The following is a 144179-nucleotide window of genomic DNA, read 5'->3' on the forward strand; positions in this document are numbered from 1 at the left end:
ACGATTTAGCAAATCAAGGGAACGAAATAGTAAAATGTGCGCACAATTTAGCAAATCGAGGGAACAAAATAATAAATCGTCCGCACGATTTAGCAAATCGAGGGAACAAAATAATAAATTGTGTGCACGATTTAGCAAATCGAGGGAACAAAATAATAAATTGTGTGCACGATTTAGCAAATCGAGGGAACAAAATAATAAATTGTGTGCACGATTTAGCAAATCGAGGGAACAAAATAATAAATTGTGTGCACGATTTAGCAAATCGAGGGAACAAAATAATAAATTGTGTGCACGATTTAGCAAATCGAGGGAACAAAATAATAAATTGTGTGCACGATTTAGTAAATCGAGGGAACAAAATAATAAATTGTGTGCACGATTTAGCAAATCGAGGGAACAAAATAATAAATTGTGTGCACGATTTAGCAAATCGAGGGAACAAAATAATAAATTGTGTGCACGATTTAGTAAATCAAGGGAACAAATTAGTAAATTGTGCACGATTTAGCAAATTGAGGAAACGAAATAGTAAATTGTGTGCACGATTTAGCAAATCAAGGGAACGAAATAGTAAAATGTGCACACAATTTAGCAAATCGAGGGAACAAAATAATAAATCGTCCACACGATTTAGCAAATCGAGGAAACAAAATAGTAAATCGTCTGCACGATTTAGCAAATCGAGGAAACGAAATAGTAAATCGTCCACACGATTTAGCAAATCGAGGAAACAAAATAGTAAATCGTCCGCACGATTTAGCAAATCGAGGGAACAAAATAATAAATCGTGCGCACGATTTAGCAAAATGAGGAAACGAAATAGTAAATTGTGCGCACGATTTATCAAATCAAGGGAACGAAATAGTAAATCGTGCGCACGATTTAGCAAAATGAGGGAACGAAATAGTAAATCAAGCGCACGTTTTAGCAAAATGAGGAAACAAATTAGTAAATCGTGCGCACGATTTAGCAAAATGAGGAAACGAAATAGTAAATCAAGTGCACGGTTTAGCAAAATTAGGAAACTAATTAGTAAATCGTGCGCACAATTTACTTCTTTTTTTTCTTGCATGTCATGTGCGGGGTTCTCTCTTTTCCATCTTCCATTTTCCATTTTTTTCATTTTATTCATATTTTACATTGTAGGAGAAATCACTGAGATATTCCAGAGATCTCATTTGTAATTTTTCTCCCCCATGGGACAGTTTGTTCCATCAGAAAACGGCTACTGTGATGGCAATGAAGAGAACAAACGTGATTGGTGCATCTTTGTCTCTCTCTCTCTCTCTGTTTCCCACACTCCACTTCCTCCCTCCACCTTGTGCCGTCCTAACGCTCTCCCCTCTCTCTCTCTCTCTCTCTCTCTCTCTCTCCCTCTCTCCGTCTCTCACTCTACCTCTCTGTTGGCTGACTGTAGGTACGCCCTCTGCTCGAGTGTGTGTCGGTGTGGTTGGAGCGTGCTTGTGTGTTCATGCATGTTGGATGCAGGTGGATCACGGATGCGTCTGCAAGCTCTTCATCAAGGTTGTGTTTTATGAGGAGTCCGGACCGCATCAGCATTCTGGATATAATTCCGCCCCTGTGGATACGGACACACGTTAACACAGACACATCCGACTGCTGTTAAACCTCCGGTAAGAGGTGTTTTTATTACTCTCAGTGACCGAGGGAGATGTTTGGAGGTAAAGCTCTTCTCAGTTTGCGCTCTTTGGGGAAGTGTGCACCGGTTTGGCATCAAATAAAGCAGCTCTGATTTTTTTTGGAGCATGTTTGCAAGAGATATCCGTTAATATTTCAGACATCAAAGTGTTTGACGTCTATATTTAGTCCAGAGAAATGCTTTCATCGGTACATTCGTTCGGATACAAGCCAGTTTCTCTGCCAGGCAGATCGTTTAAAGAGCGGGATGGGAGGGGCTGGAAGGCATTCTGGGTACAGCTGACACATCTAGAAAAGCGAACGGGCGACACGGAGAGAGAGTGAGACAGGTAGAGAAGGCTCTAAGAGACTGTAATGAGCATCAATATTTATTAGATTTGGCCACTTCAACCTTAATTTCACTCGGTGCGCTCGGAAACTAATAAGAGAGAAATGTGATTAGGCGTCACGGGTAGAATAGCAGTTTCCACTTCTCTCCCCACCAGTTAAAAAGCTAAAAAAAATAAAGTCCAGAGGGAATTTAGGAAACATTCACGCGTGACAGAAACGCTTCTTGGACATTTTAGTTTGCCTGCATGCAGTGAATGATCATTGTTCATACCTCAATCAATAGCTGTAAGTTATTAGTATGCTTTCTAAAGCATCTCTTTTGCATGGTTATGCCCAAACCATGTCGTTTTCATCACATATATTATTTCAGATTTGTATGTAGTGACACGGCACATCATGGGGAATATCTTCTTCCAACTGAACAATGACTGTTTATTGTGGCCGATGTCACATGATCACAAACACACTGCAAAAAATGATGTTCTTCCTCAGTCTTTAACATTCTTAAATCAAGATACATTTACTTAAGAAGCAAAAATGAATTCAAATAAAGTGAGTTTCCTTAAAACAAGAAAAAGCAAAACCTTACTTAATTTTGGTTAATTTTTCATGAAATAAGAGTAAATGTATCTTGATTTCAGAATGTTTCGATATTTGTACTGGAAAACGACAAAAATACTGAGGCCGGACATCATTTTTTGCAGTGCAGGAGCGTTTCCTGTCTTCTTTTCTCTTAGATACTCTATCTAATCACATCTGCCACTGAGAAGTTAATTCATTTATGAAATATTACCTTGCGGTCAGAGTTAGTCGAGTGAAATCGCGATACGTCCGGATTCCCAGTGTTCTCAGGGACTGTATTAGTGATTGATGAGTCTGGAGGTAAGACGGTGAGACGGATTGAGACGTACACAGATCCTCTGGCATCAGTTCTTGCTTTTGTTGTGAGCTCAGCAGAGTTTATGGCACTGGGAGTTTGATGACTTTGGGGGAAGGCCTGCTAGTTTGTGCTAAAGGTGCTAAACTCATCAAAGACTCATTATGCACGTCTTAAGATATCTGTTCATTGATTCATTTGGCTGTTTTTGTTTTCATTGACCACATCAGATACTGTATGTATGGACCTTAAATGAGTTTGAGGGGCGAAGTATTATTTTCTTCCATTTTAATATAATATGAGACAGACATATTCCACATTATCAGTCATTTCATGACTAAAAGAAACGTGAGTAATCAAATAAATGAGTGGCTGATTATCAAAGCAATGGAAATAGCATAGGTCAACATGAAATTAAAAGGAACCCTAATTACTTTCTTAAAAACATATTTTGTCTTCATAATCTTTGATTACAAATGCTTTTCTCTGAAATTACTGTACTTTTTGCCTCATGCCATCAAGTTTGCCCCAACTTTTCATGATCCAGTCAGTTCCCATTGGATAAAATCAAGTCCCAACCTACATATCCAGTTTCAATCATAAACACAGAAGTAAAATCGTATTCAACCTCCAACACTGCAGTTAACTAGGCCCTAATTACGCTAATGTTTTTTTTAAATTTTCAATGTATATTTAAAAAAAAAAAAATTTATTGCACAGTTTTAATCATTTTAAGTTTTTTTAATATTATTTCCAAATTATATTACATTTTATATTGATGTATTATATATTTTAGTTTTTATTTTCATAATTTAGCTGCTTGTTTATTTAATTTATTTTTTTAAATTAACAATTTTTTTTATTTTTGTCATTTGACCAATTTTATTTTTTGATATTTAATATATTTTTATTTTTTATTTAATTTTATTTTTTAAGTAACATTTTTATTTTTGTCATTTGACTACTTATTTTAATTTGAACTTTATTTTTAATTTTATTTTATTTTTTTATTTTTAAAAGTATTTTTTTTTAAGTTTTGTTTATTTTTATTTTTTAATTTATATTTTTTAATTAACTCTTGTTTTTTATTTTTGTAATTTGACTAATTTTGTTTACATTTTATGTGATTTGCTTTAATATTAAATATGTATATATTTTATAATTTGACTAATTTTAATTTTATTTATTTTTAATATTTAATATTGCTTTTTATTTTCATTTTTTAAAGTAATTTTCCCGTTTTTTTTTTTTTTTTGGCTTATTTATTTAATTTATTTAATTATTTAAATTAAATCGTTGTAAGTATTTAAATCATTGCTATTCTTGTCATGGCATCAGTTATGATGGTGAAGACGGCATATATCAAGTCACATGTGCAGTCGAGCGCGCTTTCAGAATTGCAAAATGCCATATCAAGTGCTTGGATTATAGTGGTGGAGCGATATTTCCCACTAGTTTGGGAATTCTTGCATGCAAAATGCATTCAGCAGTAATTTTGTGATTTGCATAATTTCTTTTGCCTGTTTCTTTGGTTAAAAGCCTTTTCTCTTGGCAGATCCATAGCCACCTCAATAACGCATATCGATCATGTCGCATCGGGGATGAGATTGGCGGTCAGTTTTCAGTTCCAGCACGTTGAGTCTTGGTGCTCAAATGGGGGTTTGAATTCATCTTGTGCCATCTCCTAATCCCATTTCCCCTCGTTTGGGGGTGCAAAACATCACGTGTCGTGCAGATGAATTTTGTAGCCGTGAAAACTCGCTGTTCTGCTTTCATACGTTCTCATTGTCGGTTTTATGCACTTTCAGTAAAGATGGATGAGGTTTCGCAGTACCCCGAGGATCTGTTCGTGCAGGAGGCCTTGCTCTTGATGAACTGAAGAAGCTCCAGGTGGACATCAGCACTCCACAGAAAGCTTGCCTTGCAGCCTCTGGCAGCTTCATAGAGGAAGACTAATCTTTCTTTTGGCAAAGAAAAGCGACTTCCCGGGGGAACATGAAGTGGATTTTGTTCAGGAACTCATTGTTGAAGATGGTTAAGGCACATTCCCGGCCAACAATGTCTTCCGCGTGACCTTCCGCCTGTAGCGCTTCTGCTCAATGAGCAGCTTTTGGTTCAGAAGCCTGTTAGGGATCTATCAAACATCTGTAACGGAGAATATGTGTTTTCAGGTACGTACAGGATCTGAAATGTGCCTGTGATGTTTGACGCACGTCAAGCTCCAGGCCATCACTCTCAGCTCTGCCTCCAACCCGACACGAAGATCAGGATGGATTATCACGTACGAAAGAGCGAAAGAGAAAGACAGAGCGATGGAGAGAGAGCGTGACCTTATATTCCCAGATCCATCCGTGTCATGTTCGATGTTCTGTGCTCTCCTCAGAGCAGATCTGATTGTTCTGGATGGTGTTGCTTTGGGTTGATAACCGTCAAACCCCTGACAGATAGAATCCATCTCGCGTACATCTGTTCTTTTAACACGTTTAATGAAAACGGAAAAGTCTGTTCGCCGCCTTTTATCAAAGACAAATTGCCCTCGTCTGAGCGTTTCCTGATCAGAATTCCGTGCCAGACTCTGACATTTAATTTGCAGCTAAATTGGGGTGAGAACGGTGTGTATGAACGGCCGATTCTCTGATCCAGAGGCGTGCGAACAGAAGACTGCTGTTATTCATGTCGGAGAGGACAATGACAGCAGTCACAATAAAAGCTTTTAAAGGAGACAGAGGACATTGTGCGTAGTCAGGAAGGGTTTTTATGGAGTTCAACAAGGATGAGTCATTAAATGATGCACTCCAAAAGCTTTTTCTTAATCCGTATTTTCACCGGGTTTTCTATAAAGACATTTATTTAAAAAGCATAAAATATTGAAGGAAAAGTTTAAATAAAACAAAAATTTTTTTTGCATGTGGACTGCCACTTTTAAGCTTCAAAAAGGATGCAAAATTACAATAAAATTATTATAAAAAGTAATATATATATGACTTGTGCAGTATAAAAGAATTCAATTTAGCCAATGTATCTTTGTTTTTGTTTTGCTAGATGCATTAAACAAGAAAATGTTTTTAAATTAAAAGTATTTAATTGATTTGTATTAGATAAAATATTAGTTATATATTAGTTTTATATATATATATATATATATATATATATATATATATATATATATATATATAAAGATATATTCTATAAATCACTATAATAAATAAACTTGTTCCTGATGGTTAGCTACACTCTGGGTGTAAAATGCTGGGTTAAATCAACCCAAGTTGGGTTGAAACTGGACAAACCCAGCGATTGGGTTGTTTTAACCCAGTGGTTGGGTTAAATGTTTGCCCAACATGCTGGGCAGTTTTATTTAACTCAACTTTTGTTTAAAAATGACTATATGGCTGGCTTAAAATGAACCCAAAATAGGCTGGAAATTAAAAATCAAGCACATAATTACTAGAACCAACAATAATAATCAAAAGGTGATTTTATTTTATTTATTTTATTTTTTAAATTTAAATTTATTTTTAATTTATTATTATTAAGCAATTTAATAAATGTTTATTGTTTAATTATTATTCATTAAACTTATTAATAAATGTTCATTTCCAACATATTTTGGGTTAAGCAAGCAAAACAATAGTTGGGTCAAATAAAACTACCCAGCAAGTTGGGCAAACATTTAACCCAATCGCTGGGTTTGTCAATTTTCAACCCAACTTGGGTTGTTTTTAACCCAGCATTTTTTATTTAGAGTGTATATTTTGAACTGACAACTAAACAAAATAACGTGTAATTTACTAGAGTTTCTGACAAAATGTTAATTGCTGCTGACGCAAAACATTTGCAAGAGAACGCATATTTTTTTTCCATTACTATATCCCTTTAGGGTCTCCATAGAATGAATGATTCAATGACTCACTCATAAATATTGTACTTGTTTCATTACTGGATGAATCAGCATTTTTGTACGAATCTCTTAAATGGTTAGTTCACCCAAAAATTAAAATTCTGTCATTAATTACTCACCCTCATGTCGTTCCACACCTGTTCATTCATCTTCAGAACACAAATTAAGATATTTTTGATGAAATCCGATGACACAATGAGGCCTGCATTGACAGCAAGATAATTTACACTTTCAGATGCCCAGAAAGCTACTAAAGACATATTTAAAACAGTTTATGTGACTACAGTGGTTCAACCTTAATGTTATGAAGCGACAAAAAATAAAAACAATCTAGTGATGGGCGATTTCAAAACACTGCTTCATGAAGCTTCGAAGCTTTACGAATCTTTTGTTTCGAATCAGTGGTTCAGAGCGCGTATCAAACTGCCAAAGTCACGCCCCACAGTGGTGAACCATTGAAATTTCGTAACGTTTCAAAACACTTATGATGTAACAAAGCCTCGTTTACTAAAATCACGTGATTTGGCAGTTTGATAAATGCTCGGAACCACTGATTTGAAAAAAAAGAAGCTTCATGATGCAGTTAATTAATGACAGAATTTTCATTTTTGGGTGAACTAACCCTTTAAATGAGTGATTCAATGCAAAAACATTTTTTCAGCTGTCACTTGTCTCCACCTACTGGTGTAACGATGTAATTTATACAAAACGTCATTTGAAGCGCCAAGTTACTTTCAAAGGCTGATTTGCAAAGACATCAGTGTTTATATCTGAAATATAAACTTTTATTCCAGTTTGGTTTGTTAATCTGTTTCATACCTAAACATGACACCCGCTCTCCCTGGCTCAGCGGCAGCCCGAACAAACATTGATTGTTCCGGTGTGATTTTATCAAAAGTCATGTGGGTGTTTGAGATTGCAATCTTTTAACATTATTTGTTCAGCTCTACTGGAAACAAGTCAAAATTACTCATTGGGAAAATGATTTTTGTCATTGTGACGCAAACAACTGCATACACTACCTGAACGACTGACTTCTTTCTGAAACGAAAGTAATTTGATTCATCATAATTGCCTTGCGTTATCTCAAAATTACATTTCACTACTAATGCGCAATATTAATACTGATGCACTCATGAAATCATATAAGACTGTAAACACAATCTTGTCATCTCTCTTTCTCTCTGTCTCTCAATTTTAGAACTATATTATTTTAATTACCTTGGTGATTAAAAAAATTTCCCCGCTCCATTTTCTCTGTCAGAATTAATGTGGGATTTCAGTCTAATGTAAGAGAGAAAGAGACAGACAAATAATGACTAAAAGAAACAAACAAGTAAACAAACAAATGCGTGACGGGGACAGTTTAAGTCAACATGAAATCAAAATGGACCCTATTTACTTCCTTAAATGTATATCCTGTCTGCATAATCTTTGATTAAAAATGCTTTCCCCTGAAATGACTTTACCTCACGTCACCAAGTTCTACCCCAACTTTTAATGATCCAATCAATTCCCAATGGATAAAATCAACCTACATTCCCATTGAATGTCCTGTTTCACTTTACGAAAAGTAAAATCATGTTTATTTTAATTTTGTTCTATAAGCTGTATTGAGAAATTCAGCGACCAGTCGTGTTCAGCTCTCCTTTTGTTTTTCAGCTGGTGTTTTGCATGAAGCTCTACAAAAGCGAGCGTATCCTTGGGTGAACGCACCTTTGAAATCTCTGCCGTCAGAGCTGATTGCTTTTGAAGTGCTTTGGTAATGAAATGGTTGTGGAGATTCTCGTGCGAATAAGAAATGCTGTCGCACGTCTTCCTGTCTCACCTCCAGCCCCCTGCAATCAAAAAGAGGTGATTGAATTCAGCTCATTAACAGCCTGAGCAAAGACAGACGCTGTTCCAAATCCTAGTGCGCTGCCTATCTAGATGGGCATTCCCGACACAAAGGCTCTTATCCTGTTTTATTAAATACTTCGTTTTGATTGAGTTGCATGGACTTTGCGCAAGTAGTGCTTGTGGTACACTGGTGTGTTGGCCATGTTGATTAATTTTTATAAATTTTGAGATTATTACCTTCTTGAACCGTCATGCCTTGCTCAGATTTTTGAACTAAGTGAGTTTTAAATGCAATTTTGAATTGGTTTTAAGAATTTTGGATGGATTTTAAGATTTCATTTCATATATAAATATGTATATATATGTACATATATGTCTTTTTAAAAACTTTATCCCATAATTATCTGTTTTATTTTTTACTCTGAGATGGACGGGGCTTCACAAAGCTGCCAAAATCAGTTACAATTTTACTTTTTTATTTATTTATTTTTAAATTGCATGATTAGGCCGGATTTGATTACGAACAAAAAATGTACTTCACAAAATATCTCTCCTTGAAAAAATGTCTCTTTAGACTTTGGATCTTTCCAATGAATAAACATTGTGTTTTCATTAGGGTTATTATTGTTAGCTAAAACCAAAACTAAAATAATAATAAAAACATTTGGTACTTGAAATAACATAAATGTTAACTAAAAAAAAAAAAAAAAAAATGAAATTTTATTTCAGCTAGTCAAAGCAAAATTTCTCATTTTAATTTAGTTTAACTAAAATAAGTAAAACTAATACTGAAATAAAAATTCATGAAAACTATATAGACATATTTAAAAAAATAAATGACAAAAACACAACAAAATTAGTATAAATTTAAGTAAAATTTAAATGAAAACAAATTAACTAATCGTAATTTAAATAGTTATATTAAACTAATAATAACTCAAGTAATAAACTTATTAATTATAATTTAAATAAATAACATTGCTTTTGAGTAAATATTGTGTAAAATACATAAAATCATATACATAAAAGTATCAAGCTCTCTAGTTATTGTTATCGCCATCATAGAGTATGTTGCAAAATTCACATCAGTTAGCTGTTAAATAAGACTATCCCAGAATGCATTGCAATAACAATCAAAGTTTTCAATCAAGATACTGGATGAGGGAAATGTTGCTTACAAATATAGTCATATTTTATATGTGCCTTAAAGTCCCCCTGTAGTCAATCATTTTTGTCCCTTAAAACTCATCTTTGTTCACCAAAATGACATATTTAAATGTTTTTTTTTCCTGTGAAAAATTATTAATGCCTTAAAATAGCTTGAATGTAATTCTACACCCTTGCCTCATTTAATATACACGGATCTTTGAATATGATAATTAGCCCCGCCTCCACTCACTCGCACGAGCTCAGAGATCCACTCGGTCAACTTACTGAGGTAAACGCTGCACAATGGTATCGCTTTTTGCAACGTCAGACACATAATGATAATTAATGATCAGAACGTCATTGGAGAATAGTTCATCATAACATTGTAATATTCATCATACACCCGCTATATTGCTAAATCTAAAACAGAAAAATATACCGGGATTACTTTCTTTTGAGACTCCTTTGCACGGTCAGTTAATGATATGCTAAAGCTCACAGGCACATTGTTGTGATTGGTTACAAGGTAGTTTGTGACATCAGAAACACCAGAGATTTCTTTTTTTCACTGCAGATTTGAAGAGAAAATACTCAGCAATGGTGTTGAATAGTGAATTTGGTTTGGTTTGTCTTAAAGATTGTTAAAAACACCAGATACAACATTAAAAACTTGATTTTCACCACAGGGGGACTTTAAAGGACTTTAAAATTTCTAACTGAGCTTAGTATTATTAATATTTATTTTATGACCATTTCCGTTTTGTATTTCGGTCAGCGCTGATTTGCCATGAAGGAGCTCCGGGTGTTGTCCAGGAGCAATGAGCTCCCGTAACGCTCTATTAAGTTGCGCCAAACTGCGCTCCGTCGTACTAACATTACAGTAGGAGTATCTGCTGAGTATGAACTATTCATGATTACGTTAGAAATCACCTCTCAGTCTGATCTATGTCTCAACTAAACCCTCCATCTGGAAAAAATCACCCTCCATTAATCAGCGCTGAGCTCACAGTTCAAGAGCAATTTCCCAACTCAATGTTAATTAAATAGAGTAACTCGTCGCAGGTTAAAATCCCCGACATCTGTTCACGGCAGTAATTTCATAAATTAATATTTTAAAAAATGCCCTTTCGCATATTAATAGTAACCTAAAAGGGCAAAAAGCCCCATAAACCGTCTGTGACATAATCCTTTACAACCTCAGTATGACCTCACACATTACACATCCCGAGAGCTAAATCTGCTTAAATATCCAAAACTACATGAGCGTGAAATAATCACATGTGTTTTATTTAAAAGCATTTAAACATTAGATGTACTGACATAAACAGTCTGTTGTCTTTAGGCCACTTCTGACTGTTTTTGGTAAGGAATACACTGTAAATACTGTAGTTTCTGGTATTGAAAAAAGCTTTTTTTTAATAGCATGAGACCAAATAGAAACAAAATTTAGTTACATTTTATTTCAGTGGTCCACTTTAGACATTCTGCCAATTATAGAATAGACTGTTAGATTAGGGTTGGGTGTTAGAGTTTGGGTTAGTAGATGCAAAGATAGTAGAATGTCTGTTGGTGGACCATCAAAATAAAGTGTTAGCAGATATTAATCAGACAGTTTACTAATACTATAAGAGTTAGTTGACATGTAGTTGAAAAGTGAGTAGAATGTCTAAAGTGGACCATCGCTGTAAATGGTGGTGACGATTCTAGGGGCCCCTGGCCTTAAGGGGGGCCCCACGATTTCAACCCCCCACCCCTGGAACACGATTTCAACTGAGGGGAAAACCGGGGACCAAATTTTCAACCGAGGGGAAAAACTTTTCGACAAAGGAGAAAATCGGGGACTGAATTTTCAACCAAGGGGGACCCTCCCCTCCCCAGAACACGATTTCAGATGGGAGCCCACAACAGCAGTCTACCCCAATGACAAACGATAAGCAAAACTACTTTTTTCCCTTCAATATTTTTGCAGCATTGTTTCTGTGAAGCTCCGCCCTCACTGGAATCTCATTGGACGTCACAACCATGAGCTCAACACATGAAATTTTGAAGTAGACTTAAATAGTATTCTCTTGTAAAACTTACTTCAATTAACAACTTAGGAAAATCTTTTGTTACAGTGCAAATGACTGCTGATTTACATCAGTTTTTTAGGGATTTGGCCCATTCGGATGAACGACTGTACATTGATATGTGGAGATTACATTTATTGAATTTCATTTACATTTCTTAAAGGTACAGTAGCAGACAGTTTAACTACGTGGGTCATAGCAAAAATTTTAGTTATACAGTTGTGGCCAGAATTATTAGCCCCCTTCATAAATATGATCAAAGATGACTCTAAAAATAAATCTGCATTGTTTATCCTTTTGATCTTTAATTCATAAAATTAGCAAAAATCTAACCTTTCATTGAAGGAAAAGAATTGAAAGTGGGGGGAAAATAACATTAAGAAATAAATGTTTTTCTCCAAAACACGTTGCCCACAATTATTAGCACCCCTAGAATTTTTTAGGAGTAAAATATCTCTGAAGTATATTCCCATTCATATTTACATTTTTTTTAGCACACCAGGGTGATCATGAACATGAAATTGTCCAGCCATGACTTCCTGTTCCACAGGAGTATAAACATGAGGAAACACAAAGGCCAAATTTCCTTAATCATTCATCACAATGAGAAAAAACAAAGAATATAGTTCTGATGTGTAGCAAATGCTTGTCGAGCTTCACAAAATAGAAAGTGGCTGTAAGAAAATAACTGAAGCATTGAAAATCCCCATTTCCACTATCAGGGCTATAATTGAGAAGTTCCAATCAACTAAAGATGTTACAAATCTGCCTATAAGAGGACGTGTGTAAAAATCATCCTAATGCGCAGTGAGGAGGAATGTTTAAGTGTCCAAAGACTCTCCAAGGATCACAGCTGGAGAATTGCAGAGATTAGTTGAGTCTTGAATCTCAGAAAGCCTAAAAAAAATTTATCAAAAGTACCTACATCCCCACAAGTTGTTCGGGAGGGTTTCAAGAAAAATCCTCTGCTCTCATCCAGAAACAATCTCCAGCATATTCAGTTGTCAGACAAGACTGGAACTTCAAACGGGACGAGCTTCTATGGTCAGATGAAACTAAAACAAGAGCTTCTTGGCAGCAAACCCACCAGATGGGTTTGGTGCACACATGGATAAAAGTGCCCCATGCCCACGGTTAAATATACTGCTGGATCTTTAATGTTGTGGGCCTATTTTTGTGCTGGAGGTCCTGGACAATTTGTTCAGATATATCATATCATGGATTCTATCAAATACCAACAGATAAAAGATCAAAACCTGACCACTTCTGCTAGAAATCTTATAATGGGCTGTGGTTGGATCATCCGTCGGGACAGTGATCCAAAACAAACATCAAAACCAGCACAAAAATGTGTCACTGAGCACAAAATGAAGCTTTTGCCATGGCCATCCCAGTCCTCTGACCTGAACCCTAAAGAAAATGAGTGGAGTGAACTGAAGAGAAGAAGCACCAATATCGAGCTGGAATCTGAAGGATCTGGAGAGATTCTTTATGAAGGAATGGTCTCTGGTTAGATTTTTGCTAATTTTATAAATTAAAGATCAAAAGGATAAACAATGCAGATTTATTTTTTGAGTCATCTTTGATCATATTTATGAAGGGGGCTAATAATTCTGGCCACAACTGTACAAAGATGGTGCACTATAAATGGAAAGATAGTAGAATGTCTGTTGGGGGACAATCAAAGTAAAGTGTTAGCAGATATTAATCAGACAGTTTACTAATACTATAATGAGAGTTAGTTGACATGTAGTTGAAAAGTGAGTAGAAAGTCTAAAGTGGACCATCGAAAGTGTTAACCAAAATTTTGCTTGATTTATTAGAAAAAACATTTAATGTACTACGTAGACTAAGAACATGTCCTGACCAGCAGAGCCATTGCTAGCGCTGCGAACGGTGGTGACAATAGGGGGGCCCCACGATTTCAACCCCCCACCCCTGGAACACGATGTTAACCGAGGGGAAACCCGGGAACCAAATTTTCAACCGAAGGCAAAACCTGGGACTGAATTTTCGACAAAGGAGAAAAATCTTTTGTCCAGCTTCTAAATAAAAGAGGCAGTCGCCAATTGATGAAGTCCAGTGTTGGGGGTAATGCATTTTTCTGAGATGTGCACTTAGGACTGCACATGCACGTTGGCTGGTCCAGTCTGAAAAATACAGTTTTTTTGTCATGATTTGACCATTTAAAAACAAAACTTATGAGGCAGTTGTTGTCAGATTTCATTGGTGATTTCAAATTAAAAAAAAAATTAATGATAAGCTTGGTGAACAGCTTTGGAGAATTCGATTTTTCCCCATTCAAAAAGATAGGACCTGCACAACTTAAATAGCTGCCCGAGAGGCGTTTCAAAGATCGCCTCTGAGTGAAATGACTTGCCTTAAAAGGACTTTGGTAAAAGGAAGTGGGGGAAATGGTCACGTAAAACTAAATTGCGGCTTTGTTGGGTATAAGAAATTTAACATGACCTGTAGACTTAATTTAAAACAAAAGTTCCACAACACCTTTAACTTTATCCAGTTGTAATTTGCCCAGTTGTTCCTCAGTGATTATATAAGTGTGAACGAATAAACCATAGCGCAGCAGGTGTGATGCTCGACAGAGTCAGCGTGTCAAATACAGACGCCAGTTCAAACTCTGTCTGGGAGCTAATTAGTCACACTTCATTATGAGTCTGACTGAAGGTGATTGTAATAATTACATTGAGTTTTCCCTGTTTATTCGGTCACATAAACCTTTGACAGTGGCTTCTCCAGAAAAAGAAAAAACAAAGGTCATTGTTGCTTTTCTGCACAATAATAAAGCCGATCTGAGGAATCTCTTGAGGTAATGGGCCAGAACCATGTAAACAGCAGAATGTGCATCATTAACACCAGAAACGAGCGCCACCTCATGTCATTACAGGCTGCTTCACCAAACAGCTGTAGCACATTATGGGATATCTGAAGCCCAACGGGGATGACAGAGGAAACCCTTAAGCCTGGTGCACACTATGGGATTTCTGTTTTTCTGATCTTTTCACATTATACGCTTTTGGAAGGAATGGTTCTATATAGAACCTTAAAGGGTTCTGTCAGGCGCTTCCTATAGGGGTTCCTATCATGGGATCATTTTATGGATTTAGTTCCATGCAGTTTCATGCTATTTGTGAATGTAAAAGGTCTGCAAAGTTTCAAAGATCAAAGTTATTGTCTCCCAAAAATGATAGAACTGATTATGAACGTCCTGAAATTAGTCATTAGTGATTCCAGTTCCTGCAGGAACCTATGTAGGTTTGTAACAAATTTGCATAATGCCAGCCTGTGGTCTTCATTGTAACGTCTACTTTGACCCTCAAACACTGTAGTTTTCACAGACGCCTGGAAGAGTCTGGTTCATGTTGTCGACATGTCTTGAAGACACTGTTTTCTGTGCTGCCAAAGCACATCCACTTTGCTGCACTTCCATAGGATGAGGACCTGAGCCCGTATTTATATAGTAAAACCGATGCCATTGTTAGGGTAGGGTGGGGGAAAACGCCCCCTTTAAGGACTGTGTCATTTTTTTCTGTGAAACAAAAGTTAAAGGGATATTTCACCCAAAAATGAAAATGTGATGTTTATCCGCTTACCCCTAGGGCATCCAAGATGTAGGTGACTTTGTTTCTTCAGTAGAACAGAAATTATGATTTTTATCTCTAACCGTTGCGGTCTGTCAGTCGTATAATGCATGGCAATGGGAACAAAATCTATGAGAGTAAAACAAAAACATGCACAGACAAATCCAAATTAAACCTTGTGGCTCGTGACGACACACTGATGTCCCAAGACACGAAACGATCAGTTTGTGTGAGAAACCGAACAGTATTTATATCATTTTTTACCTCTAATACACCACTTGCGCACGGCATCCGGTGCGTGAGCGGCGTTTTCCCCCACTCTACCCTACTGTTCGTATTGCTGTAAAACAAGTGCAGAGGAAGATCTGGAGCTGAAATTCAGATATGATAATGACCGTTTAGTTTCCGACACATGCTGTAAGTGGTAGACCAATCACAACAAATGGCCATCTGACCAATCAGAGTAGAGTAGGCTCTGGGGAAAGGAGGGGTTTAGAGAGACCGAATCCTTTATCGAGTCCTCGAGTACCTATGTTCTACATATACATCTTTAACATTGTAGTTGTATAAATTAAGATAACTTAATATTATAAACAAACATGAATTCACAGTGAGCAATATTATAAATTAATTTAAATAAATTCAAGTTTTTTGTAGTAATTCAACCTTGTTGTAAAGTGTTACTGGAGTTATGCTGTATATCATATACAGTAGATGATCATCAAATATAATCGACTTTTTTATTTCTGTGGTCCTATTAGTTCTTCATTAGATGGTTGTTGTAGCAAAAGTCACTTTCTGACCCAAAATTTCTGTCAGAACATCTTCAGAGTCTGAAATTCATCTCAAAGGTGAAAATAAAAAATTAGGATGTTGGTGAGCATGTTGCACTCTTAAATAAATCTTCTGATCTTGTGATTCCCAAAATTTGTCTTAGATGGCAAATCATGCAGTGTGCATTGGGCTTAAAACATGTCAAGATTTGTTTGATTCGTGGGCAATTAGAGTCGAATTTTAACCCAGCTTATGTGTTTGAATCTTCAGTCCAAAGACATGTTAGGTGGATTGGATATGCCAAATTGGCAGTAGGAGTGAGTGTGAGTGTGTCATAGTGTCAGGAAGGGTATCCGGCATAAAACCTGTGCCAAATCCAATGTGTGTGTGCGGATAATTCTGATTAATTACCGCAAATGAGCGGTAATTAAACGCTATATATATATAAAATCAGATAGTGCTGTTGTTCTGTATTTATCTTTAATACAACAGTTCAATACTAAAGAAGTTAATATTGATAAAAAATTTGTTTTGTTTTCCTTCAGTAATGAACTTGAACAGCATATATGAGGGGAATAAACAATTATTTCTTTTAAAAGCAGCATGATATGAAAATCAACCACATTTACTGTCTTAATAAACGTCCCTGGTCTTTTGTTCATGATCCATCAGTACTAAAGAAAAATAATGTTTTTCATAGTCTTTCATAATCAAAATGTAATTACTTTCTCCACCTCTGAAATGACTTTTGCTAATAATATCATAGTCAAATGATTAGATGACAATCATATCATGTTGTCTTTTAAAGAATATAATTGCAAAGCTAATAACTATTAGTTTATTATTAAGGGAGAATCAGTGATTGGCCGATGTGATACAGTAAATCAGATCTTCCACCGGTCACAGATCGCACACATCTCTCATAATGTCCTGCAGAGATTTCATTTCCTCTGTTTTCTCCCATGTCCCAAAAGCTCTTATTGGAAAGGAGCAGGACTTCATGAAATCCTTCGTAAACATGACAGAATCAAGAAAAACTTCAATTTCCTCCGATCTGCATCTGTCTTTCTCGTCTCTCTCTGTGTGTCGTCGTAGCTCTGCTCTTCTGGTCTCATCTGGGCGTGTGTGTTTGGCTCCGAAGGTCTGCTGGGATGTTGACAGCACTCTTCAGGTTGACTCTGTGTTGCGTAAACAGAGATTAGTGACCATACTGGCTCTTAATTAAAGTCAGAAAGCTGCCAGGGGACAGAGCAGGCCATCAAATATTAATCTAGACAGTCCCTGCAGCAGGCCAGCCCTCCACTGAGGGGGTTCCAGCGGGTGTGTATCACCATGATGTGCCGTCGCACACGGTCCAGAGGGATCGCTGAGTGTCATGACACATCAAATGATGCAATGGAACTGAAGGGAGCGTGAGACGCCAGTGAAACATTCAGATGATGGCCTTTGAATGTCTTTCTTCAGACCCGGCCGACGGCCCGTAATGAGTCTATGTTTCATTCTGAGGGATCACGTCCACGTCTGACTGAGGTCTCAATGTCACTGGCTTCGTGCCTGTCTGTGGCGTATCTGATCTAGTGGACTCTAAGAACGATGGTGTGGATTTAGGGTTGACATTTTGAGTTTATGTCATAAGCCTTAGGGTTAAGGAGCTGAGAGGTTAGGATTAGATTTAGTCTTCAAGGTTTAGGTTGTAGACTTTATAGTTTAGGATTTACATTTTGTCATTTGGTGGATGCTTTTATCGAAAATGATTAAAAATGACTAACATCGCAAGCAATTTCTCATGTAAGAGCCAACAGTACCACAATTTTAGGATTCGTTTTTTTGAGTTTATACAAAAATTAAACAAATTTAATTTTAATTTCTTAACTCTAAAGCGCATTCCTAAACATTTATACTCAACGATTGTAGACTTTGGAGTTAAAGGTTTATGATTGAAGTTTAGAGATTAAATTAGTTTTAGTTTTAAGGGTTTATGTTCAAGTGTTAGGATTTAAACGTTGTGTTTAGGACTTGGTTTCACAGACAGGGTTTAGATTAAGCCAGGATTAGGACATTTAAGTAGCTTTTATAAACATGCCTCAGAAAAAAACATTACTGTTGTGCATCTTGAGACAAAACACTGGCATGGATATATTTTAGGATATGTCAGTACAAGTTGCTTTCAGTTAAAACAGCTCAAACATGCATTTTAGTCGGACTAGGTTAAGCCTTGTCTGTGAAACTGGAGGAAAAAGTTCAGAATTTGGAGTTAGTCTAAAGCTTTTTTTCCATTTGTAGGCTTTGAAGTTTAGATTTAAACAATTAAAGGGTTAGTTCACGCAAAAATGAAAATGATCCCAGAATTTACTCATCCCTAAGCCATCCTAGGTGTATATGACTTTCAGCCAAACACAGTCAGAGTTATTTTTAAAAATATCCTGGCTCTTTATAATGGTAGTGAATGATACCTTTTTTTTAAGCCCAAAAAAGCGCATCCATTCATCATAAAAGTAATCCATATGGTTCCAGGGGGTTAATAAAGTCCTTAAAGGTGCCATCGAACGTTTTTTTACAAGATGTAATATAAGTCTAAGGTGTCCCCTGAATGTGTCTGTGAAGTTTCAGCTCAAAATACCCCATAGATTTTTTTTTTAATTAATTTTTTTTAACTGCCTATTTTGAGGCATAATTAGAAATGCGCCGATTCAGGCTGCGGCCCCTTTAATTGCTCGCACTCTCCGCCCCCTCCCCGAGCTCTCGACTCTATCATTGCATAAATAAAGTTCACACAGCTAATATAACCCTCAAAATGGATCTTTACAAAGTGTTCGTCATGCAGCATGTCTAATCGCATAAGTATGGTATTTATTTGGATGTTTACATTTGATTCTGAATGAATTTGAGGCTGTGCTCCATGGCTAACGGCTAATGCTACACTGTTGGAGAGATTTATAAAGAATGAAGTTGTGTTTATGCATTATACAGACTGCAAGTGTTTAAAAATGAAAATAGCGATGGCTCTTGTCTCCGTGAATACAGTAATAAACGATGGTAACTTTAACCACATTTAACAGTACATTAGCAACATGCTAACGAAACATTTAGAAAGACAATTTACAAATATCACTAAAAATATCATGTAATCATGGATCATGTCAGTTATTATTGCTCCATCTGCCATTTTTCGCTATTGTCCTTGCTTGCTTACCTAGTCTGATGATTCAGCTCTGCACAGTTCATGAGCTGGCATATGCAAATATTGGGGGTGTACACCCCGACTGTTACGTAACAGTCGGTGTTATGTTGAGATTCGCCTGTTCTTCTGAGGTCTTTTAAACAAATGAGATTTATATAAGAAGGAGGAAACAATGGAGTTTGAGACTTACTGTATGTCATTTCCATGTACTGAACTCTTATTCAACTATGCTGAGGTAAATTCAATTTTCAATTCGATGGCACCTTTAAGTGAAGTGATGCGTTTTTATAAGAAAAATATCCATATTTATAACTTTATAAACTATAATCACTGGCTTCCGGTAACAGCTATTGGATTCTGGTGGAAGAGTGAACTTTGACCTGACGTATGACGTACTGACGAATGCGGAAGCACAGAGGATAGAGCAAAACAAAACAACGGTCACAAATTAGAAGTCTTAAACAAGGATTTTTAAAGAGAAATATTGGAGGAGCTTGAGTTTGTTGCCCAGCCCTATTTTTTTGAACCACAAGAGGCGTCTACTCTCACCTAAGCTTGCGCTACTCCTACATCCATGTCGTGCGTTGGGTCGGAGGTCAATCTTCGGCCGGAACACGACTTGCATACAAGTAGATACAAAAAGATAGTCATATACACCTAGGATGGCTTGAGGCTTTGGAGTTTATGGTTTAGAGTTAAATGTTAAGGGTTTAGGTTGTAGGATTAATAGTTTAGTGTTTACATTTACATTTAGTAGAAAACATTTAGTTTAGTAGTTGTTTGTATCAAAAGTGACTTACAAATGAAGAGCATTGCAAGCAGTCTTTTATACAACAATACCACAATTTTAGGATCTCGTTAAAGATTATGGCTTTATGGATTTAGTCTTCGGTTATAGGCTTTGGAGTTAAGGGTTTAGGATTGCAGTTTAGATTTAAGACGTTAAGTTTTAGAATTAGTTTTAGTTTTAAGGGTTTATGTTGAAGGCTTTGGAGTTTCCGTTTTAGGTTGCTGGAGTTTAGAGTTAAGGATTAAGGGTTTAAAATTAAGCAGCAAAGGGTTTAGGATTAGATTTTGTCTTCAGGATTTAAATTGTACGCCTTAAGTGTTTTACAGGTGTAGGATGTAGGTTTAATTCTTATGGTGTTTAAAACTTTGGATTTAGAAGTTTAGGTTGTAGTGTGTATACATACACACACACACACACACACACACACACACACATATATATTGTTTCAAAGCAGCTTTACATCATTTCTACTCATTGACTAAATTTACACTAAATATTACACTACAATTATAAAAAAAACGTTGTTAATGAACGTCTTTGCCATGAACATTAATGAACATTAGCACTAATGTTTTGAGAACTGGTAAACAATTACTTCATATTTGACAACAGTGTTCACACGTTTATATCATCTCTGAGAGGAATGAACAGATTTTCTTGCTGTTGGGAATGTTGGGGATTCTATTAATTATAACGCATAAAGGTGAAGTTAATGTGCCGGAAGCATTGTCAACAACTGTTATCATTATCGCCGTGATTGGTGGAATTAAATGAGCTCGGTTAAGTATAGATGTGTGGCTGTTGCTGTTGGTGCGTTGTGTCTTTAAGAGGGGGCGTCGGAGCAGTAAGGGTGGGAGTAGATTTGTTAGTTTGGTGATTAATACCAAGCCCATCTGAATAGCAAAGCTCAGAGTGTGGGCACCACGTGTAATTGGTGTGTATGAGACACGACCTCACAGGAAAGAGCAAGACTAATGTCTACTTGCCCGCACACACATCCTCAAGCTTTCACCAGAATGATCTTCTGTATTTCCTTTCCCTCATCTCTGATGTCATTCAGCTGTTTGTGTATTATAGAGGTAGGAAGCATTAACAATTTACGAGGATTGCTTTAGTGCACCACGGTCTTGTGGCTCTCAAGGTTGTAGAATATGGTGATAATGATCTTGTTCTACATTGATCTGCTGCAATCATCCATGAGTTTATATGTTTTTCTTCATCCTGTGTCCAGCACATGAATATCAATAGAATTAGAGCGGATGTATCTGTGCATCCTTGGATCATGATGCAGAGTGGTTTGTACTGGTTACTCCAGTCCATATGAGTGATCGATAGTTTCTGGCACACCCTGATGTTCTCTGCAGCTTCAGTGCTGGTCAGAAGATCCTCACTCAGAAAATGTTTGGTTACATTGTATTTAAGTTGTTCTCAAGGCCTGAGATCTGTTTGTTTGCAAAAATTAAAATTAGTGCTGTCAAATCTATTAATCATGATTAATCGCATCTAACATAAAACTTTTGTGTGTATATATATATATATATATATATATATATATATATATTTATTTATGTGTGTATATATGTATACACACATAAACGTGTGTGTGTGTGTGTACACATATGTATGTATACATGCATATAATATTTAAGAACTTTTATGTTAGATGCAATTAAGCGATTTGACAGCACTAATTAAAATTATTTACTAATGCTGTCAAATCGATTAATCACGATTATTCGCATCTAACATAAAATATTGACAATATATGTCTATGTAAATATGAGCACACATTTTATTGTATATATTTACAAACTTATATGATTAATTGCGAATAATTGATATGACAGCACTAATTAAAATGATTTTACTAGAGCTGTCAAATTGAGTAATCGCGATTAATCGCATCTAACATAAAAGTTTGAAAATATATGTGTATGGAAATATATGTGCACACATATTATTTCAGTTGATTAATTGTGATTAATCAGTTTGACAGCACTAATTATAATGATTTTACTTGTGTTGTCAAATCGATTAATCGTGATGGATCGCAGCTAACATAAAAGTTTGAAAATATATGTGAATGTAAATATATGAGTACACATATTATTATATATATGTACACACCTATTTGATTAATTGCGATTAATCGATTTGACAGCACTAATTAAAATGATTTTACTAGCGCTGTCATCTAACATAAAAGTTTGAAAATATGTGTATGTAAATATATGTGCACACATACACATATTACCATATATATTTACACACTTTTTCGATTAATCACGATTCATTAATTTGACAGCACTAGATTTTACATTAGCTTGAGCCAAAGCTAGAGTTTAGCTAAATGTTTTATTGACCCTCCTGTATCAAATTGTATGAAGTGAAATGTATACTGTATGTAAAATTAACACTATTAAGAAATGACATAGCAGCCATCCAAAACACTCTTTTGAAAGCGGTTTCCAGGGTATTACTATTCCATCTGAGGTGTTCCAAGTGGTTGCCAGGGTAGCATATGTTCCTAAGGTATTCTGAATAGTTGCTAAGGTGTTGGTATTTTGTTGCAAAGGTGTTCTGGGTGTTGCTATAAGTTGTTAAAGTGTTCTGGGTGGTTACCAAGGCCTTGCTATTCTGTTGCTAAAATGTTTTGAGTGGTTTTTAGTGGTATACAGTCGCTAAGGGGTGTGGTTGCCATGGTGTTGCTGTCCCATTGCTTAAGTGTTCTGAATCTTTGACATATGGTTGCTAGGGTGTTCTTGGTGGTTGCCAGGCTGTTACTATCCTATTGTTTAAGTGTTCTGAATCTTTGATATATGGTTGCTAGGGTGTTCTTGGTGGTTGCCAGGCTGTTACTATCCTATTGTTTAAGTGTTCTGAATCTTTGACATATGGTTGCTAGGGTGTTCTTGGTGGTTGCCAGACTGTTACTATTCCATTTGCTAAAGTGTTCTGAATATTTTTAGTGTGCTGATAATCATTATAAAGGTGTGGTTGCCAGGGTGTTACTGTTCATTTGATAAGGGGTTCTGAGTGGTTAGTGTGTTGCAATAGAGTTGCTAGGGTGTTACTATTCCATTTCTAAAGTTCTCTGAGTCACTTTTAGTGCACTTCTATATGGTTGCTAAGGTGTTCTGGGTGGTTGCTAGGATGGTACCATTCCATTGCTAAGGTATTCTGAACCTTTGTTAATGCACTACTGTAAGGTTGCTAAGGTGTTTTACTGTAGATGGTTACCAGGGCGTTGCTATTCTGTTGATAAAGTACCCTGACTGAGAGTAACTACTGTACATAGCAGTGCACTAAAAACCTCTCTAAGTGGTTGCTAGAGTTGCCAAAATGTAATTTTAGTGTGCTGACATAGTAGTATACAGTTGCTAAGGTGTTCTGGGTGGTTGCCGGTATGTTACTGTTGCACTGATAGTGTTACTATTCCATTGTTAAGGTGCTCTGAGTGGTTGCTAGGGTGTCACTATTCCATGTTAAGCTGTTCTGAGGGGTTGTTGGTATGCTTCTCTACAGTTGCTAAGGTGCTCTTGAGTGGTTGCTAGGGTGCTACAATTCCATTGCTAAAGTGTTCTGATACATTTTTAGTGCACTGCTGTGGTTGCTAGGGTGTTACTGGCAAGCACTATGATAGTCTAAAAAAATATGCTTCTCTACAGTTACTAAGGTGCTCTGAGTAGTTGCGTGGGTTTTACTCCTCCATTGCTAAGGTGTTCCAACGGGTTGCTAGCATTCTTATCTACAGTTGCTGAGGTGCTCTAAATGGTTGTTACTACTCCATTGCGTACGTTTTCTGAGTGGTTGTTAGCGTGCTTCTCTACAGTTGCTAAGATGCTCTAAGTGGTTGCTAGGGTGTTACTATTCCATTGTTAAGTGTTCTGAGGGGTTGTTAGAGTGCTTCTCTTCAGTTGTAATGGTGCTTTAAGTGGTTGCTATGGTCCTACAACTCCGTTGTTAAAGTGTTCTAAGGTGTTGTTAGAGTGCTTCTCTATAGTTTCTAAGTTGCTCTGAGTGGTTGCTAGGGTGCTACTACTCTATTGCTAAGGTATTCTGAGGGGTTGCTAGTGTTCTTCTCTACAGTTACTAAGGTGCTCTGAGTGGTTGCTAGGGTGCTACAATTCCATTGCTAAGTTGTGCTACAATTCCATTGCTAAGTTGTTCTGAGTTGTTGTTAGAGTGCTTCTCTACAGTTGCTAAGTTGCTCTGAGTGGTTTCTAGGGTGTTACTACTCCATTGCTAAGGTGTTCTGAGAGGTTGCTAGCATTCTTCTCTACAGTTTCTAAGGTACTATAAATGGTTGTTAGGGTGTTACTGCTCCATTGCTAAAGTGTTCTGAGGGGTTGCTAGCGTTCTTCTCTACAGTTTCTAAGGTACTATAAATGGTTGTTAGGGTGTTACTACTCCATTGCTAAAGTGTTCTGAGCGGTTGTTAGCGTGTCTCTCTACAGCTGCTAAGGTGCTCTGAGTGGTTGCTGGGGTGCTACAATTCTGTTGCTAAGTGTTCTGACTGTTTGTTAGTGTTCTTCTCTACAGTTGCTAAGGTGCTCTAAGTGGTTGCTAGGGTGCTACAATTCCATTGCTAAAGTGTTCTGAGGGGTTGCTAGCGTTCTTCTCTACAGTTGCTAAGGTGCTCTAAGTGGTTGTTAGGGTGCTACTACTCCATTGCTAAGGTGTTCTGAGGGGTTGCTAGCGTTCTTCTCTACAGTTGCTAAGGTTCTGTAAGTGGTTGTTAGGGTGTTACTACTCCATTGCTAAGGTGTTCTGAGAGGTTGCTAGCGTTCTTCTCTACAGTTGCTAAGGTGCTTCTCTACAGGATCTCTTCTCTACAGTTGCTAAGGTGCTCTGAGTGGTTGCTAGGGTGTTACTATTACATTGTTACAGTGTTCTGATTGGTTGCTAAGCGTTCTTCTCTACAGTTGCTAAGGTGCTCTAAGTGGTTGTTAGGGTGTTACTACTCCATTGCTAAGGTGTTCTGAGGGGTTGCTAGCGTTCTTCTCTACAGTTGCTAAGGTGCTCTGAGTGGTTGCTAGGGTGCTACAATTCCATTGCTAAGTTGTTCTGAGGGGTGGTTAGAGTGCCTTCTTTTTTGTTTTTTTATTCTCTGTCAGACAAAAATTACAAGTTTGATCACTTAAGAAAGTTATACAACTTGAGATATCATTAATGTCTGAAGCACAAACAGCCAGCAAGCAAAGTTTTGAATAATTGGCCAATAATTTGATCTGGGAAGTATTCAGTGAGAAATGTTCATATTAAAATCCTTGACTTTCAATTGAAGACATTAGTATCTTGGCAAAGCTGAAGGAGACACCCGAGATCACGAGAAGAATAATCAGGAAACTTGAGCCTCTATTTGCACTCCATTTAATGTCAACGCTTTCTAGGAGAAACAATTGAGATATTAAAGACATATCATTAGGGATTCGTCTTGCCTATGAGCAGATTTAATCACACTGGAATATGCATAAAATCACAGTGCTTTTGCTATACGTACACAATACTCTGTGATTGTTTTGTCTCATTTCTTTCTCATCTCTCTCTCTGATCCACGGCTCTCTTTATGCGTAGTGAGAGTTTAATTCCGATCTGAGCAGCAGATCAGTTAGTGATCCTAGAGCTGAGAGATATAAATTCATTTCCCATGTCCCCCCCTCCTGTTCTCCCCTGGTTTCCACGGCAACAGCAGAGAGACGGAGGGCAGTCTATTGGCTGTAAAATCTCACAGTGCACTAATGACAATGCTCCGGGAAGTATACACAAAAACACACATATGCTCATTGACAAATTTATACATGAAATTGCTTTTTAGGAAAAAGAAAAATCGCTCTTACAAGTAATTATTATGTCTTTCAGACATGTATATACCATGAGTGATATGTAAATACCATAGTATATAAATATGGTTAACTATAGTATATATCAAAGTAGCATATTATACTGCATCTTGTACTTTTTGTGAGGCCAGTAACATCAAAGAAAACTGTCCCGAGTTGAGATAAGACGAGGCGAGAGGAAATGAGACAAAACAAGAGATTTGGCTCTTCTGATGGTGGGAAATATTTTTCAGCCGTCTGAAATGTTTACCTGACAGCAGAGCTGTTTACACCACAAACAGAAGACATTTTAGACAGCAGGCATTTGTTGCTTACATGCGTCTGCCGAGTCATATAGGAGGCGCTGGTTTAAAATGGTGGCTTCCATGCAGAGAGAAACATGAAATATTGAGATAAATATAAACCTCTCGAGCGTAAACACAACAGCATGTCTACCTTCAAAACAATGAGCTCTGAGGAATATAGAGTGATTTTTATATGGGCTGCACTGCCTGCTGGGTAAACATTCTGTCTCCTTAACACATATAAAACCCAATAATGAAATAAAAGAAGTATGTTGGAGGCAGAAAATTATGTGTTAACGTCAACGTGAAATTAAAACTGACCCCATTTACTTTTGTAATGTACGTTCTCTGTCTCATTGTGCACGACTGCGCGGTGTGTGTGTTTTTCCGGAGAAAAGAATGTTTATCTTTGTCATTTTTTTGTTTTGTTTTTCATCAGAATGTAATAACTTGCTCATTCTCTGGAACAGATTTCCTTTTTCGGATGATGTCACAAAGCCCCTCACTTTAAATCACCTGACCTCATTTTGGCATGCAATTTTTTTTTTTTTTACAATTCAGTCCATTCCTGATCGATAAAATCCTTCTCTATGCCAGTTTACTGAAGTGAAATGTTTTGTTAAAACCAAGGAAGGATACAATTCCAATTCCGTTGATTTCTCTAGATGTGATACTAATAATATTTTGATTTAAAATGATCAACCAAATTTAGAATTTATAATGATTTTACTTGACTAATTATCTTGAAATATGTAGGTTTTATAATGATTTTATTCAAATATGATAAGTTATGTATGATTAAGTCCATTTTTGTTGAATTATCTTTTCCAATCATTATAATTATACTTTATTGAATATGTTCAAAGTCAAATTCTGTGGAAAACTGTAGATTTTATAATAATTTTAATTATATATGATCAGTTAAGTATGATTAAGTCAATTTCTGTTGAATTCTGTATCTTTTCTAAGAATTTTAATTACACTTATTGATTATAATTAAGTGTAATTCTCTAGAAATCTGTAGGTTTTATAATAATTTCTGTCCATTTCTGTTGGATTCTGACTATTTGTCCAAGAATTATTATTATATTTAATTGATTTTAAGTATAATTCTGTTGAAATCTGTAGATATGATAATAATTTTAATTAAATAAGATTAGTTAAGTATGATTAAACCAATTTCTGTTCGATTCTGACTATTTGTCCAAGAATTATTATTATATTTAATTGATTTGAAGTATAATTCTGTTGAAATCTGTAGATTTTATATTAATTTTTATGAAATATGATCAATTAAGTATGAATAAGTACATTTCTGTTGAATTCTGTATATTTTCTAAGGATTTTAATTATACTTATTGATTATATTTAAGTGTAATTCTGTTGAAATCTGTAGGGTTTATAATATTTTTAATTAAATATGATCAATTAAGTATGATTAAGTCCTTTTTTGTTGAGTTCTTATATTTTCTAAGAATTTTATTCATGCTTATTGATTATTTTATAGTCTAAATCTGTTGAAATCTATAGGGTTTATAATAATTTTAATTAAATAAGATCAGTTATGATTAAGTCAATTCCTGTTGGATTCTGACTATTTGTCCACGAATTATTATTATATTTAATTGATTTGAAGTATAATTCTGTTGAAATCTGTAGATATGATAATAATTTTAATTAAATAAGATCAGTTATGATTAAGTCAATTCCTGTTGCATTCTGACTATTTGTCCAAGAATTATTATTATATTTAATTAATTTTAAGTATAATTCTGTTGAAATCTGTAGGGTTTATAATAATTTCAATTAAATATGATCAATTAAGTATGATTATGCCCATTTTGTTGAGTTCTATATATTCTCAAAGAATTGTAATTATATTTATTGGTTATATTTAGAGTCCAATTCTGTTGAAATCTGTAGGGTTTATAACAATTTTATTTAAATATGATCAATTAAGTATGATTATGCCCATTTTGTTGAGTTCTATATATTCTCACAGAATTGTAATTATATTTATTGGTTATATTTAGAGTCCAATTCTGTTGAAATCTGTAGGGTTTATAACAATTTTATTTAAATATGATCAATTAAGTATGATTATGCCCATTTTGTAGAGTTCTGTATATTCTCAAAGAATTTTAGTTATATTTATTGATTATATTTAGAGTCTAAATCTGTTGAAATCTGTGGGGTTTATAATAATTTGAATTAAATACGATCAATCGAGTATGAAAAGGTCTAATTCGGTTGGTTTTCTGATAATTTGGTGAAGAACTGAGGCAGTTTTCTGAGCGTGGAGCAGCCTGCGCAGATGATTTCTTCAGACAGTCCTGACAGCATTAGAGAGCAGAGCAGCGCAGCAGAAAAATCAATAGCAGCCTGGATAATTGATGCTCAGAGTGTGTATGAAGGTCAAACACGACTGCTGACTTCATGATGCGCAGATTACACTCCGTTGTCTGATATACTGGGATTTGCTGATCAGAATAAACAAAAACTCCTGCGCATTTCAAAAACAGAAAACACGTGTACAAGACACGTACGCTGATGGTCTTTTTAAAGCAGTGTTCCTCCATCAGTCGCTGATCTATTAGCATAACCGACCTTGGCCCGTGAAATCTAATTTTGGATATCAGGCTTATGGAAATGACCAGGATCTGTGGCGTTTGGTCCTGAGAGCTTTCCACGGCCTGGGGGCTTGATTTAGATCCACCCACCACATTTAGAGGCCAGAAAATGAATGATGGATGTGATTATTTTACACAAACGCACTTGATACATGCTTGACCTCCACTGCATCAACTGGGACGAATTATTTTGAGGACAAAAATGATGTTTAGTTCATAAATAGATCTCTACTGTAGGAAATTCGCTGCTCGTTTCCGTTGTAGCAAAGGGAAAAAATGCCGCTCTGTTGACGAACAGGTTCTGTTTGCTGTAATTAAGGAAGATAATGTTCCATCAGGGGAATTCATTACAGATAACATCTTGTTCTGTGTTACTGATGCTCAAAAGCTAAAATAATTTCTACTGTTTATCCCGACAGTGCTTAAAAATGACAAGCCGCCACATTTTCATAATACCGTGTTGCGTTACGATATTTATTATGTCAGAAGCAGTCGTTTAGTCGTCCATTCTTCATCAGTGAGTGTGAGAGACAAAAACAGACCAACATCTAGTTGTTTTGAGACAGATAGTGAGACGCCACCTGAATGATGTTATTTGTTCAATCCACTCAATAGTTTTTGCTGCGGTTGACAATTCCATTGATTTTCATGTATATTGAGTGCCTGAGGTGACAGAATGAGTTAAAACAAATGCAATTGTGTTGTTTACTTACCCTCGTGTTGACACAAACCTGTGTGTTATTTTTTCCCATTAAACACAAAAAGAGAATTTTGAAGAATCTGTACACGGCTGTCTTGGAGCAACAAATAATAATATTATAAAGCACCATGAAAGTAGTCTATACGACTTGCTCGCTATATTTCAAGTCTTCTGATGTCATATGATAGCTTTGTGTGATGACAGACGAAAGTTGTTATTCACTGATAATCTTCCCCTTTCAGTGAGCGATCAACCAATGAGTGGATCATTGAGCAAGTCGAACTATGGAAGCTTGTTTCTGCCATGAAATAAAACAATTTAAAAGATAATTGTGACTTTTTATCTCACAATTCTGACTATTTTTCTCACAATTGCAAGTTTATAACTTAGAATTGCGAAATATAAACTCTCAATTGCGAGTTTATATCTCACAATTCTGACTTTTTTCTCACAATTCTGACTTTTTTCTCACAATTCTGACCTTTTTCTCACAATTACGAGTTTATATTGCAATTCTGACTTTTTTGCCATTCCGACTTTTTTCTTATATAACTTAGAATTGCGAAATATAAACTCTCAATTGCGAGTTATAAAGTCACAATTGTGGAATATAAACTTGTAATTCTAATTTTTTTCTCGCAATTGCGAGTTTATATCTCGCAATTCTGACTTTTTTTGCAATTCTGACTTTTTTCTCAAAATTGCAAGTATGTCACAATTATGACTTTTTGCAATTCTGACTTTTTTCGCAGTTGCGAGTTTATATCTCACAATTCTGCCTTTTTTCTCGCAATTCCGAGTTTATATCTCACAATTCTGACTTTTTTCTCACAATTCTGACTTTTTTCTCGCAATTCCGAGTTTATATCTCACAATTCTGACTTTTTTCTCACAATTCTGACTTTTTTCTCACAATTCTGACTTTTTTCGCAGTTGCGAGTTTATATCTCACAATTCTGACTTTTTTCTCACAATTCTGACCTTTTTCTCACATTTACGAGTTTATATCGCAATTTTTTGCCATTCCGACTTTTTTCTCGCAATTGCAAGTTTATAACTTAGAATTGCGAAATATAAACTCTCAATTGCGAGTTATAAAGTCAGAATTGTGGAATCAGAATTGTGGAATATAAACTTGTAATTCAAATTTTTTTCTCGCAATTGCGAGTTTATATCTCACAATTCTGACTTTTTTCTCACAATTCTGACTTTTTTCGCAGTTGCGAGTTTATATCGCACAATTCTGACTTTTTTCTCACAATTCTGACCTTTTTCTCACATTTACGAGTTTATATCGCAATTCTGACTTTTTTGCCATTCCGACTTTTTTCTCGCAATTGCAAGTTTATAACTTAGAATTGCGAAATATAAACTCTCAATTGCGAGTTATAAAGTCAGAATTGTGGAATCAGAATTGTGGAATATAAACTTGTAATTCAAATTTTTTTCTCGCAATTGCGAGTTTATATCTCACAATTCTGACTTTTTTCTCACAATTCTGACTTTTTTCGCAGTTGCGAGTTTATATCGCACAATTCTGACTTTTTTCTCACAATTCCGAGTTTATATCTCACAATTCTGACTTTTTTCTCACAATTCTGACCTTTTTCTCACAATTACGAGTTTATATCGCAATTCTGACTTTTTTTGCCATTCTGACTTTTTTCTCGCAATTGCAAGTTTATAACTTAGAATTGCGAAATATAAACTCTCAATTGCGAGTTATAAAGTCAGAATTGTGGGATATAAACTTGTAATTCTATTTTTTTTCTCGCAATTGCGAGTTTATATCTTGCAATTCTGACTTTTTTTGCAATTCTGACTTTTTTCTCACAATTGCAAGTTTGTCACAATTATGACTTTTTGCAATTCTGACTTTTTTCGCATGTATCTTGCAATTCTGACTTTTTTTGCAATTCTGACTTTTTCCGCAGTTGCGAGTTTACATCTCACAATTCTGCCTTTTTTCTCGCAATTCCGAGTTTATATCTCACAATTCTGACTTTTTTCTCACAATTCTGACTTTTTTTCTGATTTGACCTTTTTCTCACAATCACGAGTTTATATCGCAATTCTGACTTTTTTTGCCATTCTGACTTTTTTCTCGCAATTGCAAGTTTATAACTTAGAATTGCGAAATATAAACTCTCAATTGCGAGTTATAACGTCAGAATTGTGGGATATAAACTTGTAATTCTATTTTTTTTTTTCACAATTGTGAGTTTATATCTTGCAATTCTGACTTTTTTTGCAATTCTGACTTTTTTCTCACAATTGCAAGTTTGTCACAATTCGGACTTTTTGCAATTCTGACTTTTTTCTCGTAATTGCGAGTTTGTCACAGTTACAACTTTTGTTTGCAATTCTGACTTTTTTCTCTCTGAATTGTGAGAAAAAAGTCAGAATTGCGAGATAAAACGCAATTGCGAGATAAAACGCAATTGTGAGTTTTATCTCGCAATTGCGTTTTATCTCGCAATTCTGACTTTTTTCTGACTTTTTCTCGCAATTCAGATGTTTTCTCGCAATTCTGATTTTTTTCCTTGCAATTCTGACTTTTTTCTCTCGCTATTGTGAGTTTCTATCTCAAAATTCTGACTTCTTTTCTCAGAATGTGAGATATAAACTCGCAACTGCGAGTTATTAAGTCCAGTTCTGAGGGGGAAAAAGAATTTTTTCTCAGAATTGCAAGTTTATATCTCAAAATTCTGACTTTATAACTTACAATTGCAAGTTTATATCACGCAATTCTGAGGAAAAAAAGTCAAAAGTCAAGTGAGATAAAAGTCACAATTACTTTTTTTATTTTTTTATTCAGTGACGGAAACAAGCTTCCATATTGAACTCGAGTTGTTCAGTTTGATTCATGAACGATTCATTAATATGGATTTTGTAAGCAGGAGCAAATGATTCATTTAAAAGATCAGACTCAAACGATTCATCTACAAATCAGACATTGCTACTTCTTTTATGAACATGCCAAAGAGAACCAGGGCAGATCTCAGGATTTTCCTTCGTATGACTTCCGAAGTCTTGAGATGTCATGTACACCTTGTATAGAATACTTTTATGTAGATTATTTAGCATTGACAGCACCAGTTCACTTTAATTATATTAAAAAAATTGACCAGGATATCTTCAAATATCCATTTTTTGTGTTCCATCATACAGGTTTGAAACGACATGAGGGTGAGTAAATGACTTTGGTGATGTTTTTTTACACGTTTTTGTTTGTAATGAGCAAAGTGAACGTTAAGAGCAGAGCGGGGTGTTCAGCGTCGCGGCTTGTGATGAATGGATGTTCTGATTTGACGCAGACTCTGCAATCGCTTTCCTGCTGCGGATAGTGTTGAAAGCCGCTGTGTTCTGAAGGACATTTAGGTGAAAAAAGAACATTTCCCAGCTGTTCTCTCAGCTCTTCAGCCCTTCATTTGTCTGTGTGCTTGAAAATCGCGGTGTGCGGCTGGTACACGTTCATGCAGCGTATTTAAAAAGCATTTTAGAGCTGTTTTGTGGCTTACAACCATCCAGCACAAAACAAGAGTCTCAGATCAGAATTGCAGTTTTTAAAACACTTATGTACAGTATAACAAACACAAACACACATTATACTTCAGATTTTTAGCTGTTAGTCTGTTAAATATATAATATATATGCCAACTAATTCAAGTTAAACAAGTGTTAATTATATTATACTATATTATATTATTTTAAATCGAATTAACATTTTTAGATTTTATTTTAATAATAATAATCATTATTGCTGTTGTTGTTGTTCTTATTATTATTATATAAATATAATGATTTTAAAATGTGTATATATATATATATATATATATATATATATATATATATATATATATTTTTTTTTTTTTTTTTTTTTTTTTTTTTTTTTTTTAATTGGCAGCTCTAGCCACTTCAATGCCACTTCCAAAAATATTTGCATGTTTGATAATTAAGTTGCACTACTTTCATGAGGTTTGTCTGTGGTTCTTAGTGAAACGTCCTCCAAGAGCGTCCTGATCCACCAGTCTGGAGGTCATTAAGAGAGTTAAGAATGATAAATGAAGTCTTTTGTGCGATTGAGGGTACTAGAATGGCTGAACTCGCACTCTTTGGTGTGTCAGTCTCTCTGAATGGCAGCTCTTATCTCGAGGGGTGATGGCTGGACTGAGCCGTTATTTGCCCGCTGTCAGCACCGCCGGGCCTTTACGCCTCACAATCCTCTGTCTTCACTTCCAGGGCATTGATAAGGATATTCATACAGTGAGGATTCACTTCTGAACTTCTGCTCAAACACAGGTTCAAATCATATCACGATCATATGAAAGATGAGATTCATGTTAGTCTGACCTCAACTACCATTTCATTTTCAACTGGGAGAGCTACATCAACTATACGTCAATCATGAAGCGTATAACAGGTTACACATAGGTTATACATTTTTTTATAAAAACCTTTATGTTTCATTTATCTAAACATGACCATTATAATGTGGTTTTACTTTAGGTATGGTTTGTTGCTAGCTTTTTTCAGAAAGTCGGTATGAGCTTGGCTAATAGCAGGGTAATTTCCATGGGCTCATGATGCTAACTGGACTTTGATGAAGGAGGTTCTAGGGGCTTCCATTCTCTTCTCATTTTTCTCTCTCGTTCTTGATTAGCCCAACGAGTCGTTTCATTCTAACTGCTCATTCAACTGGAATGAGGAAAGAGGAAAAAGTCACTTCGCTGCACTCTCAGTGCGTTCTGCTGGTGAGTGGAGTTAAAGTCCTTTCACAAGCGTTTTTATTCTTCATATTCATGCTAAAAACCTTCAGCAGTTCGTGCCATCTGCTGCTGAGCACAACTCACAAGTCCTCAGAATCACTGCATTTGTTATAAAATAATTTCGGGCCTTATTAATCATTCAGAGATGAGATGAATTTCATTTTTTTTTTTTTTTTTTGGTGTTCACAGCAATCTGAAGCTCAGAATAGCTATTCCTGGTAATGTGTCTTTCTGAATGTGTATTCATTCATCACTGTCTAGGAACTCTAAAAGTTCTAAATGAATCTTGAGTTAAACGTTTGAGAATTCTAGAGTTCTGATCAGATCGTAACTCTGAGAATTGTAGACTTCACAATGAATCTAAAGACAAAATATGGATCTATGAATGAACCAAATATTCTGAATCGATCTAGGCTTGATCTTTTGTGAATTCTAGAGATCAAAACTAATTTAGAACCAACTATCTGAGAATTTTACAGTTCTAGAGTTCAGGAGAGATTTAGGGTTTTAGAATGAACTCAATTTAAACTAGTTTGAGTATTCTATGGTCCAGAACAAATGTAGAGTCAGTTGTTTGAGAAATTGAAGAGTTTAGAATGTATTCAGACTCAATCATTAAAGTATGGGTTTCAGAACATATGTAGAATCAGTTATTTGAAAAATTGTAGAGTTTAGAATGAATCCAGACTCAATCGTATGAGCATTCTAAGGTCCAGAACAGAAGAATTGTTTGAAATTTGTACAGTTTTAAAGTGAATCCAGACTCAATCGTTATAGTATAGTGTTCAGAACAGATGTACAGTCAACCAACGCGCTCTAACAAAAAAATATTGCGCCATTGACTTTAGACTTTAGACCAGGTTTGAGTTGGTCTATGGCGCAGTCTATTTTCAGCTCCTTAAAATAGCAATGCGCCGGCAATGCGCCTGAACACACCTCTTTTTTAAACCAGCACGCCCATGGGCGCACTAACTGGCGCAAATGCATTTACTAATTTAAGGACGTGGCGCTGAACGGGAAAACGCGAACGGCGCCGGACGCAAACTAGCAAACACACTTGCGCTGTGCCTTGCGTCGCATTGCGCCGGGTGTATTATAGGGCCCGTAAAGTCAATCGATTATAATTTGTAGAGTTTCACAATGTAAACCAGATTCAGTCGTTACAGTACTGGGTTCAGAACAGATGTAGAGTCAATTGTTGGAGGAACTGTGGTGTTATGAATGAATCCAAACTCAATTGTTTGAGTATTCTAAGGTCCAGAACAGATAAAGAGTCAATTGTTTGAGAAATTGTAAAGTTCAAAATGAATCCAGATTCAGTCGTTACAGTACTGGGTTCAGAAAAGATGTAGAGTCAATTGTTGGAGAAATTGTAATGTTAAGAACAAATCCAGACTCAAGTATTTTAAGGTTCAGAACAGATGTAAAGTCAATCGTTTATAATTTGTAGAGTTTCAAAGTGAATCCAGATTCAGTCGTTACAGTACTGGGTTCAGAACAGATGTAGAGTCAATTGTTGGAGAAATTGTAATGTTAAGAACGAATCCAGACTCAAGTATTTTAAGGTTCAGAACAGATGTAAAGTCAATCATTTATAATTTGTAGAGTTTCAAAGTGAATCCATATTCAGTCGTTACAGTACTGGGTTCAGAACAGATGTAGAGTCAATTGTTGGAGGAACTGTGGTGTTATGAATGAATCCAAAATCAATTGTTTGAGTATTCTAAGGTCCAGAACAGATATAGAGTCAGTTGTTTGAGAAATTGTAGAGTTCAAAATTAATCCAGATTCAGTCATTACAGTATTGGGTTCAGAACAGATGTAGAGTCAATTGTTGGAGAAATTGTATTGTTTAGAACAAATCCAGACTCAATCGTTTGAGTATTTTAAGGTTCAGAACAGATGTAAAGTCAATCGTTTATAATTTGTAGAGTTTCAAGATGAATCCAGATTCAGTCGTTACAGTATTTGGGTTCAGAACAGATGTACAGTCAATTGTTGGAGAAATTGTAGAGTTCAAAATTAATCCAGATTCAGTCATTACAGTATTGGGTTCAGAACAGATGTAGAGTCAATTGTTGGAGAAATTGTATTGTTTAGAACAAATCCAGACTCAATCGTTCGAGTATTTTAAGGTTCAGAACAGATGTAAAGTCAATCGTTTATAATTTGTAGAGTTTCAAGATGAATCCAGATTCAGTTGTTACAGTATTTGGGTTCAGAACAGATGTACAGTCAATTGTTGGAGAAATTGTATTGTTTAGAACAAATCCAGACTCAATCGTTTGAGTATTTTAAGGTTCAGAACAGATGTAAAGTCAATCGTTTATAATTTGTAGAGTTTCAAACTGAATCCAGATTCAGTCGCTACAGTATTGGGTTCAGAACAGATGAACAGTCAATTGTTGGAGAAATTGTAATGTTAAGAACGAATCCAGACTCAATCGTTTGAGTATTTTAAGGTTCAGAACAGATGTAAAGTCAATCGTTTAGAATTTGTAGAGTTTCAAAGTGAATCCAGATTCAGTCGTTACAGTATTTGGGTTCAGAACAGATGTACAGTCATTTGTTTGAGAAATTGTAGAGTTCAAAGTGAATCCAGTGTCAGTAGTTAGTATAGGGTTCAGAACAAACATAGAGTCAATCGTTCAAGAAATTGTAACATTTAGAATGTCCAACTATATCTTCCAATCAAACAAGGAAATTACTTTTCATTAGATCATCTCTTCTCATGCCTCAATGAAGTCAAGTCCTGGATGACAAATAACGCACTGAAACTGATTGAAAATAAAACCGAAGTGCTTCTACTGGGTCCTGCTGCTACCAACAACTCTATTAAAACACAGTTAGGTTCTTTAAGTAACAACCTGCACAATCATGCAAAAAATCTTGGTGTCTATTTTGATCCTCTTTTCCAATTTGACAAGCACATAAATGTAGTTGTAAAAAGTAGCTTTTTTCAGCTTAGATCCATAGCAAAAATGAAACAGTTTCTTTCTAGGAAAGACCTTGAAATTGTGATCCATGCACCAATTTCTTCTCGATTGGACTATTGCAACTTTCTATATGTTGGCCTGCCTCATTCTACACTGTCTCGGTTACAGATGGTTCAAAACTCGGCAGCCAGATTGCTGACAGGAACTAGAAAGAGGGACCATATCTCCCCTGTCCTTGCCTCATTGCATTGGCTACCCATAAAATGTAGAGTCGACTTTAAGATCCTTCTTTTTGCATACAAAGCATTATACAAATTGGCCCTGGATTATATTTCTAAACTTATTAAACCATACACAGCTGTTAGGTCATTAAGATCTTGTGATCAGTTACTTTTATCTGTCCCTCGCTCTCGTTGCAAATCAAAAGGTGATCATGCTTTCTCTGTAGCCGCCCCAAAGCTCTGGAACAGTCTACCTTTGGGTATCAGGGCCTCTCCTTCACTGGATGTTTTTAAAACCAGTTTAAAGACTTATTTTTACTCTTTAACTTCGAGTAATGCTGTATGTGTGTATATATATATATATATATATATATATATATATATATATATATATATATTATTACTTTTTTTTTTTTTTTAGATGTTGGTGTTCCATTTTATGTTCCATTTGACTTGACTTGACTAGAATGAATCCAGGCTGAAACATTTGAGTATTCTAGAGTTCCAAAAGAATCTGTACTTAGTTCACAGCAAAATCCCCAGAGTTAAATCAACTCTGCTCAGAGAACATATGGTCCCTCTTTACACAGAGTTAAAATAACACTGAAGCAGAGTTAAAGTTAATGAGATAATATACTGTTTGTGGAGTTGTTTAATTTAATGTCTTTTATCTTCAGTTGATTTCATCGAGGGCTGTGGCTGGAAGTCATTTGTAGTTATTATGTTTCTCTACAGTGATTCTGCTTGTTAACAGCAGGTGTTCATCACTAATGCTCAATCATAACTTAATTAATCACTTAATTATCTCATTAACTTTAACTCTGCTTCAGTGTTACTTTAACTCCCTCGGGTCGGCGGTCACGCCAGCGTGATCACCGCGTTTTTTTTCTAACCAGTGTGAAAGAGACTCAAAATACTCTGTCAATGTTGCACATACAATTAAGAGTTATACACCATTTTAATCTGTGGAATATCTTCTTTTATTTGTGTACACTCAGAGTAAAAACAAAATGTTGTGCTTTTTGTAAAATAAAGAAAACTAACATGATGCGTGATCTCTCGTCTCCCTCTGAACGAACTCCAATCTGATAGTTCTCAGAAAATGAACTGTAACTTAGTGAATACTAATCACAAAAAAATTAGACTTGTGTCTAAAGAAACGTTGAAATGTCAGGTTTTAAATCGTGTAAGTCAAATCGAAAACAAAAAATTTGTGTTTATGTAATCTGTATGAAAAGAGAGCCATGTCAGAAGTCCTTGATTCAGCTCATTATCCGCTAATGCAGCCACGCCCACGGAGGGAGCGCTATTCAGACGCAAATTCAGTCAATACATGTATACATCATCTCAATCGTGTATTTTTCGTCTTGAAAAGTGTTTTGAATAGCCATAGTTAGCGATCTCTGGCCTCTGTTAGTTCAGTTATTTCCTGGATTGCCTATTCTTCTTTAGCATTGGCATTTGTGGCCTAAAGGTGTACAGAGCGCCCTCCGGCTGCAAGTATGAATTGAAAACACAGTATCCAGCACTCATAGTAATAACAATAAATCCTAAATAAATATTACTCCTCTGTATAGAAAATTGACATAAACATGAGAATCCATCAATATTTCTCCAAATGTGCATGCTTTTAAGCTAAAAGCCTATATGAAATGCCATAGAGGTAACATAACTGTTCAAACTCTTTGTATCACAGAAATGCATTATATTTTAAAGAATATAATAGAATACCATTATTTTAAATTGTAATAATATTTCACAGTATTGCTGTTTTTTCTGTATGTTTGAATTACATTATGATGAACTTGAGACATGATCAACAGAGGGTCTTTTCACAGCCTACCTGTCTGAAAGACCTCATTATTATGCAGGTCATTAGAGCTCTTTATGCGATTCTTTTGTCTTCTCAGGTGAGAATCACCCATTATTCATGATGATTCACGCCTCCTCGCATACTGTGTTTCTTGACCAAAGATGTTTTAGAAAATTTAAATCTCTCTATTGTTTTATATGAAGGGGTAGGAATGATAATTTTTACATAATTTTAAAGCAAAAACTCTAGTCTACAACCTCCAATACCCAGAAGTCTTGTGAACACAGATTTAATATATATATTTTGGCTTTATTTCAGTGACTTAAGTTTTTTGTTTTTTCAATAACCACGCATAAACGTTATTCCTTCAAAAATACAAACATGTACATACATGTTCCTCACATATTATTGTAGCCTAGTTTGTGCTGAATACAGTGTAATGACACTTGTGTCATTAATGTGTTTATGAAGAACTGAAAAAAGCACAAATGTCAGGGCATGTCAAAACTTCTCCAGGGCCCCAAAAATCCTCAGACCCCTGAGGGTTAACACTATATAGAGCAGGACCATATGTAATCTGAGCAGAGTTGGTTTAACTCTGGGGATTTTGCTGTGTTGTCTCCTGATTTTAGATTTGAGATAATATAATATATAATAGATCCCTTTTAAGCATCAACTTTTATATTTGCATATAGTTGCAAATGGATAGCAATCAGATCAATCAAGACACATAGTGTCTGAACCGTCTAGACCAGCAGCAGTAGCCATCGACCTTGAATCTTCATCCCAGTCAGCTCAAATATTCTGCTCATCTGCGGTCAGCAGTGAAGGTTGTATTGTCTACACATCCAGATTTATGACGACACAATACACACTCCTAAACACACACACTCTAAATGAATTAAAACCGTATGACTGGACACTGAACTGGACTAGACAGATTTGTCATGCTGGTCCAGTTAAATAAAACTTGCTCCATCAGCATGCTGTGAACCATAACCAGTCCTACACACAGCGCACAGATATGCTGTTTGTTTCCCGTTTTTCCCCATGGCTTGAAGTAACAGATTTCTCACACCCTGATTGCACACTTTAAATTGAAGATCTTGTTATCCAGACGTCTGCTGAAGGGGGTTTTTATTCACAGTGGAAGTGTAGAGAAGATTTTAGAGTCTGAGGTCATCAGATTACAGGCACTTTGTAAAGTTTTTCGGTATTCAGGCGGTTCCATCTGTTCTGCCGACGTTTTGTTTAATGAATAAGTCATCAAGGCCAGTTGCCATTGAAAAGCAGAAGTACATTTTATGTTCTATACCACAATAATTCTGAATTCTAAGTTGGAAATGAATGTTGTGGTTCTGTGTACAAGACTCTTGTCCGTCATTAGGTGTTGTGATATTCTACCTGAATATCCAGCTAAATTTATACCTGAGGTCTCATGAATCAAGACAGTCGGTGTCTGGATTGCTGATGCATGTCTACAGGTTTAATAAAACATCTCAAGTTCAAGCGGAAACCCAGCTGAGTGTTTGAGTAGTTGCCGGTGGTTGAATAAGGCCGTTTGTGTGCTTTCATAGAGCATTTGATGTATAGAAAATCATATGATTCGTTTTAAATGGTGTGGAAAGAGCTGGGTCAGTCTGAACTCAATGAATTCAGTGAATTGGATTTATGAAAGCACAATTGATTGTACCCGCCTGTCTGAAATTCTCAGTTCTCAGCAGATGCTTACAAGTGTGTCAGAGCAAAAGTTTAAAGCGCAACTTTTTGTGTATTTTCTTTTCCTTTTTTGTACCTGTACATTTTTCTACTTTATATATATATATATATATATATATATATATATATATACACCATAATATAAAGGCAGCGGCTATTTGCACTGTGACAATAGCAATATATTCTATTTACACTAAGTGACAATAGCAGCATTTTCTTAGTGATATGCTATTTACACTTATTAAAAATAAATGCGAGCTCAGCAAAAGGCAAATTCGAACCTGCTTCAATCGCGATAGAAGCCAGTTTGGCTTTTTGCGAGCCTTTTTGGCTACTGCTGCGCCACTGAAGACGTTGAATTCCTTGCGTCTTTTTTGGCCCAACCAGACATTTGGTGGACAGAGCTAGTATAAATATCATTTGCCAACAAGGGACGCTATTTGCACTTAGTGTAAATAGACCCTCCATAATATATATTTGTACCTCAATATCCAGCTAAATTTTATGAGTTCTTATGAACTGAGGAAGTCAGTGTCTCTCTTATAGGCTTTATATACTATATAAACTATATATTCTCTAAATGTAATGTTGACATGCATTCTCTGTATAGCTGCTTTGAAACGATATGTATTGTGAAAAGTGCTATACAAATAAATGTGAATTGAATTGAATATATATATATATATATATACAATTGAGCTTTTGAAAGCCTCTGTATCACTGATATAAACAGCCACAGAGTCCAATGTGATGCATCACATTCTTTACACATTAACACATCCAGAACAAACTAAATTAATTCATCACTCATCACTGATGGTTGGATTGCAAGTAATGATTATTTCTCTGCCGCTGTTGGGGATGTGTTTTGGGTGGTCTAGTGCGGGGTTTCGATTCATCTCTCCATCACATTAGAACTCATTACCGCTGCTTTACCGCGCTACAGCATCAGGAAACATGTCTATTGTGTTCAGCTCTAGAGCAGAACTCCATGTTCCATTTGTGTCAGTTAATATGGTCGAAATCAGACCTCTTGGTACATTAAAATTACCATCACTTCTGTACAGGAATAAACCTTAAGTATGATTACAGTAAGAATAGACAAATGTTGTTGTGTTATTTTCTCTGAGTATTTTGTGTATTTTCATCTAAAAAAAAAAAACAGCTGCTGAGGAAACTTCTTTAAAACTGTAGTTTGCCAAGCTGATCATATTTTGAAGTTAAATTCAAACAGATAAATTTACACTAATTAGAATGTAATAAATAGAATGAACCATAACATTACTGTATATTTGGCTATTTAAAAAAGCAAAAAAAAAAAAAACCACTATCTTTCGTGAGAAGATTATGTTTGAATTTGAACAAACTGATTTACTTAAATGAATCAGACATTCAAATTCATTTAAGTTGAACTGATTCACTTAAATTAATCTCGCATTCAGAATCTATTAGATTGAACCATTGATTAACTGATTTTGCATCATATACTTTTTCAGGTTTTTCCATTTCTGATGAAAGATGAAATGGGCTCCACACATATAGCTCTAATGTGAAAGCACCCTTCTTTAGCAAATTAATGTTTGAAAACAGACTTCCTGAATCATCTTTCTTCTCCTTAATAGATTCATCAGCAGCGTCATTGCAGTGGTGAGTTTGATCAAATCTTAAAGAAATATATTTCATGTAAAATACTCTGACAGAGAATCTTGACAGAATCTTTGGAAAGGTGTCACACACAATAAATGCCCTTTGAGAATGTAAAATGTGGAGCTTCAAACAGACGAGCGTGAGAGCAAAGAGCACAGCAGGGCTCCTGTCAAGGAGAAAGATTTCAGAGTTTTTTGGTAACTGTAGAGGATGTCATTTTTCCCCTGAACACGGCCACGCTAAGGCAGGTGTTCAGAGAGAGTTGAAGTCAGCTGTGAATAGAAATGTTTCTGCCTGGAGGAGGAGGGCAAGAGGCCAGCGAGTTCTGCCTTCAGACACACTGCTGTTGTTACTCACCCTTCCTTGACTCTTAACTCCGCCCACCACCAAGCTCAAGCTCTGAGCTCCGCCCATTGCGCTGCCCTAATCATCTCATCCCTGTCGGACTGTTTTCAGCACCTTGCTTCTATGTTTTAGCCATTCAATCTTTGCAATAGATAAAATAATATAATTTAATGAACTAAATAGTAAAGTTTGTATACAAACTTGGATGATTGATTGATTGATTGATTGATTGATTGGTTGATTGGTTGATTGATTGATTGATTGATTGATTGATTGATTGATTGATTGGATGGTTTAATTAAGTGGATGGATAAATTAGGTAGAAGTTTTTCATGAATAGATGGATGGATGGATGGATGGATGGATGGATGGATGGATGGATGGATGGATGGATGGATGGATTGGGTGGGTGGATAAATTAGATGGAAGGTTTCCATGAATAAATGGTTTGTTTGTTTGTTTGATTGATTGATTGATTGATTGATTGATTGATTGATTGATTGATTGATTGATTGATTGATTGATTGATTGATTGATTGATTGATTGGGTGGATTGCTTGCTTGATTGATTAGGTGGATTGATTGGATGGTTTAAGTGGATGGATAAATTAGGTGGAAGTTTTTCATGAATGGATGGATGGATTGGGTGGGTGGATAAATTAGGTGGAAGGTTTCCATGAATAAATGGTTTGATTGATTGATTGATTGATTGATTGATTGATTGATTGATTGATTGATTGATTGATTGATTGATTGATTGATTGATTAGGTGGATGGATAAATTAGGTGGAAGTTTTTCATGAATGGATGGATGGATGGATGGATGGATGGATGGATTGGGTGGGTGGGTGGGTGGATAAATTAGGTGGAAGGTTTCCATGAATAAATGGTTTGTTTGTTTGTTTGTTTGTTTGTTTGTTTGTTTGTTTGATTGATTGATTGATTGATTGATTGATTGATTGATTGATTGATTGATTGATTGATTGATTGATTGATTGATTGATTGATTGATTGATTGATTGATTGATTGATTGATTGATTGATTGATTGATTGGGTGGGTGGGTGGGTGGATTGATTGATTGATTGATTGATTGATTGATTGATTGATTGATTGATTGATTGATTGATTGATTGATTGATTGATTGATTGATTGATTGGATGGTTTAATTAAGTGGATGGATAAATTAGGTGGAAGTTTTTCATGAATAGATGGATGGATGGATGGATGGATTGGGTGGGTGGATAAATTAGGTGGAAGGTTTCCATGAATAAATGGTTTGTTTGATTGATTGATTGATTGATTGATTGATTGATTGATTGATTGATTGATTGATTGATTGATTGATTGATTGGTTTAATTAAGTGGATGGATAAATCAGGTGGAAGTTTTTCATGAATAAATGGATGGATGGATGGATGGATGGATGGATGGATGGATGGATGGGTGTTGCTATATGGTTGCAAGGGTATTCTAAGTGGATGCTAGGGTGTTCTGAGTGGCTGCTATGTGGTTGCTAGGATGTTCTGGGTGGTCTCTAGGGTGTTGCTAAGTGGTTGCTATGCTGTTGCTAGGTTATTCTGGATGGTTGCTAGAATGTTGATAGCATACATACACACACAAACACTTTAATACATTTATTTATAAATATTTATTTGTTTATTCAAATGCATATGTTTTTTAGTGTTATATTCTATTTTTGTATTATTTGTAATTAGCTTTTATTCTATATTTTCCGTTTTCATTTACATTTTGATTTTAGTAATTTTAGTCATTGATTTTAGTTTTAATACGTTTGTGCTTTTGTCATTGTTGTTGTTTTTTTTTTAATATTTCTTTTTAGCATTCATTTGTTTGTATTTCAGTTTTAGTTTTAGTAATTTTAGTGCTTAGTTGCCAAGGAAACTTTTTTTTTTTTTTTTTTTTTAAGTTTAAGGTTTAATAGTTTTAGTAAACAATAGCCACTGATATGTATGTATATACAAATCTTCAATGGCCCTTAAAAACATGAAATGAACCTTTCCCCTGTCCCTGTCTACCTTTGATGTCACAATGCAGGATAGTTGATACTAAAATTTAGTATTGTGCTATCCGCCAATTGGCACTTTTATGACATCATTTCCTGTGTCTTCAGAATGATTAGCCACATTTACAGCTCAGGTGACAGCCAAGCACCTACCACTGAGATCAATGAGAACTCTAATAGTAAGCTTCCACCCACATAGCCTTACAATCCAATCAGCACTCCACTGCTTGGCTATAAGCCCCGCCTCCAGCCCCACCCCATTCCATTCATGTGTGCCAGACTCTGAGGGCTGCCTTGCCACACAGCTCACTGGCAAGATTAGACTCCATTGTATGGAGAGTGAGCCGGCAATAGGCCTGTCAGCTTTCTGCCGCCCAGGGAATAATTATGCTTGGACTGATAGATGGCCGTAACTGCGGAAGAAGAATGGAGTAATTCTCATATGTGCCCTACCGCAAAATGCCGGCGGCCATTAACTGGAATGATGGGGAATTAAATTCTCCCCAGTATTTTAACAGGATCTCATTTGCAGTGGAAAGCTGAAATATTGCGGCGTACCTCTCAATTGTGTCATTTGATTTCAGCGGCCTTTGAATGGCACCCAGTGTGGGGTAATCACTCTCCTATGCGTGACACGAGGGACAGCTGGGAGATCAAAAATGCTCGTAATGCTGTTGAGTAATTAAAAGAGATCCAGTCAAATAGATCAATGAGGATGTGTTGTGTTTACAGTGGGTGGCTGTCGGTTTGTGTGTTTTTAAAGGGACAGTTCACCATGAAATGAATATTCTTGTCATCGTTTACTCGCAGGCGTTCCAAACCCTGTATGACTTTATTTCTTTTGCAGGACGCAAAATTAGACTTTTAAGCTTCAAAAATGATTCGCAAGCACCATAAAATTAGTGCATTATATCAAAGTCCCTTTCAAGGAAAGTCTGTTCACTTCGCAGCTTCCTCTGGGCAGCTATTTTGGGCATCCAAGACCAAGTCCTATCTATTTGAATGGATGTTTCTCCCATTCGTAACTAATAGGAGTGAACCGTCTTTCTATATCTATAGTCTTTTATTATATTTCAAGTCTTCGGAAGTCACTTTACATTAAGGTTTCATTAGTTAACATTGGTTAATGCATTAAATAACAGTTCATTGTTAGTTAATATAGTTAACAAAATTGAGCCTTATTGTAAAGTGTTGCCACTTTGTATGAGGAACAAACTAAAATTTAAGTTGTTATTCATTGAAAATCTTGACATCTGTCCTAGCTAAAGCTATCGTATGACTTCTTGGTTTGTAACTCAAAGTTATTGGGCCACACATGTGTTCTGACTATCAAGAACTCAAGAGCTTTAATTTCCAAGTCCTAAAACATCTGATATCCTGATGCGTTTAATCGTCTCTGTGCCGACTGATCAGAGAGCATCATCCTTCTGTAAGAATGTTTATGACTTATCTCAGCATTAGATTAAACTCCTTTCCCGTGAGGATTCGTGTCAAGTTGAGCAATAACTCAAAAGCTCATTAATTAGTCTTCCGTTTGATTGCTTTTCCAATATCCAGAGATCATGGTTTGGCTCTTAGCATGCCACTCGACTTTTCGGCACAGCAAACAAGTAAATTTATGAGTCAGTAATTGCTTCTTTGATCTTATTGCGGGTCACAGGTTCATTTCCACATCAGGATATGGAGAACAGGATATTTTCGGGCCGGAACCTTCTGTTGTAAATGGCTTTGAGAAGAATTGTTTCTTTAAAAAGAAATAATTTTTGTCAGACTCCAGTGGTTGATGGCAAAGCAAAAGCCTTTGTTCTCTGTGGACTCGAATCAGAGCTGTAATTTTCATGCTCCTTTTAAAGAGAATCAAATTTAATCTTCACAGGAAAGAGAAAAATATCTTTTTAAAATTGCAGTTGTTTCGACTATGCAATGAGATATATATATAATTGTATAAAAGATACAAAAATTCATAATATAGATTTTAAAATATATTTGCATAAATATGTGTTTGATAAGTTTTAGCTACTTATATTTTCTCATATTTTTTAAAATAGATTTTCAATATAAATATATTTGTATTGTTATCTAAATAACTAATCTGAATATAAATAGATTTGCAAAAAAATACAATTTCTTTTCTGTATGACTTTCATCTTTAGAAAAAAAATAATCTGTCTTCTAGAGTATTAGAAGAGATCTCAAACTGTGATAATATGCTATCAACATTCATTTTGTAGCTCAACAAGTTAACATACGGAGCCCCCTCACATGATATGATTCCTTCGTTTTACTAATTTGTTCCCTCGTTTTAGTTAAATAGTGGCCACTAATTAAGAAGCCGTTTACACAACACCATTTTCATCTAAAAACAGAAAACTGTTCGCGTTTGGCCGTTCATTTACACAATGCCGTTTTGGGGGCCTGAAAACGCAAACTTTTGAAAACAGGTTTCAAAGTGCAACGATACCGTTATCATCTCCACGTAAACTACAAAAATGCGCATTTCTGAAAATGTCACATCATGTGCATGTTCATCATGTTTCTTTACAAAGTGATATCGCCAACTACTGGCCCGGCATGAATAGTACAGCATTTTTAGTCATTTTCACGAATACGTGATCGTTCTGACAACATTGTCGTCTGTACGCAAAACTTTTCCGTTTTTCGTACATCATTGAGAATTTGTATCCTAAGAATTTGTTCCGACTTTTTACTAAATTGTGGTCATGTTGTAATAATTTGTTCGTTTTTGTTAACACTCTGAGGTCTGAGGGTATCGCCGGTGATACCACCGCGGTTTTTTTCTTACCAGTGTGAAAGAGATGCAAAATACTCCGTTAATGTTGCACATACAATTAAGAGTTATACACCAATTTATCTGTGGAATATCTTCTTTTATTTGTGTACACTCAGAGTAAAAACTAAATGTTGTGCTTTTTGTAAAATAAAGAAAACTAACATGATGCATGATCTCTCGTCTCCCTCTGAACGAAGTCCAATCTGATAGTTCTCAGAAAATGAACTGTATCTTAGTGAATACTAATCACAAAAAAATTTGACTTATGTCTAAAAAAACGTTGAAATGTCAGGTTTTAAATAGTGTAAGTCAAATCGAAAACAAACATTCTGTGTTTATGTAATCTGTATGAAAAGAGAGCCATGTCAGAAATCCGTGATTCAGCTCATTATCCGCTAATGCGGCCACGCCCACGGAGGGAGCGCTATTCAGACGCAAATTCAGTCAATACATGCTTTTTTGTCTTGAAAAGTGTTTTGAATAGCCATAGTTAGCAATCTCTGTCCTCTGTTAGTTCGGTTAGTTCCTGGCTTGCCTATTCTTCTTTAGTGCTCAGGCATTTGTGGACTAAAGGTGTACAGAGCGCCCTCCGGTTGCAAGTATGAATTGACAGTATACAGTAATTGACAGCCTACCTGACTGAAAGGCCTCATTAATATGCAAGTCATTTCAGGTCATTATTATGTGATTCTTTTGTCTTCTCAGGTGAGAATCACCCATTATACATGAGGATTCACGCCTCCTCGCATACTGTGTTTCTTGACCGAAGATGTTTTCGAAAATTTAAATCTCTTTATTGTTTTATATGAACAAGCAGGCAGCATATTTTTTACCTCATTTTGAAGCAAAAACTCTAGTCTACAACCTCAAATACCCAGAAGTCTTGTGAACACAGATTTAATATATATTTTTTGGCTTTATTTCAGTGACTTAAGTTTTTTGTTTTTTCAATAACCACGCATAAACGTTATTCCTTCAAAAACACAAACATGTACATACATGTTCCTCACATATTATTGTAGCCTAGTTTGTGCTGAATACAGTGTAATGACACTTTTTCCATTAATATGTTTATGAACAACTGAAAAAAGCACAAATGTCAGGGCATGTCAAAACTTCTCCAGGGTCCCAAAAATCCTCAGACCCCTGAGGGTTAAATCAAAAAGAGGTAACGAATTATTTCAGCTTGGCGATGATTTACTAAAACAAGGGAATGAATTAATAATTTGTGGGAATGGATTCTTAATTTGTGGCCACGATATATATTTTTGTCATGCTTTATACGTTTATCCATCGTTTATCAATGTTTTGCATTTTTCTGGCCTTCCATGTTGCCCTTCTGATCGTGGTGCCAGTGGATATGTGTCCAAATGCCCATATGGTTAATCCGGTCCTGCTTTTGTTCTCTCAAACCCGGTCGAGCTATTTTCATAGATGATTTGGCTGTGACCGCTGGCTTGCTACCATAGTTTTCTGTTTTAAAGCAGCATGCAGTTTTATTAACTTTAGTGTTAGAGAGTGTTTTGTCCAACAGCTATTTGTTTACTAAAAGAAAGCTGTACTTCCCAATGTTATGAGATTTATGTTTATGTGGCTGAGGGTGAGATATTGACGCCCTGTTGAACTTACGAATTTCCAGGTCCCTGGCTTGGTTGCCTGTGAAGCTAAATAGGCATTTTAGTTTCACAAAAAACATTAAATTGACATTTGGGAGAGCCGTAACCCTTGTGTAACTCTAGATAGATTGCAAATACATTAGTGGAATTTTCCATTTTGTCTGGTGAAGTTAAATCACAGTGGAGAACATAATGATATCTCAACAATTTGTAATAAAAACGTCTTCGCATTCTATGAATTCTGCACATTCAGAGCTATTAAAAATACCCACAGTGCAGTGCCGTAATACAGGAAGTGGCTTTGATGATGTGTGCTGGTGGGATTCAGGTGGAGAAGAAGCCGCAGTGGGAAATTCGCTCTGAAAATAAAGGGTGACTGAGACGGTCTCACAGCGTGTGTGACTTGACTTCTGTGTTACGCCCTGCGGTTGTACCTCGCACCCAATCAGAGATGGGAAAACTCTAATTGTGTGGCCAGGAGGAGAAAAAGAGACCCTCCCAGCGGAGGCAATCAGTAACAGTGGACTCTTGCAGCAGAGCCAATCAAATGGAAGAGTTGTGAGTTATAATACTGCAGGTCTCATTTCAAATATACTGAGTGGTGTTAAACTTTGAGAAACGGTCACATCTGCTGCAGCCATGTGAGGATACTTGTAATGTAGCTCAATTTAAAATATATGTGGTGGATGTGTTATTAAAGAAATATTTATTTTGGGACTTTATTATGATTCATTATGTGGTTGCTAAGTTGCTCAGAGGGGTTTTTATTATGTTGCTGTGCGGTTGTTAGGGTGGTCTGTGTAGTTGCTAAGGCTGTTCTGCTCTCTAGATATGACTTGAGTCTTTCCTTCAAGCAAGTCTATGGGATTTTTTGCTATATTTTATCGTCCACAAGGTGCAAATCATAAGTGGGTGGTTTTGAACTTTAGGCACTTTGATTTTTATTAAAACAAACTGTTTTCAGTTTATGTGTTGCTTTACTCTCAGACCCATACTTTCAATATTAACCCTCTGGAGTCTGAGGCTGATTTGGGGCCTGGAGAAGTTTTGACATGCCCTGACATTTGTGCTTTTTTCAGTTGTTCATAAACATATTAATGACACAAGTGTCATTACACTGTATTCAGCACAAACTAGGCTACCATAATATGTGAAGAGTTTTTGAAGGAATAATGTTTATGCGTGGTTATTGAAAAAACAAAAAACTTAAGTCACTGAAATAAGGCCAAAAAAGTATATTAAAGGTCCCGTTTTTCATGGACTTTTGAAGCTTTGGTTGTGTTTATAATGTGCAATATAACATGTGTTCATGTTTCACGTGTAAAAAAACACAGTATTTTTCACATAATTTACTTATCTGTATACCGCTGTTTCCACTGTCATAAAAACGGGCTGATGACTTCCTTGTTCTATGAAGTCCCTCCTTCAGAAATACATAACGAGTTCTGATTGTGCCAGCGGTTCCTGTGTTGTGATTCGACAGCTCTGAGCGCACCGTGCCCGGAAAGGTCACGCCTCTTACCATAACGTGGAGATGCACGCGCTCAGTGTTATTGTAACATGTCTTTAATTTTACCCTATCAATTTGAGCCGGAATCAGACCCGGTGATTGGACTGCGGGATGAAAATAACAGCGTTTCAACGACATGGCGACAAACACACTCTACAAACGCAACTCTTGTGTATTCCTGTGGGCAGAGGTTTTAGTGATGTCATTAAAGAAGGAAGTAGAGGGATGTAGTCCAAACTGGCCGTTCGATGTAGGCGACTTCTGTTAAATAAAATATCTCGCTTGGCATTGAACTTTGAGCTTTAAAATTTTACAGATTTTATTTATACTCTAACAACAACATTACACACTAACTAAAGTTTGAAACATGGGATCACGAAGAACGGGACCTTTAAATCTGTATTCACAAGACTTCTGGGTATTGGAGGTTGTAGACTAGAGTTTTTACTTCAGAATTATGTAAAAATTAGGCTGCCTACTCCTTCATATAAAACAATATATTGATTTAGTTTTTGTAAGACACTTTTTGTCAAGAAACACAGTATGCGTGGAGGCATGAATCATCATGAATAATGGGTCATTTACACATTAGAAGACAAAAGAATCGCATAATAATGACCTGAAATGACTTGCATATTAATGAGGCCTTTCAGTCAGGTAGGCTGTGAAAAAACCCTCTGTAATCATGTCTCAGCTCAATTTAAAATAATGGTATTCTATTATATTCTTTAAAATATAATGTATTTCTGTGATGCAAAGTGTCTGAACAATTATGTTACCTCTATGGCATTTCATATAGGCTTTTAGATTAAAAGCATGCACATTTGGAGAAATATTGATGGATTCTCATATGTTTATGTCAATTTTCTATACAGAGGAGTAATATTTATTAAATATTTATTGTCATCACTATGAGTGCTGGATACTGCGTTTTCAATTCATACTTGCAGCCGGAGGGCGCTCTGTGTACCTTTAGGCCACAAATCCATATAAAGAAGAACAAGAACCAGGAACTAACGGCATGTCTTTTAGAGGTCGCTAACCATGGCTTTAACATCCAGATAAACACTTTTCAAGACAATAAATACACAATTGAGACAATGCATACAAGTATTGCCTCTGAATTTGCGTCTGAATAGCGCTGGCTCCGTGGGCGTGGCCGCATTAGCGGATAATGAGCTGAATCACAGACTTCTGACATGGTTCTCTTTTCATACAGATTACATAAACACAGAATGTTTGTTTTCGATTTGACTTGCACGATTTAAAACCTGACATTTCAACGTTTTTTTAGACATAAGTCTAATTTTTTTGTGATTAGTTTTCACTAAGTTACAGTTAATTTTCTGAGAACTATCAGATTGGACTTTGTTCAGAGGGAGACGAGAGATCACGTATCATGTTAGTTTTCTTTATTTTACAAAAAGCACAACATTGTGTTTTTACTCTGAGTGTACACAAATAAAAGAAAATATTCCACAGATTAAAATGGTGTATAGCTCTTAATTGTATGTGCAACATTGACAGAGTATTTTGAGTCTCTTTCACACTGGTAAGAAAAAAAGGTGGTGGTATCGCCGGCGATACCTCAGACCTCAGAGTGTTAAAGGGTTAATTCACCCAAAAATGAAAATTATCCCATGATTTACTCACTCTCAAGCCATCCTAGGTGTATATGACTATCTTCTTTCAGCGATATATTTAAAAATATCCTTAGTCCTCCAAGCTTTATAATGGTAGTGAAGGGGGGACCAGATTTTGCACCAGGGGGTTAATAAAGACTTTCTGAAGCGAAGCGATGCCATATTTAAAAGTTTAACTATAATAAAGCTTCTGACAGATAGCCATACGCATCGATTTGCGGCAGAAGAGTGACCTCTGACCTGACAGATGACGTAATGATGAACGCAGAAGAGCAGAGGATAGAGCAAAACAAAACACCGGTCACGAAGAAGTCTAAAACAATAGTTTTTAATGAGAAATTTTGGAGGATTTCAGATATAAGAGAAGAGTAGCTGTTTGTTTGAACTCATTTGACGCAAGTTCACTTGTGCAGTATGCATACGGTTGTCTGCCGGAAGCTAGTTATTTGAATTTATAAAGTTTTAAATATGGATATTTTTCTTACAAAAACCCATTGTTTCACTTCAGAAGGCCTTTATTAACCCCCTGGAGCCGTATGGATTATATTTATGATGGATGGATGAATTCATTTGGGCTTTAAAATCTATACACCTAGGATGGCTTGAGGGTGAGTAAATTATGGGATAATTTTCATTTTTGGGTGAACTATCCCTTTAAATCGTAATTAATCAGTGTTTTATATGAAAATTGATTATTAAAATGAACTATTATGTTTAGAATTTTGATAATCTAAAAAGATTAAGAGTGGAAAAAAAAAATCATGTTTAATGTGTTATAATCCCCATGACTGTCCCTCAGTTGTATTTCCATAACAATCAGCAATTAGGTTTTTTCAAAAGTTAGTGTACAACAGAGTTTGAGATTAAATATGAGACGTGACGTGTAAAGAAAACAAATTAAAATTGAGGTAAATATCACTTGTAAACAGAATGTTTATTGTGCATCATTTCCAATCAAGCTGAAATTTTGTATAAAATATGATTTAATTTTGTGCATTTAAAATGCTAGATGTGAAATAGTCTGAATGCTGTTAAACGCAATATGTAATTTGAGATTTGGTGGAAATAACACCAAAAAACAAGACAGAATTCTCCTGTGATGAATTTTTATTCACTAATAGGACATTCTTAGTAAACAAATTAAGCTAATGAGAGTGCGAAAGTGTGTTTTAAGACTTTAACTCCACAGGGACAAAAGTGTCCATAATTGAAAGAACGCCAAAGTCCAATAACTTAGCAAAGTAATAGCGCACCTTTAATTTGAGATATCAGTCATGTCTGTAGGGTGCAGGGTGAGATATGTTTCAAATTTCAATACTTAGTGTTGGGGTTTGTTCAAATCCCTAACCCTCAGTTTGAGCAATAGTACCAATAGTGATGCCATTTGGCTTAGCAAATGCAGCTAATAAATGAAATATATATTCAAAGACACCCAGACATATTCAATCCAATAAATTGTACCCAAATGCTATTGTGCCTTTAGTTCTGAAATATTCTCTTCTGCTTTATCTTTCTCATTGTAGTTTCTGTATCTGTTCTGGGATTTTCCACTGAGGAGACATTAAGACAGGGGAATGTGGACCCGGGAGAGAACGTGTCTCCATCTCCTGCACGATTCCCTGTGAACCAGCCTCCATCCTAAAGAGCAGAGAAGCGTTTACTGCCCGTGAGTACAACTCAGCCTCTCCTGCCGAGCGAGTGATTTGTGTTTCTGTGATGTTATGTAAGTGCTGGCATGGTATTTTTCCTCAGTATACTGCCGTCTCCTGCAGCTACACTTTAAATCATATTAAAGCCAATGTGCCAGAAAAGAAATAGAGTTGATTTCGGAATAAAAGAGGTGCCGCGTTGACAGTCTGTGAGCGCTGTGAGTGATGTCAGCATATCTGACAGACGGCAGCTTCCGTAGGAGTTTACAGGGGTTTGTCTGAACGTTAAGGGCCACCTGGAGACGTCCGAATGTATACGCACCCACGAACCCAGCCGGAGCAGAACAAACACGCCCACTGACACGTTTTGGCTTCAGAGGACACGCCCACTGACCGCCCACAGGTCGTTCACGCACCGCCTGACGAGCTCTCATCTGATTGGCTGGCTTTATGTAATTCAGGGTTCATAGGTTTGTAGTGGTTTGTCCTGTTTACAAGCTACCGGCTGCTACAATGAGAGTTTCTGATGAAGAACTGGATTTGAGTGGGATGGTGGAAGGTGGGATTGTTTGCGGCACTTTTTGGTTTTGAATTTAAAAAATCCAATTCTAAAAATCTATCTATCTCTCTGTCTGTCTGTCTGTCTATCTATCTGTCTGTGTTTACATGACTATCTATCTATCTATCTATCTATCTATCTATCTATCTATCTATCTATCTATCTATGTATCTATCTATCTATCTATCTATCTATCTATCTATCTATCTCTCTGTCTCTCTGTCTATCTATCTATCTATCTATCTATCATTTGTCTGTCTGTCTGTCTGTCTGTCTGTCTATCATCTGTCTGTCTATCTGTCTGTCTGTCTGTCTATCGTCTGTCTGTCTGTCTGTCTGTCTGTCTGTCTCTCTGTCTCTCTGTCTATCTCTCTGTCTGTCTGTCTGTCTGTCTGTCTATCATCTGTCTGTCTGTCTGTCTGTCTGTCTCTCTGTCTATCTCTCTGTCTGTCTGTCTATCTATCTATCTCTCTGTCTATCTCTCTGTCTCTCTGTCTGTCTATCTATCTATCTATCTATCTATCTATCATTTGTCTGTCTGTCTGTCTGTCTGTCTGTCTATCATCTGTCTGTCTATCTGTCTGTCTCTCTGTCTATCTATCTATCTGTCTGTCTATCTATCTATCTATCTATCTATCTATCTATCTATCTATCTATCTATCTATCTATCTATCTATCTATCTATCTATCATTTGTCTGTCTGTCTGTCTGTCTATCATCTGTCTGTCTGTCTGTCTGTCTGTCTATCTGTCTGTCTGTCTATCTGTTTGTTTGTTTGTCTGTCTGTCTGTCTCTGTCTTTCTGTCTGTCTGTCTGTCTATCTTTCTGTCTGTCTGTCTATCTGTCTGTCTATCTGTTTGTTTGTTTGTTTGTCTGTCTGTCTGTCTCTATCTGTCTGTCTATCTGTCTGTCTGTCTGTCTCTATCTATCTGTCTGTCTGTCTGTCTCTCTATCTGTCTGTTTGTTTGTCTATCTGTCTGTCTGTCTCTATCTGTCTGTCTGTCTGTTTGTTTGTCTGTCTGTCTGTCTATCATCTGTCTGTCTGTCTGTCTGTCCGTCCGTCCGTCTGTCCATCCGTCAATCCATCATCCATTCATACGTCTGTCTATCTATCTATCTATCTATGTATCTATATTTATCAATATTTATCTCATTGAAAGCTATTGAAAGTTTCATAGTATTTGAGAGGAAATTCGGGATTGTGTGCAGCACTTTTTCAGTTTCGAATTCTACAGACAGCTTTGTCGATAGATAATAAGTCATATTTGTCATGAATTTGTGTTCTTTTCAGTTCAGAGAGTTTACATGCATCTCATTTGCTAGCACTGAATTAAAGTATGCATATATCTGCCAACCTGCTTTCTCAATATTGTTGTCGACCATTAAAAATCAGTTGACCAGTTTCATTTGACTGCTAATCTCTTTACTAACCAAACATAAATTATAAGACTAAATTTTGCCACCAGTTAATGTTTTAAGTATGCGTCAAAATGCCCCAAATTGCAGCATAGATGCTTCAATGCATATTAAACTGGATTTAACAAGTACGGTGTGTTTACTATCCCAATTAGTTAACATCCAATGAAATTGCAAGAAACACAAAAATGAGCACTAGCCCATCCTCTGTGGTAGATTATCAAGAATTAACTTACATTGTGAGTGAGTTTGTGTGAGAATAAATTTTAGCATTGTACCTCCAATAGAATGACCGTGTAATTGACATTTATATTTTGCAAAAAAGTGTCCACTGATATAACAGAATACAGCGGGCGGTGGCTTTTTGTGACTAGAATGGGCTGAAGTGTGGACTAGTATTTATGCTGATAGTCAAAAGTCTTTTAAATCCAACAATCTGTAATGGCTATTCCGATGTAATTGGTTGTAAAATAGTTTGCTTTATGCTGGGTTGTTTTTGTAAAAGAAGCCATGAGGTAAAAAAGATCCGCCCAGAGTAGCAGGACAAATGAACCTTGTATTATTTTGGTTTGTCATTTTGAATGATAGTGTATGAATTCCAACCCATAAGCCAGGATTTGAAAGCCGTATCTGTGTGGAAACATTACAGCCCTCTCTCTCTCTCTCTCTCTCTCTCTTTTTTCCTCGACTTGCTTCTGTTCTCCATCATTTATCGTGACTGTGCGGAGAGGAAACCAGGCTGCAGTAAAATTGACGGACTGCATTTCGCATGACTGAAGACAAACGACACGCTAGATTCTGCATGTGTGAATCTCTTTCTCGAAAAACAGGGAAAAGGAAAGGAGCTCAATTTCTGTCTGAGAGTGAGATGAGATGGTTGGGCTGTTCTCTCTCTCTCTCTCTCTCTCTCTCTCTGTCGTCTTCTGAAAGATGGCTTTTGCTGCTCAGAGTCTTGTGGAGGTTCTAAAGAGCTCCATTTTCTCTCGACTCTTTCTGTCACATCACACACCATAACAACATCCTGTTAAATTTACGGTAAAACTCTGGCAGCTGCGTTCAGGGTAAAAAAAAATAAATAAATAAAAAAATAGAAAAAATAAATAAAATCATCTATGTAACTGTTACTTTGCCATAAAGACTAAACAGGACAATATATTTTTTCTTGTATTAATAATTTTAATAATTTAATATTATTATTTAAAATAATTATATGGTGTATTTTATGAATTTTGGAATTAAAAAGTATTAATTATTTAATGATTTATGATGGAAATTTATATCAAGAAAGACAATACATATACAGTACAATAATTAAATAAAATAATTCATACTTTTTTACAGCATGAATCAATGTGATTAGCATTAACTGAAATAAAATAAAATAAAATCTACAAAAACTTTTTTGAATATTGAAAATTTGAATATCTTACATTTATAAACTGAAATAAAAATAATAAAAACTATATAGACATTTAAAAAAATGTCAAAAACACAACAAAATTACTAAAACTTTATCATAAATTAAAAATAAAACCGTAAAATATAAAAATAGAAACTATAATTCAAAATATGAATTCAAACTCTAATAGTATATCATTGATGCTAAAATAACACTGGTATGAATACAGTAAAAATTATTAATTAAAAATTTACAATGGGCATTTACAATGCATGTCCATCCATCCATCTTCCACTCTTACTTTTCAGATTTAAATTAGACCAATAACTGACTTTAAAAATGTATGACCAGCCTTGAAGAAAAATTAGATGACAAATTGTAAGACTAATCTAAGCAGTTTCTGCAACCAGCCACAGACTTCATGTGAGACTAGTGCTAATGTTACTGTCAGTAACGTGTGTATAGTCTTGTCAGGATCGACTGGTTATATTCATACACAGACAGATGGTTTCTGTGCAATGGCTCTTCTGTGATTTATTAAAATATCTGTTTTCTCTGAGAGGCTAAACATTGCTGCTCGCCTACAATTGGAGCAAAATGAGATCAGAACAGTACTGACGAACAGCATCATTTCAACCCCTAACACACACAGGGTGGCAAACACAAGGTGCTGATGCATGCTGGGAACCGCTGTAGATCTCTGCTGAAAGAACTGATTGTAATTGTTCGAAAACTCTAGCAAAAGACACCCTGCTCGCCTCTGTTTATGCATGAGATTAGTGTGTGTGACTGAAGAAAGAAGAAAAGAGTAAAGGTTGAGAAACTGAGCGGTACTTTGTGAATATTCATATGAACATTTGAATATTCATGTTCATGAATCCATGCATGCTTAATGAGATAAAGAAGTGTTTATGCTGCCTCACAGTAAATTTGACTGTAATCTGAGTGTCCTGTGCTGTTGAATAGCTGCCACTGAGATATAAAACCATCAGAGGTGGAAAAATGGATTTCTGGAAGCGTGTGTGCTGGAGAAAGATTTGGTGTAATCTGCGTTTAAGAGGGGGGACTTGTCGTCAAGGTCAGTCTTTTCCCTCTGAGAGGCGGCAGTGTGAAGACATTTCCCGGGTGGTGAAGAGGCTGCTGGGAAGGAGATTTGTAGCCGGTGGTGAGGGGAACGGAAAGAGTTTGGAGATTACGCCACACATGCATGAATCTGGAGGGCGGTAATGTGAGCTGGAACGGGAAACTGGTGACCAGACTTCTCAGAGAACGCACACCATGGCAATGTTTGCTGAAGGAATGTGCAAAAGCTCATTTATGTTTCACTGAACCGTTTTTCCTCATTCCTTGGACAAAAATGAGAGAATTGTTGACATACAGCAAGAATACAGAGCTATAAAATGTTTGCATTCTCTAAGGCCCTGTTTCCTGGTATTAAGATGCATTTCGGTTGATCAGATCACAAGTGGACGACGCTAAATCGTGGAAATGGGGTGTAAAACGTTTTGAGCTTATCCACCTTCAACCACTTCCAGTGGTAGTCGAAAACGCATTTGACCGGATTGTGTTCATGGTGTAGACCAGGGGTTTTTAACCTGTGGGATGCTCCCCCCGAGGGGGGCGTAAACACTCATTAAGGGGGGCACAAGCACCAGTTAATCCAGAAGCATACACTCGAGTACAAAAGCGAATGTGAGATTTTGTAAGCAAATCTTTAGTCATTCACTACAGGGGGCAATTTGACTATTCTCCCAGCTAATCGTTGGCTGCTACAGTAACGGTAGATCTCCAGATTTGGTGCAATTAAATTCAAGCAAAAACAACATGGACAGGCGGCTTGTCAAAAGCAAGAATACCTGCAATGGTTAAATGGTTAAATTGAATGAAAAAAGGCTGTCACATTAAATTTGGTAAGCTGTTTATATGTTTAATGTTTCAGTTTCTGGACGCGAGTGGAGGCAAAATCCCTGACTGTAAACTTATGTCTCTGTCTATTTTTGACTTGCTCAGTGCGCTACTTCTGACACAAAGAACAAATGTATTTGCATCAGTCACTTTAGTTGCGTCCCGTGTGGAAAGCCGTTCACATGACATGTCTAAAAACGTGTGGAAGATGCAGCCACGCCACTTTCTCTTTTTCAAAGCAAACTCTGTGCAGTAGTGAGCACTAAGTGGAGCCGTGATATCAAGGTCCCGCCCACACTCCTGCAGAATCGGTTAATACTCTAGAACAACTCATTATGTCGGTGTGAAACAAACAGTTCTGGAAATGTAGAAATTAAAGTTAAAGGTGCCGTAGAACGTCTTTTCAAAAGATGTAATATAAGTCTAAGGTGTCCCCTGAATGTGTCTGTGAAGTTTCAGCTCAAAATACCCCATAGATTTTTTTTAATTAATTTTTTTAACTGCCTATTTTGGGGCATCATTAACTATGCGCCGATTCAGGCTGCGCCCCCTTTAAATCTCTCGCTCCCTGCCCCCCTGAGCTCTCGACTATAAGTGCAGTTATACAGTGCATAAACAAAGTTCACACAGCTAATATAACCCTCAAATGGATCTTTATAAGATGTTAGTCATTCATACTGCATGCATGGATCGGATCATGTGAGTATAGTATTTATTTGGATGTTTACTTTTGATTCTGAATGAGTTTGATGGTGCTCTGTGGCTAAAGCTAACATTACACACTGTTGGAGAGATTTATAAAGAATGAAGTTGTTTATGAATTATACAGACTGCAAGTGTTTAAAAATGAAAATAGCGACGGCTCTTGTCTCCGTGAATACAGTAAGAAACAATGGTAACTTTAACCACATTTAACAGTACATTAGCAACATGCTAACAAAACATTTAGACAGACAATTTACAAATATCAATAAAAATATCATGTATTCATGGATCATGTCAGTTATTATCGCTCCTTCTGCCATTTTTCGCTATTGTTCTTGCTTGCTTACCTAGTCTGATGATTCAGCTGTGCACAGATCCAGACGTTAATGCTGGCTTGTCTAATGCCTTGAACATGAGCTGGCATATGCAAATATTGGGGGCGTACATATTAATGATCCCGACTGTTACGTAACAGTTGGTGTTATGTTGAGATTCGTCTGTTTTCTGGAGGTCTTTTAAACAAATGAGATTTACATAAGAAGGAGGAAGCAATGAAGTTTGAAACTCAATGTATGTCTTTTCCATGTATTGAACTCTTGTTATTCAACTATGCCAAGGTAAATTCAATTTTTGATTCTAGGGCACCTTTAAAGATCCAATCTCCTCCCGAAGATCCAGAAAAAAAGTCTGTTGGTGCATCAGTGACTACTTCACTCAGAGAAGCTGTCAATCACAGCTGTCAATCATGACGTCAAAATTTTTTTAGCATCAAATAACTAACTAAAAACAAACTTATTTAAAGAACGAACACTTGAACTAACATCAGCGTGATAAAAACTGCCTACAATGACAGAAACCATCTTTGGAAAAAAAATGTATGTGTAATTTGATTGTTTAGAATTAAGAAGGCGGGGTTTATGACCTGTACTGCTTCCAGCCACCTGAGGGCGATCAAGACATTTTGGCTTCAATTTTCAGGACTTGTGTGGCACGCTTGGTCACACCAAGTGAGCATCACAGTGCCGCCACTCTCTATTTGAGCACCCTTGTCGCGCATCTACATTTAAAATAACGATCTTGAGCGTGAAATGTGAACGGCCTCTTTAGCTGTAGACACGGTTTTGCACACTATACACAGCATATTAAATAATATAGCAATGATGTTCGAATGCATCAAGTAAATATCAATGATATTGGCATTGGTTGGGGGGTGAAATGAGATAAACTTAGTGTGTGACGCTCGTGTGGTTGAATGCATTCGAACAGCCACTAAAGACCACCTACTCTCCACCTACTGACCTAACGTGTAAACATTATAGGAAGCACACTAGCCAGACTGGATTTAATCTTTGTCGGCTGAAGACCCAAGTTTGGTTTGAAGGTGAAAAATGTACCAAGCACAATGTTCTCTCACCATTCCTGATTTCTAACACACACTCACAGCGTACGGCGTGATCTTGCAGCTATCAGAGCAGAATCGAAAGCTGATGCTCTCCTTATGTTTTCCGTCATCTCTGGTCGCGTTCATATAAGAAAAGCGTGAGCTTATTTTGTCCATTAGATCGAAAGATCTGAAAAAGCACATACATTTACCCACCCTTAGACCCTTAGACTTAGAAGTGGACAAAAGAGACGGATTAAAACACCATTACAGACTTTGATGTCTTGGAGAGTTTGTTGAGATCTCAAACACATTAGGGCATTTTTCTGAGGAGCAGGAGACATATGCAAATGTTTGCGCTCCATTTAATCTCACTGATTTATAGGAGAAACAATTGAGATATTAATTAATAATGTGATTTTTCTTCCCTAATGTGCCATACCCTAACTCACTTGCTGATTTAATGTGCCAAAATGTGTATAATTTCTGCTGATGTCAAATGCAAAACACTCATGTTGGTTTTCATCATGAAGCACTTAAATGCTAAAATTCGTTGTGAATTTAATCACCGCTGTCATTGATCCAACAATAATATGGTGACAAATAGTTTGTAATATGTAGGTTCTAGATTTCCAGCAGTGATTATAAATCTGGGGTGGATCCAAACCAGCCTGTGACCGCTTTAAATATTCTGGCTTTATAAATATCCTGCCTGAAAATAGACTCTGCGTGAGATGTTGCTAATCATACGGACGTTACGGCAGAGTGTAAATGAAGCCAAAGCAAAGGTACATCATTATTCAAGCAGCTATGTGATTACATTTGCCGAAAATAGCTCTATTGTGTAGGAACAGAATTCCCAGGTAGCTCCTCGGGTCACGAGGGAGCATTGACTCGATCTTTCTTATGGAAAATTCAAGTGGTAATTCCAGATGAGTCCAGCTGATTAGTGCAGCCGCAGGAGGGGCCTGTGGGTAAATCTGTGATTCGCACCCTCGGTGTGGTCAAAGTGAGGCCGTCGTTCCATTTGGGGAATGCAGCGATGGGTTTTTAATCATCTCCGAATTACATCAAACTCTGCAGGATTATCTCCCCTGCTGCCATCTGCCTCTTAATTAAATTGTCTTTAGACAGAGTTTGTCTATTGGGATGGTATGGGAGGATCTACCTAAAGGAAATCAATCAAACAACCTCATGATCCCTTCGAAACGCTTTTTTGAGAGCTTAGTTTTCTTCCTGACCTGTAGCTGGTTCCCTGGCCCTGTGGAAAACACACTGTTGGTAAAGACTTTCTGCTTATTTCCACACCAGTGTTTACCAGTGTAGTTTTCCCTATGGCAAGGGTCTCAAACTATGAGATAATCACACACGGCCCCTAAAGTGTTGCTAATTTATCCGTAAATCCAAACCACAAATCAATTTTCATTATCTGAGATTTGCTTTGGCATTTAATGTGATCCCTCTCTTAAGGGTTGCTATGAAGTAGCCTAATATGTATTTTAAAGGCCTAAAATATAAATGTAAAAGCACAGTGGGTTTATTTCAAACGCTCAAGGGCTCAAAAATTTGATGCTTCCTTGGGACAGACCTTCTTCATCAATATATTTTAAAGTCTGCATAAAATGGAAGTTGTGATAGTTTTTTACTCCTTATTGTGACTTATATCCGAGTGAAGCTGCTTCTCAAACAAGAAAAAATGTAGGGCGGGACTTGATTTTTTCCATGGGAAATTAATTAGATGGTTGTGGTTTGCTATTGGTCGATCTCCTGTGAGTGACAGGTTGCCCCGCCATCGCACCAGTGAATACATCATCAGAGAAGAGATGTCACCGCAAGAGGGAGATTATATATATTTTTTTTTTTTTTTTTTTGATGTGAAGATGTTCACAGTTAAATAATTTATAATAAATACTGAAATATTCCATTAAAAAACAACAACAAGAATTGTCGATTTTGATTTCATGGTGACTTTACTGTTTTTGAAAAACCCTTATTATGTGGGTAAAAAAATTACTGTGATTACTATACCATCAAAGAAAATGATAAATTAATCAACAAAAGTATATTATTGGCTTTTGCATTGTCTTTATACTAAAGAATATTATTGAAAATATTATATTATGTGGAAAATTATATTTTAATTGAGCATAATAGATTCACAATATTTAAAAAAAAATTTTTTTTTTTTTTCATAAAATTTTATGCTGATTTTTTTCTAAGTGGTAAAAATGAATGATTTCAGTAATATAAAATGACACTGATACAAGTATATATAAATAAAAGTCACTGATTTCTTTAGAATATTATAATATTATGTATTATAAATTGGTAGCTGTGAATATTAAGTATTAGCTATCTGGTGTTGAATGGGAAAGTAAAAAAAAAAAAATCATTACGTCAAACCTATTTTGTGACGACAACAAACAAGCACTCATTTAGTATTCCCTATAGCGAACGCCAAGTGCATTATGTAGGGAAGCGATTTTGCTTCCATTATTAATCAGTGAAGCTGTCTTACATTGGCTGCACTATAGTTGAGGCGACGCTCCTTCGGATGATGAACGCCCCATCCTTATAAATTTAAATACCTGACCATTACATCAAAGCCGGCTTGTGATGTTTCTGGTCTCTTAATAGGACTGCTACCTGCCTGATCTTCAAGGAGCAAATTACAGTTCATTGCAGGCATCATTAGTCCACTAAACATGCAGAGCAGTGTGTGTATGAGGGAGAGAGTCGCTCGACTCTGAAAAGGTCTTTCCGTGCATCAATAACTGTGCCAATAAATGTATATAGACAAAATTCAAGGTTGCAAAATGTATCTGTTTGGTAATTTGAGAGCTCTGCTCTATAATGCTGATCCGTTCCTGAGAAACAGCTGATGTTTTCAGCTACGTTCTGCATCTGATTTGTGTACATGGCATTATAGAAACTCTATCTGTCTGAGAGAGGTGTGGAGAGAATTTGTGAAAAAAAAAAAAAAATCCATCTATCCTCACATTTACAGCAGTATCATTGTACCGGTGTTAGATATTTATGAACCCACTTAGAAGGTACAGGAGAACGCACACATGCATGCATACTTACACTTTGCAATAATGTAACGTCATTGATCTGTAAAATAGCCTGTGCTGGTTTATTCTCTTAGAGTGGTCTGATGGTGGTGAGACGTACTGGCACATACGCCAAACTTTCAGCCAAACTGCAAGCTGATCTGCATCCAAATTCTGCTGTCCATTCATATTCTGCTGCCATACATTTCTTTAATTTGCCTTGTTCATGAACTAAGTGTTTTTAATTGATCTTACTTTGAGTGTTCATCTGGGCAATTCTGTTTACTGAAGTCGTAATTGAGATCCAGGATAAAAATAGACTATTGGTTTCCACACAGATGCTACACGATCAATTCTCATCCCAGCACTGCAGCTGAAGAGGATTTAATACAAGTACTGTAAGATTTCAGTACCCAATGGTTTCAGTTTTGTAAGGTTTTAGTGCTTTAGGTTTCAGTACTGGATGCATTTATGTAGTTTATGTAGTTTTGTAAAATTTCAGTACTATAGCGTTTACTGTAATATTTCAGTACTATACATTCTTAATACTGTAAAATGTCAGTACTGTAGAGTTTTAGTACTGTAAATTTTCAGTATTATAGAGTTTTGGTCTTGTATGATTTCAGTACTATAGCATTTAATTCCTGTCATATTTCAGTACTTTGCATTCTCAGTACTGTATAATGTCAGTACTGTAGTGTTTTAGCATTGTAAAATTTCAGTACCATAGAGTTTTGTTGCATGATTTAAGTACTGTAGTGTTTTAATACTGTAATATTTCAGTACTTTACATAATGTAAAATGTCAGTACTGTAGTGTTTTAGCATTGTAAAATTTCAGTATTATAGTTTTATTGCATGATTTAAGTACTGTAGTGTTTTAGTACTGTAGTATTTCAGTACTTTATATAATACTGTAAAATGTCAGTACCGTAGAATTTTAGCTCTGTAAAATTTCAGTATTATAGTTTTGATGTATGATTTCATACTGTAGCATTTTAATATTGTAATATTTCAGTACTTTACATAATACTGTAAAATGTCAGTACTGTAGAATTTTAGCTCTGTAAAATGTCAGTATTATAGTTTTGTTGTATGATTTCGTACTGTAGTGTTTTAATACTTTAATATTTCAGTACTTTGCATTCTGAGTATTGTAAAATGTCAGTACTGTAGTGTTTTAGCATTGTAAAATTTCAGTATCATAGAGTTTTGTTGCATGATTTAAGTACTGTAATGTTTTAATACTGTAATATTTCAGTACTTTACATAATACTGTAAAATGTCAGTACTGTAGTGTTTTAGCATTGTAAAATTTCAGTATTAGAGTTTTGTTGCACGATTTAAGTACTGTAGTGTTTTAGTACTGTACTATTTCAGTACTTTACATAATACTGTAAAATGTCAGTACTGTAGAGTTTTAGCACTAAAATGTCAGTATTATAATTTTGATGTATGATTTGGTATCGTAGCATTTTAATACTGTAATATTTCAGTACTTTACATAATACTGTATAGTGAGTACTGTAGAGTTTTAACACTGCAAAATTTCAGTATTATAGAGTTTTGTTGTATGATTTCAGTACTGTAGCATTTTAATACTATATTTCAGTATTTTACATAATACTGTAAATTGTCAGTACTGTAGAGTTTTGCACTGTAAAATTTCAGTATTATAGTTGTATGATTTCAGAACTGTAGCATTTTGATACGTAATATTTCAGTACTTAGTCTCAGTACTGTAAAATATCAGTACTGTAGAGTTTTAGCACTGAAAAATTTCAGTATTATAGAGTTTTGTTGTAGGATTTCAGAACAGTTGCATTTTATATATATAATATTTCAATACTTTACATAATAAGGTATAATCAGTACTGTAGAGTTTTAGCACTGTAAAATTTCAATATTATAGAGTTTTGTTGCATGATTTAAGTACTGTAGTGTTTTAATACTGTAATATTTCAGTACTTTACATAATGTAAAATGTCAGTACTGTAGAATTTTAGCACTAAAATTTCAGTATTATAGTTTTGATGTATGATTTCATACTGTAGCGTTTTAATACTGTAATATTTCAGTACTTTACATAATACTGTAAAATGTCAGTACTGTAGAATTTTAGCACTAAAATTTCAGTATCATAGTTTTGTTGCATGATTTAAGTACTGTAGTGTTTTAATACTGTAATATTTCAGTACTTTACATAATACTGTATAGTCAATACTGTAGAGTTTTAGCACGGCAAAATTTCAGTATTATAGAGTTTTGTTGTATGATTTCAGTACTGTAGCATTTTAATACTGTAATATTTCAGTATTTTACATAATACTGTAAATTGTCAGTACTGTAGTTTTGCACTGTAAAATTTCAGTATTATAGTTGTATGATTTCAGAACTGTAGCATTTTAATACGTAATATTTCAGTACTTAGTCTCAGTACTGTAAAATGTCAGTACTGTAGAATTTTAGCACTGTAAAAGTTCAGTATTACAGTTTTTTTGTATGATTTCATACTGTAGTGTTTTAATACTTTAATATTTCAATACTTTACAGTCTCAGTACTGTAAAATGTCAGTACTGTAGAATTTTAGCTCTGTAAAGTATTACTATGAAGTAATACTGTCAGTATTATAGTTTTGCTGTAATATTTCAGTACTGTAGTATTTTAATACTGTAATATTTCAGTACTTTACATAATACTGTAAATTGTCAGTACTGTAGAGTTTTAGCATTTTTTGTTGTATGATTTCAGAACTGTAGCATTTTAATACTATAATATTTCATTACTTTACAGTCTCAAATTTCAGTACTCTAGAGTTTCAGCACTGTAAAAATATCAGTATTATTAAATTTTGGTGTTGTGTGATTTCCGAACTATTTTAATACTATAATTTTTCAGTACTTTATAATCCCAATGCATTAAAATGTATGTACTGTAGGGTTTCACTGAAGCAAGATTTCAGTACTTTCAGTACTTAATACTGTAAAATATCAGTGCAGCGGAGTTTAATAATGTATTACTTCAGTCTTGTGACTTTTTTGCTGTAGGGTTTCATTATTATTGTAAGGTATGAATGCAGAGCACATTCCTTAGAGAACCGCTGCCTTTGATGTTTGGGTGAAAATGTGTTTCATGAAGTGCAAAATCTGAATATTATGCTTATACGTGGGCAGTCAGTGAGTACTGATTATGTAAACCCTAACAATGACCTCATGACCCTCAGTCAAAGGTTACAAACTTGTGTTCCTCTGATTTACTGAAACAATTCACCGTACTGTCGAGGCTTAGAGTTTGACAGCATACGTTGTAAGACTGAGAAATAAGGGGTTTTGAGACCTAATGTGAAAGAGTGTATGATTTCTTTTATTCAGATAGTTTTAATCATTGAAAGGTCTGGAGGCAGGATTTGAACTGGATTCTCTGGACACAAAACTCTACATATTATGTTCCGTAACCTGACTGGTGCCCTCAGAGACAGAGAAAAACAGGTCACTCCAAAACTAGTTCAGGGGTTTTTCCATTCAGTGACTACCTTGATAAAACGCATTTTTACAGTTTGCCCTCTTTCCTGTTCATTTTAAAAAATAATAAATAATATATTATCTATGCTTTTAATTGGCTAATGTAAATTAATTGAAGTTAAAATGTCAGCTGATCTGGTCCTGTCTGTGCATCATGTTTTGGGGGAGTGGCCACTCTGTTTGGGGGTGTGGTCACTGGTTATTTCACCCACATATATAATTAAGTACGCTCTGGCAAGGAATGGGAACTATAAATAGTTGTGGGTAGTTTTCAAGGGTTGTAGTTGTGTTTACAGTTCTGTTTGGTGTTATTTGTGCTATTTTGTGTTAAATTATGGCGTTTATTTCAAAGCTGCCATCATGGAGATTAGTGTTTCAGTAAATAGTAACACATTCTGGCTTAATAAAGTAGTTATAAATCTATTGAGAGTAAATGAAGTATAATGAACATGATTAGATGAGGTACTCACTTCAATCATTGTAAATAAGAAAAATTATGATTGTTAATATATAATATAGTTCTGAAATGTGTATTTAACTTTTTTTTCAGTGTAGGCTCCCACTTTCTCTAACCATGAACCGGTGATTGTAAAATTAGATGCTGGTAATCCTGACAGCCCTTGACTCAGGGTGTGTGTGTGTGTGTGTGTGATCTAAGTCCGTGTGGGTAGATATGATTGTTACCAGCATAGCAAGAGAATACAGAACAAGAGAATGAGATTTTGTTGGTTCCAGATGAGATGAGTGCTGTGCTGGAAACATCTTTTAAAGTAGCTATTGCTGTCTCTGCACTTCAGCCTGCGGCTGGGAAATGCCATCAGTAATACAAAGAGAAATATCTCAACATAGTGTATTGTGTGTGAGCCCAACTAAAGTGAGCCTAGCCATTTCTCTCCTCTCCCTCTCTTCCTACACCTGACAAGCTCAAATCTGATTGGCTGCTTTATGAAACCTCTTGGAGTGCGCAGGTTTTTGTAGTAGTCCACCTGGAATGAAGTCACTTTTAACACAGTACTAGGTTGATAAAATGAGAACTACTGAGGAAGACCTATTTGCTTTTCTGTATTTGCCAGGATTGTGGCATCAGATATTTAAAAGATGAGTCTGGGTTTAAATTCTGGGTTAAAAACAACCCAAGTTGGGTTGAAAATGGACAAACCCAGTGATTGGGTTAAATGTTTGCCCAACATGCTGGGCAGTTTTATTTAACCCAACTATTGTTTAAAAATGGCTATATGGCTGGCTTAAAATGAACCCAAAATAGGTCGGAAATAGGGCTGCACAACGATTAATCGCGATTCATCGTTTGCAAAATAAAAGTCTGTGTTTACGTAATATATGTGTGTGTTCTGTGTGTGTGTAATTATGCATATATAAATACATGCACATACATGTATATATTTAAGAAAAAAATTATATTTATATATAAAATATTTATATTTATATGTAATATAAAATATATATAAATATGTATATTTATACATGTATATATTTCTTAAATGTATACATGTATGTGCATGTATTTATATATACATAATTATTATACACAGAACACACACATATATTACGTAAACACAGACCTTTATTTTGCAAACGATTAATTGCGATTAATCGTTGTGCAGCCCTAGTTGGAAATTACAAATCAGACACATAATTACTAGAGGCAACAATAATCATTAAAAGGTGAATGTTTATTAATAAGCAATTTAATAAATGTTTATTGTTTAATTATTATTCATTAAACTTATTAATAAATGTTGATTTATTTTATACATATTAATATATGTTAATTTCCAACCTATTTTGGGTTAAGCAAGCAATACAGTAATTTTTAAACAATAGTTGGGTTAAATAAAACTACCCAGCAGGTTTGGCATACATATAACCCAACCATTGGGTTAAAACATCTCATGTCCATTTTCATTTTGTTGTTTTTAACCCAGCATTTTTTAAACTAGAACAATTCTCAAGAATAACTCTACATTGTGCTTTGTTTTCTAAATTACGTTTAGTACTCGTTCATTTTTGATGGACAGAATTTCTACGGTCTAGGTCCACATATTATTATTTTTTGTTTTATTTTTAATGTTATTATTTGTAATTTTTTTTAATACTATTTTGTTATTTAAACTTTACCAGCATTCCAATACTGTTGTCGTTATGTGAATTATTTTTATTTATTTAATATTATTTTATTATTTAAACATTATCAGCATACCGACACTCATTACATCATTTATTTGTATATTGTAATTATTATTTTATTATTGAAAAAATGTATTTTCTGCATATTAATCAACTATTTTAGAATAGCAGCAAGTACAACAAAGTGTGGTTGGTTTCTTAACATGTTGGTCAGATGGGTGATTCTTGGCCAGAATAGTTTATGCTGCTAGTCAAAAGTCTGGCTGTGCGAGGCCAGGCCAGAATAAGACACAATGTGGACAATAATCACATGTCTGTCTTTTAGCCTCTCTAGTAGCCATTAGTTTCTCTACTAGAGAGTATTGTGTTGGATTCTGTGCGTCATTTTGACCTTTCAGGCCCTGGAAAGAGGCGAGACAGAGATAGAGAGAGCAAAAGCGCAGGATTATTCTGAAACTGAAAGCCGCTCTGTGTGCAGACGGAGTTTGTGTCACACTGGACTTGTAGATCATATCAAGTGTCGCTCATACGTCAGATTAGGCCTAATATGCGTCTGCCCTCATCACGACGTCCTGTGCCTTACAAACTATTCAGATTTGTCATGCTGTTCCAACATTAACTGTGAAATAAATCATGTGGTTTGGAAGATGCCATTGTGATGTTTGTTTTCTCCCGGCTGACGGCTCTATTCCTGTCGGTCTCATTTTCTCCCAGTCACAAAGAATCAGCTGGAGAAACCAACACAGACATCGAGCACCAAATGAGAGTAGAAATTGGCTTTGGCGAGTAAATAAAACTGTTTTACATGGTTTAAGTTGAATTTTAAGAATATAGTTTAACTCTCTCTGAGTAATGTTGGTGTTTCAAATGAAAGACAGAAACCGTGTACTAGAGAAACATCTGTCATGACTCGTTTGTCTTTTGGCCGCTTTTATATCAGTGTAAAATTTACCATAAGGAATTTATTTCTACACTCTAAGAAGATAAGGTTCTAAATAGAACCTGTCAGGTGCTTCATATAGGACCTTTTAGGGCTTCCCATCATGGGATCATGTTATGGATTAAGTTTTAATTAAATCATTTTCATTTTTTTTTTTTTTTTTTTTTTTTGGGGGGGGGGGGGGGTATTTTGAAACAGCTCGCAAACACATCCTATCACTAATATTTTAAATTACCCATTAAACATGAAATCACTTAAGATATTTCTTTAAAATTGAGTCAAGAATGCAAGGGTTCGAATTCAGTTAAACCTTTTTTTCTGAGTGTAATGTTTTCATTTCATGCAATTAAGAATGAATATATTATGAACAGACATCATGATTGGCTTCCTTCAAATGACATCACAGATTTTTTTTATGACATTTAATGCTAATTTGTATGGAAGCTTGTTTCCGCCACTGAATAAAAATATGAAAAGTAACTGCAACTTTTTATCTCACAATTTTGTCTTTTTTTCTCGCAATTGCGAGTTTACATCTTGCAATTCTGACTTTTTCTCAGAATTCCGTTATATAAACACGCAATTTCAAATGATAATATGAGAATTGTGAGACATAAACTTGCAATTCTGAGAAAAAGGTCAGTATTGTGAAATAAAAATTCGCAACTGTGAGAAAAGTCAGAATTGATATATAAACTCGTAATTGCAAAAAAAGAATTGTGAGATAAATTCGCAATTGTGAGGAAAAAAGTCAGAATTGCGAGATAAAATTCGCAATTGCGAGGAAAAAAGTCATAATTGCGAGATAAAATTCGCAATTGTGAGGAAAAAAAGTCAGAATTGCGAGATAAAAAAATCACAATTGTGAGAAAAAAAGTCAGAATTGCGAGATAAAATTCGCAATTGCGAGGAAAAAAAGTCAGAATTGCGAGATAAAAAAATCACAATTGTGAGAAAAAAAGTCCGAATTGCGAGATAAAATTCGCAATTGCAAGGAAAAAAAGTCAGAATTGCGAGATAAAATTCGCAATTGTGAGGAAAAAAGTCAGAATTGCGAGATAAAAAAATCACAATTGTGAGAAAAAAAGTCAGAATTGCAAGATAAAATTCGCAATTGCGAGGAAAAAAAGTCAGAATTGCGAGATAAAATTCGCAATTGCGAGGAAAAAAAGTCAGAATTGCGAGATAAAAAATCACAATTGTGAGAAAAAAAGTCAGAATTGCGAGATAAAATTCGCAATTGCGAGGAAAAAAAGTCAGAATTGCGAGATAAAATTCGCAATTGCAAGGAAAAAAAGTCAGAATTGCGAGATAAAATTCGCAATTGTGAGGAAAAAAAGTCCGAATTGCGAGATAAAAAAATCACAATTGTGAGAAAAAAAGTCCAGAATTGCGAGATAAAATTCGCAATTGCGAGGAAAAAAAGTCAGAATTGCGAAATATAATTCGCAATTGCGAGAAAAGTCAGAATTGTGAGATATAAATTCACAATTGTGAGAAAAAAAGTCAGAATTGTGAGATAAAAAGTTGCAATTATCTTTTAAATTGTTTTATTCCGTGGCAGAAACAAGCTTCCATACATTTGTGATGTGAAAAAGACAAATTATTTAAAACATATTTATGCTGGTAAATTCACTCAAAAAGTCTATTTTGGATCCTGGACACATCTCTCAACCTCTCAATTGATACCATTTTCACCATCTTACGACAGGAAGTTCACTTTGAGAACTTGAGGCTTGTTAGCTGTGACACACACACACACACAGTGTGTGTCGGTGTTAAGTGACTCCAATCCTGTAGGTTTAGTCTCTGCATACCCGTGGCGTCTGCAGAAATCTCTCATAACTCATCTGTTAATGCAGCCCAGTCGGAATAAGACCATCGATCCAGGCATACGTCTGTCTGGAAAATCTCCTATACGCAGCTTTAATCTGATTTATCACGCCGAGAGGAGCTGAAAATCCTAGGCCGCCCATTTACTGAATGCAGTTATGGGTGCGTGTGATGTGCACTGACCCCTATGAATTTAAACAGACAGCTGTTATGTCATGGGAGGCCGTTTGTTTATGCTGCTCACAGCTATTGTGTTCAAACAGCTTCTTCAGGCAGATGCTTAAGGTGCCCGGAAAATGGTTTTTTAGGCAACAGCCATCTGAGAGCAACAGTGCCCCCTTGACCTCATGTGTGGTACTACAGTCAACAACAGCAAAAGAATGATTATTCTTAACATTTTCCTTATAAAAAAAAAAAAAAAGGTTGGTACATTGGTACAATGAGGGTTTCAGAAGGTAATACCATAGTACTTTGATATTCATCATATAAAAATATGAAAATTTTACCTCAGACATCTTTGAAATTGTCATTGTTTTGACCAAGAATGGAACATATAGGAACTATAGGGTGATAAAAATGACCAGATTTTCATTTTTGGGAGAACTGCTTCCTTAAATCCCCCATGTTCACCGCGGTATAGAGATGGATTGTGGTTAGAGTATACATAAAAATTGGCATGTGTCGGATTTGGCAATGTTTGTGCTGACTACAGATCTGTAGGCCTATAAATTATTCCTGAGGCTTAAAACTCAGTGATCGATAATTTTCTTGATATTGCTTCTCAGGTGTTTTTGAATTCACCCCTATTACTTTTTGGTCATGTATACGGTGGCTTATGTGAGGAAAAGGTCATGTGACTGAAACAGTTATAGAATAGAATATAGAATGTTCATTAGAATATAGAATATTCATTACTACAGTTTGATTAGCAACCACATTACAAGAACAAATGTAGATGTATTATATGCAACTCCCCTTAAAGGTCCCGTTTTTCGTGTTTTTTTGAAGCTTTGATTGTGTTTATAGTGTGCAATATAACATGGGTTCATGTTTCGCGTGTAAAAAAACACAGTATTTTTCACATAATTTACTTATCTGTATACCGCTGTTTCCACTGTCATAAAAACGGGCTGATGACTTCCTTGTTCTATGAAGTCCCTCCTTCAGAAATACGTAACGAGTTCTGATTGTGCCAGCGGTTCCTGTGTTGTGATTCGACAGCAGCTTAGCGAACCTTGCCCGGAAAGGTCACGCCTCTTACCATAACGTGGAGATGCACGCGCTCAGTGTTATTGTAAACATGTCTTTAATTTTACCCTATCAATTTGAGCCGGAATCAGACCCGGTGATTGAACTGCGGGATGAAAATAACAGCGTTTCGACGACATGGCGACAAACACACTCTACAAACGCAACTCTTGTGTATTCCTGTGGGCGGAGGTTAGTCAAAAAACTGTTTTAGTGACGTCATTAAAGAAGGAAGTAGAGGGATGTAGTCCAAACTGGCCGTTCGATGTAGGCGACTTCTGTTAAATAAAATATCTCACTTGGCATTGAACTTTGAGCTTTAACATTTTACAGATTTTATTTATACTCTAACAACAACATTACACACTAACTAAAGTTTGAAACATGGGATCACGAAGAACGGGACCTTTAAAGCATTAACCATGGAAACACATCAAATACCCTGAATTGAATTGAAATAAACTGAATTAAAGGTTCCTGATATCTCTTATACATTCAATATCGTGGTAACTGTACTTACTGATATTTTGGCGAGATATGTGACTCTCATGGTAAACTGTCGTGAGGAAGAGACATATTTCTCTCAGTATTTGCGTGAGAATCTCTCTCACATGCACGCACGCTTCGTTGCAGTTTATTTGTTCAGAGCCATTTCGAAGACTGAATAAACGGGACTGGAGACGCGCGCGAGTGCGCGCACTTGTGCTGTGCGCGTGTGTGTGAGGTGCTCTCATTCGGCGCTGGGTGAGTCCAGACTGCAGACCGAATCACTGCCGTGAATTTAATAGGACAGACGGAGGATATCAGAATATCTGTGCGACTCCTTGAACTTATCGATCAGCAGAGAGATGATGATGATGATGATGATGATGATATCTGTGATTCTGTGAAGAGAGTTTATATATATGTGCCTATGAGGGATTCTCTGTGATCATATGAAGGGTTTAACACACACGGATATAAGCACTTTCAGCGGTGTTTCTGGACGGATCGTCGCGTTTTATAAGATGAACATATCTGCATATGTGTTATTGCAACGATACATGATGCTGTAAGTTCACAACGTTTTAGATTTAAATGCGCGCGCGTGTGTGTGCGTGTGCGTGCGCGAGTGTGTGATAGCCAAAATGTGATTATATGTATCTTACATATATTAATATATATTTAACAGTGCATATTATTCATAAATGAAAGTAGCATCAGTAAACTATGTTCATGTTCTTTTAATTCATATATAAATATATATGTATATATGTATGTATGTATGTGTGTGTGTGTGTGTGTGTGTGTATATATACACACACACACACACACACACATATATATATATATATATATATATATATATATATATATATATACCATATACATATTATCATATCTCATTTTACTGTTAAATCTTTGGCAGACTTCATATTGTCAAGATCCCAGACAATTTCAATTCAATTTGTCTGGGAAGCTGCTCTGGATTAATGATTTTGTCATGTAGTTATCGAAGAAACAACACATATTTCACCACACAGTTTGTCAAATGAGTTTGACATGGTCAGAAATTGACGAGTGCCTCAAAAAATTCCATCGAAAATGGAAACATATATGCCCCTGTAATGGATTTTTTTCTATAACCTGATTTGTAATACAGTTTGATATATAAAGCTTTTTCACTGTGAAAGAACCATTTTTGGTCCCCAAAGAACCTGTCAGCGAAAAGAAAGAACCATTTTCCACTATAAAGAACATTTTGTGGTTCTTTATTGACATATGGTTCCATGATTCCATAAAGAACCTTTATTTTTAAGAGGTTCTACTGTAGTATTCTATTTAAGACCTTCATATTAATGCATAAAATATGAGTTGTTGTTGCTATAACATTGTGGGTAAGAGGTAATAATCTCTACATTTAATAATCTTAAATGTAAGCATTTGACATAAAAGTGTGAGAAACAAGTTTTCAAATCTAGAGGGCAAATATTTCCTCTTAATGGAAAAGTGAATTGCTGGCCTGTGATGCAAGGGAAGCTCCATGCAGAAAGGCGTTAGAATGGTTGGACATTAGAAATCATCTAAAAGGCTGGTTGGAGTACTCTAGAATGAGCAGCTGTCTTTAATAAGTACTGTGCCATTCAGTGAAGTTGATTTCTGAATTGATCTGATTTGGAATTGAGGATTTGATGCCAGGTGCTGTGGTATCTCTGTCCACACAGAATATTAAATCAGTCTGGGCAATTTCAACCCAGCTGGCTCGGGTTATATTGGGTTGTGTGTGTGTGTGGGTTATCCGTTATGTCTGCTGCTGTTGGATTAGTTCTTCATATAAATCTCACAGGAGCTGAAAGATTTCCCGCAGAAATACTGGTCCAAATATCACTTCCTCAGTGTGAGCTATGAATTCAGGGGCCTTGTGAATAAACCTTGTGTACACATAAAACTTGGAACGCAGGGCTCGGAAGAGCGCTCTCGCCATTTGTTACGCCCACGTGGGAAAAAGCAGGCTTGACGTGACAATGTGCTTACCGACATGCGAACGTTTGACCCTGTACATTTACTCTCTCGAATGGTGAAAAACATAATGTGCGTTTCATTGTGATCGCTGGTTTTACAAATGTAATCAGCGTGATCGACGGCACTCGTGGTGCAATAAAGGCACCGGCGGAGAATCAATTCGCTTTGTGTCAACGGAAATCACTTTCATTACTGCAGTGTGCAAATAATATGATGTACAAATAGGTACGAGCGATGTCATTCCATCAGGGCCTGGATGAATCTCTGATTCGTATGTTTTATTTGATAGTAGATGCTATCTGGCTTTAAACTCAAGCTGTGTGACTGTGCTTCTTGATGAACACGTTTGCAGCACAGTGTGTTGTGATTTCATTTGTATAGCCAACAAGGTGACCCTGTGTAATTTTTCTAACTCCCAGGATACCCAGCATCTGACTGCAATCACCAATCCTCAGGGAGCAAAGGGTCATTTACCTGTAATACTTTACCAGTAAATGTAAATTCTGTCATTGTTTACTCACCCCAATGTCGTTCTAAACCCATACTGCTTTCTTCTGTGGGGCACAAAAGGTGGAACGCAAAAAAACGAAGCTTTCCAGCTTTATAGTCATGGGCTTTCAATAAAATTTGGCTGCATATACAGTAGAAAGGTGGAAAACCTTTTGAAATCGGTGCTACCTGAGTAGAAAAAAGGGCTGTTGTCTTTGCTTTTGCAAGTGCCTTGCTTTAGTAGGAAATACTTCTTAGCAAACTTTGTCACATTGGTGTCGAACCTGTGCTTTGTGGGCATTCTAAGTGCTGCAAAGAATTGTAAATATGGAGAGAACGCAGCGATGGAAAATCTGAAAATCCTCCATGTTTGTAGTCAACTCCCAGGATACATAGCATCTGACTGCAATCACCAATCCTCAGGGAGCAAAGGGTCATTTACCTGTAATACTTTACCAGTAAATGTAAATTCTGTCATTGTTTACTCACCCCAATGTCGTCCTAAACCCATACTGCTTTCTTCTGTGGGGCACAAAAGGTGGAACGCAAAAAAACGAAGCTTTCCAGCTTTATAGTCATGGGCTTTCAATAAAATTTGGCTGCATATACAGTAGAAAGGTGAAAAACCTTTTGAAATCGGTGCTACCTGAGTAGAAAAAAGGGCTGTTGTCTTTCCTTTTGCCAAATAGGTAGGAAAACTTCAACACCCATAATGCACTGGGCATGTTGCCATCCAAGCCCACTCCCACAAGTCAAATAGTGCCTTGCTTTAGTAGGAAATACTTCTTAGCAAACTTTGTCACATTGGTGTCGAACCTGTGCTTTGTAGGCATTCTAAGTGCTGCAAAGAATTGTAAATATGGAGAGAACGCAGCGATGGAAAATCTGAAAATCCTCCATGTTTGTAGTCAACTCCCAGGATACATAGCATCTGACTGCAATCACCAATCCTCAGGGAGCAAAGGGTCATTTACTGTAATACTTTACCAGTAAATGTAAATTCTGTCATTGTTTACTCACCCCAATGTCGTCCTAAACCCATACTGCTTTCTTCTGTGGGGCACAAAAGGTGGAACGCAAAAAAAGGAAGCTTTCCAGCTTTATAAAAAGGATGTAGTCATGGGCTTTCAATAAAATTTGGCTGCATATACAGTAGAAAGGTGAAAAACCTTTTGAAATCGGTGCTATCTGAGTAGAAAAAAGGGCTGTTGTCTTTCCTTTTGTCAAATAGGTAGGAAAACTTCAACACCCATAATGCACTGGGCATGTTGCCATCCAAGGCCACTCCCACAAGTCTGCTATGGATATGCTTTCCAGAGTCAAATAGTGCCTTGCTTTAGTAGGAAATACTTCTTAGCAAACTTTGTCACATTGGTGTCGAACCTGTGCTTTGTAGGCATTCTAAGTGCTGCAAAGAATTTTAAATATGGAGAGAACGCAGCGACAGAAAATCTGAAAAACCTCCATGTTTGTAGTCAACGCTTCAAACTGAATGACCACGAACACAGTGTTTTAGGCCAAAAAGAGGGGGAAAACGGTCAGTTCCGCTCGAGGCAAAATGCCGTCGTGTTTTTCCCATAATGCTGTTTAAAGAGTAGACAAAACACGATACTACCCTTACAATAACTGTTCTGTTAATAACCCTCTGTCGATCCGACTGTCTGCGAGCTGGGATACAATATTTGCATATGCCAGCGCATGCTCAAGGCATGACACAATGGCAGGCAGTATTAACATCTGGAGCTGCACAGCTGAATCATCAGACTAGGTAAGCAAGCAAGAACAATAGCGAATAATGGCAGATGGAGCAATAATAACTGACATGATCCATGATATCATGATATTTTTAGTGATATTTGTAAATTGTCTTTCTAAATGTTTCGTTAGCATGTTGCTAATGTACTGTTAAATGTGGTTAAAGTTACCATCGTTTATTACTGTATTCACGGAGACAAGAGCCGTCGTTATTTTCATTATTAAACACTTGCAGTCTGTATAATTCATAAACACAACTTCATTCTTTATAAATCTCTCCAACAGTGTGTAATGTTAGCTTTAGCCACGGAGCACTATCAAACTCATTCAGAATCAAATGTAAACATCCAAATAAATACTATACTTACATGATCGGATGTATGCATGCAGTATGCATGACGAACATTTTGTAAAGATCCATTGTGAGGGTTATATTAGCTGTGTGAACTTTGTTTATGCAATGTATTATAGAGTCGCGAGCTCGGGGGGGTGGGGAGCCGAGGATTTATAAGAGAAGCAGCCTGAATCGGCGCATTTATAATTATGCCTCAAAATAGGCAGTTAAAAAAATTAATTAAAAAAAATCTGTGAGGTATTTTGAGCTGAAACTTCACAAACATATTCAGAGGACACCAGAGACTTATATTACATAATGTGAAAAAGCATTGTAGGGCACCTTTAATCATTCACGAATCAGACACTGATTGGAATGGTTATGTCGTTTGGTCTACTTTTAGAGTTGAATATAAAATAATTTTGGGTAAATGTATATAAAGTAATTTCAGGTAAATAAATAAATACAAAATAAATTGTTCAAAAGAATGAATCATTCATTAATCAGACTTGGTTCTACTTCTCTTATGAGCTGAAAAGATTCATTGTAATATAGTGCACAGATTCTTTTAATTCTTTCAAATTTTCTCCCTATGTGTCCCACAGAAGCAAGTCATACAGGTTTGGAGTAAATGACAGAATTTTCATTTTTGGGTGAACTGTCCCTTTAAGAAAATCTATATATTTAATTTGTGTCTGCAGATTTTGATATTCTTAAGTACACACACTTTTAGAACTTATGCTAAAAATTGGATTCATTAAGTTACGTCGTACAAGAGTTTAAACAGCCGCGTAAAGATCTGCCTTCTTAGCGGGCCGTTATGCAGATGAGCGGGAGGAGTTTGTGCCATTGTGTCTTATTGCTGATTATTTCCTGTGTCTCACACACACATGCTCATTTACCCCTGGCTCTTTAAAGTCAAATCACTTACAGTCTCATAGCCAGAGAGAGAGAGAGAAATAGAGCAGCTTACCGCTAATCTTTAAATGAAATGCTTTTTGCCCAGGAGAAAAGCCCTACTGAATAACTATTATTTTATCCATTAGTTTTGCATTAGTTTCCTGAAATTTAAATTGCTGTCTGTTTAGCAAACAGTCAGGGATGGTGCATCCAAATTAAATTATTTTGGAAATCAGGATTTTTGCCTGTGCGTTGTCAAAAGACTCTTCCTCTCTTCATTGTTACATTCTCCAGCAGATGTTTAATGCTGCAGCATCATATTACGCTTTAAAAAGACATTACAGGACGTCTCCATAAAGCAACATGAAACTGCATTTATGTATGATACATGAACGCTGGGTTCATGTTTTTATGATGACTCGGAGGATGTTCTGGAAATGAATTGGCAGTAACGAGCCAGCAGAGCTCATTAGTGTTGCAGGGAGAAGATGCTCAAGGCCTGCTGGGTAAATGTTAATCACAATGGAAGACTCTATGGGAACAACTTGGAAATGTCAGGTAGTCGTGCAGCGGGGCCTGGGCTGTGGGTGGTGCTCGTGTTGTGGATGTGTTTTTTTCGTCTGTCTGTGGGCAGCGCCTTTATTGTGACTGGGCGGCAGGATTGAGTCAATACCAGAATTTTAACTTTAGAATGAAACTTAAAGGTGCAGTGTGTACATTTTAGGAGGATCTTTTGACAGAAATGCGATATAATATACATAACTATGTTTTCAGTGGTTACATAATGAACCGTTATGTTTTTATTACCTTAAAATGAGACATTTCTATCCACATATACTGCAGATCATGTTAAGTCGCCATTTTGCGCCGTCACATTTCTACAGTAGCCCTAAATGGACAAACTGCTCTACAGAGTGCTTGACTGGCTACTCTCTGCTGTCTCAGACGACGACATCTTCGTCCTGTGTTGGCCACTGTAGCTTCTCTATATTGCAATAAGCAACCTCACCACTAGATGCAGCTAAAATTTACACACTGCACCTTTAATCAATATCATATAGGCAATAAATAACCTCACATGACATTATGTAACTGAAAATTATTTTATTAACACCACTTCATAAAACCTACATAGTCATTTTGATTTTGGAAATTTGATTTAAAAATATATTTATTTTTAATAAATAAATAAATAAATAATCCAAATGGCAATCTATATTAAACACAATAATTTTTAAATATTATTATTTTATTATTATTATTATTATTATTATTATTTAAAAATATGGAATGGAAATTTTGATTTAAAAAATTTGATTTAAAAAAATCTAAAGTATCATATTTTTAAATAAATAAATAATCCAAATGACAATCTAAATTAAACACAATAATGATAAAAAATATTTTCAAAAATCTATATTATATATTTTTTTAAATAAATAAATAAATAATACAAATGGCAATCTAAATTAAACATTTTTTTTATTATTATTACTTAATAATGATAAAAAATTACTGTGTTTAATTTAGATTGCCATTTGGATTTATTATTATTATTATTATTTATATTATATATTATATATATCGTATTTACTTTTTAATAAATAAATAAATAATCCAAATAATAATCTCAATAAAATACAGTATTATTATTATTATTATTATTATTATTTGAAAATATGAAAGATAAATTTTGATTTTGAAAATTTGATTATAAAAAAATCTATATTATTATATATTTTTTTATAAATAAATAAATAATCCAAATGGCAATCTAAATTAAACACAATAATTTTTTATCATTATTAAGTATAATTATAAGTAAATTGGAATTATATACGTGTGTGTGTGTGTGTGTGTGTGTGTGTGTGTGTGTGTGTGTGGGTGTGTGGAGAGAGAGAGATAGAGAGAAAGAGATAATAATAATAATCTAAATACAATACGATTTTTTATTATTATTATTATTATTATTATTATTATTATAAAAATCAAAATTCCAGAATTTATTAGGGAAGGACTTGGATGTGCTGTTGCTTCTGCAGGTTCGCGGTTTTCGTTTAGTCTTTACAAGCAATATCTTTTGCTTTAACCTCCACTGTCATCACATACCAAAATTTGTGAATTGATTGTGAGTGGGCGGAGCTTGATGTGTTAATGTGGGCGGTGCTTGTATTGTAATTTGATAGTGCTTGTTTTGTCGCTGACGGCAGTATTGTATAGTAAACGTGGGTGGAGCTTCTATTACATCTGTGGGCGGGGCTTCTGTTAACATGCAAATCTGAGGCAGAGAGTGTGAGTACTTAAATAGCCATAGCAAGTATTTTTCGAGTTTGTGTCTCCTTGTGTTGTGGACCAGAATGCAGTGTGTGTGTGTGTGTGTGTGTGTAATCAGTATTCCTCTCAGGCCAGTAGATCGATGGAAACTCAGCAGCTGGTTTTGCTTGCTGAATGAGATGGCAACACCCATCAGGTTACGTGTGTGAGTGTACAATGTAGTGTGTGTGTACATGTGTGTTTGTGTGTGTATCTTCGAGGCGATTGGCGTTTGTGAGCTGAGTTCAGAGTGGTTATAAATTCTTCAGGACAGTCGAATCGTGCAGTAATGCTGCTTAAAGCTCAGATTAAGGTGTGTTGAAGAGGCTGAGGTAAGCATTCCCAGGCTAACGCTTTGTTTAATTGGATTTGTTTATTCATCAGCAGTCCTGTTGGATTTACTGTGTGGGGTAAATATGCCGATAGCACCAGCAGTTAGCCCAGATCTGCACGAGAGCAACAGCTCAGATAATTCATGTTTCCAGGAGAATCTCGGATGAGGAGCTGTCACATCTGTCTTAAAGGGATAGTTCACCCAAAAATCATTTAATCACCCTCAAGTTGTTCCAAACATGTATGAATTTCTGTCTTCTGCTGAACACAAAAGAAGATAAATGACCTGTGCTGTCAAAATGAGTGTGAATGGGCACAGGCTAATTTCGAGCTACAGGCAAAACAAGCAAAAAAATGTCAGTTTGGTCGATTTTGAGGTTTTCACAAAAATGAGTTCATTAAGCCCTCGTCTAGTGAACCCAATGCTCCGAATAGCAATTAAACATCTAAAAGTATCTATATTTGTATGTTTTCTGAGAGGAGTACCTTTCCCTTGTCCATGAAAAATGCCATTTTCTCTGATCACTTCTAGACGACTGCCGCTTCCCCTCAGCACAAGTTTGGTAGACGCCTCAGACAGCGTGAGATCCCGATATACACAGAATTACGATATATTTAAAAAAATCTGTCTTGACAAGTATTCACGCAAACATTATAAGTGAACATTTGGTTAACTGTTGGGGAAAAACATCTGTAACATTATATTACATCCGTGTGATACAGTAGGTCTTAATAATATATAGGCTGTCTGTTTCATTAATATTAATCAAACAATTGTGGAATTATGGGGAAAAATGTTGAATATGTAATTCTTCCTATAGATATGGGTTTTGACTTGGTTTGTGCCAAATCTGGTGGTATTACCAGGGATTTTAAGATATGGCTAGTGATTTTGTTTTGGAAACTTTAGAAAACTTTAACTTGATTTTTCTCAAAATTGACTTTGATTACTCTATCGACTTCAAACTCAGTAGCTCAGTCATTTTTTGTCGGATTGTGTCAACAAATCATACGTCATTTTGAAGGTTTTTTTAATAGAGAATGGTAATAAGTGTGCTGAATCATCAGACTAGGTAAGCAAGCAAGAACAATAGCGAAAAATGGGTGCGCGCGATTTAAAGGGGCCGCAGCCTGAATCGGTGCATAGTTAATGATGTCCCAAAATAGGCAGTTAAAAAAATTAATTAAAAAAAATCTATGGGGTATTTTGAGCTGAAACTTCACAGACACATTCAGGGGACACCTTAGACTTATATTACATCTTGTAAAAACTGGTTCTAGGGCACCTTTAATTAAAATCATTAAATGTTCGCTTCGCCTTTGATATTGGTGACAAAATAAAACAAAAAAGCTTTGATCAACATTTTTGTCAGTAATTTTGTTATTGATGAACACTGTAGTGTGTACTACATATTCTAATGGTGAAAGATGCCCATTGCATTGTGGCACGGTGTAACATTTCATTTTTGATAATTTGCTCATTGCGACTAATTTTGCCAGCATGGGTCACATATTTTGAAGAAAATGGGTAACCAGACAGTTGACGGTAGCCATTGAATTCCACAGTATGGAAAAACAATACTATGAATGTTAGGGATGCACCGATATGAAAATTTTAGCCGATACAGATAACCGATAGTTATTTATATTTGAAAGCCGATAACCGATATATTGGCCGATAAATCTAAATCCAAATTTTTATATAATATTTGAGAGCCTGATTACAAAAACAAAAGTCTCACCATTAAAATTCATGTCCCAAGCACACAATTATAATGATGTTCTCATTAAAACTGTATGTAGACTATATGACAGACTTGCGCTTTACATGTTGCACTTAACAGTAGATTCAAGTGATTTCAATCATATTCCAAGCAATTCAAAGCCATCATTACAAACAGTGTGTTTCTGAACAAGTGTCTCAGCTGAAGGAAATAATACATTATTTATCGGCTACATTAATTTATCGGCCAAATGTTCTTATCGGGCCAATAAAAATAAACATACGCTGCCCTCCAACAGTTTAGAAACACCCCTGGCAAAGTGTGGTTTTGGACGATATCAGCATCCTTATCATTTTTTGGTGCAAATACATTACAGTAACTTGACATTATCATTGAAGACCAGCAATAATAATTTTCACTTTGATTACATAATAATGGCAATATATACATGTCAAAGTCAGACATGCCCCTTTGCTAGCTGTGATGCCTGGTTACTGGTTTAAACTTGGCCTGGGTTTGTAAAAGATTTTGGGTCAGCACACCTTAATAGCTTCAACAATTGGTCTTCAATTAAGTTTAGAATACAATGAACCAATCAGAACCCAGTTTAGGTCAGATAGCTGCTAATGGTGGATATTTTGAGGAAACTATGATATTTTGAGTTTTCTATGTATAAACTGTTTATGTTTTCGTAGTTTGTTTCATCCCTTATCAGTGCAAAATTATCACAAATTAAAAAGGATTCATGCCAATATTGTCCAAAACCCCACTTTTCTAGGGCGTTTCCAAACTTTTGGAGGGCAGTGTATATCGGCCAATACAGATATAGTGCATCCCTAATGAATGTCAGTGGTTACCATCAACTGTTTAGTTACCGACATTCTTCAAAATATCTTCTTTTGTGTTCAACAGAAGAAAGAGACTCATACAGATTTGGAACGACATGAGGGTGAGTAAATGATGACAAAATTTTCATTTTTGGGTGAAGTATCCCTTTATAGGGGCCGTATTCAAAGCAACATTTGCTTTTTTATAGTCTTTTGATGAAATTATTATTTCATAAATTTTAGTCAATATTTACTCAATATTTCATTATATTAATTCATTTTAGTCTGAGAAAGTGCAAAATGAAACTAAATATTCAGACATTTTATATAATGATTTGTATACAATTAATTGATTGTATTATTTCAAACTGTTAGTACATTTTCTCGTCATATCTTTGTCAGCAGTGTATTTTAAAGGTGCCCTAGAATCAAAAATTGAATTTACCTTGGCATAGTTGAATAACAAGAGTTCAGTACATGGAAATGACATACAGTGAGTCTCAAACTCCATTGCTTCCTCCTTCTTATATAAATCTCATTTGTTTAAACGACCTCCAAAGAACAGGCTAATCTCAACATAACACGTAACAGTCGGGATCATTAATATGTACGCCCCCAATATTTGCATATGCCAGTCCATGTTCAAGGCATTAGACAAGGGCAGCCAGTATTAACGTCTGGATCTGTGCACAGCTGAATCATCAGACTAGGTAAGCAAGCAAGGACAATAGCGAAAAATGGGTGCGCGCAATTTAAAGGGGCCGCAGCCTGAATCAGTGCATAGTTAATGATGTCCCAAAATAGGCCGTTAAAAAAAATAATAAAAAAAAATCTATGGGGTATTTTGAGCTGAAACTTCACAGACACATTCAGGGGACACCTTAGACTTATATTACATCTTGTAAAAACTGGTTCTAGAGCAACTTTAATTAAAATCATTAAATGTTCGCTTCACCTTTGATATTGGTGACAAAATAAAACAAAAAAGCTTTGATCAACTTTTTTGTCAGTAATTTTGTTATTGATGAACACTGTAGTGTGTACTACATATTCTAATGGTGAAAGATGCCCATTGCATTGTGGCACGGTGTACTGTGTTAACCTATGTAGATGCCCATGAAGTGTGTAAGTGTGTGTTTTGTGGTTCTGTAGAATTGATTTACGTCATTGATTCTCCTCTCCGAATCATTCAGATCAATCGGCAGCGACCGAAATAGAAATTGAGCTGAGGTTTATGTTCTGAAGAGAGGAAAAGAGCGTTGTAGAGGCGGTGGAGTTGCAGAGGTCATGTGATCTTAGCCGAGGGTTTTTGTTTCAGGAGACGGTGAGTGTGCGGCATTGAGCAGATGCCTGGAGACAGAACACGATTCATGAGCTTGACTGAGAGAGACAGAAAACTGTTGGTGAAAACTGAGCTAAGAGTGTGTGTGTGTGTGTGTGTGTGTGTGTGTGTGATCCCTGGAAGCCAGTGGTTAAAGAGGAAAAAGAAAGGAGGAGGTGTGGTTGTGCACCATTTCCAGATATATAGAGAGATGATGATACAGCTGACATCACAGACAGGAAGCTTGTTGATGGATGACGGTTTGATATCAAGAGTCTTTCCATATTTGAGTCGAATGCATAGTTCAATTTCCACTACACAAACTCCCTGATGGATTCGCAGGAAGACTCTATGAACCACATCCCTGCCGGAACAAACCCGAGTCACACCAGCTTAAAGGAATATTCTGGGTTCGATTGAGCCGTAACGATTTGAAACGTCGTTCCAGCACCTTTGACTCAAAAAAGACAAATATTGGCAGATTTTTCTGTCAGATCAAATCCATGTATATGCTCCAGTACAAATGTTCTGTCTCCATTGAGTCAATGAACTCACAAAAACCTTTCATTACGTTTTTCCTTGTTGACATGAAACTAGTGTGGTTTTGGGAGGATTAAAATTTACATATGTGGCTTCAACAACCAGATGCATTTATACTTGTCCAGTTTTGTCTGGAATGCTCCTGAAGTGGCTTGAATGATCGAATGTAAATCAGTCTCAAAGCGTTTCGGAGGGCATTTGCACCTGTTTTTTTCACAACCGGACAACTATTCGATCAGAGAAAATGCATGAAGTGACCAGGTATAAACAGCCGGTAAATGACTGGATATCGCACACGAAATTCCGCAGGACAGCACTGTGTGACACTGTTATGGAAGCTTGTTTTCACCATGGAATAAAAAAACATAAAGGATTATTGCCACTTTTTATCTCACAATTCTGACTTCTTTTCTCAGAATCTGAGTTTATATCTCACAATTCTGACTTATGTTCATGCAATTGCTAGTTATAAAGTCAGAATTGCGAGATATAAACAGTTCTGAGGAAAAAAGTCAAAATTGCGAGTTTATATCTTGCAATTCTGACTTTATAACTCGAAATTGTGAGTTTATATCTCAATTCTGATTATAACTCACAATTCTGACTTTATAACTTGAAATTGTGAGTTTATATCTCAATTCTGATTATAACTCACAATTCTGACTTTATATCACTCAATTCTGACTTTATAACTCAATTCTGACTTTATAACTCGCAATTCTGACTTTATATCTCGCAATTTGACTTTATAACTCACAATTCTGACTTTATAACTCGCAATTCTGACTTTATAACTCGCAATTCTGACTTTATAACTCACAATTCTGACTTTATAACACAATTCTGACTTTATAATGCAATTCTGACTTTATATCTCGCAATTTTTACTTTATAACTCAGAATTCTGACTTTATATCTCACAATTCTGACTTTATAATGCAATTCTGACTTTATAACTCGCAATTCTGACTTTATAACTCGCAATTCTGACTTTATAGCTCGCAATTCTGACTTTATATCTCACAATTCTGACTTTATGACGCAATTCTGACTTTATAACTCGCAATTCTGACTTTATAACTCGCAATTCTGACTTTATAACTCACAATTCTGACTTTATAATGCAATTCTGACTTTATATCTCGCAATTTTGACTTTATAACTCACAATTCTGACTTTATAACTCGCAATTCTGACTTTATAACTCACAATTCTGACTTTATATCTCACAATTCTGACTTTATAATGCAATTCTGACTTTATATCTCGCAATTTTGACTTTATAACTCGCAATTCTGACTTTATAACTCGCAATTTTGACTTTATAACTCACAATTCTGACTTTATAACTCACAATTCTGACTTTATAATGCAATTCTGACTTTATATCTCGCAATTTTGACTTTATAACTCACAATTCTGACTTTATAACTCGCAATTCTGACTTTATAACTCGCAATTTTGACTTTATAACTCACAATTCTGACTTTATAACTCACAATTCTGACTTTATAATGCAATTCTGACTTTATATCTCGCAATTTTTACTTTATAACTCAGAATTCTGACTTTATATCTCACAATTCTGACTTTATAATGCAATTCTGACTTTATAACTCACAATTCTGACTATAACTCGCAATTCTGACTTTATAGCTCGCAATTCTGACTTTATATCTCACAATTCTGACTTTATGACGCAATTCTGACTTTATAACTCGCAATTCTGACTTTATAACTCGCAATTCTGACTTTATAACTCACAATTCTGACTTTATAATGCAATTCTGACTTTATATCTCGCAATTTTGACTTTATAACTCACAATTCTGACTTTATAACTCGCAATTCTGACTTTATAACTCACAATTCTGACTTTATAATGCAATTCTGACTTTATAACTCGCAATTCTGACTTTATAACTCACAATTCTGACTTTATAACTCGCAATTCTGACTTTATAACTCACAATTCTGACTTTATATCTCACAATTCTGACTTTATAATGCAATTCTGACTTTATATCTCGCAATTTTGACTTTATAACTCACAATTCTGACTTTATATTGCATAATTCTGACTTTATAACTCGCAATTCTGACTTTATAATGCAATTCTGACTTTATATCTCGCAATTTTGACTTTATAACTCATAATTCTGACTTTATATTGCATAATTCTGACTTTATAACTCATAATTCTGACTTTATAACTCACAATTCTGACTTTATATCTCGCAAATCTGACTTTATATCGCAATTCTGACTTTATAACGCAATTCTGACTTTATAACTCACAATTCTGACTTTATGATGCAATTCTGACTTTATATCACACAATTCTGACTTTATAACTCACAATTCTGACTTTATATCTCGCAAATCTGACTTTATGATTCGCAATTCTGACTTTATAACGCAATTCTGACTTTATAACTCACAATTGTGACTTTATGATGCAATTCTGACTTTATAACTCACAATTCTGACTTTATGATGCAATTCTGACTTTATAACTCACAATTCTGACTTTATAACGCAATTCTGACTTTATAACTCACAATTCTGACTTTATGATGCAATTCTGACTTTATATCACACAATTCTGACTTTATAACGCAATTTTGACTTTATATCTCGCAATTTTGACTTTATAACTCGCAATTCTGACTTTATAACGCAATTCTGACTTTATATCACACAATTCTGACTTTATAACGCAATTTTGACTTTATATCTCGCAATTCTGACTTTAAATTGCATAATTCTGACTTTATAACTCGCAATTCTGACTTTATAACTCAATTCTGTCTTTATATCACGCAATTCTGACTTTATAACACAATTCTGACTTTATATCTCGCAATTTTGACTTTATAACTCGCAATTCTGACTTTATAACGCAATTCTGTCTTTATATCACGCAATTCTGACTTTATAACTCACAATTCTGACTTTATATTGCATAATTCTGACTTTATAGCTCGCAATTCTGACTGTAACTATCAAGCTGGTTTGTCAAACACTGCAGCAGTTTATTTAGCAGGTCTAAGATTATCTACCAGCCCTATAGCTTGCCCAAGACGGTCTATCAGGGTGAAACCAAGTCCACTGATATTTACCACAAATGGCCAGCTAGAACCCACATAAATCCAGCAGCCACTTCAAGCTAGTTTTAGCCATGATTGTCTGACGTTTCAGGGAATGTCGATCGATGCTGATCAATACTGTTGATGGGCATCAGGTCATTAACATGTTCTGACTAACACACTTGAACCAGCGCTGAAAAAGAGGAGCTTTTCCAGAGCTGCAGAAAGAGTGTCAGATCTGTCATCTGTCATTGCACACATTTATGTTGGAGTTTCGGATGTTGTTCCCAATCGTTAATGATGCAGGTCTGACTGTATTTCAGAGCCGAGAGTGAATCAGGCGGTAGAGCGTGAATTTAAAAGAGCTCTTTAAAATGACACTCTGTGATGAGTCCTCTCTGACAAGAAGAAACGCACTTATTAAGGAAAATTCTCTGTGTGTGTGTGTGTGTGTGTGTGTGTGTGTGTGTGTGTGTGTGTGTGTGTGTGTGTGTGTGTGTGTGGGGATGAAAAACTTGTGAACAAAACTAAATCAATTTCTGAGTTTGTTTTATATGAACCCTGTCAGAGTTTATCTGCAGCCATCTATAGAATAGAATAGAATAGAATAGAATAGAATAGAATAGATACACATATTCAGCATATAAATGCGCTACATTATGCTTTATATAATATTCAAAGTGCAAGATACAAATCCATACAATCGGCCTCATTTACAAGCAAAAGTGTGTATATTGTTTGTGAAACCATTCCTATTAAAAATTAATTTAGGAAGAATTTGCACAGAAATGTGGTTTATGTATGAGAATCATTGTGTAATATACAATATAATATGGACAGATTGTAAATACTTTTTCAGACTGATAGTTGGAATGATTGTAACGTGAGGTTTGAGACGTGAAGCAATAATGGCAATTATGGAAATAATAGAAATAGTGGCAGAATAGATAGATACTATTTTTGACATGGAAAAAAAGAAATAAACGCACTGGCTATGGCCTCCTCTGCGATCAAATAAAACAGTTCCCATGCCAACTTGATACTGTAAACAGAAGCTTGCAACGCTTGCCCCGCCTCCGAGTTCTTCTGATTGGTCCACTGTTTTGGAACTGACATTTGAATCTTGAAGCGCCGTCTTAAAAACGCAGCGCTCATGTGTGACGTGCTGCAAAGGACACGAGACGTGAGGGTAACTTCGTACACATCAGTCTAGCATGTTTACATAGAGAAACAATGGAAAAATAGTGCATTGGAATAGAAAAACAAACAGCCCCTTAGTGTGGACAAGGCCTCAGACTTTACCATTAAAGCATGTAGGGGGGTATCATCTTGGGTATCATTTTATTTTCTTAAGCTTTTGTAAAATTGTTTCAATTTGTTGGAGAAAATGTGTTTTTAGATTCATAAAGAGAGTGCTAATAGCTACAGAAACCACAAATTACATCTGATCAAGTCTATGTGGGGATGAAATTGCGTTTCGAACCGGTAATCATGCTCTGTGTGCAGGAGGAGGCCTGGAGATGTGATGCAGAAATGCATGCTGGTAAATTGATTGTTTGCTTTGCATCTCCCAAATAGAGATGTTGAGAAATTAGTACTGTGAGTCTGATGCATTATGGGCAAATTCATACGCACATGACCCTCTTTAACTGACCCCCATCCCATCCTGACACCACTTGACCTCCACTGACCCCTCCTATCTGCATTGATGTATATATATATATATATATATATATATATATATATATATATATATATATATATACAGTCAAACCAAAATTTATTCAGACACCTTGAACATTTCATTCATTAATATAGTTTATTCACTAGTTGAATAGTTAAAAAAAAAATGGTAATAAAATATGACAAGATCAGATAACACTTAAGCAAAGTGGTCAAATAACACAGGTCAAAGTGTCTGAATAATTTTTGGTTCCAAATTTTTATCAATTTTACAGGTAGTCCACTTTATAAATAATTCTTGGGTATAATATGTCACGGTTTATTTTATTTTGCTATCCTCACTGACACAAATGAACTATAGTGTCCTGCACCCACTAGTGAAAAATACCAAAAATGTCTGAATAATTTTTGGTTTGACTGTACATATATATATATAATAAATTAAGAGTTTGGTTCCAAAACGCGATAAACGGCATTTTCAAAAAATTGAGTCTCCGCCAAAATCAGTATTGTATCTGGTCAGTATTGAAAAGTCATTTATTAATTTTGCGCAAAATGTGATATCCATCGTGTTATTCTGTTATGTTTTCTCCCTTTCTTCCCAAAACGTGACAAACGCCAGTCTCCTTTTTCTGCAGAACGCGATATATCCGCTCTCAACCAATCACAGCGCACCATTCCACACACTGTAAACATTAAAGGCTTTTTTAAAAAGCCGTTTTTAATACAAATGTACTCGGCAAATGTGTTTATTTTAACCGTGCGGTGGCGCCAGATACTCTTTAATCGGTAATAACAAATAATTTATAACATTAACAAGATGACCGTTGAATTCATTTTGGGAGCAACGGCTGAATGTTTTTTTAGTAAAATGCCTGAATATAAGATAAATATTGGCAAAGTTTAGACTCTGTCATATATGTGAACCAACTTACTTTGTTGTGTATTTTCAATTTGAAAAATAACTTTTATATTGATGGATTAACTGCATTTTGAAAAAAAAAAAGTTGCATGGATTTATTGCATTTTGGGGGGGGGAAAAAAGTTTTTATAATAAACTTTTTAAAATCAAAATGTAGATTTGAATTTTTAATGTTTTTATATCCAAAAGATGCCATGTGAAAGTTTGAAACTATTGTGTTTTGGAACCAAACTCTTCAAATATACACAGTACACAAATATATTATGTAAACACAAACTTTTATTTTGGATGCGATTAATTGTGATTAATCATTTGACAGCACTAAAATATAGTAGTTTCAGTGTTTCAGGTTGAAAAAATGTCAAATGGTGATGGAAAATGGCAATTGGAGAGAATAAAATCTATTTTATACTTTCCTTTATAATCTGAAAAGTTCATTCAGTATATTAAGTACAGTCAGTAATGTGTTGTGTTCGTCCAATCAATGACTCTGACTCTGCAAATATGCAAATAAGGATGTTAACCCAGGGAATCCAGGTAACCCAGGATTCCATTTACCCAGGGTTTAGAGAGACCAGGGTTAACTATTTCATGTGTGAAAAGCCCTAAATTGATGAATACTGTTGTATAATACATAATACACACTAGGACACCATCCTATTAGCATGTGTGTGTAGTTGTGTATGTTGTGTATGACTCATGCACTGTTCCCCAAAGCATCTCTCTTTTCATTTATTCAGAGAAGAAAATGAGCGTGTGAGAAATTTATTTACCTAAAAGGGAAGGAGCGCATATGTTTTCACAGACAGGTGTTACTTTAGAACGAGGTGACCGCTGGTGTCCTTTTACACGGCTGCTGTTTTTCAGAATCTACTTCAATAGACGTCATTCTTTCCATGTGTTACGTAACTTCAGTACATAACCTGTAAAAGTCGACTGAATCATTGTCAGTCCCTGCTGAAAAATCCAGGTAGATGTTTTGGAACATGCTAGCTGGTAATTAGCTTGTCCAGCTGCATAATAGCTAGTTGATCAGCTAATGACTAGCTAGAAGCGAGCTACCATGTTTCAAAACTAAGATAGCTTGTTAAGTTGTCAGAATTAGCTTGATTTGAACACAATCACCCAGGATGAAGCATTGTAGACACATTTGTTAGGTAAAAATGCACTATTTGACCCAGTATTTGCTCGCAATTTTGACTTTATAACTCACAATTCTGACTTTATAACTCACAATTCTGACTTTGTAACTCACAATTCTGACTTTATAACTCACAATTCTGACTTTGTAACTCACAATTCTGACTTTATAACTCACAATTATGACTTTATATCACTCATATACTTTGATAATATAAGCCTAGCATAGCAATTGCTGAAAGAGTACAACAATATAGAATATTTAGCATATACCTGTACCTGTCCTCAAACCATGCTCCAATTGTCACCATGATGGTAACCCCCCAAAAAACACATAACAGAAACTCTTCTAAATTAGCTTAACAAAACATTAAACACTACTACATCTCCCACTTAACATTAATCTTGCACAAAAACATCATATAACACCTAATTTTAGCATTTAATCTCCCTTTCAAGTGCCATGGAAAAGCATGTTGGGAAATAGCCCAGTTTCAGGTAAATTTAAGTTTGTCTAAATTAAAAGAAACAAGTTCATAGAACTCAGAACAGTGAAACACACTCAAAAAAATGAACTTTCACTGTTAGTTTCACTCAAACCACCCTTGTTCACATTACTTAAAAAACTCATATAACTACATGAACGTAATTTAACTGTGTTGTTTCTACTAAAATTGAGTATTGTCAGCTTTACTTAGTAAGTGTTTGTTCAGTCAACTTAACATTGCTGTGTGAAACGCACACATTATTGTTGACATAACTAACTGTGCAGTGGATCCGTAGTTCCCAGCATGCTTTGCAAGGGACTGCATTAGGAGAGTAAATTTAGGGATTAAAGTGTTATTTTATGTGCTTTTCAGTAAAGGGAAAGATGTTGTTAGTACATGTTAATGTTTAATGTTCAGTTATGTTGGACAGTTTGTTCAATTAGTTATTTTTTGAGTGCATTTTGGGGTGAGGGGCTGCATTCTGATATGTTGTATCCTTTTTATTTAAATGATTATTCAAAAAAAAAAAATGTGTTCATCTTACGTAATCAACATAACATTATTAAGTAAACTGCACATATAAATATTATGTAACAGTGACATTCAAATGATTTGTATTTACTCAAAGAAATTTTGTCAGCTTTACTTGAATTTCTTTTGTTTATTCAACTAAATAGTTTTTTGTACAAATTACTCAATATTGTTGCGTGGAACCTCTTGACACTTATCCAACAAGTAAATCCAACAATTCATTTTTTTGAGTGCAATTCAGATTACTTAAATGTGTCAGTTTTGTGAACTCAAAAGAAAAAGACTCATAAAAGTTAATTTGATTGAACTAATTTGTTTAATTTGAGTTTGCCCTACTCAAACCAATTACTTATTTTAAGTGGTAGGGTTTAGTGTATATAAGCCTCACTATTGCTATTGCTCGTACTTATCATATTTTCCAACCATAACTTGCTTAATTTGCGCTAAATACTCTATAGGGCCCTATTAAATCTGTTATTATTGTATGTATCTGATAGTTTCATCAAATGAAATGGTGAAATGCCCATTAAGTGAATCTCAGAGCAGCTCTGGAGATGAAGTTAAAATGAAATGTGAAGTTAAAATGAAACACATGTAGAACAAGCAGACTTCATATTTCAATAGTTTTTTTGCAGTTTAATATTCACAGACATCAGTCCATATGATGATTTGAATAAGTGTACTGCCCTACTTTCGATTTATTCGTCCAAATTTTGCCAAATTTACTATACAATAAATTACATTTTTATGACTGGATTCCATGATTCCATTCTTGTTTTCTGTATTGCGTAAATCTATACAGAATTAATGGTACCTCAAATCTACGAGGAAAATTTTTTAAATTAACTTTAGAAAATGTACGTTTCAAGTCATTAGCTTGGCAACATGCTAACGTCAAACTCGATCGCAATCAACTGTGAGCATGAGTCCCTTTAAGGCATGTCACTTCACTTAATGGCCAGGGAGGGATTGTTAATGGAGTTTCTGCCCATTAAGAGCTTATCAGATCAATTATTACGAGGCTCCATTAATGTTAGGTTGCTGCCCCAGAAGCAAGCGTCCGTTGTAGACAACAGACAGTGAGGCTAGGGTTATGTTTGTGTGTGTCTACCCTGTTTGTAAGACTGTCATCTCACATCCAGCGAGAAAACCTGCCCTGTGTGACTGATTCCTCAGCGCTGAGACGTCTTGTGTGTTGGACCTCGTTATTCCTGATTCCAGCTGCCATCCTGGGCTTGTGTTGATGCTTCTTTTCCTGTAGCTTCAGGGTCAGTGTGTCTCTCTCCCCTCAGAGAGAGAAAAACAGAGAATGACAGAGCACAGAGAGTGAAACCGGAGATGTTTGAGCTCTGAGGAGCTGTTAGGGCTGTGGGATGGAGCTGGTTTTTCTGGGAGGAGATGTTTTTAGAAGGTCAGTGGCAGATCTGAAGCTTTGAATATAAACCTGCTGTTTGCACTCCCTGAGCCAGAGTTACTTTACAGACTAAATAACGGCAGAAAGGCGAGGAAAGGGTCTCTAATGAGGGAACACTCAGTCACACTCTGGTGATTCTGCAGCAAGTGCAACAAATAAATGAGCAGATTCAGTCACGGACCATAGGAAATGGATTGAGTGTGTGTGTGTTTCTGAGTTCTAGACTTGTTTCGGGCTTGAACACTGTGCTCTGTGCTCGAATGTTTTAAGTGAACGATACAATCTCGTTCCTGACACTTGTTTTGCATTGAAATGAAGCCTTTGTGTTGTAGCACAGAGATGCGACTGATTTGGTGGTTATTTCTTCCTTCAGAGACTAACTTAAAAAGGCCCTGAGGAACATTTTGTTGCACAAATGTTGCTCTTTTATAGCTAAGCTGAAGTGTGTCGTTTCTGCGCCGAATGGAATTTTAAAAATTATGAAACGCATTTCCTGAACACTTGCCTTGCCTTGTGCCATGAGCCCCGCCCAAAACTCATGCCATTGGTTGAGCCAGTATTGCTGGACCTTAAAAATCATAAGGAAAAATTAAAATAGACACTAATGAGATAATTATTCACATACAGTAGAACTACAATGCTATGAAATTAGTGCAAATAGTGTCCTTTGTTGGCAAACGCTATTTACACTAGCTCCGCCCACTTATGTCTGGTTGGGCAACTCGAGTTTGATGAAAGACGTGCGTAATTCAGCGTCTTCAGTGGCGCAGCAGTAGCGAGTAAGGCTTGCAGAACCGGCCTTTAATGCGATCAAAGCGAGTTCATTTTGCTGAGCTTGCATTTATTTTCAATAAAAATGAAAACAATGTTCTAAAAGTGGAAATAAACTGCGAACAAGTGTTTAATAATATTAACCCTTAAATGCATGACTGTTTCGCCAATCATTCTTACATATTCGGGTCTTTATCGACCCGGATCTATATCTAACACGGAAGGATCTCTACCTGTCGTGATAATATAAAACTCCTCTGATATTAGAGTAACAATTACAGAAGAATAAAATAAATCATATTTTGTTACATTTTGGAGCTTGAAAGGGTTCAGTTTGAGCAGATGTTTTATGCCATCATCACTGTCCTCGGCAGAGCTCATTTCACAGTAAATTCAGCAAATAATAGGCTAGTTTTATGGTTGAGGTCACGAATATGAGCCCATTCGTGATCTCAAACGTATTCTCAGAACTATATAATTTTCAACATCTTCAAAATCAATATTTCGATCGCTAACAGCTTCACCAGATCCATCCAGTGTCAGTTACAGTCATATTTGATTGCGTTCAGTACTTGTTCTGCAGTAAATCGCTGAGCCATTTCGTGTTTCTCTTATTATTTCGTTTTCTGTCTGAATGAGTCGTCACTTCAGCATTGTGTATCAGACATTGTCACCTTGTGGAATAAAGGTGAATTGCACTTATTCTGTCATCTAAGATTCAATTATTGTTGTGCAGAAAAAAATATACGTACACTCATACACACCTCGGGTCGTTTGCGACCCTATACAATTTTTACAAAAAATGAATACAAAAATAGGCATTCTTTTATAATTTTAGGATTTTTTTCTTGTTATATTCTTTATAATGAATTGATTGAGGAATACCAAGAAGGTTGATGTCTAACTTTAAAAAATGAACGAGGAGGAGGGTAGTGAATGATGTCCCGGGTCACTAAAGACCCGAGGTATGCATTTAAGGGTTAAAAGTGTTTATTGGGTAGGGTTAGGGGAGGGTTTTTATTCTCCCAATAAGGCAGCATCCATTTAATAATTTTAATAAATATAATCATTTACACTCTATGATATTATTGCCTCCTGTTAATGTACAAAAACACTGAGGTGTAAATAGTATCTGCCAATATAAAGTATATATAGCATCTAATTACTATTTACTCTTATTGCAAAGAACTGATACTTTTACATGGTGTAAATAGAATCTGTCGCTATTTTCACCTAGTGTAAATAGCATATCGCTATTGACCCTTCGCCGGGAGTTTGATTGACAAGCGATCTAACCAATCATAACGCCGAATCCGCCATTTTGTCGGACAAAGCAGTTATAAGATTAACCTCGGTAGACTTGAATTTGAAAAATGGTGTGTATTTCCGTATTTCCGCATTTGAAACAACATTCCTTCTGATGTTCATTCATGTTTATTTGATGCTATAAATTCGAAATTTTGTCCAAACTCGGTCCTGGAGGGCCACTGTGCAAAGTTTAGCTCCAACCCCAATTAAACACACCTGAACCAGCTAATCAAGGTCTAATTAGGCATACTAAAAACTTTCAGGCAGGTGTGTTGAGGTAAGTTGGAGCTAAACTCTGCAGGACAGTGACCCTCCAGGACCGAGTTTGGATACCCCAAATAAACTAATAGGAAAAGATGATCGGTTCACAAGCCGCTTGAGCTGAGGCGCTACAGCTGTCTCTCACGACACATTAAAGAGCCACAAAACGGGTTTTATTGTTAAAATTTCTTACTTGTGTAAATAGAATATATTGCTATTGTCACTTAGTGCAAATAGCCACTGCCAAAAATGAATAAATGGCAGCTCAGATCATTTTTGGAGTTTGGAAATTGATGAAAAACATTTGAGTTCATATTAAGATCATTGATTTTTGATTGCAGATTTGGTATCTTATTAAATCTGAGCACATTTTGAAACATTGTTGAGATTTCTTCTGAAACTCCGGAGATGAATTGTGTGACATTACTTGGATCTTTTTCTCAGTATAAGCATGAAGCAAGATATGGTAATAGTCTCGATTTATTCTTATTACTAGGAGAAACAATTGAGATTTTTTACCCATTTAAAAAAACGCAGAAATACGAATTAATTCATACTTAAAAGCTGAGCGATTTTTGGCCATGGAACGAATTGGCAAACAAAACTGTACTTGATGTTTTGGTGAACGGATTCAAGAGATTTAGTCACTTGGAAGACTCAGTCTTCTACATAGTAGCAGCAGAGCTTCATTAAGTCAATTAATCAGATTGATTTACGGATGAGCCGGAGTTGTTATTCTTGTCCAAGTGTGTGTTTAACTTTGTTTGTCCTGTGAGGTGTCCGTGTGCCGAACTGACCTACATAAAGCTGAGTTGAAACAAGTCCACCTGAATGTGTGTTGGTGTGCAGGATTAGTGATCGTGAACTAGATTAGACTCTTAGCGTGCTGTTCTTATAGCAGTGACAGATGTGAGGAGGATTCTGCTGCTCAGGTATTTAGCTGCCGTCTTTAAGTGGGATCGTTGCCGCTGGGAAACACCGTCCTGCTCCAGACTGCAATAATTCACAGTCTCACTGTGATAGATTCAGATGTATCATAAATATATAATAGTAAATGATGCAACAGATGGAAATACAATCACGTCAGAATAGAGAAGATGCAGCTGCATTATGTTTATTACAAACTGCCTCGCCATGTTGCTTTACAAATCACCTTCCAGCATTACTTTACACACTACTGTACTGCTTTACAATACACAATACCTCATTTCATTGTTTTAGTTTACACACTGCCTTACTGTGTATTTTACGTTCTGTTACTTCACATACTAGTTTGCTGCATTATTTATTGATTAATTCACCACATTATAGTACAAACTACCTCACTGCATTATTTTATGCACTCACGTCATTACATTTCATGCTACTTTTTAGTAATTTAACAGGGGGAATGAAGGCCAAAGATCCCAACAACATGAGTTCCAGTAGGGGGGTTTGTCGGTCAACCATTTATTTTCTCTTTGTCACTGGGAAATAATACATAATGCTATTTGATAAGATTTCCAAAGAGATCATTAGCTGAATAATGTTTCAGCTCGTTGCTAGTCTGCTGACCAGAAAGCGGTGATAGTTCTTTCATGTCAGTTTCATGTGAAGAACATTTCCATATGTTCTCAGGTTTTGGCAGCAGACACTGTAGGCTGCTTAATTTGCTTTGAACTGAACCCAGCCTTCCCCTCAACAGTGCTAACGGTTTAACACAGTGCCTCTGGGCCACATGCTGAATGCTTCCAGCCAAACTCAACCCTTCGGTGGCTTCATTATTGATCCCGATGAACAACTGGTGCTTACAGTTAGATCACTGCAGTTTATTCATGACAAATCAGCAAATTACAAACAAAAATCCAAATTGGCCTCTTCAGAAATGCTTTTGAATCTCTTCTTCTACATAAATATACAGTGTATTTTGTGTTTGTGTGGGTGGGAGAAGTTCTTCTGCACACCAGTGACTCTTTATAATGGTCATTGCGCTGCAAGATTTGTGATTCCCTGAAGAGCAATTTTAAGGATCACAAAAGTTCTACAAGTGTGGCGGATCTCTGATATGAACATCACAAAGCATAATACTTACCAGTGTCTTTCAGAGCAAAAGCAATCATCACTGGCGTCAGGCTTCCTAATGCAAGTTGTACATCTTATTTATGGTCATGCGACAGGGATGTTGCATTACACAAACAGGAAATGAACATGAGCCTTGATGTTCTCAAGGATTCCAGTGCTGTGTAGGTGGTTAATCAGAGTCACGACAGGTCGGTAGAGAATAGCATGACAGCTAAAGAAAAAAAAAAAAGTGTAAACCTGACGTTCATTGGAGATGTGAGCTCTTTTAGAAAAGCAAGTGAGATGCCTACCTAGAGAGCATATTAAGGCGTTATAGATGCGCGCTCTATGCAAAAACTATGAATAATTACCATCTTTCTTAGGTGCTTTTTTAGCTGAATTCTAGGGCAGCATTGTATGTATTATTACCAGATAAGGCAACCCCAGAATTCACTTCAATGAGCTCTGTGAAAAATCCAAAGATGGCGGATCAGTCAAGAGATACTGAAAAGTATTTTAAAAATTCTTGATCAGTTTACCCTACTTTTTGTGTGTGCTATGTGTGTTAAAGTATCATGTTATTAGCTTAGCAACATGCTAACACCAAATTAGTCCGAATGAGAATGAGTCCCTTATGAGGTTTCATTTGGATGCTGCCTTTGTAGGCAATAGATAGCAATGTGGCTTCCTCTTAGGGTGTGTTCACACTTGTAGTTCGGTTCGCTTGGTTTATTTGGTCCGGACCAAAAAAAAAAAACATTCAGTCCTGGTCCACTTAGCATTCGGATTGGCATTTTTATCACTGAACCTAAAGGCACACCTAGGTGAAAAAAGTACATAAAGTGCTCTATTTTCGTGCACGAATTTTGTACTTAATATACTAAAAATTCTTCTTTAGTACTTCTTAAGATAATCTTAAGAACATCTAAGTGTACTCAACTGTGCTATTTTGAGACAGCATGAAATATGAACTTAAATGTGCTTTTAATATACTATTTATATATTTAAAAAATGTATTTAGATACTACTTATAGTATATTTGAACCCATAGTGTACTACAAGTGGTAACTAAATAAATTTTTTAAATACAGAGATAGTATATTAAAAGCACATTTAAGTTCATATTTCATGCTGTCTCAAAATAGCACAGTTGAGTACACTTAGATGTTCTTAAGATTATCTTAAGAAGTACAAAAGAAGAATTTTTAGTATATTAAGTACAAAATTAGTGCACGAAAATAGAGCACTTTAAGTACATTATAGAAATGTACTTTTTTTTCACCTGGGCAGGAACTAGGCAATACATCATAAACGCCGACCAATCAGATTGTACGGAAGAGGATTAGGGCCAAGCAATAATAAAAAAATAAAACCATCTCAAGATTAAAGTTGTTAAATTACGAGAAAAAAGTCGAGATAAAATGTTGAGAATAAAGTCATTAAATTACGAGAAAAAAGTCATTAAATTATGAGAATTTAACGACATTTTTCTCATAATTTAATGAATTTGTTCTCGTAATTTAACGTCTTTTTTCTCGTAATTTAATGACTTTATTCTCAACATTTTATCTTGACTTTTTTCTTGAAATTTAACGACTTTTTTTCTCGTAATTTAACGAGTTTATTCTCAACATTTTATCTCGACTTTTTTCTTGAAATTTAACGAGTTTTTTCTAGTAATTTAATGAGTTTATTCTCAACATTTTATCTCGACTTTTTTCTTGAAATTTAACGAGTTTTTTCTCGTAATTTAACAATTTTATTCTCAACATTTTATTTCAACTTTTTCTCGAAATTTAATGAGTTTTTCTCGTAATTTAACAACTTTAATCTCGAGATGGTTTTATTTTTTTATTATTGCTTGGCCCTAATCCTCTTCCGTACAATTTGATTGGTCAGCGTTTATGATATATTGCCTATATTTTGAGACCGAACTTACCGAACATCCAAAACAATGCTGTCTGCTTGGCTAAATGTGCTCGTTGTATGTGCGTAACCTACATATGGTGGTATTTTGACCAGCTGAGAATTCGTGAAACGCTTATAAAATGTATAAAGGAGTCAAACCAGCGGCAGGAATCCCTCTGTCACACACAAACAATCTGCTGCGAGGAGAAACGGTTCTGACGGTTCTAATATATACATAACTATGTTTTCAGTGGTGTATAAAGACCTTACATAATGAACCGTTATGTTTTTATTACCACAGAATGAGCCATTTCTATCTACATACACCGCGGGTCCCCTTACATATCAAGTCGCCATTATGTTTCTACAGTAGCCCTAAATGGACAAACTGCTCTACAGAGCGCGTTTCGTCACTATGTTCGTTGGTGTAGTAGTACTAGTCGTCTGTTTTATTAGAAGCAGAGACCATTCTTTGTTAGAAGTAAGAAGAAACCTCATTGCTTGACTGGCTACTCTGCTGTCTCAGACGTGGACATCTTTGTCTTTGTGACGGCCACCGTAGCTTCTCTAAAGTGCTTTGAAATGGAGGGGTGAGCACAGTGCTGAGCCGTTGGTTGCAATTCGCAACCTCACTGCTAACATTATATAATGATGTAATGTATATTCTAATTGGACAGTTGTTACAGATGCTATACCTCCCTCTGAAACATGCATAAAAGATAAAGTACAGAAGTAGAAGTTGAGAAGGTTTTGTGAACGGATTGGCTTTGTGTTCATGAAATTCCTTCAGTGGTGAAAGAGACAGAGAATAAGGCACAGGAAAAATAAATAGAGATTAAAATAATCTAACATAGATCAACAGGCTTGATGAAAAAGGGCAAAATATTTACTTTACCATTTACCATTCGCACACTCTCTACACTACGCATCTGAAAAAAACACTGAAAACACCAACAAACAAGTAAGATTGGTTTTAGCAATCATTATTTGAGATAAAATGAGTGTCATTCAGTCGTATATTGAAAGTTAAGTATTATCAGCCTGACTTTTCTTTGATGTGGTGAAAGAGACTGAGAATGGGGCAAAGGAAAAATAGAGATTAAAATAATCTTAACAGTTTAGAGATTAAAATAAATTAACATATATCAACATGCAATGTCGTTTATGAAAAAAGATGAAACTAAAATGTAGTTTAAAAAAATCACTCTTTTGTTTTTGTCGGAGAAAAGAGAGAAGACAAAAATTACAGACTCTACAAGCTTTCATGCTTGCGGTTGCCAGATTTCAGGAATTTAAATCCCCCAATCATAGCTTTTCTGTTCAATTTAGAACACGTTTTCTACCCTGTTTTACTTAATCTTTGAAATCTGGCAACCATGCGCACGCACTCTCTCTACACTATGAAGCACAGAAGCACAGATGATCTGAAAAAACACTGAAAACACCAACAAACAAGTAAGCTGGAGTTTTGCGATCTCCATTTGAGATAAAATTAAAGTGTCATTCAGTCGGTCTGTTTGCTGCGACTAAATCTGCGATCAATCCTTAGTGATGAACTGTAATAAATCCAAGCATGGATCTCTCAACTATTTGCGATTGTGTTTGCTGAATAACTGCACTTACGCAACCTCTGTGGGACAATGCAAATTCTTTTTTTTTTTGCTTTCTTTGCCAATAAATCAGGAAACTAGATGAGGTAAAATAAACCATCCATATGGGTTGAAATTCTCTTGATTTGTGCTTATAGGTGAAATAATTCTGATGAAATGTAAAAATACATTTCTCAAATGACTACAATCGTTGTGATTATAATTTTGAGCAAAATTATCGGGATTATCAATTTAACCTTTATGCAGCATGACGAAAATGTTACTAAGATTTTATTGACGAAAACTAGACTAAATTGCTCAGACATTTAGTCAACTGACTAAACGTGATAAAAACTAAAAAGTACATTTGACACAGAACTAAGACTCAATTTAAAAATAGCTGGCAAAATTAAAACATTAGAATCTCTCGGTACAGATTTAAATGGTCAGCATGTATTTTAGTAAGATATCAGAGAGTGTTTCAGATCTGTCTTAAACCAATGTCTCATCTTTTAGTCTGTCTCGCAGATAGTATACGCTAGCGGTTTTATGTGTGCGCCTGCTGACTTCCTGTGAAGTGGATTTCTCCTTGGAAATTGTGGATAAATTCACACATGTGCCTCTGTGCCATCCTTTCAGATGGATCCCATACATGGAAGTGTGAATGCTCACAGGATTTGAGAGAGAAAAGTCAGGTTGTGACAACAGCCTTCTAACGCACTACTCAGCTGTGTTAGGTGCACCAGAGGTTTAGAGGATTCATAAATATCTTATGATGGTGATGTAACCCTTGCAATGGATTCCAAGTCAAGTCCCTGAGCTCAGTTAGCATGAGTGCTACTGTGTGTTAAAAGCCTTTGAAGTTGAACTAGCCGGGGTCAAAACAAAGGAGATTGAATCCAAAAGTGCCAATTCGTGCAGTTATGCAAGTACACGCCATTGGCTCTTCCTTTTCACAGTTCTGAATAATCCAACAGTCAATAATGCAGTCGTTTTTGAGCCTGTAATGTGATGAAAGTATGGAGGCTTTTTTTCCGCCACTGAATAAAAAATAAAAAAGGTAATTGCGACCTTTTTATCTCATAATTGTGACATGATATAAACTTGCAATTGCAAGAAACAAAGTCAGAATTGCGTGATATAAATGTCCAATTGACCCTTTGCCTGGAGTTTAATTGACAGGCGATCTAACCAGTCATAACGTTGAATCCGCCATTTTGTCCAACAAAGCAGTCAGGGGAGTTAGCAGATTAACGTAGATGGACTTGAAATTGAAAAAATGGTGTGTAATGACGTCTTTCCGCGATTGAAACAACATTCCTTCTGATGTTCATTCATGTTTATTTGGTGCTATAAACTAGCAAGAAGAGATGATCGGTTCATGAGCCATTTGAACTCAGAGTTTATATTATATAAATTGCAATATAATATATTATATAAATTGCAAAATTTATATTTCGCCATTCTGACTTTTTTCTCAGAATCATGAGTTTATATCTCGCAATTCTGAGTTTATATCACAATTGCGAGTTATAAAGTCAGAATTATGAGTTATGAAGTCAAAATTGTGAGATATAAACTCGCAATTGTGAGAAAAAGTCAAAATTGCATAAGAAAAGTAAGTCTTTTTTCCCTCAGAATTGGACTTTATAACTTGCAATTGCAAGTTATAAACTTACATTTCTGAGAAAACAAGTCAGAATTCTGAGATATAAACTCCCAATTGCGAGAAAAAAAAGTCAGAATTGCAATGGTGAAAAAGTTACCATATGAAACACATAGGTTGACACTTTGGAAATGGAAAATGATTTCTGCTATATAAGTAAAACTCTTAGTAAATCACACTTTTACTCTCTCTGTTCTTTCAATTAACAGTATTCAATAAGTACATAGTTGTCTCATGTTTTAGAGCCATATTCTGCTCACCAAAGAAAATAACACATTAGAAGGTTTAGTCGATATAATGTGCAGTATAATTGTTTATTGATTTGGATGCCTTGAATTTCATATTTTATAACTCAGTGCACTTTTTCTCTTTTCTCCATCTGTGCAGGTAACCGGTAGGATGGTAGCAGGGGAAGTGAGTGGGCACAGCTTCCTGGTGGCATGCTGGCAGCCCATTCTAATCTTGATGCTGGGCACAGTGCTGTCTGGCTCTGCCACGGGCTGCCCATCACGCTGCGAGTGCAACGCTCAGGAGCGCTCGGTCTTATGCCACCGCAAGAAGCTGATGTCCGTTCCAGAGGGAATCCCGTCGGAAACACGACTCCTGGACCTCAGCAAGAATCGAATCAAAACCATCAACCCAGATGAGTTCTCTGCCTTTCCGCACTTGGAAGAGCTGGAGCTCAATGAAAACACCATCTCGGCCATTGAGCCCGGCGCCTTTAACAATCTCTACGGCCTGCAGACTCTGGGACTACGCAGCAACAAGCTTAAGCTCATCCAGTTGGGAGTGTTCACAGGCCTCAGTAACCTAACAAAGCTGGACATCAGTGAAAATAAGATCGTAATTCTGCTGGACTACATGTTCCAGGACCTCTACAACCTGCGCTCTCTGGAGGTTGGGGATAATGACCTTGTCTTCATATCCCACCGGGCATTTCATGGCCTCAGTAGCTTGGAGCAGCTTACGCTAGAAAGGTGCAACCTGACCTCTGTCCCGACAGAGGCCTTCACGCATCTGCACAGCTTGGTTACGCTGCGCTTGCGAAACCTCAACATCAACAGCATCAGAGATTACAGCTTCAAGCGGCTCTACCGTCTGAAAGTCCTGGAGATCGCCAACTGGCCCTACCTGGATACCATGACCACCAACTGCTTGTATGGATTGAATCTTACCTCCCTAACCATCACTAATGCAAACTTGACCTCGATTCCATATTTGGCTTTGCGACACCTGGTTTATCTTCGTTTCCTCAACATGTCCTACAATCCCATCCAGATGATTGAGGGCAACCGGCTCCATGACCTGCTCAGACTGCAGGAGTTCCACCTGGTGGGCGGTCGACTGATAATGATCGAGCCCTATTCCTTCAGAGGACTAAACTACCTGAAAATCCTCAATGTCTCCAGCAATGCCCTTACCACCCTGGAGGAGGCTGTGTTCCATTCGGTGGGGAACCTAGAGACCCTCGCGTTGTATGACAACCCGCTGGCTTGTGACTGCCGTCTGCTTTGGGTTTTCCGACGTCGCTGGAGGCTCAACTTCAACCGCCAGCAGCCGACTTGCTCCTCACCCGAGTTCGTTCAAGGAAAAGAGTTCAAGGACTTTCCTGACGTGCTCCAGCCCAATTACTTCACGTGTCGCAAGTCTAGGATTCGAGACCGGAAGCCACAGCAGAAGTTTGTTGACGAAGGCACCACCATCCACTTTGTGTGTCAAGCGGACGGAGACCCGACTCCTGTCATCATGTGGCTTTCCCCACAGAAACAGTTCATCACCACGAAAACGATAGGACGGCTCACTGTTTTCCCAGATGGCACCCTGGAGGTGCGCTATGCTCAGATTCAGGACAATGGGACTTATGTGTGCATTGCCAGCAACGCTGGTGGAAATGACACCGCTTTGGCCCACCTGCATGTCCACAGTTACTCACCAGACTGGCCCAACCAACCTAACAAAACCCTGGCGTTTATCTCCAACCAACCCAATGACAACGGAGCCAATGGGACGAGAGCAACAGTCCCGTTCCCGTTTGATATAAAGACGCTAATCATCGCCACCACTATGGGTTTCATATCCTTCTTGGGTGTGGTTCTGTTCTGCCTGGTTCTACTCTTTCTTTGGAGCAGAGGCAAAGGCAACAGCAAACACAACATTGAGATAGAGTACGTCCCGCGCAAATCGGACGCTGGGATGAGCAGCAGCGGCGCCGATGCCCCTCGGAAATTTAACATGAAAATGATATAATCCAACCAGGGAGCTCAAAAGAACCCTTTCAAAAACTTATAAAGACAAAAACAAGAGATTCCCTGCCTGAACAACCTCTGGCTCTGACGAGCTCCCCATAGAGGAGGGGTGCTTTTCCCCCTTTCTAAAGATGGATATGCGGCACTGGGGTCGGTGCTTTTGTTCAATATTGAACATGAGAGGGGGAAAATGTCCTCATACGCACTCCTCTGTGATGCCGCTTAAACTCAGCCTACGGGGACCAATATCTTTGAGAGAGGATTTTGTTTTAAAACACTTAAGTTCCTGTGGATTTTTATGGGCAAAAAAAACATGGAAAAAAAAAAAGAAAAACCGAACCTCCAAAATGTTTTGTTGACCTCCAGAATGCAAAGGCAGAGCATCCTTCTCCCAGCTGTCCTGCATCCTCTTTGTTTGTTTGTTTATTTGTTTAACCCATTCATTTCTTGTTTTCTACTAAAATGAATAGTTTTATGAAAGAATAACAGTAGATAAATCAGGGGTGAAAAGCACATTTAACGAGCCTAACATCTGAATTTGCCCAAATTCGCCTTCTACATTATGTCTAACAACAGAATGTGGAATATAATAGATTGCATTTCCATTCCTGCCATAGAAAATGTGTGTATAGTGCAACTTTTTACCGCACATTCATTTCTTTGTATCTGTACTCTGCTGTCTGGTTCTCATTTTGCTTTCGGATCCGTATTTTAAATGCATTTGTTGGATAAGCCGAGGGAATTTTATGACTCAAGCATCTGGATAAACAAGTACAGGTTGTTTATTGTTGGATTAATGGCTAGGCAAGTGAAATCAGCAGTAATTATGTAACTTTTGTTGTGTGTTTTGCTTTAATTTTATATAGAGATGATCACTGTAGCCTGCAGTGAGCATTTCTGTTTTGCCTGGTCAGATTTTAAACCCATTTAATGGCACTGCGGCATCATATTTTTATATAACAAACTCCCTCAAAGTTTTATTCGCCTGAGAAGCTAAACCGAGAATGTATAGCTCTATCTCAGAGAGTGTATGTGCGAAAGCAAGTGAGTTCGTAACAGAATCAATCATTTCATCAAAAGGTGAGAGTGTTAATATGCTCGACAGCACTCAGTCACCTTTACCTGCTGCCGCTGCTGAGTCTCACACCTGTCTCATGCTCTCAGATCTGTCTCTTGGGTCTTACACTTGTCTTGTAGTCTTAGACCTGTCTTACCGGTCACAGATCTAGTCCTCTTTACATTATATGAAGCATTGGTGCCCAAAGAAACCATTTCAAAGTTATCCAGCACATCTAAGGACTTAGACGGTGCTGGTTTGTTACGATGACAGATATCTGCTCTATGATAGCATTGTTTAGCATCTGTTTCCAGAGGCAGAAATGGCGGCACGTTAATCACGGCAGGCAACATTTGTGAATAAAGAAGTGGGAGTAAATTGAAAGTAGGCTGTTTGTGCTGACAAGAAAGCACAATGGTGCAGTGCTAGACAGAGGCTAGTTAAAATGGATTGGTTAGCTGAAATGCAATGGTTTAAAGAATTCGCTCCACAGTCCATCTGTGTTTTAAGTGTGTGTTTAATCTGGGCCAGGCAGGGCAGGTGATTTCCATGGAAGGACACTGAGCTGTGTTTATGCACTGGATTTTGCTCCGGTGTAGATGGGTTTCGCCTCGCTAAGTAGTTTGTACTGCTGACTGAGGCTGCAGATGGAGAAGCTGCACAGATGGTTTAACCCTTACTGATCCACTTTAGAGTTAATCTGACACTTGCACACACACGCACACCTGAATCTTTCTCTGATCCTCTGCCTCTGTGGTCTACCTGCTGTTTTCATCCTATTATGTCAAATAAATCTTTATATGACCTCTGCCCTCTCCAACATTCAGCCCAGGATGATGATGTGCATTAATGTGGTCCATAATATTCTTTTATACTAAAGAAAAATGGAAAAAGACCTGAAAAGGTGAAAAAATCTAGTATGAAAAATGTTTAAATTGTTCTGTGCAATAAAAGTAATATGCATTTTGTTTTCTTTTTTTTAATTAACACAATTTTATTGATGTTGAATTGTTGAAAATATGGTATGTTGTATTAAACAATCTATGGAGATTTTTTACCAAAAATGTGGCGTGTTTATTTTGCTCTGCAGAAGAATATTCGGCATATGCTCAATGTAAATACAATGTTGGGGAAAGTTACTTTTAAAACTAGTGCATTACAACGTTACATTACTCCCTAAAAGTTTTGTTGAGTTACTCCCTACCTGTTACTTGAAAAAGTAATCTGATTACGTAACTCAAGTTACTTGTAATGCGTTACCCCCAACACTGCTACTTTTAAAAATAATGCATTACAAAATTGCATTACTCCCTAAAAAAGTAACTAATTTCGTTAGTTACTTTTTATGAAAAGTAATGCGTTACATTACTTTTGCGTTACACACCAAGAGTGAAATGAATAAGCCTCAGGCTGAAGGAAATGCAACATGGGGACAGGAGAGCTGTCAGTCAATAAATGTGAAAAAAGTAACTTGCATTACATATTTGAAATAGTAACTTAATTATTTTGTTGTAAATTGAAAAAGAAATGTGTTACTTTACTAGTTACTTGGAAAAAGTAATCTGATTACATAACTCAAGTTGCTTGTAATGCATTAACCTAACAATTAACCAGCAGTCATTATGTGAATGCAGGACCATCTGAAAGTTGTGAAGTTATGTGTTAGGTCTGAACAAGAAAATAAGAACGAATGAGAATGTTTAGTATTTTTATTAGCCCTTACGGTGATTTGCCGCAACAAAATGACTAGAAGTCATTGGGTGCTTCTTATCAAAATAGAACAACATCTTAGTTTTTATAGCAAATGCATCATTAGTAATCAGATTTTCACTATGACCAGTTGTGAAGCTCCCATCAAGTGCCTATTAGCAACCAACAGTATAGCAACCTCATGACCTCCGCCGATAAAATCACTGTATGTGTGAACAGGGCTTAAGAAAATCACTAAAGATGAGGAGATGATTGTGTTACTGAGCAACATATTATTAGAAGCTTAATGGGAGAAAGAACATAATACTTCTGCTGGGTTTAACCGTGGTCATTATCTGGTCCTAACTGGTTTAGGTTGATCAGCTGGAGTACCTGCTGGTGGGATCAAGGTCAACCAGGTTAGAGCTGGTTGATGACCAGATGCCTGCAGGATTATATCAAGGAACACACAGAAAACTGTGGTACCTCTGAAAATATATTATGCATTATGTAGAATTTTTCTAAAGGACTTTACAGAGCTTAGAGAGTATAAAAATAAATTCACCACCTCGTAGTACTGGAAATAATGCTGTAATCACTTATTGAAAGAGGAAAACAGGAGACAGACAGAGAAAATGATGGTTTTCTTTAGAGATGCAGAATCATCCGGAAACTCCCAGAATGAGGCACTCCAACTAATTTATCTAATGAATAGAAAATAACTGTTTTGGGTATATTGGATGCCGACTGACGCATACAAACAGAGACATCTTACATTCCCTCTCTCAATGTTGTTTTCATTTCTGATTTCCTCTGACAGGCGCATTTCACGATTTCACTATAGAACTGAAGATTAAGGTGTAATTATCCATTTGAAGGGTGCTCATTTCCCCTCAAAAGACACTTTAAAATCTTAAAAGCTTTTATTTTATCGTCATCATGCATATCAATAGGACTTAAAGACGACCTCTTGACAGAAATTATATTTCCTGTATGTTTGGTTTGCTATAAAAGTCTTAGCTAAATTAGAAATGCGTGCAGTTGTTCTGTCAGTAACATATTCTCACCTGCTTCTTCTCACAGATTTTTAAATATCACAGACAATAACACAGCAGGAATTTAACACCCACCACCTGTCAATACAGAAAACTCAAAATCAAAGCCTCACCTAAAATATATTTTTAGAAATGAGTCCCTGCAGATCACTGCAAATGTCACATAAAAACACAGACATCCAATTCATATAAAGCCAAACACGGGTTTGGAACAACATGAGGGTGAGTAGCCTAATTAATGACAGAATTTTCATTTTTGGGTTAACCATCCCTTTAAGAGAAGGTACACCACTATTTTGCTTCAACAAAAGTGAACTTAAGGTTCACACTGCGAGCCTTAATGCTCAAAAAGATAATTTTTTGTATAGCTGTTGACAATGTTGTTTTAAATGTGACCAATATCAGATTTCCAATGTGAACAGATTGTGGTTCTGAACTGACCTTCATAAGCACGATACAAACAAGGTTTCCTGGATTTTACCACAAAATCCACTCAAAACAACCCCTGTCGTATGGAAGTAAACACGGAGGGCATTAAAGTAAGTGATTATGCATTTATTTATAGTGTGATCTGCCGCGGAAGCCAGCGAAATTATGTGCAGGTGTAATGGAGGCCAGCTAGTAGTCGCTGGGTGAGTAAACTAGAGGTTGCAGCATTTAGCCTCCTTGTTAGAGCGTCCGACTTCCACGCCAGAGACACAGGTTCGAGGCCCGCGCAGAGCGGATCGAGTAGGACCTGGGTGAGGGGTTGCATTGGTGACGTGACCCGGATGGGAGTGCGGTTTAGGGCGGTGAGTGTAACGGAGGCCAGCTAGTAGTCATTGTGCGAGTAAACCTCACTCCTCTGATCTCAAGAGATGCTCTAGCGACTAACGCTAGAGGTTGCAGCCTTTAGCCTCCTTGTTAGAGCGTCTGACTCCCACGCTGGAGACCCAGGTTCGAGGTCAGCGCAGAGCGGGGCGAGTAGGACCTGGGTGAGGGGTTACATTGGTGCCATGACCCGGATGGGAGTGAGGTTTAGGGGGGTGAGTGTAACGGAGGCCAGCTAGTAGTCACTCTGCGAGTAAACCTCACTCCTCTGATGTCAAGAGATGCTCTAGCGACTAACGCTAGAGGTTGCAGCCTTTAGCCTCCTCCTTGTTAGAGGATCCGTCTCCCATGCCGGAGACCCAGGTTCGAGGTCCGCGCAGAGCGGGGCAAGTAGGACCTGGGTGAGGGGTTACGTTGGTGCCGTGACCTGGATGGGAGTGTGGTTTAGGGGGGTGAGTGTAACGGAGGCCAGCTAGTAGTCACTGTGCGAGTAAATCTCACTCCTCTGATCTCAAGAGATGCTCTTGCGACTAACGCTAGAGGTTGCAGCCTTTAGCCTCCTCCTTGTTAGAGCATCAGTCTCCCATGCCGGAGACCCAGGTTCGAGGTCAGCGCAGAGCGGGGCAAGTAGGACCTGGGTGAGGGGTTACATTGGTGCCGTGACCTGGATGGGAGTGTGGTTTAGGGGGGTGAGTGTAACGGAGGCCAGCTAGTAGTCACTGTGCGAGTAAATCTCACTCCTCTGATGTCAAGAGATGCTCTAGCAACTAACGCTAGAGGTTGCAGCCTTTAGCCTCCTTGTTAGAGTGTCTGACTCCCACGCTGGAGACCCAGGTTCGAGGTCAGCGCAGAACGGGGCGAGTAGGACCCGGGTGAGGGGTAAAATGGGTGCCATGACCCGGATGGGAGTGAGGTTTAGGGGGGTGAGTGTAACGGAGGCCAGCTAGTAGTCACTCTGCGAGTAAACCTCACTCCTCTGATCTCAAGAGATGCTCTTGCGACTAACGCTAGAGGTTGCAGCCTTTAGCCTCCTTGTTGGAGCATCCGTCTCCCATGCCGGAGACACAGGTTCGAGGCCCGCGCAGAGCGGATCGAGTAGGACCTGGGTGAGGGGTTGCATTGGTGACGTGACCCGGATGGGAGTGCGGTTTAGGGCGGTGAGTGTAACGGAGGCCAGCTAGTAGTCATTGTGCGAGTAAACCTCACTCCTCTGATCTCAAGAGATGCTCTAGCGACTAACGCTAGAGGTTGCAGCCTTTAGCCTCCTTGTTAGAGCGTCTGACTCCCACGCTGGAGACCCAGGTTCGAGGTCAGCGCAGAGCGGGGCGAGTAGGACCTGGGTGAGGGGTTACATTGGTGCCATGACCCGGATGGGAGTGAGGTTTAGGGGGGTGAGTGTAACGGAGGCCAGCTAGTAGTCACTCTGCGAGTAAACCTCACTCCTCTGATGTCAAGAGATGCTCTAGCGACTAACGCTAGAGGTTGCAGCCTTTAGCCTCCTCCTTGTTAGAGGATCCGTCTCCCATGCCGGAGACCCAGGTTCGAGGTCCGCGCAGAGCGGGGCAAGTAGGACCTGGGTGAGGGGTTACGTTGGTGCCGTGACCTGGATGGGAGTGTGGTTTAGGGGGGTGAGTGTAACGGAGGCCAGCTAGTAGTCACTGTGCGAGTAAATCTCACTCCTCTGATCTCAAGAGATGCTCTTGCGACTAACGCTAGAGGTTGCAGCCTTTAGCCTCCTCCTTGTTAGAGCATCAGTCTCCCATGCCGGAGACCCAGGTTCGAGGTCAGCGCAGAGCGGGGCAAGTAGGACCTGGGTGAGGGGTTACATTGGTGCCGTGACCTGGATGGGAGTGTGGTTTAGGGGGGTGAGTGTAACGGAGGCCAGCTAGTAGTCACTGTGCGAGTAAATCTCACTCCTCTGATGTCAAGAGATGCTCTAGCAACTAACGCTAGAGGTTGCAGCCTTTAGCCTCCTTGTTAGAGTGTCTGACTCCCACGCTGGAGACCCAGGTTCGAGGTCAGCGCAGAACGGGGCGAGTAGGACCCGGGTGAGGGGTAAAATGGGTGCCATGACCCGGATGGGAGTGAGGTTTAGGGGGGTGAGTGTAACGGAGGCCAGCTAGTAGTCACTCTGCGAGTAAACCTCACTCCTCTGATCTCAAGAGATGCTCTTGCGACTAACGCTAGAGGTTGCAGCCTTTAGCCTCCTTGTTGGAGCATCCGTCTCCCATGCCGGAGACCCAGGTTCGAGGTCCGCGCAGAGCGGGGCAAGTAGGACCTGGGTGAGAGGTTACATTGGTGCCGTGACCTGGATGGGAGTGCGGTTTAGGGGGGTGAGTGTAATGGAGGCCAGTTAGTTGTCATTGTGCGAGTAAACCTCACTCCTCTGATCTCAAGAGATGCTCTTGCGACTAACGCTAGTGGTTGCAGCCTTTATCCTCCTCCTTGTTAGAGCATCTGTCTCCCATGCCGGAGACTCAGGTTCGAGGTCCGCGCAGAGCGGGGCAAGTAGGACCTGGGTGAGGGGTTACATTGGTGCCGTGACCTAGATGGGAGTGCGGTTTAGGGGGGTGAGTGTAACGGAGGCCAGCTAGTAGTCACTGTGCGAGTAAACCTCACTCCTCTGATCTCAAGAGATGCTCTTGCGACTAACGCTAGAGGTTGCAGCCTTTAGCCTCCTTGTTAGAGCGTCTGACTCCCACGCTGGAGACCCAGGTTCGAGGCCCACACAGAGCGGGGCGAGTAGGATCTGGGTGAGGGGTTACACAGGCAATATGAAAAATAAAGATAATGATGTGACAAAAGAGAGTAGAGTTTTGAAACTTTCATGATACAAGCCCTCATGTTTTGCTTGTATTATAGCTCTGTCTCTGTAATACGAGTTCTGACACATCACTGCCTTTCTTCTGACTGTCTTGATAATGTTGGGTATGTAAAATCTTTGAATGGACTCCCATGACCGCAGAATCATGACGAATGTTGATCTCGAGTGACGTAAAAATCGCATGAATTCCGAAATGACTGTTCACACTGCGGTCGCATTAAAAAACATCGACTTGTATCAGATTTAGTGCCACATGGAAGTGGCACAATCAGAATTGAAAAAAAATCAGATTCCGTGTGGTTTGTACTGTTCACACTGTCATGAGGAAAACAGATATGAGTCACATGTGACCAAAAAAAAAAAAAAAAATCAGATTTGGGCCACATTTAGCCTTGGACACACCTGACGTCGTAAACATGACTTCCCAACTCATAAATACGAACTTCCCAGGAGGACTTGAATACTTAATACAGCAGAAATAGCACAAGTAGCATGCTATTGCTAACATTAGCTAGTATCCTTTGTCCTCATGAATGCATTTGAAGAGGCGTCCTTTCAAAACCACAATGAATTTCATCTTTTAATTCTCTTCTGTAATCATTTGGGTGTAGTGGAGAGTATGTGAGTGCAATTTTAATATATTAATTATCTCCAAAGTTCTTGTACCCGAGGCTAGCGTGCAGCATAATTACTGACCGTGTGTAGCGCTACCTGTGCTGTAAGCTACACGCTCAGCACTTTAAAATGTCAAACATGCTGGAGGAGATGCGTGAACAATGTTTAACAGCCCTCTGGTCAGTGACACACACATGTTAATTATGTTAATATTATGTTAATTTGTGACTAGAAGATGAATGAATGGGTTTAAAGAGGCTAGATCTAATGGAGGAGGGAGGGAGAGGTAAAATTAAAGTGCCAGTGTGTTTTAAACCAGAGTAGGTTTTTAAAACTTCATACACATATATCACCTTTAAAGCCAACTATATACCTCAGGTCCAACTACAACCATCCTGGCAGCAATTTAAGAAACTGAGAGAATATTCTAGCGCAAGCTAATTCAGCACTTTTGAGATGTTTTAAAGAGTATGACTCCATTGTTCTTGATTAGAACATTTCTATTCTCATTCATCTAAAAGTGCTTCAGAGTTTGCCATGACTCTGATGTCTGTCGGATCGCTATGAGACACAAGATGAATTTACATGACTTTTTACTGAACTGTTTTTATTCTACCGTTGAGCTCTAAAGAGGATTCATGATTCATGTTCATGTTCATTTAGTCTGACCTGCTCTCTTTGTATAAAATAATCTGAGATTAACATGCAGGAAGAAAAAGAAACCCTCCTGAGAACAGAAAAGCCAACATCACAGCAGCCATTTTAAAGGCTGTATTAAAGGAGACAATTATACTTAATTACAAAAGAGGGTCAATTTAAATTACCTGATTTAATTTAGATTTTTATATGTATATGATCTATTTAAATCTCTATATAAATATATTAAAATGTAATAAATATATATATATATATATATATATATATATATATATGGGTCAATGACGTGACGGGTCATTTTTTGGTCCAAAGGCCTTAATAATAATAAAAAAACAAACATATGACATCCAAAGTATGTAAGGTAGTACAACTAGTTCTGTTTTATTGAATCCAAGAGGTTTTAATTATATTTTGCTACATATAAAGGTATTTTTAAAGATTTTGAAGGTTATTCGGTTTAACTGTCCAAAGGCCAGTACAGCCATTTGTGATTAAAATATCTTAAAATGTAATAAATGTATATATTTTTTATTCTGACATTTTATAACATGATATATCAACATAGTGCAAAATGGCATTAAAATTATGTGTAGAAGTCGTTGATTTGTCCGGAATAAATGAATTTCATTGATGTCATTTGGAGTAACCAATATAAAGGGACCATTTTGGATCAAGTCATGCGGTCAATATCATGTGACAGGATATGACATCATTCTGACACCTGCAAAGGACCACATGGTCATGAAGCCAAGTAACTAACTCTCTCTTAACTATTTGAAAAATTCATGTTTTCACTTGATCATACGCATGTCTCGAAACATCAGGTCATTCGGTACAACCGCTATAAAACATGGAAAATGTTGTAATACTTTAAAAACTTGTACTAAATATAAAATGTTTGATTGTCCTTTTGCTAGCTAGCTAGATATCAGCCTGTTAGCATTGTTTGAAAATATTGTCATTCGGTATAACCAAAAGTGTCATTTGGTAAAACCGAAATTTTGATTAAACTGAATGACTTTTTTGGGGAAAAAAATGACAAAAGCAGTGTTAATTGATTATAAAAACCACAATCTCATTGTCAACACTTAATAAAACTTCAAAATTAATCATATTTCCATTATGTTTTCATATATATGGTCTCATATTTTTGTTCATTTTTCAATGTAAATATATTTCATATTTATAAAATATTTATGCATTTATAAATGCAAATATAAAAATTAACCTTAAGGCTGGAAATGAATTTTGCAATGTATTTTGGCCAGAATAAAAACTTACTTTATTTAATTTATATTATTTATTCACTTACGACAAGCATGTTATATTCTATCATCCTTTGTTCTGTGAAATAGCTGTTAGTTAAGCTTGGATTTTTTTATTATTGCTGCTAGTAACAATTATACCAAAAGCCCAATTTGGGTCTATTTTTTAATTTTATAATTTTATTTTTCTGAAAGATACCATCCATATTAAAATTAAATGAAAGCATGTGAAAGATAGGTAGATCGGGTAGGTCAAAAAAAAAATATATTTTTTAGTATAGTACAATATCAACAATCACAGACATTCACATTCAGATGGGATTCGATTTCTCAGAGGACTGTTGAGTCCTGGAATTTTTACTGAGGTTGTGTGAAAAAAACACAAAAGATTCAGACAGGTAAAATCGCAAAGTACGCCTGTGAAACAAATTTCTCTAAAGTCCTCCATGAAAACTAGTCTCATCTGAATAGGACTAAGGGGACATTTACACGACACTATGTTCAACTAAAAACGGAAAACTTTTTTTTGCGTTTTGTCCATTCATTAACACAACAACAGCATTTTGGAGGCCTGAAAACGCAAACTTTTGAAAACAGGTTTCAAAGTGGCCGTTTTTTTTAAAATACAAAAACACAAAATGGTGATACGCGCATGCGTATTACACATGCAGTCTATAGGCACGTAGTGTTTCTTTAAATTACATCGCCATCTACTGGCCTGGCATGAATAATCCAGCATTTTTAGTCGTTTTCGCAGATCCATGTGAATGGGGGTCGTTTTGACAACGTTGTCGCCTGTTAGCAAAAACGCAAAGGGAAAACTTTTAAGTTTTTAGTACATCGTTGTCGTGTAAACCCTAATGTTGACTTTTACTGAAAGAGAAATGAAAGTGTTAATATTTTAAAAAGAATAGGAAAGGCTGACAGCATTGTTCATGACCGACATCTGAAGCCAGCTGAGCTGTGCTCATAGTCCAGATGTCAGTATTTAAAGCAGAGAGCTGGTGCTGTCAGAGAAAGAGGCACAACACCTGTGCAGATGATGAACACCTGCCACGCTCACAAAGCTCAAGCAAAACACTGAGCCTCATGTGCTTTAACTAACCCTGTGGAGAGGTAAGAGGCTTCACCTGCTTTCTTTTTCTTGGCCTTTTGTTGGTCAAAGTCTTTGCTTTAAATGTTTGGCCTTTGAATTGATCACATTCAGAGCGGACACCTGCTCTCCGAGGAATCCCGCTCACCTGGACATGTTTTTTTTTATACTCGGCAACACATTTAAAGGGATAGTTCGCCTCATTTTTGGTTGAACTAATTCTTTAATGATGCTTTTGGTTCGTTTTACGTGCAGTCTGTTTACAATTATCGATTACTGCAGGTGATTTTAAAGTAAAACCTCATATCTGCTGTCATCTAAGTAGTGCAAAAATGCCTCATGAATTGCCTTTCAAAAACAGGAACCAGATTATGATTATCCTCATAAAGTGCTCTATCAATACTGTCAAATTGTCTTTGTGCCGTGACAAAAAGCATTTTCATGGATCAGTTCGGCTGTAAGGGACAAACGTGGCATTTGAAATCACATTAGTTTCGTGCTGTTTATTGTTTGGCAATATTTGCTGGCTGCTTCACATCTTTTCTGCACTGCGGGCTTCAGGCCAGCGGCTGACGGTCAGACCGATGGAGTTTACATTGGGTTTTAAAATGACATTTCACAACAGATGCACAGCTGATGCTCTGAGCACATACACCTACAGGAAATTCATCTCTTATCCCATAATTTTGTTTAAAAATAATCAATATTCATTAGCCTCTGTTCCAGTCATGACTCTTTTGGACAATATCCCCCATACAAAGATGCCTGAAGTGCTGTAGAATCTAATATTTTTAACATTATTCCTAATATTGTGTTGGTCCCACTTTTGCTGTCAAAACAGCCCTGACCCGTCGAGGCATGGACTCCTCTAGACCCCTGAAGGTGTGCTGTGGTATCTGACACCAGATGTTAGCAGCAGATCCTTTAAGTCCTGTAAGTTGTGAGGTGGAGCCTCCATGGATCGGACTTGTTTGTTCAGCACATCCCACAGATGCTCGATTGGATTGAGATCTGGGGAATTTGGAGGCCAAATCAACACCTAAAACTCACTGTTGTGCTCCTCAAACCATTCCTGAACCATTTTTGCTTTGTGGCAAGAGCATTATCCTACTGAAAGAGGCCACAGCCACCAGGGAATACCGTTTCCATGAAAGGCTGTACATGGTCTCAACAATGCTAAGGTAGGTGGTACGTGTCAAAGTAACATCCACATGGATGGCAGGACCCAAGGTTTCCCAGCAGAACATTGCCCAAAGCATCACACTGCCTCCGCCGCCTTGTCTTCTTCCCATAGTGCATCCTGGTGCCATGTGTTCCCCAGGTAAGTGACGCACATGCACCCGAACATCCATGTGATGTAAAAGAAAACGTGATTCATCAGACGAGGCCTTCCATTGCTCTGTGGTCCAGTTCTGATGCTTCATTGTTGGCTCTTTCGGTGGTGGACAGGGGTCAGCATGGTCACCCTGTGCATCAGTGAGCCTCGGCCGTCCATGATCCTGTCTCCGGTTCACCACTGTTCCTTCCTTGGAGCACTTTTGATAGATCCTGACCACTGCAGACCGGGAACACCCCACAAGAGCTGCAGTTTTGGAGATGCTCTGACTCAGTCGTCTAGCCATCACAATTGGTCCTTGTCAAACTCACTCAAATCCTTACGCTTGCCCATTTTTCCTGCTTCTAACACATCAACTTTGAGGACAAAATATTCACTTGCTGCCTAATATATCCACCCACTAACAGGTGCCGTGATGAAGAGATGATCAGTGTCATAATGTTATGCCATCAGTGTATATAATTTGTACTTGATGTAATGTAAATATATTTATATTATTAGAAGTGTATTTTCCTGGCCCTATATATGGGAACAGGCTTAATGTCTGGAGAGCTCACTAGGTTTTGGAACAGAGCACTAGTTTTTATTCTCTTTTTGGCCCGAGATTCCCCTGCAGTGGCCTAGAAAAGTTCATAAGAATATTTTCTATATATCTGTCATTCATCATATCCACTGATGCCCAGGATATACTCTATGACACACGCTGAGATAAGCCTGTATGGTTCTCAAGTGCATCAGAGTCCCAAATCTCAGCACAAACTCTCGCCTTTCTCGGGCCAGTGGCTGTTCCCTCTGATAAAGCAGAATATTTTAGGAGTATCTATCAGATATCACACTGTTCCTAATCCCACAGGATCGCCGCTGTGGCCTTGCTCCATGATGGCAACTCCCATGTACTTGGCATTAATGCATTTTTTTGTTTGTACACACTGTAGCATTATTTTTGCAAGGCCTGTGTCGGAATACATTAGGCTCTGTTTAAGTGCACTCGTGAAGCGCTTCTGCGTGCTTCATCTGTTTGTGTAACTTTAGAATGCTAGATTAATGTGCCCTAAACCCCGAATGCTCTCAGGCTAGCAGAGGGTTCGCTCTGAGACGCAGTGCATTACGTTCTTATCCCTAATGCTCCTGTACAGACCTATTATTCAGGATTTGGAGCAGAATTGTCATGGATACAGAGATTATACATGCACTTAATACAGTTTTACCTAAACCGGAGAAGGTGGCGGAGCGTCAGTTCAACATGTAATCAGAATATCCATTATTCAGAGCAGGAGATTTCCATAACTTTTCCTCACATTTTTTATTTTTTTAATTCATAGATGCTCTAGAGTCAATTTCACATACGAACTACGATCCATATCCATTATATATATATATATATATATATATATATATATATATATATATATATATATATATATATAAAATTTCAGTTTAAATATATGTATTGTGTATGTATATGTATATATAATATATTTTTAAAATGCATTTTTGCACTTACCCAAAATTTATTATTTTAAGATTGGAAATTAAGTAAAACATTTTTACATTTAACAAAGGTTCAAAATGTGTATTTATTTAGTGCTGTCAAATCGATTAATTGCGATAATCGCATTATACATATATTTATGTATCAAACAATATATATATATCTATATATATATATATATATCTATATATATATATATATATATATATATATACACACACACACACACACACACACACACACACACACGTATATATTATACATTTACAAACTTTTATTTTAGATGCGATTAATCGCGATTAATCAATTTAACAGCACTAAATATATATATACACACACACACACACATATATATATTAGTGCTGTTAAATCAATTAATTGCAATTTATATATATACATATATTTATGTATCAAACAATATATATATATATATATATACACACACATATACATTATACATTTACAAACTTTTATTTTAGATGCGATTAATCGCGATTAATTGATTTAACAGCACTAAATATATATATATATATACATATACATACACACACACACACACACACACACACTACACATTTTCAAACTTTTGTTAAATCGATTAATCACGATTAATCACATCTAACAGCACTATATATATATATATATATATATATATATATATATATATATATATATATATATATATAGTATGTGCAGTGAGATAATGAATAAATATTTTTAACCTATGACTTTTCTAACAGGTATATTATATTATATTATGTTATATTATATTATATTATATTATATTATATTATATTATATTATATTATATTATATTATATTTTCTGGATCTGAGTTTTTTTTAATTCAAAAATTTTTTTCAATGCTGTATGGGAAAATAAAAATTTTGATTAGCACTTTTGCTTAGAAAAATAATCAGTTTCCACATAATTCTTCGTGATTATTTATGACTTCTAAAACTTTTATTTGACTAATGGAAATCCTCTGATGTGTGAATTTCTTTGAAATGAAAGTCAGTAAATTCCTCTTCCTTTCATTCACATTCTAATTCAACTTCCTGTGGGGCGTGGCTTATTCAGATCAAACTCGCACTACAGCAATGAAAGGGAGTTATTAAATTCAGAATTTTACACAACCCTGCTGTTCAATCCCATCTTCTGTGTAGAATCCCTCCACAGAGGTGGATTTGTGAGTATTTGCAAAGTGTGTTTGGGCTTCAGAAGCCAAACATCAATAACTGCTCTGCTTTAATCTGTTAGCCTGATTCAAATTTAGATTGTCCTGTTCTTTTAAAGTGCTTTAGTCTCTCCCAGCGCATGAGTAATACTTGTGCTCAGATGTGTTTTCTGCTCTCTGGGGTGTGTTTCAGACTGTTCTTCAGATGCTCATTAGATTAAATGAGTATTTGTTCATTCAGACAGAGCACTGCTGTGACATGTGCAGGCGCTAGCAAAAAAAAGTGTCATGGGGAGCGTTGATGCTGGAGGATATGTTTAGCTTAGTTATTACTCCATTAGTGGACATTTGCGTCTCCAAACCAACTTATCGTACAAATACCCCGGGGTTTATTGTCTTGCGCAATAGTGATTGGCTACCAATTGGTGAAGTTCACTGTCACTTGAGGCGTTTTTCAACCTACAATTTTTTTCAGTCCAGATCTTTAAAAGAATATTCTGGGTTCAAGTTAAATTGACTGCATTTGTGACATAATGTTAATTAAAAAAAAAAATAAAAAAAAATAAAAAAAATACAATTGTCCCTCCTTATCTTTAAAAAAGCAGAAATCTGGGTCCAGGAAGGCACTTTCAATGAAAGGGAATGGAAGCAAATGAGTAAAAATTAATTAACTGTTTCAATAGTATAGGCACAAATGCGTGTTAACATGATTTTAGTGTGAAAAAAATCATGTAGTAACTTTTCCTGTGCCAAGTTATATCCAATGTCAACTTTGTTGCCATGAAAATGTTACACCAAAAACCCTGAAACAAATGTAAAATTGATGAGAGCAACTTCAAAGCTCAAATAATACACACATTTGTATTGAATATATATCTGAATTGGTATTTGGATATATTTACTGACCGTTTATTGCAGCTCAGCGGTGGCATGAATGCATTTACCCTGCACAAACGAGGGTCAATTCAACACAAAAGATGAACATGACGGCACATGCTAGTCGATGAGTTGAATCAACTCCACAGCAACTACATAAATTTATCCACTAACCATTCAGAAACGTCTAAAAGTTGTAACTTCTTCCTGAGTCTCTCCATCAGTGTCGACTCCGGTTTGAACAATGTAAGGCTGAACACCGTTACTGACAATCCTCATTTTGGCTGCGTGAGATTCTCCAGCTTTGTTGTTGTTGAGCTGTTAAAGCTCCGCCCTCTTCTGGAAAGAGGGCGGGGGCAGCAGCTCATTTGCATTTAAAGGGACACACACAAAAATGGCGTGTTTTTGTTCACACCCAAATAGGGGCAAATTTGACAAGCTATAATAAATGATCTGTGGGGGATTTTGAGCTGAAACCTCACAGACACATTCTGGGGACACCAGAGACTTATATTACATCTTGTGAAAAGGGGCATAATAAGACCCATTTAACACAATGACTTTACTTATCTTTTGGGGGTAATTTCTCAGGCAAATTTGATGTGCGATTAATTTGTTGCCACATCACCCTATTTTATATATATACATATATATATATATATATATATATATATATATATACTAGGGCTGACCGATATATCGCATGCAATTGTCACGCGCATTTCGTCAGTAAAGTCGGTTCCCTGATTACCGCGAAATCGCCATCACCTGCTTTCAAATGGAGCGCCATTTAATAGACAGAGCCGTAGTTCACTGACAAGCTACACAATATCACGTTCATTATCGAAGGCGATTCATCTGCGATATAAACGTGATATTGCGTAGCTTGTCAGTGAACTACGGCTCTGTCTATTAAATGGCGCTCCATTTGAAAGCAGGTGATGGCGATTTAGCGGTAATCAGGGAACCGACTTTACTGACGAAATGCGCGTGACAATCGCATGCGATATATCGCCCAGCCCTAGTATATGTATATATATATATATCGTCGCTGTCCGATGAAAACCACGTATGTCCATTTTGCCCATTTTTCGACGGATTGAATGTCCAGGTTCATTTCCGTATACAGTATGCTTCACATATCTAAATGGCCAATGAAAAGTTGTGAAATCATGTCATCTGATTTTCACGTATATCCATTTGGTGTCAAAGCTGTCAATCACGCCGCGTATCTCCCGCCCTGTGGAAGCATCTCGCCGGTCTCGTGAAGTTTCATCGAAGCTCAGCACTGGATAGCCGAATAACACTGTGAGGTAAAGTATCAGCAAACGTTTGTTTTTGACAACTGTTCTCAAGTAAACGTTTCCCCCCTGACGCCAGACGTACGTCTAGGAGTGACAAAATTACGGTAGGACTGTGCAAACAAAGTATCTGTCTAGCATTACCATGTCAGTGTATTGATTCATTGTCCCTTCATAGTTTGCAAGAGACATTTAATAAATTTATAATTAATATTAAATAAACTAAGCGTATTTAATAAACTAAGACGTAGGCTATTTAATAAACTGAGCGTATTCATCTGTCAATATGAAACGCGACTTGGCCATTCTAATTAATGATCGGAAGAACGCGTATCGACCACCGTTACTGTAAAATATGCACGTATGTCCATTTAAACTCAATTTTGGTCAAATGTGGATTATATCATTACACTGGCAAGAATATGGTTACATGTAAAGATGCCGTGCCAAGTATGACAACGCTACATTCAACTGCTTTTGAAATACGGTGTTTTTTTCACTTCCTGAAAAGTAACCGTTTTGGACATACGTGAGTTTCATCGGGCAGCGACGATATATATATATATATATATATATATATATACAGTACAGTCCAAAAGTTTGGAACCACTAAGATTTTTAATGTTTTTAAAAGAAGTTTCGTCTGCTCACCAAGGCTACATTTATTTAATTAAAAATACAGTAAAAACAGTAATATTGTGAAATATTATTACAATTTAAAATAACTGTGTACTATTTAAATATATTTGACAAAGTAATTTATTCCTGTGATCAAAGCTGAATTTTCAGCATCGTTACTCCAGTCTTCAGTGTCACATGATCCTTCAGAAATCATTCTAATATGCTGATTTGCTGCTCAATAAACATTTATGATTATTTTCAATGTTGGAAACAGTTGTGTACTTTTTTTTTCAGGATTCCTTGATGAATAGAAAGTTCAAAAGAACAGCATTTATCTGAAATACAAAGCTTCTGTAGCATTATACACTACCGTTCAAAAGTTTGGGGTCAGTAAGAATTTTTATTTTTATTTTTTTGAAAAGAAATTTAAGAAATGAATACTTTTATTCAGCAAGGATGCATTAAATCAATCAAACGTGGCAGTAAAGACATTTATAATGTTACAAAAGATTAGATTTCAGATAAACACTGTTCTTTTGAACTTTCTATTCATCAAATAATCCTGAAAAAAAATATTGTACACAAATATTTTGTACAATTGTACACATTAAATGTTTCTTGAGCAGCAGATCAGCATATTAGAATGATTTCTGAAGGATCATGTGACACTGAAGACTGGAGTAATGATGCTGAAAATTCAGCTTTGGAATAAATTACTTTGTGAAATATATTCAAATAGAAAACAGTTATTTTAAATTGTAATAATATTTCACAATATTACTGTTTTTTACTGTATTTTTAATTAAATAAATGTAGCCTTGGTGAGCAGACGAAACTTCTTTTAAAAATATTAAAAATCTTAGTGGTTCCAAACTTTTGGACTGTACTGTATATATATATATATATATATGTGTGTGACCCGCTCTGGCGAAATGAGTCGGAAGTCGCAACATTCTATTTTAAGATATGGGCCGATAATGTGGAAAAACAATGAAAAAATTGATTTTTTTAAGCTAATTTCAAAGAACAGACTTTCAAAAATAATCTCCCAAAGTTTCGTAGTCCAGATAATTGAGTAAAGGTATTTAAATGGCTATTAAATTTGACATGGAACTCCTCTCGTCACTTATGAGCATTTCCCGGTATCCCCCGTCTCTGCTCTCCAAATATGGTGTTACACGTTGTATAGAACCAATCAAAAAGCTTAGAAATGTAAACACACTGACATAAACGCTGATTTTTATCAATGGGAAGCCCCGTTTCGACTGACAGGCATGCGATTGGTCCAGCCATCCTCCTGTCAGACTAGCGCTTCAGACAGTCCTTCAGACTGATTTATAGTTTATGGACTGTTTTGATTTCGGTAATTACATCTAGAAAGGTAAAAGCATTGACGGCATCTATAAAAGAGATATATGAAAGCGAAACGAAAGTCCAGTGAGGAGGACGCACGCGGAAAGACGCGTTCGGCTCATGCACACGTGCATCTCCTGTGGTCATAATAATTCACCCCCAGCCTGGGTTAATAGCATTTATATATATAAAAATGTCTTTGGTCAAATTAAGCTGTAAAATAAATAGTTTATCCCTTTAAATGCAATGGATTTTGAAAGATATCAACAAAAAAGGGGCAAAAAACTTTAAAAGCGATTTTCTCAGGTTTTCAATTAGAAAAAGAGGGCAGACGATCATAATTCAAATGGGTATATCTTTAAAACCATTCAAGGTATGACTTTGACTAGGATATCATTTTAAAGCTTATTGTCTTCATCATTGATACCAAAATCTCAATTTTGAAATTTGGGTCACTGTGACTCATTTTGCTGGATCAGGTCATATATATATATATATATATATATGTGTGTGTGTGTGTGTGATGTATTAAACTAAAAAAAGGCAAAATAGAAGCATTTCGGTAGTGCTACATGGTAAGTGCCTCACCATAACCTTGAAATGTATTAAAATATAAAATATGGGATAGTTGAAGCTATTTTTGTTGTAATCAACATTGAGAGAAACTGAACCCAGAATTTGCCTTTAAACAATCAGACAACTTTAGGGCCAGTTGGTCATTCATTGTACCTCAGCAGAAACACACATCTGAGCTGCTTTATTTAAGGTTTGTGTTGTTCTAGTTATTCTTTTTTTAAGAAACCTGACCTCAGCTGTTCATCGTGATGTCCTCAGATGCTCTCTCTGGGCACTGGGCTGCTTTCGAACCGCAGATGTGGCAGCAGTGCAAACCCAGTGAGTATGTTTTGGCCTGAAGAGGGCAGCAGTCATGAGCCGTGGGATTGAAATACACCCCTCTCGAGATTACAGCCAGAGAACATTTGGCCTAAAAGAAGCTGATCAGTTCAGCTATGATACAAAGTTTATCTCTGATGTGATGCGGTGGGTTTCAGTAGGTTGAAAGGTGCACGTCTGAAAAGCTGGAAGGCAACCTGTAGTCATAGCAACAAGCTGTGTTTAAAGCACAACACATTCAGAGAGCTTGCAGAAGCTAATGTGCTCAATACCTCGGTCTCAGGAGGAAGAATCAAGCACGTGTGTCAAGCGTGTCAGAGTTCAGCCTGAAAAAAACAACTTTCATATGCAAATATGTATGATGTTCAGTGTCTCGTGCTCTCAAGTCTGTACAAAACCTTTGGTTTTATTGTATTAACATCAAACTAATGCATTTACAGACATGCATTTTATAAAATATGTTCTGCCATTACTTAAATTTCTTAGCTGATGTAAAACATATTTATATCTATATGGGGATTTGAGTGATTTCCTTTCTTATTTCACCAAATTAACTATTGTATTTTATGGATTTATATAAAATGGGGTCTAAAAGTCTGAGGCAAACTTAAAACCTGACTTAAAATCAAATTTAAACCAGAAAATAAACGGAGAGGATTTTAACATTTTTAAAAGAAAGAAATATTATGATTTATATTTAAATGTTTTGCAGAAAACTGGAGTTTATGCAGCTGCAACTGTGATCAAAAACGTAAAAATATCCAATATAATATAATATGAATGTCAACTGTTATGATGATAATATAATGACGCGTGTGTGTGTGTGTATGCTAATATATATACATCTGGTTTTTTTTAAGTTTAAATGTGATTTATATACATATACATATACATACGTATATATACACACACATATATGTATTGAATCAGAAAAAGGCGAAATAGAAGCATTCTAGTGCTGTGATATTTTTGGACAACACTATCAATCATCAGAGCAGCCTGTTATTTACATTTCCGGCTGAATATTATTTACCACACAATGTGTTAATAATATTTTCAGGGTTTTTTAGTTTTGTTTTGTTGTTTTAAATCTCCTCTTCTGTAGTAAACATGCTACTGATTATTTTATTTTTGCCTCAGGCTTTCATCAGATCCAAATACTAAAACAGAGATAATTAGGAAACAATGCGGCAGAGCTGAAAATACAACAGAGGAGAGTAAGATTCAATTTCCTCTGGTGATTTTACACGTCAAACACATTGGAACTAAAATAACCTGAGTTCAGTTCCTGACAGGAAGAGCACCTTTATCCTGTAATGGAGTTGGAAGTTTTATGAACCTCATGATTTGATTTGATTCAGGTCATGATTTGGTCATGATCCAATTCTAAAACTACTTTTACAACTCAATAAACTAAAATATGCCTGCACTGACTTTCTATGAACTGAATAATTAATCATTTAAAGGGTTAGTTCACCCAAAAATGCAAATTACCCCATGATTTACTCACCCTCAAGCCATCCTAGGTGTATATGACTATCTTCTTTCACACAAACACAATCAGAGTTATATTAATATCCTGGCTCTTCCAAGCTTTATAATGGTAGTGAATGGGGGGCCAGATTTTGGAGCCCAAAAAATAAAGTGCATTCATCCATTATGAAAGTAATCCACACGGCTCCAATGGGTTAATAAAGGCCTTCTGAAGAGAATTGATGGTTTTTTGTAAGAAAAACATCCATATTTAAAACTTTATTAACTATAATAACTAGCTTCCGACAGACAAATGTACTCATCGATTTACGGCAAAAGAGTGACCTATGACACGACACATGACTAACGCGGAAGCGCAGAGGATAGAGCAATACAAAACACCGGTCACGAATTAGAAGTCTAAAATGATCATTTTTAAAGCGAAATGTTGGAGGATTTTGATATATAAGATAAGAGGAGCTTGAGTTTGTCGCCCAGCACTATTTGTTTGAACCGTGAGAGGCGTCTAAGCTTACGATATTACATCGTGTCAGTGTTAACTCTTTTTGCGTAAAGGCCAGAACACACAAAGCCGGCGCTCACGAACTAGTGGCGACGAAAGCAGACTGTGGGGTTGGCTCACGTCGGCATCGTCTGTGTCCAAAGTTGTCCTGACACACCAAACCAACGCTAAACAGTCGACGGCCAAGTAGCATGGCTGTTCCGCGCCTGCGCGAGATGAAATGCCTTTCCGAACCAGCAGGTGGCAGTATCTGAACAGCCAATCAGAATGATCAGATGGCCCGACGACGATACAACATTCCGAATCGGCCGAAAAAAAGCCGATGAGGACCAACTTCAGCCGACGGTGCAGAACACACTGAGAAAACGTAGTCGGCCGACGAACAAAAACTGCCCGACGGCCGACCGTCGGCTTGGTGTGTTCCTGCCTTAAGTCGACGTGTGTAAGGCCGTCTGCCGGAAGCTAGTTATTTTAGTTTTAAAGTTTTAAATATGGATATTTTCCTTATACAAATACATCACTTTGCTTCAGAAGTCCTTAATTAACCCGCCGGAGTCGTGGATTACTTTTATGATGGATGGATGCTTTTTTGGGCTTCAAAATCTCATCCTCTATTCACTGCCATTATAAAGCTTGGAAGGGCCAGGACATTATTTAATATATCTCAGATTGTATTCATCTGAAGAAGATAGTCATATACACCTAAGATGGCTTGAGGGTGAGTAAATCATGGGTTAATTGTAATTTTTGGAGAACTATCCCTTTAAAGTGCCTCTGCCTTATTCTATTTTAAAGGCTCTTAATGTTGTTTTGGAGTCTCCTACAACAGGTTTACATGCATACAAGGTCAAATAACAAAAATTTTCTTATAATATACATTGTGTAGCATTACCTCAATGTCTGAAACGGTTCGATCAAGGATTCAGTCTCACTTTCCAGAGCCTCCTCTGTTCTGATTGGTCAGACGGCCCAGTCTGTTGTGATTGGTCGACTGCTTACAGTGCGTGTCGGAAACGAAACACCCATTACCATATCTGAACTTCAGCTGGATCACACACAGTGACGATGGCGTTGTGTATCAATTGAGGGCGGGGAAAAATAGATATTGTTCTTGGGCAGCTAATGAAGACCACAGGTTTGCATTATGCAAATTTATAACAAACCTACAATTTCGAGCAGGAAGTAATACTTGTTCAGAATCAGTTCTTTCTTTTAGGAGACAATTACTCCATTTGTCATGCATGAAAAAGCACAATAGGGGCACTTGAAATTCCCAAGTATGAATTTTTGTGAATTGATTTGATTGAATCATTTGAGAGATTGTACCTTTCAGCTGTTCTTTACGCCGCCATTGCACTCTCAATCACTCCTGATATTCTTCTGTCAGGCTCAAAGCTGAGCATGTGCAGGGTTAATGGATTTCGTGTGATGGGATCTTCATATCGCTGGAGGGGCCGAGACCGCCGAGACCTGTGCAGACGTGACACATTTTAAAAATGGATAGAGCTGAAAATGGGACAGTTATAGTGATTTATTGTCGTTCGGACGAAACCATACGAATGTCTCGTTTAAATGATGAGCCATGTTTTCCAATTAAATTGTGGGTGCGTAGCCTGCCAGAATGATAGCTCTGTTTCTCATATATCACACTGGTGTGTGAGAGTGTGTGTGTGAAGGTAGAAAAGACATCTGTTTAAAAAGAAATGCCTCTGTATATGTGTGTGGGAACCAAATGCCTTTACAAACCTACCTGGTAGTCGCTACAAAGAAAACGGCTTCATAAAATGACTAAATTGTATATTATATTAAATGAAAATAGGCCAAAAGCATATATTAATTACAATTATGTTAATTAAAGAAATGCAAAATGTCTAATTCAGCTTTTTTGTTTTGGATTTATTGACAATAAATCCTGTTAAAACACCACAGACATAAACAACATTAACTGAATTTTCACCACAGAGGGACTTCAGTGATATTCTGCTATATGAAATTGCTTGTTTGGGACAACATTCGGGTCTAATATATGTGGTTTCAAAGTAATTTGCATTTCTTACTAATGTAATTCCCTTTTTTACAGTGTAGCTGATGATCTAAGGAAGTTTCAGTTCAGGTCTCCATCTATAAAAGAGTTGTCAGCTACTTTCACTGCAGAATGACATACTGTATAAATCCTCAGGCTTCAGAGAGCTCTTAATTACCACTGTCACAGAAAGAGAAAAAAGAGCTACATTTCATCAAAAAACAGCATGAAACTCTGAAGTTTTGCATATTATCACATCACCTTCACTGGTAAAAATAGAGGTTCTAATTAAAACCAAAAGGCTTTTTAGTTCTTTCATAGTTCCAAAAAGAACAATTATTCTCTAGTACCTTGTGCAAGTATATACAGATCAAAACTTTAGAGTAGGTAAGAAATTAATATTTTTATTTAAAAAGGACCTATTATATTCACATTAAAGGCATTTATAATATTACAAAAGTTTTCTATTTCAAATAAGTGCTGCTCTTTTAAGCTTTCCGTCCATCAATGAATCCTGTAAAAAGCAGTTTCCACAAAAATATGAAGCAGCACAATTGTTTACTGACCCAAACCTTTTGTTTTTATTATTATTATTATTAGGGGCCAAGCACCGAGGGTGCGATGGCACCTATTGTAATTGTTAGTGTTCTGCTTCTTTTGCACACTGATAGAGGTGAGTCCCAGCATTAACCACACCAATTTTGGAGTCTCTAGTTCAATCCCTCTAGCGCCACCAACTGTCCAAATTTTCACTTACATTTATGCTAATAACTTTTGTACCAAAAGGGATAGAAACAAATTTATTTTATTTTTTTTTGCAATCGTCTCAGCACAACCTACTGGTCCGGAGATACGAAAAATGACTATTTTTGAGTATAACTTATGAACGGTTTGTCCAAAACTCATTGTCTCGTTAGATTCGGGATGGCATGCCAAGTCGAATGATATCCAATTTTCCCATATCAACCATTTTGAGTTTGTAAGTGGTAAAATTCTGTGTTTTATGAACGCATCAACATATCGTTACTAAACACGGTATGGGTCATCGGCACGATGCCCTGAAGGAGCCTTAGAGGGTTTGAGCCAGCACCACCTAGTGGTAAAATCAAATATTCACATGCATATAACTTTGGATTTGGTTGATTTTTTTTTTCACAGGAATCCATGAATCTGTCCAACGATACCAAAACATGCTAGGTTTCGCCTTATGGTTTGTGCCATTCATTTAACAACTTTCGAGAAACGTTAGTCCGATTGAGGCGAAACCACCATAGGAATAAATGTAGGTTGTTGACTAAACACTAATGGCCAAATGTCAAAATTTTGGTTATAAATGGCAAAAAAATGCAATTAAAGTCACGCATGGGTGACTTTTTATGTGTTTATACATATAAATGTGTATAACTCCTAAACGAAATTAGATATTTTTTACCAAATTTGACACACTTATGCATGGGGGTACTCTGAGTACACACACACACACAATAAAAGTGGTGGGACTTGGTGGCACTATAATTGAACAAAACATGAAATTGGCTCTAACTATAGTACCGTTGGTCTGATTGACTGTCACGTTAGCACAGAGACAAGAAGGTAAGATCCAAGTGCAGCTTTAATGGGGTAGTCCAATAAACATAATCCAGAACAGGCAAGGGTCAAACTCCACAAAACAGTCCATAATAAACAAAAGAAACAAAAGCCAGTGACAAAAACGGAAGCAGGTGACATGAAATGAAACCACGATAACAAAAGCAGAATCAACCAAGTATAAATAGACAGACACTAATGAGCAAACACAAAACAGCAGAGTGCAATTACGGGATAATGAGTCCGGGAAGTGAGTTCTGGGAAATGAAGTCCAAGTGTTGAAAACAAGAGTCCGGGTTGGAGTGCGCTCTAGTGGCCGATTAGGGCACTTTCACTTGTAATCATGACATTGACTTGAAAATTGACATGCAGTGTCTTTGTCTCAGTTGCTATATGACATTGGTGTACCATGAAAAACGTGGCCGTCATTTTAATTAAAATTGGCAAAAAAGATCCAAAGCTGCAACTGCAAAGGTTTTGCATATTGCTATATTTTCTGAACACACTGACATATCGTTACGAAACTCGGTCAAAAATTATAATGAAATTATATTATAAGCAATTATATCTAATTACAACTTTAAGGGTTTTCAATCTTTTTGCTTACAAATCATGTCTAAATGTCTTTATTTACTCATTTTCGCAGTTTTCTGCTTGCTTCTGTTGAGTTTGGCCCCTTAATTGCTGCCTGCAGCTATATTTTTTTATTATAATGGACATGTTATCATACATTTAAACATAAAAATAGGTTTAAAATCACACTATCGAACCCTGTGGAAAAAAGGTGTGGCCTGAAAGCTGAGGAACAGCGGTGTGTCAATGGAGTTCAACAGTTTTTTTGATTTGCATAATTCCTTCAGTGAATTGCATGCTAAGACTATCAGCGCTATCAGCAGGAGCAATTCATTCTAAGTGAATTGCCCCTTTAGTGTCTAAATTCAGTTTCCAGGTCAGTAAATTCTGGAATTGAACATACAACCTTTGCCGCGGCTCCCATATTACTCTCACTCCTACATTTACTGTTGTGTGCAAGAGCAATCAGCTCTTAAACTATTCAATCCCAGACTCCTGGAACAGATCAGGGTCATCCACACCTGGAAATAAACCCGCAACCATTCCATCAGCCGCCACGTCCTTTACCATTAGACTAAAACAGCATCGCATCTGACTCACACTTTGACATTTATTGCAGTGGCACACACACACACCATCATGTTTAATCTTTCAGTGTCCATGTGATTTACAAGCGGATCATGCAAGACTGCAGCATCAGCCGTGACCAGAATGATCTCAACGGACACACACACAACCAGCATCTGTCCTGAGAGCTCTTTACGGTCAGTGGTCACGGTCCAATCAGATTCATTCCTTCGACACTGTAAATACTGTTAGTCAACACACTCTAAATAAAATGTCATCGTGAATGTTAATCAATAAATACTGACACCTGAACTAATCAGATCGCAGAGTGGCATGATTAGTGTCCAGATTTACACCAACCATCTGCTTTAAATAGGAAAAAGTCTATATAACTCCAGACAACTAGAATATGAAACTATATGCTATATTTTGTGGACTCAAACTAATTCATCATATGCAGCCCAGAGGCTTTTTTTGGAGGAGAAAAAAGAAATAATAAACAGTACAAAAATAAATAAAATACTATAATATGACATTGAATAATGTACTTTATGGGCTGGTGTCACTGTTACAGTGTTACTTTAGAGATTTATGTATATTATTAAATATCGTATGCTATAAGAACCCAACTGGAGAGCAAGCAATATCTGGCAAGTTTCTGAACAAACAGTCTTCAAGTATCATTCAAAGTTCTCAAAAGTGAAATACTTTAGTTGGATGTTCGTCTATCATTTTTTAAATGCTACTACTTTTTTCGGAATGTTTTTAGAACATTCAAAAGTAACGTTCCCACAATGTTTGCAGAATTATCAATTGGAATGTTCACATATCCAAGAAAAAAATGTTTTTAGAGAACATTCAGAAACATATTTTTGAATAGTGTCTATATTTACTTCTAAACGCAATAAAAATACTATTTTAGGGTATTTGGTAATTATAATTGGCTTAATTAAAAAGCAAAATGATATATTTAAATGTTTTATACCTGTGAAAATAATTTCTTCATGCCTTAAAATAGCTTAAATGTAACTCTACACCCGTGCTTCATTTAGTATACGCCTGAACCATGAATATGTAAATTAGTCCCGCCTCCACTCACTCACACCAGCTCAGAAATCCACTCGGTCAATTGTAGTAAACGCTACACAGTGGCAAGTGGAAATATTTAATTCAGCCATATATGTTTGAACCAGAAACTGATTCAGAAGAAGAGGAAGAGTGGTCATCTACAAGTCGATGTATCAGAATGGTGATGTGTTTTTACAACGTCTGACACATGACGGTAATTACAATAACTACAATAACCTTCATAATTACTCAGCGCACACAACACCTCGGCAACACCTCGGAGAGCTGTCAGTCAATAAGTGTGAAAAAGTAACTTAGATATTTTGTTGTAAATTGAAAAGTAATGCATTACTTTACTAGTTACTTGAAAAAGTAATCTGATTACGTAACTCAAGTTACTTGAGTAACCTGTTACCAACACTGCTCCCATATGTATTTAACTAGACAAATTGTATATCAAATGGAACATGGACTTACATTGAACCTAAACTTAGAGAGAGAGGACTTTGAATCCTCATGCAGCCCTAATAAAAACTTTTTCTCTGTTTGACCCAAATGTCTGCTGTTAGTTCTGGACTCTTGAGTGATGAATCTAAATGCATATATCGATTAACTTTCAGGCTAAAAAATGCAGAATCCGATTCTCGGCTGCTTAAAAGCTTCAAGTGTTTCTCCAGAGAGCAGCATCTCCTTTTTTTATTAAATCAATGACTGCCGTAACCTCCAAAAGGGCCACGAGCCAGTCTGGGGGTGGAGAGGTTCCTTTAATGTCCTACGGCAGTACTCTGAACTTCCTGTTATCTCAGCCCAAATCGGAGCACAAAATACCCAAATATCTTCTGTTGATCGATAAGAGTCAGTGGCCCTACATGCCTAAGCCTGCTAAAAACATCCTGATGTATTATAGACAGAATTGTATGTGTGTATTTCTGACCTAGCTATACTTTTGGAGACAGAATGAAAAATGTCTCCATGTTTGTCAAGTCTTGTAAAAACCGCTGTCGGGAGGCCTTGTCAAAAGGCAGTATGGGCTAAATAATGTCTCTATTCACTTGTAAACAAGATACAGGTATTTTTAGGGTATTTTTGTGTTTAATTAGGGCTGCATGATTAATCAAAATAAAACCAAAATCGTGATATGGCTTACTGCCATTATTAAACTGCAAAAGCTGTGATTAAATTAAATAAGTGCTGTGCTCTTCCACATGAGCAGCTAATTATCTGCTATTTTATTAAAATATTTTGATTAAAGATTATGAGGGCATATGCATTCCTTTTTTTTTTTAAATAAATCATTTATAATAAATGCTGCAATATTCAATAAAAAATTTCAATTTGTCCATTGTGACTTGAAGGGCTCTCTCCTTTTCCTTGATGGTTTAAGTTTTGAAAATGAAGGAATTAAGACAGCCATAAATATTAGAATTGTAATTTTACAGTTTTTAATTCTATTTAAATTTTTAATTTATTCTATAATGAAATATTTCATAATCTGTTTTTATTTAGTCATTTTTTTATGTAATAATAATTTTTTTTTAATCGAATTTTAAATGGTAATCACAATTTTTATCAGAAAAATGGCAATTAAATTTTCCCCCCAATATTGATTATAATTAGCTGACATTAAGAACAATATAAGTCTAATCTAAACATTGAAATCAGCAATTGAATAATTTCTGATTTTCTTTTTGCTGCAAGCTGAACATTTTTTAACCAGCTTAATGTGGTTTTCTGGTCTTATCTGGTTTAAACTGATCTTCATCTGGCAAGTGCAGTAAACCATCTAAGGGGCCATTTACACAACACCATTTTCAACTAAATATAGCTGCAAGCAAAAAAAAAAAGGCATGACAAGAAGGTCTGAAGGCTCCTTCAAGGCATCGTGCTGATGACCCATCCCAGGTAAAAAAGAAGTACATTTCTATAATATACTTAAAATGCTCTATTTTCGTGCACTAATTTTGTACTTAATATACTAAAAATTCTTCTTTAGTACTACTTAAGATCATCTGAAGAACATCTAAATGTACTCAACTGTGCTATTTTGAGACAGCATGAAATATGAACTAAAATGTGCTTTTAATATACTATCTCTGTATTTAAAAAATATATTTAATTACCACTTGTAGTACACTATGGGTTCAAATGTACTATAAGTAGTATCTAAATACATTTTTTAAATACAGAGATAGTATATTAAAAGCACATTTAAGTTCATATTTCATGGTGTCTCAAAATAGCACAGTTGAGTACACTTAGATGTTCTTAAGATGATCTTAAGCAGTACTAAAGAGGATTTTTATTATATTAAGTACAAAATTAGTGCACGAAAATAGAGCACTTTAAGTATATTATAGAAATGTACTTCTTTTTTACCTGGGATACCAAAGTTCATAGCGATACGATACAGCATTTTAGCACAAAATTCAAAATGGGAAAAATTGGATACCGTTTGACTCGGCATGACGCCCTGAATCTAACAAGACCAGTAGGTGGCGATGTGTTGAAATGCTGCATGTAGCCTCAGGTAATGCTTGTGATGACATGTACCAAGTTTGGTCTGAATATGATAAAGTGTTGCCGAGATACAGCATTATGTCTATTTTCGCGAGCACTATATAAAATTCATCTGCGCGTTTTTCGAAAAAGGTTTAAGAAATCGACTTGAATTCCATAAATTTTTGTCGGCATGGTCTGAAGATGACCTGGTTCAATTTTCATGAAAATTAGAGTAACAGCCTAGGAGGAGTTTCGGAAAATTCAAAATGGTGGAAAAATTGTCTTGAGAAAAAAAGAATTTTGTTTCTAGCTCTTACGTTATTAGCATAAACGTGAGTGCAACTTTGGACAGCTGGTGGCGCTAGAGGGATTTAGTTAGAAACTCTAAATTTGCTATGGACACAGTTCAGACTGTCCTCTAACTGTGTGAAAAATTGCATAACATTCCCATAAGCGTTTCTATGGGCTGCAATCGACTAACTGAGCAGAAGAAACGTAATAATAATAATAATAATAATAATAAATATAGCTGCAAGCAGCAATTACGGGGCCAAGCACAAAAACAGCACACAAGCCAGCCAACATGGCTGTGAGCATCAGACCAACTGCAACAGGGAGCAATTAAAGACCTATTAAGATCATTTTAGGCAAAAGAGCTGAAAAATGATCAAAAATGAGGATTTACTGTTTCATCACTTTCGACCAATAGGTGGTGCTGTGACCAAATTAATGTGGTACAGTCAGAGTGAGGTGACAATGACACTTGCAAAGTTTGGTGTCAATATGTCAAAGCATTGCAGAGATACAGCTTCAAGAGTCGTTTTTGCATCATGCCTCAAATTCTTTGCTCTGGTATACGAAAATGGTTTGACATATCGACTTGAAATCCATAACTTTTTGTCGCCATGGTCTGAAGATGGTACGGTTCAATTTTGGTGAAAATTGGAGCAACGGTCTAGGAGGAGTTCGAAAAAGTTGTTTTTTAAAGAAAAACAATATGGCGGACAGGAAGTTCAGCTGACTATGGCAAATTTGATATCTATGTTCTCAGCATGACCCAAGGAATTTACTGAGACCAGTTTCATTACAATCGGTTAATACAGTTATTAGCATTTTTGTAAATTTTGTTATAACTTTTGACCACAAGGTGGCGCTGGTCAGAAACTTCTCAGACTCCTTCAGAGCATTGTGCTGATGACCCATACAGAGATTCGTAAAGATACGCTAATGCGTTCGTAAAATACAGCATTTTAGCACAAAATTCAAAATGGCCGACGGTCAAAATGGCCGAAATAGGAAAATTGGATATCATTCGACTCGGCATGATTCGCCGAATCCAACGAGACCAAATTTATGATTTTTGGACAAACCCATCAGAAGTCATAAGCAAAAATATCATTTTTCATATCTCCGGACCAGTAGGTGGTGCTGTGCCGAAACACTGCATGATGCCTCAGGTCATGCTTGTGATGACATGTACCAAGTTTGGTCTGAATACGATAAAGCGTTGCGGAGATATAGCCTTAAGTCTATTTTTGCAAGCACTACTTACAATTAATTTGCGTGTTTTTCTAAAATGTTTGGAGGAATCGACTTGAATTCCATAACTTTTTGTCGGCATGGTCTGAAGATGATCTGATTCAATTTTAGTGAAAATCGGAGTAACAGTTTTTCAGAAAAGTAGGTTTTTCAGAAAATTCTAAATGGCGGAAAATTTTCATGAATTTTGTTTCTAACCCTTACGGTTCAAAAGTTATTAGCATAAACAAAAGTGCAACTTTGGACAGCTGGTGGCGCTAGAGGGATTGAGTTAGAGACTCCAAATTGGCTGTGGACAAAGGTCAGACTGTCCTCTAACTGTGTGCCAAATTTCACAACTTTTTACCATACGGCTCTATGGGCTGCCATAGACTTCAAGAGTGGAAGAAGAAGAAGAAGAAGAATAAAAAGAAATCTAACGATTACAATAGGTGCCTAAGCACCTTCGGTGCTTGGCCCCTAATAAAAATAATAGTTATGTCAACAGATTCAATAGATGCCTACGTACCTTCAGTGCTTGGCCCCTAAAAATGAAAAACTTTTTATGTGTTTTGGGTGTTCATTTACATGACAACTGTGTTTTGGGGGCCTGAAAAGTAGGTTTTCGAAAAGTTTTTGAAAGCGATGCAGTTATCATCTCAGTGTAAACTACAAAAACGGATTTGTGAAAACAGTGACGTCATGCGCATGAGTATTACGTGTTCAGTCTATAGGTGCGTAGTGTTTCTTTACGAAGTGACAGCGCCAACTACTGGCCTGGCAGCAGAATACAGTGTTTATAGTCATTTTCAGTTTTGCCAAGTGCATTGTGCTACTTTAACACTGTTGCCGCGGTTTGTTTTTCATGTCCACAGGTTGAAGCGACCCAAATAACATGATATTTAGCCCCTGGAATGCGAATTTTACCACCAGGGGAACCTCATCAAAAACGTGGATTTTACCCGCTGGAATGCAATTTTTAACCAGAGGACCTCCTCTGAAATGCAACTGGGCTAGTTTTGAGTAGCAGTTTTGGTGTGAAAACCTGGCAACTCTGGTCGTTTTCGCGGATCCGTGTAAACCGGCATTATTTTGACAACGTCGTCGTCTCTACGTTTTCAAAAACGCAAAGGAAAGCCTTTTCCGTTTTTAGTACATCGTTGTCATGTAAACGTACCCTAAGACGAGCGTAGACAGGTTGAAGATGGTTTTGTTAAGGTGTAGAGGAAGCTGGAACCTATAGTCCAGTTCAGACAGATTTGTAAATGATGGGCTCTGGAGCTCATCATTTGCTGGAGTGATCACGGTCTCTGTCTATCTGAAGCCGCAGAGCTGGACCTCTGGCCGGTGCGGTTGAGGGGGTTCTGGCACCTTTCCGCAGCACCTGAGCTCTGTGACACAGCTGCTAATTACAGCAGTGCGAGACACATGGCCGCGGCACACACTCTCTGATCTCTCTCTTCCGCTCCCTAATCAGCAATCAAGAGCTCCAAACGTTCCTCCACTTCAGATGATCCCAGATGCTCCAAACATTTCCACCAATTTGCTGGGCAGCGTTTTGGCTGTGATTCTCATCAAAACATGCATGTTCTGTTACTGTTCTCTTAATCAAGCTCAGCACCTAGACTGATATCCAATCTTTTGTAATCAATAAAATGAACTGGACATGGGTTATCATAATACTATGGCGCATGTCACACACAAGTCATGCACATGCTTAAAATAACTCAACATTTCACCAATGGCTTTTTGATAATGATGAAGCCACAATTATCAAAAAATGTCCTGCTTGGTGAATGCAAATATTTTATTCACATTTTTGATGATATACAGCACCAAGTTTACTAGAGCCTTTATGACTGAGTCATTTGAATCATTCATTTAAACGATTCGCTCAAAAACAATAGGCTTGTTCGAGATGCATCGGCGCTGCGCAGACCGTTTGGCGTACAATATCAAAGTGCAGTGAGAGCAAATCAAAAGCATAAGGAGTCATATGCTCTCTAAACACTCTTGCGGTACTTTGACGTAATACGCCAATCTGTCTGCGCAGCTCCGATCCATCTCGAACAAGCCTAGATTCATTCAGCAATGCTAATGATGCTGCAGAAACTTGCTTCGGTTAAAGACCCGATATACTTCAAACGAAATCGAAGAACGAACTGATGTGACGTCATTTCAAACAAAATCAGCCCATTTTTCACTTTGGGAGTTCGAAACGACTTGCCAAAGCGAACTCAGGAAAAGTTCACTCCAGCTGCAAAACACCTTTGTACTACCATTGGTCCATGATGTAATAGGAGGTGTGCACCCATCTTTTACGCAGAACTCTTCTCTGACTAATTTCGTCTGTTGAGTTTGTTGTGGTAAGATCTCTGCGGGTGAAAACATGAACACACTGGATAGTCGCTTTATAGTAGAAAATGAAGTTGTGCTTCTGATGAAATGAGACACTGTTTTTCATGTTTCATACTGTAAAGCTGTTAGGTACGGTGGCCCAGTAGTGCACAACACAACGAAATTAAAAAAGCAAACATAAGTTCACAACACAACGAAATCGAGCCACAACACAACGAAATAAAGCCACAAGACAACGGAATAAAGCCATAACACAACGGAATAAAGCCACAACACAACGAAATCAAGCCACAACACAACGAAATCAAGCCACAACACAATGAAATAGAGCCACAACACAACGAAATAAAGCCACAACACAACAAAATCAAGCCACAACACAAGGGAATAAAGTCACAACACAACGAAATTAAAAAAGCAAACATAAGTTCACAACACAACGAAATCGAGCCACAACACAACGGAATAAACCACAACACAACGAAATAAAGCCACAACACAACGGAATAAAGCCACAACACAACGAAATCAAGCCACAACACAACGAAATCAAGCCACAACACAATGAAATAGAGCCACAACACAACGAAATAAAGCCACAACACAACAAAATCAAGCCACAACACAACGAAATAGAGCCACAACACAACGGAATAAAGTCACAACACAACGGAAACAAGCCACAACACAACGGAATAGAGCCACAACACAACGAAATAAAGCCACAACACAACGGAATAAAGCCACAACACAACGGAATAAAGCCACAACACAACGAAATCAAGCCACAACACAACGGAATAAAGCCACAACACAACGAAATCAAGCCACAACACAACGGAATAAAGCCACAACACAACGAAATCAAGCCACAACACAACGGAATAAAGCCACAACACAACGAAATCAAGCCACAACACAACGGAATAAAGCCACAACACAACGAAATCAAGCCACAACACAACGGAATAAAGCCACAACACAACGAAATCAAGCCACAACACAACGGAATAAAGCCACAACACAACGAAATCAAGCCACAACACAACGGAATAAAGCCACAACACAACGAAATCAAGCCACAACACAACGGAATAAAGCCACAACACAACGAAATAAAGCCACAACACAATGGAATAAAGCCACAACACAACGGAATAAAGCCACAACACAACGGAATAAAGCCACAACACAACGGAATAAAGCCACAAGACAATGGAATAAAGCCACAACACAACGGAATAAAGCCACAACACAACGAAATAAAGCCACAACACAACGGAAACAAGCCACAACACAACGGAATAAAACCACAACACAATGGAATCAAGCCACAACACAACGGAAACAAGCCACAACACAAT

General features: G+C 36.6%; 1 protein-coding gene across 4 annotated transcripts; it reads left to right on the forward strand.

Moving 5' to 3' along the window:
- The first annotated feature begins 1380 nt into the window (after nucleotides 1–1380).
- Nucleotides 1381–110633, forward strand: lingo1a (leucine rich repeat and Ig domain containing 1a). Of its 4 annotated transcripts, none has more exons than XM_048158926.1 (3): nucleotides 1381–1637; nucleotides 54188–54330; nucleotides 106654–110633. In XM_048158926.1, the coding sequence occupies exon 3, from the start codon at nucleotides 106666–106668 to the stop codon at nucleotides 108511–108513; it is 1848 nt and encodes a 615-aa protein (XP_048014883.1). In that variant the 5' UTR covers nucleotides 1381–1637; nucleotides 54188–54330; nucleotides 106654–106665; the 3' UTR covers nucleotides 108514–110633. The 4 variants fall into 4 exon arrangements, with proteins under 4 accessions (XP_048014883.1, XP_048014884.1, XP_048014885.1 ...); XM_048158927.1 differs by lacking the exon at nucleotides 1381–1637 and adding an exon at nucleotides 21076–21250; XM_048158928.1 differs by lacking the exons at nucleotides 1381–1637; nucleotides 54188–54330 and adding an exon at nucleotides 74979–75469.
- Nucleotides 110634–144179: the final 33546 nt, after the last annotated feature.

This window comes from Megalobrama amblycephala, linkage group LG15 (genome assembly GCF_018812025.1).
Source record: "Megalobrama amblycephala isolate DHTTF-2021 linkage group LG15, ASM1881202v1, whole genome shotgun sequence".
Taxonomy (NCBI): Eukaryota; Metazoa; Chordata; class Actinopteri; order Cypriniformes; family Xenocyprididae; genus Megalobrama; species Megalobrama amblycephala.